General features: G+C 34.0%; 19 protein-coding genes and 1 non-coding gene across 25 annotated transcripts in view; 11 read left to right on the top strand and 9 right to left on the bottom strand.

Annotated features, from left to right (window-relative positions):
- LOC18047175 (non-specific lipid-transfer protein-like protein At2g13820) overlaps nucleotides 1-235 on the top strand; it is an 825-nt gene extending 590 nt beyond the window's left edge. Inside the window, exon 2 of the mRNA XM_024189305.1 lies at nucleotides 1-235. This exon is cut by the window's left edge and continues 1 nt beyond it. Within this exon, the coding sequence (XP_024045073.1) occupies nucleotides 1-151 (151 nt within the window). The 3' untranslated portion in view covers nucleotides 152-235.
- A 4,121-nt stretch (nucleotides 236-4,356) lies between these two features.
- On the top strand, nucleotides 4,357-8,654 carry LOC18047176 (F-box/kelch-repeat protein SKIP30). The gene is made up of 2 exons (XM_006443975.2): nucleotides 4,357-4,829; nucleotides 7,235-8,654. Exon 2 carries the CDS (start codon nucleotides 7,316-7,318, stop codon nucleotides 8,351-8,353), a length of 1,038 nt encoding a protein of 345 aa, XP_006444038.1. The 5' UTR covers nucleotides 4,357-4,829; nucleotides 7,235-7,315; the 3' UTR covers nucleotides 8,354-8,654.
- Nucleotides 8,655-9,148: 494 nt separating this feature from the next.
- Nucleotides 9,149-9,309, top strand: LOC112100622. Its single transcript, XR_002906989.1, has one exon. It is a non-coding gene; the product is annotated as a U1 spliceosomal RNA (small nuclear RNA).
- Nucleotides 9,310-13,459: 4,150 nt separating this feature from the next.
- Nucleotides 13,460-17,264, top strand: LOC18047177 (tRNA (guanine-N(7)-)-methyltransferase non-catalytic subunit wdr4). Its single transcript, XM_024189531.1, is given in 10 exon segments — nucleotides 13,460-13,717; nucleotides 14,030-14,194; nucleotides 14,259-14,481; nucleotides 15,180-15,236; nucleotides 15,319-15,389; nucleotides 15,494-15,572; nucleotides 15,677-15,736; nucleotides 16,051-16,151; nucleotides 16,247-16,307; nucleotides 16,687-17,264. Coding segments are annotated over 10 exon segments (1,362 nt in total). The 5' UTR covers nucleotides 13,460-13,559; the 3' UTR covers nucleotides 17,074-17,264.
- A 4,315-nt stretch (nucleotides 17,265-21,579) lies between these two features.
- Nucleotides 21,580-23,739, top strand: LOC18047178 (protein MARD1). 3 transcript variants are annotated; one of them, XM_006443977.2, is made up of 3 exons: nucleotides 21,580-22,311; nucleotides 22,429-23,243; nucleotides 23,356-23,739. In XM_006443977.2, the coding sequence occupies exons 2-3, from the start codon at nucleotides 22,468-22,470 to the stop codon at nucleotides 23,426-23,428; spliced, it is 849 nt and encodes a 282-aa protein (XP_006444040.1). In that variant the 5' UTR covers nucleotides 21,580-22,311; nucleotides 22,429-22,467; the 3' UTR covers nucleotides 23,429-23,739. The 3 variants fall into 3 exon arrangements, with proteins under 3 accessions (XP_006444040.1, XP_024045050.1, XP_024045051.1); XM_024189282.1 differs by having other exon boundaries at nucleotides 22,433-23,243; XM_024189283.1 differs by having other exon boundaries at nucleotides 21,580-21,928.
- A 1,821-nt stretch (nucleotides 23,740-25,560) lies between these two features.
- Nucleotides 25,561-28,609, bottom strand: LOC18047179. Its single transcript, XM_006443978.2, has 3 exons — nucleotides 28,400-28,609; nucleotides 26,182-28,230; nucleotides 25,561-26,073 (listed from the first exon to the last, which is right to left on the bottom strand). The coding sequence occupies exon 2, from the start codon at nucleotides 28,033-28,035 to the stop codon at nucleotides 27,376-27,378; it is 660 nt and encodes a 219-aa protein (XP_006444041.1). The 5' UTR covers nucleotides 28,036-28,230; nucleotides 28,400-28,609; the 3' UTR covers nucleotides 25,561-26,073; nucleotides 26,182-27,375.
- Nucleotides 28,610-38,918: 10,309 nt separating this feature from the next.
- Nucleotides 38,919-40,252, top strand: LOC18046870 (late embryogenesis abundant protein D-34). The gene is made up of 3 exons (XM_024187562.1): nucleotides 38,919-39,464; nucleotides 39,642-39,929; nucleotides 40,044-40,252. Exons 1-3 carry the CDS (start codon nucleotides 38,919-38,921, stop codon nucleotides 40,200-40,202), a joined length of 993 nt encoding a protein of 330 aa, XP_024043330.1. The 3' UTR covers nucleotides 40,203-40,252.
- A 7,781-nt stretch (nucleotides 40,253-48,033) lies between these two features.
- LOC18046871 (transcription repressor OFP16) lies at nucleotides 48,034-49,033 on the top strand. The gene has a single exon (XM_006443980.2). The coding sequence runs from the start codon at nucleotides 48,124-48,126 to the stop codon at nucleotides 48,802-48,804; it is 681 nt and encodes a 226-aa protein (XP_006444043.2). The 5' UTR covers nucleotides 48,034-48,123; the 3' UTR covers nucleotides 48,805-49,033.
- Nucleotides 49,034-51,337: 2,304 nt separating this feature from the next.
- On the bottom strand, nucleotides 51,338-60,439 carry LOC18046872. Its single transcript, XM_006443981.2, has 9 exons — nucleotides 60,053-60,439; nucleotides 57,260-59,784; nucleotides 56,492-56,633; nucleotides 56,252-56,334; nucleotides 55,193-55,431; nucleotides 54,537-54,623; nucleotides 54,020-54,119; nucleotides 53,301-53,514; nucleotides 51,338-53,076 (listed from the first exon to the last, which is right to left on the bottom strand). The coding sequence occupies exons 2-9, from the start codon at nucleotides 59,780-59,782 to the stop codon at nucleotides 51,776-51,778; spliced, it is 4,689 nt and encodes a 1,562-aa protein (XP_006444044.1). The 5' UTR covers nucleotides 59,783-59,784; nucleotides 60,053-60,439; the 3' UTR covers nucleotides 51,338-51,775.
- Nucleotides 60,440-64,029: 3,590 nt separating this feature from the next.
- LOC18046873 (40S ribosomal protein S24-1) lies at nucleotides 64,030-66,088 on the bottom strand. The gene is made up of 6 exons (XM_006443983.2): nucleotides 66,003-66,088; nucleotides 65,797-65,873; nucleotides 65,666-65,707; nucleotides 65,335-65,505; nucleotides 64,357-64,443; nucleotides 64,030-64,259 (listed from the first exon to the last, which is right to left on the bottom strand). Exons 2-6 carry the CDS (start codon nucleotides 65,869-65,871, stop codon nucleotides 64,227-64,229), a joined length of 408 nt encoding a protein of 135 aa, XP_006444046.1. The 5' UTR covers nucleotides 65,872-65,873; nucleotides 66,003-66,088; the 3' UTR covers nucleotides 64,030-64,226.
- Nucleotides 66,089-69,709: 3,621 nt separating this feature from the next.
- On the top strand, nucleotides 69,710-71,491 carry LOC18046874 (NF-kappa-B-activating protein). Its single transcript, XM_006443984.2, has one exon. It carries the CDS (start codon nucleotides 69,867-69,869, stop codon nucleotides 71,364-71,366), a length of 1,500 nt encoding a protein of 499 aa, XP_006444047.1. The 5' UTR covers nucleotides 69,710-69,866; the 3' UTR covers nucleotides 71,367-71,491.
- Nucleotides 71,492-78,089: 6,598 nt separating this feature from the next.
- LOC18046875 lies at nucleotides 78,090-80,987 on the top strand. 3 transcript variants are annotated; one of them, XM_024187495.1, is made up of 3 exons: nucleotides 78,090-79,502; nucleotides 79,740-80,007; nucleotides 80,912-80,987. In XM_024187495.1, the coding sequence occupies exon 1, from the start codon at nucleotides 78,590-78,592 to the stop codon at nucleotides 79,496-79,498; it is 909 nt and encodes a 302-aa protein (XP_024043263.1). In that variant the 5' UTR covers nucleotides 78,090-78,589; the 3' UTR covers nucleotides 79,499-79,502; nucleotides 79,740-80,007; nucleotides 80,912-80,987. The 3 variants fall into 3 exon arrangements, with proteins under 3 accessions (XP_024043263.1, XP_024043264.1, XP_024043262.1); XM_024187496.1 differs by having other exon boundaries at nucleotides 78,090-78,444; nucleotides 78,526-80,007; XM_024187494.1 differs by having other exon boundaries at nucleotides 78,090-80,007.
- LOC112099957 (NAC domain-containing protein 68-like) lies at nucleotides 80,213-81,751 on the bottom strand. Its single transcript, XM_024187497.1, has 4 exons — nucleotides 81,624-81,751; nucleotides 81,311-81,471; nucleotides 80,878-81,167; nucleotides 80,213-80,540 (listed from the first exon to the last, which is right to left on the bottom strand). The coding sequence occupies exons 1-4, from the start codon at nucleotides 81,746-81,748 to the stop codon at nucleotides 80,457-80,459; spliced, it is 660 nt and encodes a 219-aa protein (XP_024043265.1). The 5' UTR covers nucleotides 81,749-81,751; the 3' UTR covers nucleotides 80,213-80,456.
- Nucleotides 81,752-82,087: 336 nt separating this feature from the next.
- Nucleotides 82,088-84,255, top strand: LOC18046876. Its single transcript, XM_006443986.2, has 3 exons — nucleotides 82,088-82,567; nucleotides 83,118-83,259; nucleotides 84,003-84,255. Exons 1-3 carry the CDS (start codon nucleotides 82,260-82,262, stop codon nucleotides 84,084-84,086), a joined length of 534 nt encoding a protein of 177 aa, XP_006444049.1. The 5' UTR covers nucleotides 82,088-82,259; the 3' UTR covers nucleotides 84,087-84,255.
- A 335-nt stretch (nucleotides 84,256-84,590) lies between these two features.
- Nucleotides 84,591-86,144, bottom strand: LOC18046877 (COMPASS-like H3K4 histone methylase component WDR5B). Its single transcript, XM_006443987.2, has 2 exons — nucleotides 85,377-86,144; nucleotides 84,591-84,995 (listed from the first exon to the last, which is right to left on the bottom strand). Exons 1-2 carry the CDS (start codon nucleotides 86,022-86,024, stop codon nucleotides 84,705-84,707), a joined length of 939 nt encoding a protein of 312 aa, XP_006444050.1. The 5' UTR covers nucleotides 86,025-86,144; the 3' UTR covers nucleotides 84,591-84,704.
- A 1,430-nt stretch (nucleotides 86,145-87,574) lies between these two features.
- On the bottom strand, nucleotides 87,575-93,309 carry LOC18046878 (F-box protein SKIP17). Of its 2 annotated transcripts, XM_006443989.2 has the most exons (13): nucleotides 92,713-93,308; nucleotides 92,420-92,595; nucleotides 91,556-91,750; nucleotides 91,339-91,449; nucleotides 90,543-90,628; nucleotides 90,342-90,463; nucleotides 89,771-89,835; nucleotides 89,601-89,673; nucleotides 89,451-89,513; nucleotides 89,309-89,373; nucleotides 89,154-89,228; nucleotides 88,752-89,022; nucleotides 87,575-88,381 (listed from the first exon to the last, which is right to left on the bottom strand). In XM_006443989.2, the coding sequence occupies exons 1-12, from the start codon at nucleotides 93,106-93,108 to the stop codon at nucleotides 88,806-88,808; spliced, it is 1,644 nt and encodes a 547-aa protein (XP_006444052.1). In that variant the 5' UTR covers nucleotides 93,109-93,308; the 3' UTR covers nucleotides 87,575-88,381; nucleotides 88,752-88,805. The 2 variants fall into 2 exon arrangements, with proteins under 2 accessions (XP_006444052.1, XP_024044073.1); XM_024188305.1 differs by lacking the exons at nucleotides 87,575-88,381; nucleotides 88,752-89,022 and having other exon boundaries at nucleotides 89,447-89,513; nucleotides 92,713-93,309.
- A 674-nt stretch (nucleotides 93,310-93,983) lies between these two features.
- Nucleotides 93,984-94,996, bottom strand: LOC18046879 (photosystem I reaction center subunit II, chloroplastic). The gene has a single exon (XM_006443990.2). It carries the CDS (start codon nucleotides 94,738-94,740, stop codon nucleotides 94,111-94,113), a length of 630 nt encoding a protein of 209 aa, XP_006444053.1. The 5' UTR covers nucleotides 94,741-94,996; the 3' UTR covers nucleotides 93,984-94,110.
- A 6,218-nt stretch (nucleotides 94,997-101,214) lies between these two features.
- Nucleotides 101,215-104,090, bottom strand: LOC18046880 (pre-mRNA-splicing factor 18). The gene is made up of 2 exons (XM_006443991.2): nucleotides 103,140-104,090; nucleotides 101,215-101,917 (listed from the first exon to the last, which is right to left on the bottom strand). Exons 1-2 carry the CDS (start codon nucleotides 103,974-103,976, stop codon nucleotides 101,504-101,506), a joined length of 1,251 nt encoding a protein of 416 aa, XP_006444054.1. The 5' UTR covers nucleotides 103,977-104,090; the 3' UTR covers nucleotides 101,215-101,503.
- Nucleotides 104,091-106,505: 2,415 nt separating this feature from the next.
- LOC18046881 (N-terminal acetyltransferase B complex catalytic subunit NAA20) lies at nucleotides 106,506-110,985 on the top strand. The gene is made up of 6 exons (XM_006443993.2): nucleotides 106,506-106,734; nucleotides 106,826-106,916; nucleotides 107,441-107,573; nucleotides 107,709-107,778; nucleotides 110,382-110,442; nucleotides 110,537-110,985. Exons 1-6 carry the CDS (start codon nucleotides 106,531-106,533, stop codon nucleotides 110,626-110,628), a joined length of 651 nt encoding a protein of 216 aa, XP_006444056.1. The 5' UTR covers nucleotides 106,506-106,530; the 3' UTR covers nucleotides 110,629-110,985.
- A 2,844-nt stretch (nucleotides 110,986-113,829) lies between these two features.
- LOC18046882 (ent-copalyl diphosphate synthase, chloroplastic) lies at nucleotides 113,830-119,971 on the bottom strand. The gene is made up of 15 exons (XM_024187563.1): nucleotides 119,844-119,971; nucleotides 119,190-119,276; nucleotides 118,922-119,007; nucleotides 118,480-118,789; nucleotides 118,205-118,388; nucleotides 117,834-118,048; nucleotides 117,559-117,679; nucleotides 117,355-117,467; nucleotides 117,006-117,229; nucleotides 116,452-116,567; nucleotides 115,907-116,005; nucleotides 115,569-115,820; nucleotides 114,971-115,097; nucleotides 114,404-114,598; nucleotides 113,830-114,066 (listed from the first exon to the last, which is right to left on the bottom strand). Exons 1-15 carry the CDS (start codon nucleotides 119,941-119,943, stop codon nucleotides 113,830-113,832), a joined length of 2,466 nt encoding a protein of 821 aa, XP_024043331.1. The 5' UTR covers nucleotides 119,944-119,971.
- Nucleotides 119,972-123,800: the final 3,829 nt, after the last annotated feature.

The raw sequence follows: 123,800 nt of genomic DNA on the forward strand, positions 1-123,800 counted from the left end.
TGCTTCTCCGAATTCTCCTTCAGGAAATGGATCGAAGACAGTGCCGTCGACCAATCGTGTGGACTCATCAAATGCTACCAAGCTCACATTTTCTCTACTCTTCTTTTGGCTCTTTGTTGCGTCTTACACTTCATCTTTCAGCGCCGTATAAGCGTTTCAGAATCTTTAATTATTTTTGTCACTCTTTTACGTATATGCACACATAAAGTGTGGTTCAATTATTATTATTATTTTATTACTATTATTACTATTATTATTATTTGTTGGGTGGGGTTGGTTGATACTGAGTCATTTACGTTTGGTTAATTTATTGGGGGAATAGTAATTATTTGGATTGTATTGTTTTTTTTTTTATATAGTTTTTTAAATAAAATTATCACTCTAGGTCATTCATTGTATTAAAAAAGCTCGAGGATTGAGTGGCAAGACCAATGATTACGAGCAACTGACTTTAGCCCAAGCAAAATTTGCGTAATCAAATCATGACGTCGCATGCATCTGAGAGGGAAACGGAAACGAGAAATTTTTTCAAGAAATTATTTATCGTACTAATCAATGTAGAATCCTGATCAATTTTACATGATACAGTCGTGAGAAGAAAATAAATGTTTTTTGACTCGGATATATGGAAGCGAAACCAAAAAAAAAAAAGAAAAAAGAAAATGATTGCAGCTAATTATGTTACGTATATCCGTCTACTTAATCGCAGATCCTTTTTGAGTTATGAAGGGACAAAATCAGGGGCGTAGCTACTTGTGGGCTAGGACAGGCTGTAGCCCGTCCAAAATTTTGAAAATTTACAAGAATATCATTTTGTGAAATTTACAAAATCGTCATTATTCTATACTTTTATTTGTAGATTTATCATTCTATTAATTTGCAACTTTATCATTCTTATAAACAAAAAAAAAAAAAAAAGTGTTTACTTTATTCTTTCAGAACCTGCACTTTTTGTTTTTGGGTTCTTGGTACTAACGTGCTCTGCTTCTTCTTCAGTTATTCATCTTTTATTTGTTAAGAATATATAATAAATTTATTTTTTATTTAATCTTTTACAATATATTTATTAATTGTAAGGTAGTAAAGACTTTACTTAGTTCTTGTTCTAATTTTATTGTGCAAGATTAAATTATTATTAGGTCAAATCATTGAATTCTAGCAATCAAATTTTTAAATTGATTATTCATAAATTATATATTGGAGATACTTATTTCCTTGAAAGAAACGAAGAGTCCAAGAGAGCTTAATCAAATGACCTGGTTTAGTGGGTTATCAAGATACCACTTTAAAATAAGATGGGGAATGAGTTTATATTATATTGTACGGTTATCTACAATAAAAGAGAATTGTACATACTATCGATTCAAATTCAATAACAGATATATTTAATGCTCGAAAGTATTACAGAACACAACTTAAGTAATTTTTAATTGTAATTAAATTACTTTTAGGACACGATTTATTTTCTTATATATTAATGAATTTTTTATTAAGTTTTATACTCTTAGACACAATAATATTTGGACTTGGAAAAAATTTAGCCCACCCAAAAAAAAATTTCAGCCTTCGTCCCTGGACAAAATTGATATGAAAATTCAAAAATTTTCCCACAATTGTAGCCGACATTAGAGCTGGCAAAATTTGACACGGCCCGATTACCCGACACGAACACAATATAAATAAATGGGTATGGGTCGTCAAATTTAATACGATTATTAAATGGGTCGGGTCCGGGTCAACACGATTTTTTTCCGTGTCGGGTTTGGGTTAAAATTCTTGACCCATTTACCCGATCAATGACCCGATTATATTTTTTATTTTAAAATAATTTACATATTCTTATAATTAAAACTCAAATATTAGAGATGATTTTCTTTTTTTTATTCTTTAAAAGTGTGAATATAAACATAATGTTTTATTTATAAAATTTTACATACATTTAGAGCTTCAATAGTGTAAATGTCTAAAAATTGATAGACATGTATATTTTATAATATTGATAGATAATATTATATATATATATATATATAATTAAAACCTCAATAGTGTACATGTGTAATATATTGGTAGATATGTATATTTTATAATATCGATAAATTATGTATGTATGTATGTATTTATTTATTTATGTATATACGTATGTATGATAGTGTGTAAATATTTGATGTAACTTTTGTTCAATATATAGATATTAAACGGGTTATTGGGTAACCCGATTATTTTTCCGTGTCGGGTTTAGGTCTCAATATTTTGACACGATTATTAAATGGGTCGGATTTGAGTCGACCTAAATTTGACACGACACGAACACGACCTGATGACCCGTTTTGTCAACTCTAGCCGACATGATCGCGTTGATTTCACTTGGAACCAGTAGATTCTGTTCTAGAACTTCTAGTACAATTTCCATCCGCAGCCTAAGCCTAGTAAGCCTTCTCTATTCTATATATTAAATTCTTTTGCGTGCTCTCATAAATTTCCTAATTTATCTTATCACGCCACCTAAAAGTAGGGATGGCAATGGGGAGGGGAGGGGAGGGGACCGATCTCCCTGTACCCATCCCCGATATTTTACGTATGTCCCCATCCCCTCCCCGTCCCCGTCAGAATTACTTGAGAGAATTCTCATCCCCTCCCCGAATAATAACAGGGGATCCCCGAGGGTCCCCGATCCCCGAATAACTAATACATTTTTTTTTCGATTTTGAGTTAATCATATTAAAATAAAAAATTCAAATAAAAGTAAAGTTTGAAATATATCTTACATTAATATCTATTACAAAAGTCACATACATTAAATTAGTAAGTAACGCAACATGCAAGGGATACAAACTTATTTTACAAACTATCATGAACAAATTAATAGTCTAATACAAAATTGTTACAAATAAAATCGAATTTAGATTCAAAATTAACTTTTTCAATGGTGGCGTGGGCACTTTATAAATGTGGACTATTCCTTTTACAACACAATAGTTAAATCGGAGCAAATCAAAAGTAAATATTAGATTAGATTAGATTAGATATTAAAATTGTGATTCGCTGTGGGCAATTATAACATCTAAAATTAAATAAAAAATAGATTTAAGTTTAAAATATTTAAAGAATATCAAAATTAAAAAAAATGTTTGGCTAATAGAATCTACTCGGTCTTTTTAATGTCCTAAATAAAAATTTAGAACTTTAATTAGCTAATTAGGCCTAAAAGTTTAATAATATAAATATTTTGATATTTTTTATTTTTACCAATATTTATAATTTTATAATTTAAATTTTATAATTTATTTACTAGTAATTTTAAAAAATTAAAATTAAATTAAAAATTAAAATGGGGAAATGGGTAGGGGATGGGGATTTCACCTCATCCCCGTCCCCTCCCCGAATAAGAAATTGGGTATGAAATTATCCCCATACCCTCCCCGAATGGGAAAAATCCCTGAGGGTACCCGTCCCCGTGGGAATTTTTGCCATCCCTACCTAAAAGTCTAGCGGTAATTAGATCATTTTTCTTCCCACTCCCCTGTGTGCGACAGTGTGGGGATTTTTTTTTTAAATAACAGTATATCAATTTTAAGAACTATTTCTGATGTAAATTCAAAAAATTTATTAATCTTTTGAACAATGCTAAATGAACAAAATCATGATAAAATAATGATAAATTTTTTGGGACTATTTATTTATAAAATAAATAAATAAATAAAAGTGAAAACAAAATGCTATACAAGTTGTAAATTTATCGTAAACTATTTTTAAAAAAAATTAAAGCAATAAACAAATTTATGTTGATTGTTTTAAGTTAGTAGCTATGAAAGAAACCAACCGCAGCTTAGATCTTGTTTGGAATTGAAATATTTTATTTTTAAAAAAATTAAAACAATAAACAATTTTTTGTTAATTTAATCTATAATTGCAGTAAAAAAAATTATAATTATGAAACAAAAATTAATAATATATAATAAATTTAAATTTAAATAATAATTTTAATAAAATTATTATAAAAAATAAAAAGATTATAATTATAATAATTTTGATAAAATTATTTTTTATCATAAAAATTCAAAACAATATAACTTCTAAACTAAAAACAATTACTGCTGTACCTTTTAACCAGGCCAGCCTCAATTTCACCGGATCCTGATCCATACAAGAATTGATGGCTTTTGAACTTGCGTGTTGGCGTGTTGCTGCGGTCTTGAACCAGGCCGACCGAGGCATGGTGGTGATGATGATGATGATGATGATGATGATGATGATTTTCCAGTCAAGTCAAATTACAGAAATGACATCATCCCAACGTATAAAAAAAGGAGATCAAATTACCCCAAGTTAAAACCACGTGCAAAGAACGTGCCGGACAAGAATGAACCATGAAGCATACACAAAAACGGAATTAACGAAAATGCCATTGCAGCAGGTGAAGCGAAACGAGACGACTGGGCGGTAGGCAATTGGAATATCCCCACCATGCCCATCCTTTTATCTGTTTTGATTGTGTTGCGATGGTTTTAGGTTAAAGGACAAAGCAGAAGAAATAGCTCAGCTTAATAATTTTATAACACTTGTAACGCTTCTTTCATAAATCTTTTTTATCAAATCAAATCAAACCACATTCTCATTAGTTGGTCATATACACCCACAAAACCAAAACAGAAACCTTCATTTTTATTTTCTTTAAAACTCATCGTTTTGTTCTTTTAATATCTTAGCTGTTATACACTTTCGCAGCGCAATCTCTCTCTCTCTCTCTCCCCCTCGAGGAAAAAATAAAATATTAATAACACAATCCCAAGTCTCGTGTCTCTCACCGTTCAACTGGGTTTCGTCTTCAGGTATATTTACGTTGAATTTCGCTTGTAATTTTAGCATATTTTAGCCAATTTGCTCTGAATTCTTGCGTTGAGAAGTGAATTTTATGTCAAAGTTGTTGAATTTTTGTTTCTTTCTTTGGGGTTGCTTAATTTGTTTTAGGGCTTAAGTTTTGAATTCGTTATCAATCGGTTTGTGATGTTGTGATTGTGAAATTGGTTTTTTGGGTTAGGCGTTGATCCTGTGTCAGTGGTGGGGGCGGTTGTTTTCTTTTGCTTTCTTGAGTTTTGAGTTTTTTTTTTTCTTTAAAATAGAAATCATCTTATGCATCCTTATCTCCGTACATGTGTGCATTTCTTAAAGTTCTTGATAATCTTACATGTATGTGTGTTTGCTGAAGTACATGTATGTGTTTGCTGAAGTGTAATACCGCATATTGTCCCTTTTGGATTTCAAAATTTTCTATGACAAAGTTGCATGTGGAAATACACCATTTTTTTTCTTATTACTGTTGTCTGCATTAGGTTTTGTGAATTCAGGTTAGTATGGAGGGTTTTGCAGTTTGTTTTGTAAATTGGGACTTTCGATGGGGTTTTCATTGTCTTTGTTTTAATCCTTGCCTGGTAATGAGCATTTTGATATCTTTTGGTGGTATTTATTTGTTTTGGTGGGCAGGAGTTTGCGTTTAATTAGAGTTTTTGGATTTGTATAACTTTGTTGAATGCTGGGGAAAATCTTGGTAGCATGTAAGGTGTTCAATTTCAGGAGGTGTGCGAGTAATGAGGTGCCAGTTCTAAGCTATAAATAGGCTGGAAAGACTTTTCGCAACATGAAATGGATAGGTTATTAGTTCAGTATTTTTCCATTCTAAACTATACCGTATGATATGTGCAGGTTATGATTTACTTAAAATTCAGGTGCCTAACCCGATACAAATGCTTGAGAATTTAGAAGTCAGCAATGTTAAGTGTAGAGAATTCTTGTTTTCTTTAACCAGAGAGTAGAAGATAAGGAAAAAAATTTCCATTTCAACATTTTTGTTGAACTAGATGAATTGGCATTTCATTTTGATTCTGAATATATACTTTTATTAGGCTGCTCTTTGTCTTACAATTTTCATTTTTCCTTCCATTTTGTCCGACACTCTTTTTCCCCTCCATTGTTTGGATTCAATATGCTTGATAGTTTTGAAATGAACTCTTTTAATTGTCATCTTGATAAAAGACTGGATAGATTTAGAGACATGTGCTTCCTGAAATTTCAAGTAGTGAAGTGATCCTGAGCAAACATGGTGTTGATGCTTAAAAATGAATCGAATGCTTGCTAGATTCTTTTTATGGTTGAACGGTTATGGTTTGCAATTAGCTTGTCGAGAACGGTGGGGTGCAATAGTTTCATGTTCATAAAGTGGGATCATAATGATAGCTGGTAGGTCTGATCAAATTTTGATGCGTAAGAACATTGGATTCTGTTCGATGTGAAATTGATTGTGAGGTTGGAAGTATTGAATTTTTGAGTTAGGGATTATTTTTGGTTTGTGTTTTGTTAAGAGTTTTTTTAAGAAAAAAAGAAGAAGCTGTACCCACTTCCATTTCGAAGGTACATAGTCTGAATTTGGTCATATCATTGTCAGTATATTGGAATACCATATCTGGGAATTCTAGATCGAAGAAGAGGCAGAAGTGTCAGGTTTCATTCTTTATGCAAACACAACTGTTGCATGTGTTTTCCGTGTTCTAAATTTTATTAAGTCGGCAATGGTTAACTTCATTTAGTTTGCTACTAGGAGGATTAAGAATCAACCTGAAGTTTGATTCTTAAAGAAGAAAACTAGATTCTGAGAAATTTGATGCTTATTTCTTATCATATGCGATCATATTGGTCATATGATGCACCAGAAAATTATCGATGAGGTTGTTCATCATGATTGAAACTGGTTGAACTAGGTTTCTCTACAGAATTGTATTGGCTTCCTTTATCCTCACATGTTTAGATGCAGTCTGCCTCATGATCTTTATTTTATCACCAAACTGTATCAGAAGAGCTGGACTTTCAATTTCTTTTGAAATAGTTTGAAGGATTATTTACATCTAAGCTGTTTATCCAAAAATTACAAAATCTTATAGCTTTCAAATTTGATTTAAGTTATTGTGTTGAAAATTAGTTGGCATCAGGAAATTAAAGAAGTCCATTTTGTTCTTGATTTTAACTCTTTTTTTTTTTTTTTTTGTGTGGGTGTTTATGAGTTGGGGTTTTTACTTTCTATATTTGAAGGATGATTTATCTCTCTCAGATTTTGCTTATGCTATGCTGAGAAATGCTGTGATTGCATTTCCGCCAAGATGCAAGTACACCAGAAAATCAATTATGATTTTTTCTGGGAACATTAATTGGCGCTCATATATATGTATCTATTTTGATGTTTCAGGTTGTGGTTGTGAAGCCTATCATCAGTCTGTAGCAATTCACCGGCAAAGGATCATACAAAACGGATGAAACTGTGGTTAGTATGTCTGAACTGATCGAAGGTCTCCCGGACGCTGTTGCCCTCAGGTGCCTTGCTCGGGTTCCCTTCTTCCTACATCCTAAGTTGGAGCTTGTTTCTCGTTCCTGGAGAGCTGCTATTCGTAGCCCTGAGCTGTTTAAAGCCCGACAGGAGGTTGGTTCATCAGAGAATTTACTATGCGTGTGTGCTTTTGATCCTGAGAATTTATGGCAGCTTTATGACCCTCTCAGAGACCTTTGGATTACTCTTCCTGTTCTTCCCTCAAAAATTAGGCACCTTGCTCACTTTGGTGTTGTCTCCACTGCTGGAAAACTGTTTGTACTTGGTGGTGGCAGTGATGCTGTTGACCCATTGACTGGGGACCAAGATGGAAGCTTCGCTACCAATGAGGTCTGGTCATATGACCCGGTAACACGTCAGTGGTCTCCACGTGCATCCATGCTTGTGCCTCGTGCTATGTTTGCATGCTGCGCATTGAAGGAAAAAATTGTTGTCGCAGGTGGTTTCACCAGTTGCCGGAAGTCAATTTCTCAAGCAGAAATGTATGATCCTGAGAAGGATGTCTGGGTCCCAATTCCTGATCTCCATCGCACTCATAATTCAGCATGCACAGGAGTGGTTATTGGAGGAAAGGTGCATGTCTTGCACAAAGGGCTGTCAACCGTACAAGTGTTAGATCATATGGGTCTTGGGTGGACAGTTGAAGATTATGGTTGGCTCCAGGGTCCAATGGCCATTGTTCATGATTCTGTCTACTTGATGAGTCATGGACTTATTATCAAACAACACAGGGATGTGAGGAAGGTTGTGGCTTCGGCATCTGAGTTTCGGAGGAGAATTGGATTTGCAATGATTGGTATGGGTGATGACATTTATGTAATTGGAGGGGTAATTGGCCCTGATAGGTGGAATTGGGATATCAAACCGATGTCTGATGTTGATGTCTTGACTGTTGGGGCTGAGAGACCAACTTGGCGTCAGGTCTCTCCAATGACACGGTGTCGTGGAACAATTCTTGGGTGTACGCAGCTAAGAATTTAGGCATCTATTTATGCTAACTCCTGCTTTATTGTGAAAAGTGTACTTTTTGTTGGTCACCTCTCTTCTCTCTCCGAACATCTTTTCTGGCTACCCTGTTTTGCTTGTAAGCCATAATCTTTACCCATGTTTTCACTTCGATTTTTAGGAGTTTATTGACGTAACCTCTTGTTTAGAAGAGAAAGCTTTTGATCAGTTTGACTGGAAACAACGGGTGGTACATGAAATATGTAGTAGCAGCATGGATGAAAAGTATTATTTTTGCTTTATGGAGTATTTGAACAGAGAATAACAATTTATTTTATCTCTAGTTTATAATTTATTCATTTGATTCGCTGCATACACAATCTTTTGAGAGAATTATTATTCACAAGTACGTCAGTGAGGGCTCTTGATAATTTTAGTAATTGGCGATCAGCAAAATTGACATATAGAACATTGTAAATAATGCCAGCAATTTTGTTATCTACAGAGGAATACATCTTAACAATTTCTTCATAACTGGCGTAAAGACGGCTTCTACTAGTAGTTCTGCATCATCTTTTTAAGCTATTAATCATATCCTGGAAAATAATTCCCTAGGAAGTAGAATCAATATTCAATTTGTGCTGGTCTTAAATGTTTATTTTCGTTTTTTGAGATTTAACTCCGTTTCTTTAGTCGCATGGCGTAAAATCACACCCGGAATGGCTTGAAGTGTTGTGTGCAATGGTTATAATATAATCCCACATGGGAAAGATGAGAAAGCGAAGCAGAGATCCGCGAGTATAAGCAATCGAAGCTGAGCTCCTTGCAAACATACTTACCTGGACGGGGTCAATGGGTGATCATGAAGGCCCATGGCCTAAGTTGGTGGCCTCCATTGCACTTGGGAGGTGCACCCGCTTAAGGTCTGCCCAAGAGGCAGAGCCTACGTCATAATTTGTGGCAGTGGGGGCCTGCGTTCGCGCGGCCCCCTCGTAAACTTAAGTGAAAATTAAGTTGGTCGTTGGGAAAAATAAAATAGGTATATCCCTTACGTCATATTTTGCGGCAGTCGGGGCTGCGGCAAGTTCAAAATTTAATAGCAGGTGTTGTTTGGGAAATAAAATTATGTGGTTAAAGGCTTATTCAGTAAAATATTGGAATGTAAATTTAACACCGAGTGTAAAACAAATAACATTAAGTGTAAAATAAATTATGTAACATGAGATTTGTAAAGTAAAATAAATAGATATGTAAATCTTGTAACTGCCTCATCGTTAATATACCACAATTGCCGGGCCGGTCAAATTAACATTTGCGAGATATCATCTATTATTAAACTACTATTTAATTTTAGGGTTCCTCTACGATGCTATAATTTTTTTACAGCATCAATAATATTTTTAATTGTACACCATTGGATTTAATCAATGGTACATAATATTTTTAGGTAAAAATAATGGTAAACGTTAACAAATGTGTAAGGGGTGGAGAAGTTTGTAAAATAAATATGACCACCCTTAGAGTTTTAAACAATTTCACTTAAATAGCATATTTTATTTAAAATTATTTTTCAATCCCCTTTTTAATTTGACATGTGATAATTTTTTTTAAATAAATCTTCCAAAATTTATTACCATTAAGTATAAAATATAATGGTAGGTTATTTAACACAAATCAAATAAATAAGTTGCAATTGCAAAATTTATATATGATATAACACTAATAAATAACACAACTAAGTACATATAGTTAAGTAAATGTCATAGTTACATCAATAAACTCATTGTTGAGATTGCTTGTAATATAAAAATTACTTGATCACACATGTTTTAATAAAATTTAATATTGTATATTAAAATACTCATTATTTTATATAATATTAAGGGCCAATGTATAATTGATCATGAAGTATGTATCATTTTTAACACTCATTTAACATACTTATTTTTTAACACCCATTTAACACACTTATTTTTTGTACTTTATAATTATCTTACAGTTAATATCCTTACATGGTGGGAGTTTTAAGTTTTAAGTTTTATAAGCTTATATATTTTCATTTTGTTTTCAAATATCACTTTGTTAATTTCATAAAAGTTAAATCGAATATATATTCCTAATGAGTTTTAGTTTATGAATTATGAAAGATTATTTTATTGATATCCTTAGATTGTAATTATAAAATTTTATGTTATGAAGAGTCATTACTTTTGTTATGATAGTTAATAGTGACAATAAATAAAATATTGCCTCCGATAATATTTAAGTGGGAAAAAAAAGTGAAAGAAAATTATTTATATTTTTAGATTTTTGTTGACATGGTAGAAAATTATTTGAGCCTTATAAAATTTAACTTTCACAAGCTTGTTTTCATTTTATTTTCAAATGTCACTTTATTAATTTCATAAAAGTTAAATTTAACACATATTCCTAATTAACTTTAGTTTATGAATCATGAAAGATTATTTTATTGTTATTCTTTGATAGTAATTATAAAATTTTTATGTTACGAAGAGTCATTACTTTTATTATGATAATTAATAGTGACAATAAATAAAATATCACATCAAATAATATTTAATGGACAAAATGAGGAAAAAAATCATTGCATTTTTTTATATTTCCATTATAAAGATATGGTTTGGGATACTTTAACTTCAAATTTTGACACAATATTTGAGCTACTAATATATCATAATCTAATGGTTGATATTGAAAGTCAAAGCAACATTTCATAATGTTATATCCTCCACCATTGAATTGCATGAAACAAATAGTTTAATTTTTTGTTAAAAAATTAAATCAAAATATTTCTCACTCTATAGTTATATAGACATATATATTTTTCAATAATAGTTGGTGAATAAAATATTTCTCATTTGTTGTGACTCATATAGTATTATTAAATATAAAATAGTTTATTGAAATGCCTTCTATTATTATTATTGTTTAGGTATTAATGGTTTGTAATTAAATTCATACAATACAAATTATTATAAGACTTTGTGTTAAATAACCTACTTGATATTATATTTTATATTTAATGGTAATTGATTTTGGAAGATTTATTTAAAAAATATTATCATATTACAAATTTAAAGGAGGGCTGAAAAGTAATTTTAAATAAAATATACTATTTAAGTGAAATTATTTCAAACTCTAAGGGTGGTCACAATTATTTTACAAAAATTCTCCACCCACTTGAAAGGTTAACAAATTGTTTACTATTATTTTTAAATTATTTTTTTAGTACAAATATTGTACACCATTGATTAAATCTAACGGTTCACAATTAATACATTATTGATGCTATAAATTTTTTACAGCATCATAGAGGAACCCGTAAAACAAATTATGTAACATGAGATTTGTAAATAGAAAGTAAAATAAATTAATTAATATAGTAGTGATAAATTAGTGTATTATTAGTAAATAAAATAAAAACTTAATAGATGTAACATAAAAATTGTAAAATAAAATATAAGACTCGTAAATAGAAGGTAAAATAAGTAAAACATATGAGTGTCAAATTAATGTATTATTGGTAATTAAAATAAAAATCTTGTAATATAAAACTTACAAATCAACATTAATTGTAAAATAAAATATAAATGATGTAAATGAAACATAAGACTTGTAAATGAAAAGTTAAATAAGTAAATTAACATATGAGTGGTAAATTGATACATTCTTGGTAAATAAAACAAAAACCTATCAATATAACATAAAACTTGTAAATCAACATTAAGTGTAAAATAAAACATAAGACCTGTAAATAGAATGCAAAATAAGTAAATTAACATAGGACCAGTAAAATGATGTATTATTGGTAAATAAAACATAAATTTACAAACGTAATATAAAACTTGTAAATCTATATTAAGTGTAAAATAAAAGATAAATTAAGTAAATAAAACATCCGACTTGTAATAGAAGTTAAAATAAATAAATAAACATAAAAGTGATAAAATGATGCATTATTGGTAAACAAAACACAAACTTACCAATATGATATAAATCTTGTAAATCAAAATTAAGTATGAAATAACATATATATTAAATAAATGAAATAAGAGACTTATAAATGAAATGTAAAACAAGTAAATATTATAACAATTATTAAAAAAATAAAAACTTGCAAATGTAAAATAAAAATTCATTATAATGATTATTATATATATTTACTGTTTTTATTTCTAAATTAAATAATAATAATTTTGGGTGTATCTAATACATGTGATGATATGTGTTAAATTTTATTAAGGATACAACGTATTCTCAAAATCAAAATTTGATTTTTTTTTTATATTTTTCAAAATTATTTGTAAGATAAGTGATTTAGCATATTTCTAAACCTCCTCGACAGCAACCCCAAATGATTTTTTAGTATAAGTAAGAATTAAAGTTTGAAATTGCATGAAATATGTACAAAATTAAAATTTGGATCCAATTTTATTAATATTTCATATATATCTAGTAATATAAGAATGTCTTTTTATTTTGTTTTGCCTTGATCCACATAAAAGAAAAGTAGTCATGCTTAATTAACTTATAAAGTAAACAAATATTATGATAGAAAATTAAAAAAAAAAGTTTATAAATGTCCTAAAATGAATATAGAATTTATGATTAAGCCAATTTAACAAAATTTATTCCCAATTGTTTTCAATGCAATTTTTTTTTTTTGTTCTTGATTGATGAATTTTTTTTATCGATAAATAAATTTTTTTCTTTGCTTAAATGAATTAAATAAATAAAATATCTTTTAAAATTAAACTTTAATGTTGATTTACAAGTTTTATGTTATTTTTACAAGTATTTATCTTTGCATATTTAGAACACTAATTTACTTATTTTATTTTTATTTACTAATTTTATGTACAATTTACAAAATTTATATTCATCACGACATTCATACTATAATTTTAATCACGGCATCATAGAATTTTCCATGATTAAATTCTAAGAACGTTAGATAATTGTAAAATCAAGTTCCAAATTATAGGCATGATGTGTAATAAATCTAGCTGATTATTTGGTTCAGTCGGTTATACCATATGGTGGGAAGTTTGTATCAGAAATCTATAATGTCCAACTAATTGTGGCCATAATCTGGCAATAGCCACAATTTACTTGGGCTGTAGCGGTCCATGGGCTTTCTCAAACCCGTGCGCAAAAACTGACCCGGGAAACCCTGAACTAGAGAAGTTTCAAAACACGCAAAACCCTAATTGAAACTCTTATGCTGAACGAAGCAAATCCGAAAATGGAGGAGAAGCAAATCGAAGAGAAAGAAACTAATAGAAACGTTGAGGTAGCTCCGGCCTTAATTGCGGTTCACCCGAACCAGAATTCCGTTGCCGTAGCCATTGGGTCAGACCTCCGAGTCTATGATCTCCTGTAAGCAATATTTGTGTTTTTTCTGCTTCAATCGAAAACTAATCAGTCTTCGTGTTTTAATTTAAGCTTTCTAGTGAAATTATTGCTTAAAGTAACTATTTTAGTTTCCACAGTTAAGCCAATAGTTGCAATTAGGCTGAAGTGTTTCTGCATGTCTACAAATTTAAAATTTTGTATACAACAACTTAATACAATGTTAGTAGCTTATTTTCACTGTTAAACGGTGTTTGATAAACCACCAAAACGAGTAAAAGCTGCTTTTAGATTCAATTTTCAAATAATTTTTTTTTTCCCTAAATGCTTGCTTGACAGTGGAGATTGTGCTGTTTCTTTGCCGGATGACTCTTCCCCGCCTTTTCATAAGGATTCTATTAGAGCTATCCGCTACGGAGCTAATGGGAAGCTATTTGTGTCTGCTGGGGATGACAAAGTTGTGAAGATATGGTCAGCTGAGAGTTGGAAATGTATTAGTGCTGTGTAAGTGATTGGAGCCTCTGAGGATTTCAAGTTCTTATTTTGAGGATTTCTTTTCTTCTGCTAGAATTTCTTTGTGGGAAAATTTCTTCGGACCGGGCTTTCCGTGAATGTTTGAGAAGAGAGTAGGCGCAGTTGTTATAAGCAAGGAGGGTCAGCATGTCTGTTTTGCTGATAAGTTTGGAGTTGTTTGGGTTGTTGACTTGCGTGACATTAATGGGAATCAAGCAGTAGTTGATAAGAAGGCAGCACCACTTCTTGCTCACTATTGTAGCATAATTACGAGCCTGGTGAGTAATTCGTGTTAATGTGATCTTTCCCCTTCTTGTCGCTGTACCTATGGGTGGATTCACTACTAAATAGATAAAATTTCCCTTTAACTTAGTGGTGGAATTTTCTTTAGTTGCATATTTGTGCAAACTTTGATTAAACATCAGCTATAATTTGAAGGACTCTTATGAGTTGGCATTTATCCCCAACTTTGGAGGATGAATGACTACCTTTTTTCTTCATCTATTGGCTGTGAATAAATGGATTCTCAGGATTCCTTTTTTTTTTTTTCCCTTTTCCACCCCATTTCCCTCATAGTATCCTGCATACACGCACATTTATTATACAAACTGTTACATATAAACTGATGCTGCACTATTACATTACCAAGTAGTCCACATTATTTCTTCTTTTCTTTTTTATTGACTTTTATTTTTATTCCACTAGTTTCCTACCACGTTAGTTCATATAAAGTAGTTTTTATAGTGAATTTTTATGTACTGTATTACTCTTCCATCATTTGCTTTTCATAAACTCTGTGGTGTTGTGGTCTCACTTTTTGGGTAGGTTTTTCCCTCATATAGGTGAATCCTTCTTTTATTTTCCACTGTTTTTCTCTCATTCTTCTCCCGAGGAGTGGATTTTGACATAATGTATTCTAAGGTTATGCTGCTTACATCACTTCCACAAGTAAATTGCTCCATCATTATATTTACAGGAGTTTTCTCCAGATGGACAATTTATTATTAGTGCAGATCGAGATTTCAAGATTCGGGTAAACTGCCTCTGCCTGTTTAATTAGATAAATTACTACCTTGGCGTTGTACCTCTTTCACATGATATAACTTTTGTGACAGGTTACTGTGTTTCCCAAGGGACCTTTGGACGGAGCTCATGAAATACAAAGCTTCTGCCTGGGACATACGGAGTGAGTGAGTTATGATCATTTTCTTTTTTGGGTAAAAAGTACTACTTGGAGATAACAATTCTTAGTTGCTGGTCATCTGATAGGCTTATTTCCACTATTTACAGGTTTGTGTCCTGCCTCGACTTTGTCTGCACTGTGGATTACCCTCAGGGTTATCTTGTGTCTGGAAGTGGTGATTCAACAGTGAGTATTTGTAAGCTTGCAATTATGGAGGTTTAATATCATGGGCTCTTTTGCGTTGAGGTGAAAGGGTAAATTTAATAAAATCATCTATATTGCTATCGCAGGTTCGCTTGTGGGATATTATATCTGGATCTCTCCTTGACACTTGTGAAGTTGGTGCAAAGGTATATCACTTGTCCTGAAGTTTGGTTACTGGCGATATCACTGACCTCGCCTGCTTTTTCTAACATATCACTTGTCAAGTTTTGATGGAAAAATTAAACTACATTATTTTCCCTGTTAAACCCACTTTTTATTATCCCAGTAGTAGAATTGAGAAACTATTAATTTTTCCTAATCCTATGATGTTATCAGTCTGTCCCACAAGATCACAAATACTCAAAACTCAGTAGAAGTGAGTCATAAGCAAAGGGAACCATGTTTTTGGCTTTTCCATTAAACCTACCTCTTTACTTGGTTTCACCTTTACTTCCTGAAGGCAGGACATTTAGAGTTTGATGGAAGTGATGAGGGCTATTCTACTGTTACTGATCTGTGCACAATCCCAAACAGTACTCTTGTTGCAGTGGCTATTCAGAGGCAAGTCTAAGCATTTTGTATTAAGACATTTTGCTTCCTTTTAAGAGTTCTATTGGTTTGTGAATTAATAGTTTTTAATTTATTTTTCCTTTTAGCCTGCAAGGAATAGTATTGTTGAACTGCGACATTTCTGCTCAGACTCTTTCTGTTGCCAAGGTAAGGACCCAAACAGTTTGGGAAAAAGATTAGCAAAACTATGTAATCTCCAAAATGATAGAATAACCAGATGCTTCCAAATGAAAACTTTCAATAGTGATTTTTTGTTGGATTTGTTTCATGACCTTAAGATCACCACCGAATGACTCATTATCTCATTTAGCTTAAAAGAGAGACACATTGCTTTCCAATTAGTATAAAATATGGACATTTGCTGGAGCGTACGATTGGTTGAATTCTGAGTCCAGCTTCTGCTCTGAAATATTTATTTTAAGTTGTAGCTTTTGATCAGAGCATTGGAGGTTAAATTGTGTGTATGTGGATCATGAAGTAGAATATAACTTAGGTCATGGATTTTCAATTTCTGTGGTTTTTACAGGTGGTTTCCATCAAGGGAGAAAACTTTGTTCCAACGAACTTGGGGAGCAGCTCTTCTTCTGGCTTATTGTGGATGGTAACTGGTGCCGCTAATTTGCCTCGTTTTGATCATCCCTCTGCATCCCGAGTGAAGGTCATTTCTGGTTTTAAGAAAAGCAGTAGTCCAGAAGCTGTTGAGGCAAATGTGTTAGAAGATGATGACATACCTGGGGGAGTGAAAATGCTTGAGAAGTTACAAGGAAGTGCCTCTGTGGAGGAAAAGGTTTTTGTGACAGTTGCTGAAGCTGTGAAGACAGCAATGTGCAATTTGTTGATAAAAAAGCAGTATTCAGTGGAGAAACGAGAGTTTAGAAAGAGTACCCGAAACGATAAAAAAATCAAACAGTAAAACCTTTTCAAGAAATTACAGCTCATTCCATTATAACTTATTCATAGAGGCATCCCGAGTCGGAGCTGTGGCATGGCTTCCGTTGGAGTTTTGGTAATGCTACCTATCCGTAATCTGAGAAAATGATTGTAACATTTTGTGATAAACCCAAAGAATCAATTATTACAACCGTTCCTAATTTTTTGTCCTGATTTCATGAGCTGGTCCGCACTTGCTAGCATTTCTGATGGCGGTCTTTTCTTTTCTTCTTGTACAATTTTTCCTTTTAAATGTGGCCGGTGGCTCTTTAAGGCGGTACTATTATGATAATGGAAGAAAAATTGGCTGCAATCAAATATGTGCCTCAAGGATCTTAGCATATTACGTTTTTAAGGAGTTCTTCATAAAGTACATGAAAAGTGAGTAATATTGAGATACAAATGAAATGTCATCAATTAATGAACTGGCATGTGTTTTAGTAAGAGTTAACTTTTATACTATCATTAATGAAATGATTTTATAAACTAATGAATGAATGATATGTCAAGTGTTAACAGTATTTAGGATATAAAATTTATACAGAAATTTAATAACCTCTAGGTAGTTGGTTATAAAAAAAAAATTGATCTCGATTTAGGCAAATTATAAATAAAAATAAAATTTCATATTATAATAAGATATATATTTTTTTCTTCAATAATAAGAAAACAAACCGAAAAAAGATAAAGAATTGATAAGGACGGCGATGTGTCCTTATTTTGGGCAGCTGTTAGTATGAAATCTGTGTGGTTGATTCCATTAAACATCCGAATTCTGGTTTAATCATAGACAATCCACTCATGTGTTGTGTCGTCAATTCATTGATCCCCATTTGCATCATATGATGAACCTTCTGCGCTGTATAGTCTAAATGTGTGATCAGGTGTGCCTGTTGAGGTGGCATTCCAATGTGTTCCGATTGCATCTCTGCTGATCTGCGTTCACTCCTATCATATTCAGCATATTAGTAGTAAATTTCATCAGATCAAAAGACGGGTCAGGTTGGGGTGGGCGAAGAGGCAGGGGTAAATTGGTTATTTTGCCTTGGTGATTTTGGTTTGGTTTATAGTTTTAAGCGGTTCGGTTATCTCATTAATTTTGAGCACTAACGTACTGACCAAACATTCGTTCAGCCTAACAATCCGACAGAATTTTACACGGACGAGGTCTACAGTGCAGTAGCCGAATTCTATCTTCATATTACTTTTTTTTATTTTTTATTTTTATTTTATTTTATTACGTAATAGGCCCATCGCATCATTATACAACGTTCTTTATTACTACTTCCTTTTTCAAACAGTGAGATAAATAGTGATAGCCGCCCTCAAATGGAATAAAGACGTATGTGGGTTTCCCTTTCATTTCAGATGTGATAACGATTAATTGTCAAATAAACAAAGAGATTAATGATTACGCAGAGGTTAATTCTAGTCATAATTAACGGTTCCTTCCATTAAACGGGCGGGGGCCAAGCCAAAATTTGATCATACGTGGTGCCCAATTAACGCCATCATAATTATTCTCATTTCATAATCAATCTTACCCTAGTTAATAAGGTTAAAAAGAAAATGACAAGTGCGTTAAGTGCTTTGGTCAATAAATCAATAATTCATTCATTCCACATAAGCGTTCAAATTGAAATTGTAGGCTTCTGACGATTGCCATGGAAACGAAAGAGATTTGATCATCAAGATTTACATTGAGACTGATAGACCCGGTCCCCTAATGGAACCCAATAGAAGGTTGAGACGTTGAGGTAATTAAACGGCAAGTCAAATTGCACCGCCCACGTCTTTTGATGATTGATATAGCCGAGGCCTGAGTGGGACGTGTCTTGTCATCGTCTTCGTGGTACAATTCCACGAGTTCTGTAGATAAGGCTTTAAACCCTATGTGCTGTACTATATGTACCATTAGAGAGAATTGGGTTTATGAAGGCGTGAAGTAATCAATGAGTGACACTGAAAGGTAAAGACTTGTGTAATTGTATTTTATGATTATGCCCGTTGCTCTCTATAACGTTATGGAGCACGTACCTTTTGTTAAAGGTTTTACAGTAGAATATGTACGTGCCATCTTACCAAGCACACTTTTTCCTCTTTTTTTTTTTTTTTTTTTTTTTTTTTGGGTTTCAGAGCAGAGGCATTCTCGCGTTAAGTGGACTAGAATTAGATGACTATCACTTGAGTTCTTATCACATGCAATAAGATCATATATATATATATATATATATATAAGGAGTCCCTATGTTACATTGAATGTACCATACACAATTTATAAAAATCACATAAATTATAGGACCTATATAATTGTGTGGTTCTTATTGATTGTGTATGGTACATTCAATGTAACATACCAAAATCTATATATATACATCATAAATAATCTGTTGAGTATTAGATCCGATTACAATTGCTGAAATCCTAACTCACAACTACTCACATGATCAGTGTATAAACACCACACAATTATTATTCATGTGAATGTGAATGATTGTAAATTATATTATATGGAACTTAAGATTTACCTAATTAATATAATATGAAACAATGATCAAATTTCACCGAGACATGAAATGGACCCCAATCATAATTCGCATGTACAAGACACGATCGGGGACAATAGCTGCTGGCCAGGTTGGAACTAATTTTTCACCTTTTGTCACGTAGCGCACACAAAACGTGGACCCTAGAGATGATAGGGTTAGGGCTGACTCTACACGTTGATTTTGTTTTTAATAATAATAAAAAACAAAAGAAAACAATTGCTGGGCCCCACAAATGAGCAGTGCATTGGATTTACAAGCTTGGTATGCAGTAGAGTGGCATACGTATCTCCATTCAATACATAATATATCTTGCCGTTACTTTCAGTGGGCCAACAACCGCTGCTTTCAGGCCCATAGGCTATAGATCAATCAACGAAACGAAAAGCAGACGCAGGAAAGAATAATTTAAGTATTTTAATATTCAATTCTTTAATTTGAGTCTTACTTAATGTAATATTCATTCATTAAAATAAATTATAAAATTTATTATTAAATAAATGAGTGACATATTGAAACTTAAGTTGAGATATCTCTTATATGATTGTCTAAAGAAAAATCCTACTGATTGATCACTGCTGTGAATGAATATATATATATAGCTCCAATCAAAACGATCGTGCTAATGCTTGACGATGACAAATCATTTGAAGAAAAAAAAAAGAAAAAGAAAACAATATGATAAGATATAAGAGCTCTCTCATAGGTCAATTCCGATTAGAGCAGGTAGAACTTTGGTTAAATGTTATTAGAGCACATTGTTTTCGGTACGTACGTAAATTAAGTTGATGTGGTGGTAGTACACATAAGTTCATTGAATTAGTACAATGAGAAGCAAGCAATGTCGAAATGATTTGAGTAGTCGGGACACCTAACTAGAAGATAATTATTAACTTGGAACTTGGATTAATGGCCTTTTTGATTAATTAATTAATTATGATTTATTTTGCATGGTGGTTACAAACAAAAAGGCTTTGCATAAAAGCCAGAAACAGGAAACTTCAACCAAACAACCGATAAAAGTCAAAAATATTGTTGAAGAGAAGGAAAAGCCATCGCAATCAGCACTTTGAGTTGTAAGGGTTAAAAAACTAAAAGAAAAGAAGCTTCAATCAATCTTTACGCAAAGCTTTGCATTTGCCCTCTCTCCTGAGTCCAGCGACGGTATTTTCAACCATTTCCATAATTGAATGACGTATAAGAAGATTAGGATAACCATTAACTATCATGAAGAGGAGATAATATAAATAAGTAACCAAAAAAAAAAAAAAAAGAAGAAGAAAGAATGGAGACAACTTTAGCGGGGCCCATTCAAATGAATGCTTTCGTAGATAATCACACGTGGCCTTTAAATAAGCTTTAATTGCAAAGACTAACAAAAGCAGCAGCAGCAGCAGCAGCAGCAGCAGTCGGGTCCCCATTCTAAAACGCCATGACCAAATTGGTCCGCACCTGTACATGCTTAACAAATGTTGAAGGCAATAATGACACTCCATTCAGACGTTGATACCTGATAGGCTGATAGGCAAACTCACACACACGCGCGCACACGTACATAGCGAGGTTATTTTTCACATCTAATATTATAACTATTTTCTAATATCCTAAATAAATCTATTTATTTATTTATTTGTTTATGTTTTTCACAAGTATTTCCTCCAAGTGCGTGCGTCCATTTCAGGATTGATAAGTGTGCAGTGCCAGTGACAGTGACAGTGAGTGAGGACAAATTGCAAAAACTACTAGTGAGAAATCAGCAAATACCCAAAAGGCCAAAAAACGACTCTATATTTTACATTTTATATTTTTATAATAAAGAAAAAAATAAAACCAGCTTACTAGTAGTAAATAATAATAATAATAATAATAAAGATGGATTACAAAAAAATAATAATAACAAAACAGGTGATTGGGTGCTGAGGCTGCATTGTATTGAGAGGACAGAAAACCGCTGATTCTCATGCACGCGACTTTCCCTCTCTCTCTCTCTCTCTCTCTCTCTCTCACCATTCTCTTTAAAAAGCCAACCTGACAACGCCAACTTTTCCACTTCTAACCCCAAAAGCTTTAACCCCTTTTAGCCATTTTTCTCGCTCTGTGTCTCTGGAGATAGAGCAACTGACAGACTCTCCAGGTTCATATTTCCAGAACCAGAAACCCATCAATAACATTTATTATTCCGTTTTGCAGCAGGAGAGAAGAGTATTTATCTTTGGAGAGAGATAGATCCAGTAGAGTTTCTTCTTCAGTGAAAGCGGCACAACTGTTTGTTGGTGTTTACAGTTTCATGATGTGAGGGGCATGCATGCTTTTATTATGAATTTATCATGATGGAGAATTGATTGATGATTCTTGTTCTTTGTTCCGAGGAACAACTAAAAGACGATTAAACCCTCAGTTTTTAGTTTTATTCACTTTTTTTTTTTTCTTTCCAAGACAATGGAGGCTACAGAGATTTAGAAGCCATTTCAACTACCCAGAGTCCCTTCCTTTTTTTTTAATTATTTCCTTTTTCTGGGTTTTTCGTAAAACAAAGTGTTATCATTTCAAAGACATTCGAGTTTCAGTTTTTTTTTTTTTAACTCTCCAATTATTACTATTCCGACCAAAGTTTTTGAACCTTTACCTCAACAAATCACGGAGGCCTCTGGGTTGTTTCTGAACTTACCAGCCACGTGAGTTATTCTTGATCAGTTCAATTTTGTTAATTTATCCATTGCATCACTAATTCATGATCTTCAAGTTTATATTTTGACATCTATTAATTGATCTTTCTTGGGTTATAATTGTAGACAGTAATATGCTGAGGAATAAATAGATCATCAAACGCAATGACTACAAAGCAAATATTGATGGCTGATCACCACAGCTCTCAATCATCACACAGTCAAAATTACCAAAGGCCACCAGTTCCATCCTTCTTTGGTTCTCCAAGATTCAAAGCTTTCACAAAGGCTATTGGTGAAACTCATGAGGTGGCGGCAGCAGCAGCAGCGACGATAAGTCCAACTTCAATCCTTGACGGTAGTAAACAATTTTCTCCTTTCTGTAGTAGCCCCTTTTGGGATCATGACACAATGTTGAACCCACCAAAATCCCCAAGGCTTTTTCCGGAAAACAAACATCAAGGCATTGGTCTAGCTCTTATTGATCTATTAACTGATAATCATCATAAAACCATTAATGAAGATGATAATTCCTCCTCTTCGAAGCCCAACAACAACAACAACAACAAAGTTTTGTTTGCAACTAAGCTTAGAGTACAAATTCCTTCTCTGTTGCCAGCTGCTCCCTCTCTTCATCTTTCTCCATCTGGGTCAGCTAATTCTGCCACCCAAATTACAAAGGATCCTCCTGCCAAGGTTATTAATTGCACAGAGTGTCTGTCTCCGACTGAAATGGAGCTTTCCGAGGAATATACATGTGTGATAGCTCATGGGCCAAATCCCAAAACTACCCGTATTTTTGATAACTGCATTATAGAGAGCTACTGTTCTGTATCAGATTCAGGTATTAATGAGTCCCACTCTACCCCTGAGAATTTCCTCAGCTTTTGCTACACTTGCAAGAGGAATCTTGAACAGACAAATGACATTTACATTTACAGGTTTGCTTCGTGTTCCCCCCTTCTCATATTTTAATTTCATTACATTGTTTTGGTAATTTTTAATGATAAATATTTATTACTCCTTAAAAGAGACTAAATGTTGTCAACGCAGAGGTGAGAAAGCTTTTTGCAGTCAAGAATGCCGCTACCAAGAGATGCTCCGAGACGATGAAGTGGAGAATTAATCCTTCAATGAATGCTTAAAGGAATTGTTCAGTGCTGCCTGTGATTAAGAGCTACCAACAATTTTCCGACGATCATGATTGATTCTAGAGACGAAAAATGATTGCTGGATAGATTTTATTTGGTTTTTAATTTTTAATTTTTTTAAAAATCTTTTTCCTCACTCCTGCAGATAAAGATAAACAAGAGGATGAGCTGATGACGTAGGGTTTGATTTATGATTGTGTCTGGGTGTTGGTTTTTACCCATAGATTTTGTCTTCCCGCAGATGATAAATGAACATGGATATGAAATGTATTATTATTGAAAACTTTGCCTTATCTTTCGCTCTATTTATTTATTTATTTATTTAATTTCACATCAATTATAGAGGGGGACCAACTATTTTACTCGCCCATGAAGATTTATATACAATTTTTTTTCCCTTTTCTCACCCGTATCTTATCATGTCTACCCATGCTGGTTTGATTAAGGATAATATTTTGAAGTAAATTTCAAATTATCACGATTATTATTAAATTATTTTTATTTTTAAAATATTAAATTATTATTATTTTTTTAAGATAAGAAAAAAATGGAGTGGACTGATAAAATTTTTTTTATCTTTTTTTAATAAAAATAGGAAAAATTAAAATTTTAAAAAATTAAGTGGTAATGTGGGAATAATTAACTTACATGGGATAATATGAAATTAACCTAATATTTTATTATGGAAGTTGATATGCACCCAAGAAAAGGAAGTAAAAAAAAAAGATTTTTTTTCAATTTTTATATGAATATAAATCTGAATAAAAGAAGTATTCACGGCGCATCATAAATAGGACCAACAATAAAATTAAATAGTAGTTTAATAATAGATGATATCTCGCAAATGTTAATTTGACCGGCCCGGCAATTGTGGTATATTAACGATGAGGCAGTTATAAGATTTACATATATATTTAATTTTCTTTATAACAAAATCAAATTAATTTTTAATGATCGAAAAATTCATCTTATAGATCCGTTACATCCGTAAGTGTGCCTAATATCAAATTTCGTAAGACTAAGTGTCTGTTTGGTATGACTTATTTAAGAGCCATAAGTGCTTATTTAATCGTATAATCACTTTTTAAAATTTTTTATGGTGTTTGGTTATTTTTTTAATAGAATTTTTTTAACTTAAATAAGTTAATTTACCTCTACTAGTAAAAACCCAAAATTTGAACTTTTGAGAGTAGAGGCTATAGAACTTTTCTAAAAATATATAATATAAAAAATATCATACAGTTTAATGGTTCAAAAGTATTTTTTTTATTGACTACCCAACACCCAATGACTTTTTGTCCAAAAATTTTATTAGTATAAGCTCTACTGCTATAAACTCTATTGTTATAAGCTCTATTTAATAAGCTGTACCAAACGGAGCCTAAGTGAATGATGCCAATCAAAATTGACGCACAGTTTCATTGGCTGGTAGATCCACATTTTCACATGATACACGACTCTCATCATCATCAATTCAGACCTTTCGATTCACCATAACCACAACTGATAATGTATGTCTAAGGTATATCTTAACTCATAAACTAACGACTGGTCAAGATATTTAGGGATATCCATGTTTGATCAATCTAGCTAGTTACATACAGATCACACATGTTTTTAGATCAGCTCCTCCGATCAATGATAAACAAACGCCCTATTTGCATACTTCAGGAACAGAAATGATTTTTTTTTTTCCCACAAAGTACAAGAACTTATTGAATCTATCATTTGGGCTCAAAATAAATTAAAAGTTGCTCCTGCTACTCAGCCTACAGAATCAAGCATTCAATTAGTTACATGCCGTCCAATAAATGATGAGACACACCGAAAAAATGTGTAATTAATCTCTTATTTTGTAAAACTAAAGAATGCCTTCCCATCATATTGACTGATTGGATTATTTTCACCACAACCGTGTCAATCAATACCATTTTCTATACCATTTCATTTATACAACCCATAGGTATAAAACTTACAGAGCCAACAAACTATAATACCCAGTAAAATGTTCACAAAATATATCACTGTATCAATATTGCCAAATCAACACCATATTACAAATTGATGTCGCATCAAAAGAAGGCTAAAAGAGAAAACACAACAGAGCAATTGAAAGTCACAAACTGCCATTCCGAACTTATTCCATATTTTCAGTGTTTATACAAAGGAAATGTTGGGACAACTTCCACATGCCACACCAAGAAATTCATTCAATTTCCTAAGATGGGGGAATGAGCTAATCATACTCAGATTGACTCGTCAACACCACAACATTAAATAAAGCATCAAACATATTAAAACACACTATGAAATGCACCCTATCACAACATAACGTGACAATCAATTACAGTAAAAACTCAATTCAACACTACATTAAGGGACTCCTAGTAGAAAAACAGGACGACAGAGATAACATGCAGCATTAAGATAACCAACCAACACAATGCACAAACAGCTTATGGTTCCTTACAATGCCATAGGAACGGCATATGATTCCTTACAAGGACACAAAACAGTATATGGTTCCTTACAAGACTGACTGACTGACTGACAAGAATACATCTGCTACTACATGTCCCATTTCTGAGAAAGCCTCTGGAACACCTGCCAGAATGGTACTCTGGAAAAAAAAAAAGTTTAAACAAACACATCAATTACATTAATTAGCACTTCAAGAGACAATAATTGTCTATTATAGCAATAAAAGTAAGGATTGGAAAATCATTACCTTGTGGATGGCCTGGCAACTGTCAAAATCCTCCAAGCATTTTTTTGTATTTTGATGACCAAAAAATGAGCAGTGTTTCCACTCGAAAGACAGTGAAACTAATAGTGATTACAACAGGGTAAAGCAACATGGATCGAACTTAACTTAATGAGCAGAAATGGCAAATCACTACTTTCATTCCCCTTCCCACTTTTCTCTCTCAAAAAACGTGAAAAGATGGTGAAGGTGAAAACACAAGGATATAGAGAGGAGTCAGATTCTAACAAAAAGAGATAACAGTAAGAAATGGTAAATGTATAGGGTGGAGAAGATGCCTCATTTTGGGCATCCGATTCAGGAAATCTTGGACCAAGAAAAAGAGTTACAAGATAAGGATCATCTAAGCCCATAACTGAGGCAGCAGTTACCTAGGGAATGAAGAGACTAGTCAAAGTCAGATTATCATATAGAAAGGCTATGGCAAAAAGAATAAACAGAAACCTATGGAACTTGGGAGTAGTCTAATCAAGATTCTGCCATATATACAGATTTATAAGACACTGCAGGCCTAAGTTTCACAGAACAATTCTATTCTACAAGGAGATCATGTTGAGAACTAAATATTTAAAAACCAAAAACTAACTCAGATGTAATTTCCTTCATGTCCAGTAGCTTCAAAAGTAGTAACCACTCCATCTCATGCCAAATAAGATTGTAGGCATATGTTCACCTCAAAAAACATATCCCCAAATGCAGTTACTTCCCTTCTGCTTCCCATACAATCCAACTTCCATCCATGTCACCACGACACATAAACCTCAGAAAATTCCACATAATTCCAAATGGAAAATCCAGAGTATGTTGAACCACCAAAGCCACAACAGTCCTAGCTGTAACACCACTCAATTTTCACCCACCCACCAGAGGAATGACAATCACTAGCAACACCACTCATTTTGACCCACCTGCAAGAGTAAAGACACTCGCTTGCACCACCACTCATCATTGACATGCTAGAGCCATGACAGTCACTTGCACCACCACTGCAGTATTCAACCCAACACAGATTCAAGATACAAACTCAAACCAACTGCTGAAGAAACAACTCAACACCAACGACTCCATTTTTTATTTCTTCTACATATATACAATCTAGAACTAACCAACTTCAAAAAAGTAAACCTATTTACAGGAGCATCCAGAACTCCTCCTACTTCATTCATCTGCAATGTCAAGATTAAGAATGCGACGCAAAGTCTTGGTCGCAGAGTCAGCACTGAGAAAAATATCTCGAGTAAAGTTACCATGCTTCCTAGTTGGTGATGCCGGTGCAGACTTGGCAATCGGGTGGGGAATTTCAATATCAGACGCATCATTAGTGACAGGCAAATCAAGTGACACAGTGCGTTTAGGCCTCATAAAGAATTTGGGAATCGGCAAAGAACTCGGCGGTGGCGAGTTGGAATAAGCAGGCCCGGCCCACAGCTCAGAGTAAGAAAAAGTTTCAAATTCACTAGAGATTTTTTCATTAAAAGATCTCTCATAGTTTCGAGATTTGAAGTTAATGCCAATTGGGTTGCTCTTGACACCAGTTTTTGACTTGGTTGTGCCATCAAAACATTGAGAGTTATGGCTAACACTTGGTGATGGTGTTTTCGGTGATGAAGGAAAGGAAACATAAGACGATCGTTTGGTTACAGGAACTGAAGAAGTTTTGATTGGGGTTGGGAGTATACCTGCTCCCGATTCAAAAGCCCTACAGTTAAGATCTCTGAAATTTTCCGATGGTGATGCCCCAAATCGACCCGACCCGTTTGATTTGACTCGACCGTAATATTGGTTCTTGTGTTGAGCTACGGCAACGAGAGTCTCCATCACTATGTGAAACAACCCGCCGATTCTATGAAATAATATTAACAACACAGTATAGATCCCCCGCTAAAGGTCACAACTTTGAGCCTGGAATTGTACGGAAAGCACTGTAACTACTTGATGATGCTCTTCTCAATAACAGATCTAATACGAACATCGATTCAATTCAAATCCCCACTGTTAGTTTACCAGATCTTCCTACAAGGCACAGAAGCATAAATCAAAACAAGCAAAAAGACTTTTCTATTAAAAGACAACAAATCATTCAAAACATTGGGAAAAAAACTAAAACAAAAACGTAACTACTAAATCTAGATAATATGAAAGTTTAATCATCATTTTCTCGGGACACTGAGTGGGAAAATACCTGGAACTGAGAGAGAGTTCGGAGTGAAGTGGTGGTGGTGAAGGTCTACGTGAACAAAACTTTTAGATCTGAATTCTCTGAAGGTAAGTGAGACTTCGTTGTTCTGTGAGCTTCTAATTTTCTTTTTCTTTTTATTTCTTCTTTTTTTGGAGTTTTAAATTTTCATGGAAACAGAGAAGAGGAATCCACGGATCTGAAATGACCAGTGCACAAATCACACTATCATCTAAATATCGTGCAGGTGCTGCGTGCATCTTGACACTGTGGATACAAAAATGGGCCTGGTCTTGGGCATGATTTACGAAAATGGCATTTTCATTTGTTGTAATTCTCTGACTGCGTTGCCCTTGGAGAAATTAAATTGTTGAATATTTGCCATCTTTTTAGCAGGTAAAAATTAATCTTACATAATCAGGTTTATATAAATAAAAAAAATTAGTTAAATAAAATACCCCTCCATATCTTTAATAATTCTCTTTCCGCTCTATTTTTTATATAACATAATTTTTTTATTAGAATAAAGATTAATTTTTTATATTTCATAAATAATTAATTTTCTTTTTAAGTCTCCATAAGTTACGCTTATATAATTTATGAGGAGATTGTCAATTTTTCAGATATTAAAATTTTAATATATACAACTTACATCTCCTACTTTCATAATAATCAATAATTCTCATTGCAATATAATTTTATAATATTATCCTTATTTTAAATCACTTTTACTCATATTTATTATAAATTAAATAAATCATATGAATGAAAATTCAAATGAAAAAATGGAAGTATTAAAAACAAGAGGTATTTATTTTGATTTGAATAAAAAACTAATAATAAGATATTTTTCTTGTATTTTTTGTTATTTTATATATTTGTTATAAGAAAATAGTTATAAAATAACAAAAAATATAAGAAAAATATTTTATTATTAGTTTTTTATTCGCATCAAAACATATTTTTTTTATTTTTAATATTTAAATTATTTATTTTAAATTTTAAATTTTTTTATTTTAATTTTCGTTCACATAGTTTATTTAATTTATAATAAATATAAATAAAAGTATATCTAAAAATAAAAATAAAATTATAAAATTATACTGCAAAGAGAGTTATTAGCTGTTATGAAATAATAGCAAAATAAGTGGTGTATATTGAGTTCAATAAGAAAAAAATTAACAATCCCCTTAATTTCAAAAAGAAATATATATATTCTAACTTAGTGACAACCTAATAATTAAGAAAAAGGCTGGGGGCAGTTTCGTAATCTCAAGAGCCAGAAATGTCGGGCCCATAAAGTCATGCAACAGGTACCTATGCATCTGGACGAGAGTAGGGGTAAAAGCTTTGTTGGAGGGCGGTGAGCAATTCTGTTCTTGCAAGTTACAGGTGTCCATTTATGGGAACCTAAATCTGCCCACCCTTTTACATCCAACGGTTGAGAGGATAAAGGTGACAGGTCTGGGCAGAGAATCAATTGTTTACCTTTTATTTTCTTGTTCTTTTTAGAAAAACAAAACCAAGTGGGAAATGGTTCTTTGCTTGATGGGCTTAAAAAGTAAAATACTTTAAAAGCTGTCAAAGAAAACGTTTCAATTTTACTTTATTTTGCACGCCGAAGGCAACAAGGCAAAAAGCTCTTCTTGTTACGATGGGTCAAATCTGTCTTAACCCAATCACACATTTTAAAATATTTTTGATCCAATAAATAAATAAGAATGACAATAGGTACTAAGTCTACGCCACATAAAATTTAAATTGTTAAATTTATCCACAACTCACGATAGGCTTTAATTTTTTTTAAAAACACTTATCCGCCACGAATTTTGATAATTAACAAACTGATAATGATATCTGAAGATTTTTTATAAGTTTCACATTTAAAATTATAAATATTAAAAAATATTTTTAATAAAATTTTAAATTTTAAATTATATAAACCGGTATGTAAATTTCTAATAATAACTTATAATTTTACATAAAATATTTAATTCTAAATCTAATCAACGTAAATAAAAAATCAAAATTTCAACTCAATTAAAAAAAACACAAGTCCAACACCAATTCTTAAATTTAAGTATAAAATACACAAATTCATTCAACAATAAAAGTACTTTCAATTAAAGAAGAAATAAAATAAAAAACTGGAATAGTATCCAAAAGTAACGACACAATTACGCAAAAGTATCTACTGCACTAGCAACAACTATCATCTTATATTCTTATTCAGCACTAGGGATGGCAATTGTACCCGCAAACCCGCAAACCCGCCCAAATCCACCCGCCAAAATCCGCCCGTTGCGGGTGATTTTACCCGTTGCGGGCGGGTTTAGTATTATAAATTAAAACCCGCACATGGATGCGGGTGGGTTTGGTATTAACCTTATATCCGGTGGATACCCGCATGGATATCCACCAAACCCGCAATATTTTTTTCAAATATTTTTAATTTAATTTTAATCTAAAAATGTATAAAGAAAATAATGTCATTAATTAAATTACCAAATAGCCAAAGACTCAAAGTTGTGTATGTGTGTATGTGGCCTATATCCTATTCTAAAGTCATAATCTAAAGAAAACTAAAGGCATTTTCCTTCGAATTAGTATTTGAAAATATTAATCTTAATTATTATTATAAGCATTGTGTTGGATGGGTGCTTATGGTGGTGAATGAAATGAATATCTTCTCTTGGAGCTTGTTTTAAATGATAATATGAAATGTAATTATTATTTTTAGATACTAGTTTGTGTTTTTTAAATGGATTTGTGTAATTTATATTTAAATTTGAGAATTTGTGTTGAATTGATGTGGAAATTTTAATTTTTCATTTACATTATTTAAATATAAAATTGAGTATGTTATATGGAATTTAAGGTTATTATTATAAATTTATATATTAAATATTTATGATTTTAAATACGGAAACCCGCAAAAAATCCGCCGGATACCATTGCGGGTTTGGTAATTGTTAAAACCCGCTGCGGGTGGGTTTTTGTAAAAAAATTAAAACCCGCTGCGGGTTGCGGGTGGGTTTGGTAATTTAAATTTTATGCGGGTTTGGGTTTGGTAATGGCAAACCCGCTGCGGGCGGTGCCCATTGCCATCCCTATTCAGCACCAGCTTCAAGATTTAAATATCTCTATTTTATTCACCAATATTAGTACTCATCCAAAACAATTTCTACAATAATGATTTAACATTAAGATATTCTAACACTAATACTTTCTAAAACAATAATCTGAAGAATAAAATTATAATAAGTATATAATAATACATAATTATACAATAATCATAAGAAATATATAATAATCCATAATTATATAATGAAATTAATTTGTATACAATAATAATTATAAGTATCAAAATTATTAAACTTTAAAAAATAATAAAAAAAGTGCGGGTTGGCGGCATATACCAAACCCGCCCACAACCTAGTGCGAGTTTTAATTTGTGATACCAAACTCACTCACAACCTGCAAAATTATCCGCAACGGATGGTATTTGGGAGGCGTGTTTGAGCAAATTTATGGGTACCATTACTATCTCTAATTATAATATATGTACATTTATTTTAAAATATTAATGTATAAGTGACAATTATATAAAATTCAAATATATATTTCACACATACATTAATTAATTCTAATTTCTTTTTTAATTTCTCCAATGTTATATCATAATATGTATTGTTGATGCCGAAAAACGCATCAACAACTGTTTTTTTTTGTAAGGAATAACAGCACGAATCCAAGATCAAATGTCAATCCGACTGCAACTTTCTACACCTACCATACACAAAATACGGTTAAGACACGACGGTGGGGGTTCCGGCATAGATCCTCCAAAGACTAAGTTAAATGTTTTGTGTATAAGGAAAGACAAATGAAAAGAAGGAATTGAAAATAAGTTAAAATCCAAGAATTCTCCAATAGAGGTGTTGTCAATTTTGTAGAAAGTAAAAAAAGCTTTAAGATTGGTAACTTGGAGAAGTTTTTGGTTAATTTGCTAAACCCCTTTTCAACTTAAATAGGCTCTTGATTGTGGGTGGTCACCTCCTCGGTTTTAGCCTACTTTCTTGAGAAGTTATAGCTAATTGTTAGTTGAAGGCGGTTTAAAAAGTTGTGGTATGTAACTTCTCTAAAATATAGGCCACGTTATCCTGACAAATTATTTTCCATGTCAAGTTAGCACATCCTCAGATCGAACAAATGACTTTATAGTCGAACTATTTCACTTTTAGATCAGATTGGTGGATTTTCATGTTACTTGTACAAACTTAAGGTTGCATTTATAAACCAGATTGTCTACATGAGCTTCGAGCTATAAATCAGGTCGTCCACGTAAACTCCAGATTTACTTATAAACCAAGTCACCAACATAGGTTTCAGGTTGTACTTATAAACCAGGTCGCCAACATAGACTCTTGGTTTATACTCATGAGGTCAGCTCAATGCCATTTGGCTCCGAGCGGGTTAGATTTGATTGTATTTCTCGATGCTATTAGAAAAGTCCAACCTGAACACCAGTCTCGTAGTTTTCAGAATCTAAAAGCCATTACCGGTGTTGAAAACTAATTATTGAAAAATAGAAAAAATTTCACGAACCCAACATGTATAATAATTCTTTAATGAGGACACGCTATTAAAACATATGGTTTATTAGAGTGTTTGTCCTAATTTTATTAAACCGCAAAGTTTAACAATGTGTCCGCATACATAAAAAATGAGATTGTCTGCATAAGAAAATAACCATACACAAAAAAATAATAATAAAGAAACATATACATATAAAGAGAACTCTCACTAGATAATGATTAGATATACATGGTTCTCTTACTTTAACATTATATAAAATAAGCTAAAGTAAAAAAAAAATTAATATATTACAAGATAAGATAAATTGCATTGAAATGTGTGTTTTTCTTATCTTTTACCTTTCTTTTAATTTATTGAAGGATCCTTTAATAAAATTTTACTCTATATATATAAAGCTCTTCTCTAATGAGGATATCACTAAAGTAAAAAAAAAGAGAAGATTTTATTATATTTGAGATTATTATTTTTATTTGTTATTGCATTGAAAATTGTATTTTGTTTGTTGGTATCATCATCACTTTGTTAAAATAAAGATATTTTCGTTAAATTTTTTTTCTATTTATACATATAAAAAATAATCTTCCTTCCCCTCATTTAAAAAAAAAAACTAAAATAAATGATAAAAGATACATTTGTGTTTTTTTTTTTGTCTAAAATGAAGGCTCTCTCAGTAGAAGAGAATTCTATTTATCGACTTTAGTTATATAACTGATAAACTTAAACAATGAATAAATAAAAGGGAATAATTGAGAATATTTTATTTAATTTCATTACGGAGGACTAGGATACTTTTATATTTGAAAAATATTTTTCTTATCATCTTTAAGCTCCTAAAACTTAAAATATTTTGTAAGAGAGAAAATTACTTCGGTTTAATTATTAAACTCTCATAATTACTTTTATAAAGTTTGAACATTTATTCTCACAGTAGTCTCACATTAGACCAAAGGCTTATTGGTGCTTAAATGACTGTTTATTCCATAAGAAAATCGGTTAACAAAGTGAAATTGAGTCGTTATGGGCCTGAGCTATGAGGGAGCGTTGTGTTGCTTAGTTCACTCATGAATACACGAATCAATCACAAAGCATGTGAGAGTCTCCCTTTACGTATGATAGAATGTTTGATCTCATTTTTCTTGACATCTGTCTAATTAGCTATTTTTCATAAGGCAAGTGTTACCTTACAAAAAGATGTAAGAAACATCAAAGATTGTCCGAGCGGTCTAGGCGGTGATGTGTTGTTCGGTGATTCGAAGAATGGTGAGTGGAGACAAATCGAGAATGGGACCGGTGAGGGGGTTGTTGTGGAGACTTAAAACTCAGAGCTGGTCAAGCTGAGTTAAAGTGTGGGGAGGGAAAGTGCCACAAACGACAGTTACCCGATAGTCTTTTACGCTATCCACCGGTTTGTCCCGGTTCCCCACAACTCCCCTTACTATCACCTAACATTTCCGCCACCGTTCGATTTTCAAAAATCGAACATGTAAAATTTAATACGATTCGACACAAACATGACATGAGTAAATGAGTATGGATTGTCAAATTTGACACAATTATTAAGGGTGCGTTTGAGATTGAGGTGCTGTAGCTTTTAAGCTACAGCTGCTGTGAAAAAAAAGCTGTAATTATGAAACAAAAGTTAATAATATATAGTAAATATAAAATTTAAATAATAATTTTGATAAAAATATTAAAAATATAATAAATTTTATATTATACAAATGAAAAATTATATCAATATAGCTTAAAAGCTACAACAGCTAGTGTTTACCAAACACTTTAGTGCTGTAACTTTTAAGCTACAGCTGCCTAACCTCAATCCCAAACACACCCTAAATAGGCCAAATTTGAGGCGACACAATCTTTTCACGTATTGAATTAAGGTTAAAATTTTTGATTCATTTACTTGAATAATGACACTATTATATTTTCTATTCAATATTAATTTGTAACTTCTTGTCAATAAAATTCAAATATTGGACATGATTATCTCTTTTTATTTTTTTGAAAGGATATACACAATATTTTATTTATGAAATTTTATTTAGATTAAGAACTTTAATAGTATAAATACGTAAAATATTAATAAACATGTATATTTTATAATATCAATAAATTATATATATATATATGCAAATATTTAATGTAAATTTGGTAAAATATATAGATATGTAACCAATTTATTTTTCGTCCCAGGTTAGAGTCTCAAAATTTTGACACGATTATTAAATATGTCGTACTTGAATCGACTTAAATTTAACACAAAACGAACATGACCTCCTGACCCATTTTGCCAACTCCAGCTATAATGAATAATCTGGAACAACCCATATTCTTCCATCCGAACTCTTAGAGATTTGAATCTTAAAAGTTTCGATTCTATAAGATTGCCACACACCAAAACATACACTACCAAAAAAAAAGGACTTAATTGACAAAAACTATCATTTTAAGGGGTGGATGACAGTAATTCTTACCATTGTTGGAGCCAATACGAAGAAAAGATGAAATAAATAAGGAAAACAAGAGATTCACGAGAGAGAGAGAGAGAGAGAATTTAAAAAAAAATTGTACATTAGCAAAACGAAGAAACCAAAAAGAGAGTTCTTCGATTAGTTATATGGGAAAAACTATGGTGCAACTGTGGTGTTGTGTCACAGTTGCACTCAGCCGTTGGATTTCAATGGACCTCACCCATCTAAGTGGATCCAACGGGTATATGCAACTGTTACGCGGTACCACAGTTGCACCGTAGCCGGATCCTAATTTTATTTACTTTATGTTTATTTCAAATCTTCAAATGCTGAAGTCTTCGTCCATTATTTTCAGTTTGATATCTTTTCACATCTATAGCAGCAATACACTCTCATGCCTCACTTGAATCTCGCTAATCAAAAAAATATTAACTAATAAAAATTTTTGCCTAATTAAAGTTTAAGTGGAATTCATTCATTAAATAAGTATTATTATTATTATTATTATTATTATTATTATTTAAACATGTGTATTTGATTAACTCGAAAAAATTGATCAGTCAAAATTTTTTTGTGGTTAAAAATAAAATAGAGTACATTTATCACGTAGGCTTATTCCGTAAAATACTCCAATAAATCTCCACAAAATCTCTAACCTTTTGCCACATACTCAAATTATTATTATTATTAGGCAACTCAAATTTTACACAAGATTATTCAGTTCATGAATAATAAATCATATGTTACGGATCGAGGGTAGAGGGTCAATCATCAAAACGAGGATGAGATCACCGTCATACCAAATATCATCGCACAAAAATGCCAACTTATACAGAAAACATGATGATGGAACAAAATCAGAGTCAATTAGTTTTGTCTGCCAATGAAGCTTCATTATCATGCTCAATCACATCACCTTTCTCACCCAATAATGTCTACACAACCGAGCAATTTCCTTGTCAAGTCCATCGCGTCTACGAAGTACAAACTACAGCTTCGTAGGCAAATGGATCTGTTATTTTAAAACTAAGCTTCGGTGCTTTGCTGCACGAATTTTGTTGCCTTCTTGGAGTAAGTATTATTATCATATTTCATAGGCATTAGGGTCAGGCCCTGGACTGCCGATAGATGGGCACTAGCACGTTTAAGCCTACTGTTCAACAGAGACATAGCTTGGGCTTCAAACAAATCAAGGAATTGGGCCAAGCTCAACCCAGAGAACGAAAGCTACTGCTTCGTCCTCCAAGTCCTGCAAAAGCACAAGGTTGCTGTAGCGAAAAAGTCACAAGTAGGATTCTTTATAGTTTTTTATACACTAATGATGCATTTCACTTCTTAGATTGGAGCATCGAAATTCGGAATTGAAATCTTTGATAATGTTTACTTTACAAAATAGAGGTAAGAATCAAAATTAGAATCGTGGAGCACACCTAAAATGTGAATGGGGAATAAGAGATTGATTCTTAAGGGAGGTAGGAATCAAACTCTCATTCTCAAGATTGACTATTTTACCCCTCTAAAAATTAAAAATATTCATTTTATCCCCCGTTTAAAAAATTTATTATAATTAATCAATATATAATTGTATTAAATGATTAATATATTATAATTTATTTATTAGAGTTGGTTTGTATTTTTGTGCTAAAATTATTCCGATAGATAAGGTAAATCGTATGCCCCATTCTCCGAACCTGTAGCTAATTAAGAAAAGAATCTCAGTCCCAAGATCAGTCTCTCCAATAATATTTGGGCCACCTTTTAATTATTAATATTTGGCAAAAGCAACATAGAGATATGTGTGTGTGTATTTATATTTATTTATAGTTGCAATGGTATTCTCACATAGATAATTGTATTGATTTACTGAATTAAAGAAGAAAATAACTGTAATTGTAGGTGCTATGTTCCAAAAGGCACCTAACCATGCCATGTGTTAATCATATATATTAGATAACAAAATCTATTTCAGGGTAAATAACGCCCAAGCTATTCCGGAGGAATAACACCTAAGGAAAAAAATTCTCCCGGAGCTTATAAAAATGGTAAGAGGGGGAGATTAGTTCCGTAATACATTAGTTCAGGGAAATCATGTCCAAAGGTCAAATAAGTAATTAGGAAACACACAGCACATGGGTGGAATAATTCCTTAGATCAAATTCACCTCCACGTGTACATAAATTATGGGTGACACGTGTGGTTAGATTGATGGTTTAAAGCAAAACCCTAATTCCACATCGCTCGTCATCTATAAATAGAGACTCATCTCTAAGAGAAAAGGGGTCTTTGACCTCTAAAAAAAGTATTGTTCATATCTAGAGAGAAACCCATCTTCTCTATTTTTCTTCCTTCTTTAAAATCTTAATCAAACACTAATTTGGGCGTCGAAGTACCTTTTTTAGGTACACACTCCATCGGATTCAAGGCCAACGATCGTGACAAATTCTCCACAAATTAAAAATACGTGTGAAGGTAAATTTTGGCCCTTCAATAACCAATCTTAAATCAAATTATTCCGAGTATTGCTTACTTTTTTGTCATAATTTTTTTGTGCATAAGCTTTGAGTAATACAAATGATCCAAAAAATTAAGTTTTAGGATGTGGCGTTCAATTATTGGATGATAGAATATTAATTTTACTAATCATAAAATTTATTATTTAATAAACGAATGCTACGTAACAGTTGGAATTCAAATGATGACGAAGTATTCCAACAATTCGAAACTTGCCCTCTCTTCCCAGTCATTTGTTAATACAATCATTATTATTATACTTAATACGTTTGCCCTCTCTTTGAAGTCTCAACATTCGCTTTTTAAATGAAATATCTGTAAAGGCTGTTAGACTAGTAATATTGATTAATGTTAAGTTCTTGGGGCTAAGTGCTTGCCTATTTGAAGTTTTGAACGGTTGAATCTCTTATGGTCGTAATTTCTCTGTCTCAATGAATTTCTAAAATAATTAATAGACTCGTCAAATCTTGGCTCCTCTCGATCGGTTTCACTAATTTACGTTGGTTTTTTTTACTTCCTTTTTTGAGAATGCTATGTCTGTGTTGTTTGCCGAAAACTATTGTTTTATCTTGTGAATCAAATCATAATAAGAATTATGTCAACATATAGTGACTGTATTATTTAATTAATTAGAGAAAAAAGTATTAAATACAAAGTAATTTCTATGTAAATTAAAAAAAGCTTTCCATAAGATAAGAGCTTCAAGGACTTGCCCCGTAGCGGCAACAGTTTAAGCAATTTCATTTCCGTCCGAATCATTCAGTGATAATCTTTAGTTCTAAATTAAGTTACAATAAAATATTTATCCAATCAATTAATAACTTCACGAACATTAGTAATTTTCAGATAGCATAAAACCAAGAATCGGAGATTCGGTTTTCTGATTATCGGAGCCATCTAGAGTCTAGAAAATTAAAGCATGCAACAGGTGGCAAACTGTTATGACTTCTAAAATCTCTCGACAGCTGGACGTGAAACTTGTCACCCTCTATCTCACAGTGATCCAGTTATCCATTTTCCATTCCAACACGTGTAAACTAACGAACAAGCTCCTGTCACAAATTCTTAAACACTCCGGCCTCGTACTCAAACAGCAGCCCCCTTACCCCGCCCTAAGAATCCTCATTATCAAACCACTTGTTAAAAAAAGACTGAGCCAAGAACAACCACAAAAACTAAGGCCGCAGCATGATCATGATCTGCCCATAAACTACGGCGACGTTTTTGACGTGTCTGGGGAGCTGGCATCCCAACCCGTTGCCCAGAGAGATGCAGCAGCCATGCAGGCAGCTGAGAACATGGCCCTTGGAAAGACCCAAAGAGGCGGCCCTGCTGCTGTCATGCAATCAGCGGCCGAAGCCAACGAGAGGGCTGGTTTCACCAGCCACTCGACGGCCACGCATATAGCCCGGGACCAGGGCGTCACTGTTTCTGAAAGTACAGTCGCAGATGGTAACCGCATCATCACAGAAGCAATTGGTGACCAGGTTTATTTACACGAACGATCAGTCTTCTCTAGTATTTAATGACACTATTAATTACATTAATTTGTATGTACACATGTATACCCCAAGTGACCTCATGCTAGCTAATAGAAAAAATTAGTAGGTATTAGCTACTGTTCTAACCATCAATTTCATTTGATTTCATTTTTAATTTGACAGGTTTTGGCGCAATATGCGACACCAGAGGTGCCAACAAGAGCCAGCGGAGCAGCTCTTGGACGCGATCAATCTACAATTGGTGAAGCTCTAGAGGCAACAGCACTTTCGGCGGGGGACAAAGCGGTGGATCAGAGCGATGCAGCAGCTATATATGCGGCCGAGGCGAGGGCTTCAGCCACTAATGAGATCAAACCTGGTGGGATTGGTTCCAGGGCACAGTCCGCTGCCACTCAAAATGAGCGTACAACCTTCTTTAGTGACAAGATTACCATCTCCGATGTCTCGGGGGTAATGAATTAATTTTTATTTGTTCATCGAACTAATTAATATTGAACTGTTAATTGTCTGCGGTGGGAGAATGGAGATATGTAATGTGAAAAGTTTTTATCAATGACTGGGCAGGATGCAACCACAAAACTGAGTGATGATAAACCAGTGACCCGTGAAGACGCTGAAGGAATAATAAGCCCAGAGATAAGGAACAAGCCCGATATGAGGACCACGCCTGGAGGTGTGGCGTCTTCCATGGCTGCAGCCGCTAGACTTAATCAAAGTAAATGATACTATAGTTTTGTATGTTCTATACGTTTGAGGATTGAGTTCGTAGTCGTGGGTTTCATAAGAATAAAGCAACATGTCAGTGTGTATGTATTGTAACAAACTAATATAATAATTAAATAACCAGTGCCTGTGCGTATCCTTATGTAATATATAGATAAGCTTGTACTCCTTTTCATGCTTTCTATATTCTGCCTAGACCAATTTTGCATTTTATGCAGGAACTGGAATTCCGATCTTTGTATAATTTGACATGGATTCTGCGTTGGATGAGCTCATGGTTTTGATTTTCCGGAGCTAACCTTTGCTCTCATCATCACACCTTATTATCCCTTGTTATTTAATCATTGTTTTATTTTTTATTAAAATTAATTACTAGAAGCTCCTGTTCCTTGAGCACCGAATCTTGGAGTATATCATTTGAAAACAAAAGAAAATAAGTTAAAAAGACACGGCATAGAAATTAATTGAATGAAAACATTACGGCAAAAAGACACGGCCTCGAGTCGATTAGGGGGTCTGATACACGCACACACACGTATATATAAGAGATTTAAGGGGTTCCACCCTTCGATCATAATCCATGCATGAGATTTCACGGGCTTGAAGGTCCACAAATAGGACCGGGAGTGAGTTGGACGTTTGGTCAGGATTTTCTGCTATACTACTGTTCGTCCAAGAAGAAAATGCTCTCTCAAAATTAAGTTGTTGTGGTGGATCTAATTTGCAGGTATTCATAGTCGTTGTGGGTCAAATTGGGGCGTATTCATGTAAGTAAACAATGAAAACGATAAAGCAGATAATATGAGTATTTAAAAAGTGAAAGGGCTGATAGAAAATAGACAAGCCAAATATAAAATAAATGTTGCAGAGCTTGTGTTCACACGTATCTGTATGATCAATTTATAGATGCATGTCCGCTATTTATAGTTTACAAGTGAGCAGCTTTTGAGCGGTGGAAGGATTTCAAATTCGTATTATATCTTATAATTACTTTGATCAAATAGCGACATATTGAATTTGAATCTCAATGTGTGTTACATGTAACTACATGCGCATTGCAAATCATGCAGTTACTTTTGGAATTCACTTTCTAATGTCATTAGTATGAAACACGCATTACTTTTATTAAGAGATGGATAGACATATCTCATAATACTCACTCTTGAATGAAAACGAATCCAGTACTGATCTGAGCTTGTCCTGAGCACCGGATCAGTGGCCAGCAATTGCTTGGGGCTCACATAAGGCAATTACTGACCATTGATCTGGTGCTCAGGACAAGCTCAGATCAGCACCGGATCTTGGTCCCTCTTAAATATCCACTATTTGATTATTGTACTTGACATTTGTTTAGGAAAAATTTTATTAGAAAAAAACCTAAAGCAAGAGAAAGTGAATTATCTTGTTCAGGAAAAACCTAGGTGGAGCTTTGATTAATACATTAATAAAATTGTCTAATGTCCATATTTTAATATTTTTGTTTTGTTGGAGTTCATGAGCATAAGAAAACTTCAATGGTATATGCTTTGTCATGTCACCTTTAATATAAGTTCTTTGAAGTTTAGTTATGCAAGCAATATTATCTTCATAAACTATTGTTGTGTCGCCCATACTGAAAGATAATTTACAGGCACTCTGGATATGATAGATAACAATCCTTTATTATATACATTCTCGACTTGCCTCATGCAGTGCAAGGATTTCAGAGTGGTTAGAGGATTAGAAACAAAAGTTTGCTTCGTAGATTTCCTAGAAATCATTGTACCATCAAAAGTACAAAAAAGATATTATATTTATGAATTGGTCCTATGGGGATCAAACAAATATCTTATAATAGCGTAACCAACAAGACCTAAATTTTTCGTTAAATTCCCAAATCGATTGTCTCTTAAATATAACAAAAAATATGTTTAAAACCATTCTATTGTCTTTTCACTCTTTTGGTTCATTTAGAACTAAATTTAGCTAACATGCTAATAGAAAATGCTATATCCAATTATCCATTCTAGTACATTCGGTTAAAATTAGGGCACTAATTGTATTTAGTTATGGTACCTTCGAAACAAGTATCTATTCGTCATCCTCTTTATGATGGAATATATTTTTATAGGATCAAGAGACCGTACTACCATTAGGTTACTTAATGGGTAATATCATCCTCTCTGCACGATCTTAAAGGGATTTATTTTTTCATGACTTTAATTATTGTGTTACTAAGGCCCATAGTATCCAGATGAATTTCAACGTCAAGGAACCAAGATAAATAATTTTCACCACAAGTAACTAGAGTATCAAATTTAAGTTTTGTGAGGTGAGCCATTAAAATAAATAAAGAAAAATCATAACAATTTAATAATGAAAGTATAAGGAAATAGAATACTTCTTGTATTAGAGTGTATAAATATTGATAGCAGATTGTGGATCTAACTGCAAAGTATCCAAAGTACGCAAATAAATAATGGAAATAATAAAGTAAAAAATATATAAAACAGAAAGGGCTGATTGAAAATAAGTAAGCCAAATATTAAACAAATGTTGCAGAGCATCTATTAATGTGTCTATCTTCAAGTTATGAATTCTCTGAATGTTAATCAAATTACAGATGCATGTCCTCTAGTTTATAAGTGAACGGCTTTTGAGCGGCGGAAGCAATTTCAAATTTGCATTATATATTATAGTTGTCTTTAATCAAATAACATCACTCTTTAAATTTTAAGGTGGTGTGCGCAATACACTCTTTATAAATTGACTATGTGAAATATACATACACATCATAAATTATGAAACTACTTTAAAATTTATTTTCTAAAGTTATTAGTACGGAACACACAGTACAGACTTATCTCATAATTGGGTGAATTTTTAGTTCAATTAAAAGGATTTCTGCTTGGACAACATCCAAGGCAGCAATACCGAAAAAGTACAAATCTGTTGCTTCAAATAATTATGGTATTTGTTTTTAATACTACTCAAGAAATAAGTAAAATACGAAATAAACACAATAATGTCACGCAGCTTGATGGATCAGAAGTTTCACTGACAAGTACGATTCAGCTGGCTTTATATGAAGAGAAGAGATACTACCAGCAAAGACAATATGCTACAGCTCATCTGTGTGATCTGATATAATAATAATAATACTGATTAAGATGCTCTGAATTTGCAGCAGTCTGCTGTGCTGTGCTGCCCTATTTGCCTCGTAGATGTATGCATGTCAATTATCTCTTCCTCAAATCGCAATCATTTCCTTGTTCCTCCTAACACATGAGAAGTTTGAGCATGAGCTACCTATCTTCAATTATTTTATAATATTATTAATATTTCACTATGATTATGCACTGACTTTCTTGACTGTCCATGACCCATAAAATGATAAAATTCGTACTGGATAAAGCATTTATTGATTATATTAGTACCTCACTGTTGTGATCACGTGTGTTTGTGAATGCCCCATTTGTGAAATTAATTTTTTGCTAGCACCTTAATCGTAGCTCCGTTATTGTTCAGAGGAAAAGTGAAATCAACAGCCGCGAGGAGTACTGAAAGCAAAGCAGCCTTAAGTTGGAGGGGGAAGCGAAAACTTGAAACTTCATTCTACAATTATTTATGCAGAAATACAATGCAGGTGATGGTGATTTTACATACACAAGCTTTGTTCTCTGGAAGTGGTCACACAATGTATGGTCCTTCTCCAAAGGTAAAAAGAAAAACGCACTTTTGCAACTATGTAATGCAAGCAGCAGCTTTTCTTCCCCGAAAACTACAAGTCTGGTAGAAATTTCACTTTTTTGCATGGCCTAAAAATGGTATGAAATTGATTCACAGTGCAAACTTAATTGGCTGCAAATTCCGGTTGGTAACGTAATAGGCACAGCTGGGACGGGCTGCCGATAAAAACTACAAGACAAGCATATATAATGATTCTCTTTTACTTTTGGATGCTCTCATTTTGTAAAGAATAAATTTTGGATTACCCATCTCTTGAATTCACTATGTTCAAATCATTCCTTTTAAAAATCTCAAATCATCCCTAAATGTATTATTGTCTTTTACAAAATTAACTTAAGCTCACATTTTATAAAATACAGACAAAGTTTTAAAAAAACAAAAAGAATAATGCCAACTTTAATGCAGTAATTTTTTTTGGGGTATTTTCTCTATTTTCCCTTTTTTGTATTTTTTTTCATCTGGATATTATCAGGATGCTTGAAGTTGAATCTTTGGGCAAGGAAATCGGGGTAGTTTTCTTGGAAACAAAACGGGGTTGATGCATACAGTTTCCAGAACTGTTGGTGGTTAGAGATTTGGAAATAAACAGAAGCAAAGTATTAGTTAGATTAAATGGATGGAGGTGCAAGCAAGCATGGTGAACCCCACCCATGTGCCCATGGCGTGACCGTTTTAGGGTTCGTTGGACCATCCTTGTAGACACCTGATCTTCTCTAAAATTTTACCCTGCTTATTAGCGAGTCCCAAAAATGCTTTCTTTGTTACATCATGGGCAAGAAAAAATATAAATAATTGTATTTGTACTTATTGATCCCCCCCCCCCCCCCCACCAACCACCCCAAAAAAAATGCAATACTGAAGCTGCACGAATTTTATAGACTGAAAAATAACATAACCATGTATCATTTAAAATGTGGACACAATCAAGAAGGTGCCAATCTTGGCTCAGCCTATAGCTATCTTGGGACCAGTTAATTACATAAGTCAGATATATTAATTTTTGGAGATTTAGCTTTGGCTTGGTTTGATATTTAATTTGTTTAGCGGTTGTAGTTTTCAAGGCATAATTATAAAGTGTCTGATAAGCATTTGAAACTATAGTTTAGATTAAAGTGATAATTTATTTCATGGACGCTTTGTTTGAAACCTATGTTATCCTTGATTCATTTCACGGATTTTTACTCTTAAATTCTTATTTATCAAATATTGTCAATTTTATTTCACATATTGAGCTTCTATTTTACAATAACTACTATTAAGCCGCGCCACCATAATGCAAAATGAAGCATTAATGTAGTTAGCATGTTACTAGCTAATAATCTACCATAGCTTAATCTAATTTCAATATATTTTTTTGTTCTAAAGTCACAAACTCATTGTGCCCACTTAGTTTATACATATATACTTTCTGGCTTAACAATTTAATTAGATGAAAATACATAGGACCCACAATATTTGGAGTTGAGAATTGCACCTATAGATATGATAATGAATCTTAAAAGTGGTTAATGGGGAGGGTCATTTGCACATTTGTTAGTTTGATCAAATCGGTAAAATTGTCATCATCAGCATCACTACATTTTCTCTTTTGGCTTTTGCGTACAAATTTAAGGTTATGTATTACAATAGTGGTAACCAAATCTTGGGTATAATGTAAAATACAACTTTTGACCAAAAACGTTTAGAAGTGGCTTTACAGATTCTCTTTTATGATTTTCAGTAAATGACTAAATATGCAAACAATTAGCACATTTGTAAAACATTTACAAACGAATTGACTTAATAGTGGAATGTGAAGGAACCATTCGTGGGAATTTCTTGGCAAATGCTTCCAAAAGCTAGTTTAAACATTTTTCATTTATTTATTGCATTGTTTCCTTTAACTTCTTCCACCCATTGTTTCTCTGGCTGGGGAGGGGATTTTTTTTTTTTTGGTTTTTTGTATTTGGTTTTTTCTTTTATTTTATTTTCAATCTTCTATTTATATTTTGATGTTTTAATTTTTCTAATTTGCTTTTTATATTTTCTATATGGAGGTTTGTTTTTCTTGTTGTTTGTTGGGTATTGTTTAACTACTCATCTTAAGATCAGGAATGGTCGTAGATGATGTTGTGTCAATGTTCGAATTAGGAGGGTGTGTCTGTATATATTGGAGTTGATGAATGGCTCTAATAGTGGTGCATCAATATTCAAGTGACCTGGTGTGAGTTACCGATGCCATGGGTTAAGGGCTTGTCAAGAGACTCGTCAGGGATATACTCTATATGGAGTGGTTATGTTGTTGAGCTTTTATTTGTGTTCATAGTTAGTATCGTGTTATGGTGTATTATGTTATGTTTGTATTATCATTTTCTTTCTCTGACTGGAAAAGGAATTCCATCTGCATTAGTCATAGGTCTTATCCTATATATTGTGCTTAAGCTTAGTTATCCTGTATTAGTCATATTGTATTTATGCTCATGTGACATTATATTTTTTATTTATACCCCTGTGGCATTTTATATTGTTGACCATTATTGGTCCTTAATGAAAGACATACTTTATTTTATATATATTTGAAAAAACAAATTCCACCCGTACTTTTGTTCGATGGTGAAATAGCTACTGAATCCGAAATAGCAATAGTTTGTACTAATGGTTCTAGCTAGGGAAAAGCTATTATAAATAAATTATTACAAACTTAATGAGTTAAATTTATAATGAGTAATTCGGAGAGCCCAGTGTTTGGTTGCGTGGGGAAGTACCCTAATTATAACTACAGAGATATTTTTGTTAACGGTACTCTATGTTATTAAATACATCATCAAATTATTTTAAATCTGTACAATCTGTCGCAGGCCAATTTCGATGAGCAATTAAACATTTGCTCTTGATTTGGCAAAATAGGCGATATCCCTAATAATTGGAGTTACGATTAACCACGTGGCAAGATTCCAAACCTCTTGCCATGTCTAGTTTCTCTTTTCATGACTGTCAGGGTCTCTAGACGAGGAGAAATTCTAAAATGCCTGAGATGTATTATAACCAATTGATGCATGCATGATATGTGTAATTGAATTTAATACAACTACCACTTGCATGATGGTTTTTCAAAATTAATGTATACATGTCATGACATTTTTTGCTTGATATATGACAAACATGGTACGTCAAATGTATTATAGAATTTCTCCTAAACGAGAACCTAACTACCAAATCCAACTTACCCGTTCAACTATTTATGTAATTGACCGAAGAATTGCTGCTATTCATATTAATAATGTTACCAACAAGCATGTAGATTAGCTGATATGAGGTTGTTCTAACTTAATTCAAATTATCGGTTCGAGACTTGGAAATATCATACAGTAGAAAGAATGCGAATCCAAATAGTTTAATACAAAAAAAAATAGCAATAATGTTAATATGTTCCCACAAGTTAACGTTATATCAAGAGATTAAAAGGAAAATGCGAAGAATGCTACTACGGAAATGTGAGATTTTGAGACTTGTATATAAAAATTCAATTATTACCAGCTTTATTCAGCGAAAATAACTGTATATAATTCCTTGCACTTGGATATATATATATATATATACACACACACATAAAGCATAAAAATTGCAATAGTAGAAGGACCCAGTGGAAAGAGAAGAGAGAGAACTTGTTAAAGTGATAAGATAATCACAACCATCTGATATACCACTTTCCTATTTTATTTTATTTTATTTATCTGAAGATGATCATCGATATTAGACTGACTGCGACCACTCTATAAGAAATTGAAGAAAAGAAGAAAGAACCTATTAATTTATTATCATTCGTATTGTTTAATAAAGCACAGAACTTAAAAACAAAAAAAAAATACAAAACAAAGGCGCCTCTGTGCGGATACTTCCCCACCCGTTTGCATGTGCAGCTTGCTTACAACCTAAAACATCAGTTTAGTATCACTCAGAAACCTCCTCCCCTCACGCGCTCATAACTTCCTACAAACCAATACCCATCCGATCAGCGCGTGTGATGAACGTGGAGAGTTAAAATAGTCGAGTCTTTTACGGCTGCCTAGTCGCCCTTGGACCCGAGAGTACAAGAAGCGGGTAACTCTCAAATCTCATCACCCAGACACTCATTGATAAGAGAGAGCTTCCCCTTCAAATTCTCTCTTCTCACTTCAATTTCTCATCTCTCCCAAAAACTTAAAAATAAAAAATGCCAAGCACACTGGGAAAAAACCTTCATATGTGCTTCACAAAGGCCGTATGTGATTCATCATCATCTCCAGCTGCCCCACTAAATAACCCAGATCATGCTGCTCATCACAGCCGTCCGTTTATTCCTTCATCGCCGTCGTCGTCAATTTTCATCAGGAACTTCAACTCTCTTTATGATTACGACTCCACTTCCAACTCCAAATTACCCTCAGCCCGCACTCACTCCTCCTCCACTCTATCATCCGAACCCGACTCCGAATCCGAACCCGACTTCGCCACGGTTGTTGCTTCACAACGCTTCTTCTTCACCTCCCCGGGTCGCTCCAACTCCATCGTCGAATCCACGCCGTCCGTTGCAACCACCACAGAATCTTCTGATACTGTCAGCCCAATGAATAATCATCAATCAGGTTCAAGTACAAGCTGTGTCAGAGATAGTGTAGCGGTCCCCACAGACTCGCCGGACCCGTACGTGGACTTTAGGAGATCCATGCAAGAGATGGTGGAGGCACGTGACTTGTTTGACGTCAAAGCCAACTGGGATTGCTTGCATGAGCTTCTCTTGTGCTACCTCGCCTTAAATCCCAAGACCACACACAAGTTCATCATCAGCGCTTTTGCTGATCTTCTAGTCAGTCTCATGTCGCCTCCGGATGCGGATATGGCCCGACGCCGGTAAAACGACTATTCCGCCGCCGCCGGCGGTGGGCGTATGTTTTCGGTAGTTAATAATAAAAATAATAATGAACGTGCAATAGCATCGAGCCGTTGTCGGTTTGTCTGATAATGATTGTCTAATCTTTGTTGCAATTAATTTGGCAATACATGCAGATATATATATATATATATATATATGTGTGTGTGTGTGTGTGTGGGGGAGCTATAAAGATGGTCCCCTTAATTTATATATATATATATTTTATTTTTTTTTTTTTGTTTTCCGTCATATCATCACCTTATCTTTTTCACAATCTCTTTTGGCCCTTGTTTCAAAGCTTAGATATCACAAAGCTTAAAAGTTGTTTATTGAGCTTAAAAGCTGTCTTGGTCGGAAAATTTTCTAAAGCTTAAAACTTCTGTTACCTGCATACTAGTGAAGACTTATGGTGTCTTATGTACGGTTGATACTTTCTTTGCACTTAAAATTAGCATCAATGCGTGCGAGACGGTTGTTTCTGTTAGAGGGAAAGTGTTTTGTTAACAGACGTACGGGTGCTAGTTGGTACTGTCGAATATGTGTACGTGGAGCACAATAATGACATAATTCTACGCTGAAGCATTCACAGAGCGAGCGTAGATGTATTTTATTAATTGAATTCCTAACATAGTAATATAAAGGATATTAGGGAGTCTACTTATAAATAAGACACGTACGAGTCTTGTGTGCGTACGTAACATTTGTATTCTATCTCTTTTCTTTGTTACATCGAAACATGCAAATCATCCATTTCGTTTTCCACTGATGGTGCATTCACTAATTAATAATTGAAATGAGCTTGAATCAAAATGAAAAATAAGAGTGAGAATGAATTATATTACTATCGATGTGTTCACTTTATCTTAAAATTGGAATGAACTATTTTAAATTATTAAAATAATAATAATAATAATTGTGTTATTATTATCATTATTATTATTAATCTTCTTATTTGTTATAATAATTATGATTATTATTATTCAAAATATATTATTAAAAATTATTATCAACAATAATAATAATAATCGTAATGATAATAATAACAACAATAATTACTATTATTAATCATCATCATCGACAACAAAATATATTAATAATAGTAATGATAATATCCATAATATCCATAATAATTATCATTATCATCATCATCATCATCACCGGCGATCAGCAGTGGCAGCAGCAGGAAGCAACAATAGTAGTAGTGGCGGGAATAGCACTAGCAGTGGCTGGCGCAATGTCAGCAAGAAATTTTTTTTCAAATACATATAAAATGGTTTAAAAATTGAGTGGAGGTAGTATAATCACTTTAGGAATGGGAAAACTCCAATAATTATTCTCAATTTTAGGTGGAATTCATTTCTAATTCCACCTCTTATTTAAACAAATAAATATATCATTCATTCTCGTTCCTATTACTGATTAGTAAGTTCCTTTTTATCTTTGATTTGATGACTCCATGTCCGCCCACGGTTTCTAAGAAGCTAATTAAGCCTCTGGTCAATACTCTAAAATCATCATTAATGAGAAAATATTAATTACATAATTTTGGTTCATGTATCACTTTAGTTAATGGACTGATTAAGAACCAGTCATGAATGATTTAATATTACTTAAAGGCAGAATTTTCGTCGTTTACGTACGTGTGGATTAAGAAGGATGAAGCCAAATTTGTAACAATAAACAAAAGAAAGATCACTGTTTTAGAAATAGTTGATTGGGCAGAATCCCGGCGTGGTGACAATATAAAAATATGCGGGCTTAAAATGAGGACAAAATGCCAAATTGCCAAACAAAGACAGATCCTGGGAATCTTGATTTTGTCCTTTATTTTTATGGTCAAATAGTTTTTGCTTTATACAAGGACTTGTGGGATAACGTTACAAATAAGATTCAGTGATGAGTAGATGCCAAAGATAATGACTTGTTTCTGAGCAAATATGGTTTTTAAATTTCAACTTGATATTCATCTGCATCCTGTATAATTTCTTATTATTAGTGGGGAGAGATTAGTTCCCGTATATAATAATTGTGCATGTGGTTTTCAGGATATCTGATTACGGAAGTTGATGATGAGTGAGCATGCATGGTGGAATCTTACACCAACATCTTGAGTCGAATATGTGTATCTGCTGCATGCATCACTGCCGTCTGCTTTGCTAGCAGGGGTTACGCAGCAAATGACGGGATTTTACTGCAATTTGCAGTTGTACGACGCATAGGGAGGGGCCACAGAGGGGGAGCATGGCTTTTGGATTTTCTTGGGCTACATGTAGGCTGGCGCGTGTAGCCTCTAGGTTTCGACCTGGGTTGGACCATGTGTCACTAGACGGGCCCTAATTTTAATGAATTACGACACCCCAATTATAAAAGCTGATTTGACGACACCGTCCCCAGAATGGGCCAAACCTGCAGTTGTCTTTCTGAAAAGGAAAGGTCCAGGGTAATTGGGATTTGAGAGAGCGTCAAACAAAAACATTTTTCACATGAATCACAGCTGCGCCGCTGGCAATGGGGACTACTTCAATTATGCGTAAGAATACTAGCTACTTTGATAACTTTTGCAACTAGTTGTTCCATTTACAACGAGCATGGGTGCGGTCCAAAATACACAACCTCAGTGACATCTAAATCTAGAATCTACATACAAGCTAACGCTACTACCACCAACTGAAACTGCTAACAATACTACCACCAACTGAAACTAAGTGTGACGACTTACAAAGCTGTTAAAACTGTAATTCCAAAATCCTGAATCATATACTCTCTCTGCCACTATCACTCGCTTGCTTAAGCCTTAATGCCTTCACACCCCACAATAAAGTATTACAAAACTGTTCTCCAGAATCAATGAGAACATCGCTTAATCAAGCCATCAAAAAGAATCCTCCAGAACCTCCTTTTTACCTACCATCAAAAAGACACCTGATATCTACAGTGAACAAACAAAAAGAAATCAACTAGCCTTGTTAGATAAGACCATCACCTCAGGAGTACCGTGGGAATTACCCCCACCAGAGGCACAGTGAAGAGCCACACCTGAACCAGGGCTCAAGTTGCATAAAGGTTCACAATTGCAATTTGTATTTGTTACACCCACAAGATGGACCTGAGAATCAGATTCAGGTTGTTCTGAAGATTCAATTCTCACCTGGAACACCGCATCACAAATTTGACTCCCACCAACAGAAACAGGCTTATCCTTCAGATTGGGGCCATCATCCACACAGGCCTTGCAACTCATCATTTCATCTTCTGACAAGCAAAGTCCATTGCTCATGCAAGGTGGAAAATCAGGTTTATTAGGGGCATCAGAAAAAGGTACACAAGGAGAATGGCAGTCTGTATTTATGGGAGAGAGAACTATGTCATGATCATCAAGCCCATTGGCCTGACGGGAAGAATTAATGCAGTCATCATTCTGTGCCCTTTGGGGAGCAGATGGAGAAGCTTGGTCAGCATTGCAACTGGAAGTGATGATAGTCTCGCGCAGAATATGATTAGCCTTAATGCTTTCTGTCAATGCTTGCTTCATGTCACCTGCTACCACAGATGAGATCTGAGAGAAGACCGAGTCACTTTTCACTTTATCAGTTTCAAGTTTCCTTTCCCCAGACACAGATATACATCCTACGACAGGCAACTGCTGATGATCTTGATCTATAATAACATTGGCATCGAGAGGCCTGCAATCTATAGACACCGAATCATGAGCGACAACATTCTCACTAGAAACATTTAATTCCGACAAAAATCCCAAGCTCTGATGTTTGATAATTTCAGCAGATTGTTGAGCAGAGGCCTCATCACAAGAATTGAGGCTCTGTTTCGCAGAGCCATATTCTATTTGAACCTCAGAGGCGATGCTTTTGACAGCAAGACTCGAAGCATTAGGATCATCAGTATCTTCGGTTTGTTCATCAGCATCAGACGGAGAGCCCAAAGTATTCACGGCAATTTTATCATTCGCCTGCAGATCATTAGAAGTCACACCCAACTGATCAATACAGTTTGTATCAGTAGTGGACTCAGGAAAATTGACAGTTTCGCTGGTTAGCCCAGATGCATCATGTGTGGATCCATTAGGGAACTGCAGTGTGGATTCACCAGGTGCAGATTTGTCATGTATCTTACATACATGAGGTGCTGCAGCATTGATACAAGCATTTAAATCAAACCCAGCAGAATATTTCTCATCAGAATTCTTTCCCACCTCATCAGCAGTCCGAGGGTTTTCAAGTTCACTGGATCTCAGCCCTACAAAAACATATGTGTTGTAAAATCATTAATCCATAAGATTAAACTAATACATTTATTTCTGAAAAAGGTGGGGGAGTGGACAGCCCAAATCAACTTTTTAATTCTCTACCTTCCCCAGTATTCGAACTCTTACCCCCAGTGGCCAATTAAACTAATATATTAGAACACAAGTACATCTGAATGTTTATGGGCACATGTGCATGAGTTCCTTGATTGAATACCTTTGGCAGAAATCATGTTTTCCCTGGGAAACTGATTCTTCATCATCGGTTTCTGCAACATGTCTACACCAGGGAACACCAGTAGACTCATGTTCCTCATTTTTTGCTTGCTTGATACTTCAAGAGGCTGGAAACCAAAAACTGAAGTCCATGTTTCCCTTAGTTCAGAGATTGCAGGTATGATCAACTTCTCAACATTTAAGGAGCATAAAGCCTGATATAATGGTCCACAAAAAGTGACACCAAGAGGAATAGCAAGTCCACAATCAGCAAATCACCAACACAGTAGTAGGAAATTTCATGAAAGAAAAAAATCTGTGAATAAATACTGACAACATAATGCTCTTATGCACAAATTTCATGCATATACACTGATGCCGTGTGCATTCTAGAATAGAATACTTTAGAGATAACTGAACAGGTAATATTTCACGAACACCAAGAATCAAATAAGTAAATACTTCCATGTATAAAAATAGAGAATAATTATATCTTAGACAACTTCCTAGAACTAGAGATTACTCGGTACTCACAAGTAAAACAAACAGATAGATAAATTGCTTCAACATCCTGAGTAGATCAAATATAAATATATGTATTATTCATTCCAATAAGAAACCGCAATAAATTAAAAGTTAGAATCTGTAGTTGATCTACATTCCAAAGCACAAGTGAAAGGCAGGCAAGAAGCATAAAAAATACTTTTGTCATGTACTTACAGATTCAATTCCAGTTAAAAGCCGACGGCACATTCCCTGACGTCTATACATGTGGCGGGTCCCAATAAATGGCATCTCCGCTAATTCCTTCCCATGGATTCTATTTGTCCAGGAGTACATAATGAAATACTCAGTTATAAATCTTATGACAAGCCAAAACATGCAAAAGGTGGAAATTACCAGTAAAATCAACTGCATGCACAGTTAAACATAGAAGTGCAACCATAAATTTAAAAGAATTGATATTTGTGCTTTTGTGTCAAGAACTGTTACTTTGAGAGTCAAAAGGTAGATAGCCTTTATAATACTCAAAAATGATTTTAAATATGTGAGAAGAAGATTAGATGTCTGCCTAAAAGGTAATCAAATAATCATCCTTCTATTGATTGACAATCCATGTGTACATTCATTCCTTCCAGTCCTATCAAAATAATTTCTACACATGAACCGACACAAAAATTAAGCATTGACAAATTGTCAAGAAGCAATGGAGAGCATAAGATTTTCACAGACAAACCTAATGGATGCTGCAGAGATGATCTCATCATCCCTCTCCAGAATTGCAGTGAAAAAACCTTTATAATTGAGACGCTTAAAGTTTGACCTGAAAAGGAAATGAATGGTTCGTTATATATATTTATATATATATATATATAAAAGTCAATAGACAATTCTAGTGATAATTATCAAGTTAGAATGATAAGTGACTACTGATATACAAGCTAAAGAGGTAAACAAACACATTGAAATAAATATTAACCTCATATTAGAATTCAGCAAAATATCAACAGATCTAATAGCACCAAGATTCAGCAAAGAAAACATAGCATACACAAAGTTTCAGACAAGTAATATAAGTCTCCTTTATGTAAAAGTTTGTGACTCCAACAACAGCAATAAGTCTGACATGATGACAGGCTGGATAAGAAAACTTGACCCTATAGTCCAACAGCAATCATACAGTGCCACCCATTTTCTACCCGAATCATTTAAAACAATAATAATGAAAAATAAAAAGAGTTTAAAATTGAATCACAAATAATGTACGGTCAACAAAACCACCAAACCCCATTTAATTTAAAAAATGCAGAAAATAAAAATAATAGTTTGATTTAACAACTAGTTTGAAAATGCTTTTGAATGGATGCAAACATAGAGTTCAAGAGTGCTTACCCAAAATTATAGAGAATATTATGAATCAGATTGATCCCGCTCCTATGGTCTGGAAGAGGCAAAAAACATTCATCCATAACAGATAGTGCAACAGCAAGCCTGGCGTTACATTCAACCTTCTGACATACATCGCTGAGAGAAAGATCAGTGCTAACATCAAACCGATGGACAAGACTCCACGTATATCCTCCTTCGAGGTCATGTTTAACCCCAAGAAGCTTCTCTAGTCTTTCAAATATCTGCAGAGCAAAAACACTTGCCATGAATTTCACTGATACAAAAATTCAAATAGATATAGAACTGAAAATCTCTCAAAAAAATACTTTATTTTTTTAAGTTAAAATCATAATTTTCTTCATGAGTCATAGAATAAATTTTAGATGTATGCAGCGGCACCCAGTGAATAACGTATTCCCTATCTAAGCAATTACAAATTCTTCTTCAGGTGCACTGAAAACAACCTGGACCCAAGATCTGCATACTCCCAACTCAGTAAAACACATCCATGTTACTGGCAGATTCAATCTGAAGTCTCAAATAAATGGCCAGGAGACTTCTGAAGCTCACCTTTGGATAAACACATCCTACTAGTACTTATACCTAGAATAATAGCAAAGTGAAAAGAATATCCGGTAAACCAGAAAGATCAGGAAGAATGAATGCCTCATTAATAAAGTAAACAAAGTTGTCCTTATAGTTTGTCAAAAAACAAATCCCAATGATTATCAAGATGTAAATTGACAAAAAATCAATGCCAATTTGGTAGACATATTCTTAAAATTAAGCGTCAAAAGCATAATCTTGGTTGTACAGGATTCAAACTCTCGAGTTTGGAACTCCACACAACAGCAAGTATATGGAGTTGACAGTTTAAGTATCAGCATGCCCCTTTTTTTCCTGCCAATTTGCCCACAATAGTATTTAATAACATCTCAACTCCCTCCACCTTGAAAGTTACATTACCCAGCAGCCAAGTAATCCTAAAAGAGGTTTGCAGATGTGGCAAAATAATACAAATTTTAAGAAATAATGTCACTTTAATTATCACTGAAATAGTACCTCTTGACATTTCTTTCCACAGAAGGACAAGCTACTGGGTTCATATTGCACAGCGCCATCTGTCTGACTACAGGATTGATGATCTACAGCAGAAGAAAGCTGTTAAAGTTGTTGGTCAATGATACACAAATTAAAAAATACAGATAATAAATTGGGAATACTAATAATAGAACAAGGACCAGTTGACAACATGGACAATTGAAAAAATTGTATATAGGATTAACAAGATTGATACAATACATTTTTCCTCGCACAAACTGCATATTTGTAACGTTGATAAAGCAGAGTCATCCTGATCATTCACATGGCATGTACTCTCATTAATTCTCCCACAAAATTGGCATGAACAATATACACAATGCCACTTTCCAGAAGGAAACTTCTGCAGTATGAAGAGAAGAGCAGATTATTCAAAAGCTAAATTAAACCTAGATAAAGTTTATTACTACATATAACAAGAGAAAAGCATCCTCATATTTATAATGATAATACAATTAGTAATTCAGCTCTTTTACGGAGAGGGAAAAAAAGGCATCTGAGAAAAGGCATATAAATTCCAATTCAAAGTCATGCACCCAAAAAAATAATTCTAGACTTGAGGATTGATTACATCAACCAAAAATTAAATAAAAGTAGAAACTGGAAAAGTGTCCATGCAACAAAAAGATTTAGACCAAAAGAACAATGTGCCAGAACCACTTGACAAGAATTTCAACTCACTCTTCAAGATCACCTCAGTACGCCACTAGAAACTGGAAAAGTGTCCGTGCAACAAAAAGATTTAGACCAAAAGAACAATGTGCCAGAACCACTTGAAAAGAATTTCAACTCACTCTTCAAGATCACCTCAGTACGCCACCAAACAAGAAAGGTTCTTAAGTTAAACTATGAATAAACATCTAACATTTCTTTCCATGCTCTTCACACCTATATACATGAGACAGAGAAAAAATTGAGAATGAGAATTTTGCTTGTGTGTCATAAATCCATGTGCTATCTTATACGTACTTTAATATCCAAGCAGTTTTGATGGAAAGTCGATGGGCAACCATCACAACAGATCAGATCTCCCCCATCTCCACAGATACCACATGTATCGTCATTTGGGTCTTCACCATCAAAATTCACAAAATGGAACCCTTTACGTTTAGACTCATCTTGTTTATTCCATGAATCTAGAATGCATTGCAAGAGGGAACTTCCAGACTCAAAATAAAGATTTTGAAATGGATGACAGAGTTTGCTTTTTGAATGGGTATCAAATTTTGAAATAGTAAAAATTTCGCTGCAACAGTCACAGCGGATGCCATCTCTTGCAATACGACCTTGGAGCATTACTCGCGTCTTTCTTTGATTCCAATATTGCACTTTCTCATTAAGTGGTACGGTGCCAGTATCAATCATCCAAGCGAGTAAGGTCCACTTACCATCATATGCTACAAAGCCATCACCATTAGACTCTTCACCCTCCACAGAGTTGCGGACCAGCAAAGCACACCGCTTCCTTTGTTGTGTTTCTTGCAGCTTATGTCTCCTGGCTGGTATTGACATTCCATTGTGTGATGTACCCCCTTCACTAACAGAAGGTTTCCCTTTGATTCCCCTTTTCTGTGATTTGCCATGCGGGCTTGCTGCAGAATTTGTTTTTCCTTTCTTCTTTTTCTTTTTGGTAACTATTTCACCATCTGTACCCAAGTTCTTCCCCTTTTTCTTCTTATTCCTATCTGATCTGCTCTTGTTTATTACTTTCTTGAGTATACTCAGTTCATCCTCTGGTATTGGAGTAAATGTGAATCCAGTCTTACTGGTATCAGAACTACCACCTTCTTGTTCATAATGGTTTTTAAGCACACTGTAAGCTAAGGTGATTGACCAGTGGGTTTTTCCTTCAGGATTAACGTACACTGCATCACAGTATTCTCTACCATTCCGAGGTCGATATTCAATCTTCCAACCTGCAGCCAAAAGAAGTTCTACTATTCGATCTCTCAGCAGTTGTTTTGCCCCATGCTTACTCAAAGTTTCCTCCTGATGAGTTTCAAGACATTTCTTCTCTCTCTGATTTACAGTCTTCATTGTCTGCCTGGATATAGCCTCCCCAGTTTCAGCACAACTATTCTTCTTATCTGGTGCAAACCTCTGGGCATTAAATTCTGTCCCGCCATGTCTCTTTTCTGGAATCAAACCATAAGTTGGCACGTCCCGCTTCAAACCAACTGCCAAAGTATGCCTTTGGCTTTTTCTAATTCCATTTACCTTTTTTCCCTTGCCAACCTTTCCCTTCAATACCTCATTAATCCCCTGCAATTTTGGGGGTCTCCCACGCTTCTTTTTCAGCCTCTTACTTCCCCTGTCATCAGACCCATCCTTCCGAGGTCTCCCAAGTTTATTTTTCAACCTCTTTCTTTGCTCACCATCAGATTCACCGCTTTCATGTGTCTTGTGCCGAGGTCTACCACGCTTATCTTTCACCTTTTTCCTCCTCTGCTCACAGGATTCATCAATCTTATTCAACTTAGGCGGTCTCCCAGGCTTAACTTTTGATATCTTTGTTTGCTCACCCTCAGATTCATCATTCTCCAGCATTTTAGGGGGTCTCCCTCGCTTTCTTTTAACCTTCTTTCTCCCCTTAGCACCATTAGTTTCATTACTCACTTCCATTTGCATATCAACATCCCTTTCATTCTCAGACCCATCAAACACCCTATTACTACCTCTTTCTTCAATTTCTGCCTGATTACTTTCCTTCTCACTCCCCCTCTTAATACCCAATCTTGACCGCAAAACCCTGCCCACATTTTTTGCTGTAATATCCTCCTTCAGTCTCTTCTTCACAACAACATCTTCTCCAAGCTCTTCACCATATACTCTACTCCTTTTCCTCTTGTTCCCATCCAATCCAATCTCTCCACATTCATCGTTTATTGGCGCATCATTCTCTTTAGTTTTGATGTTTTCTTTCACAGAATCAGGGCCAAAATCCATAAATGGGATTATCTCATCATTTAAATCAAACAAAATTCTCTTCTTATCAATTACTTCACTTTCAGGTCCCAGGATAAACTTGTCCTCGGGTTTCACTGAGATGCTTCCAGATCTCAATCCCTCAACATGCACATCAAAACCCCTTTCATTCTCAGACCCATCACAGCCCGTATTTCTATCTTTTTCTTCGATCTCAATCTTATTACTTTCTTTATCATTCCCACTCTTAATCCCCAATCCTGACCAGAAAACAGTGCCCGCATTTTTTACTTTGCTATCCTCCTTCACAACACAATCAACTCTGCTACTGTTTCTGTCGTTCTCACCCAATCCAGTCTCTCCACATTCATCACTTGCTTTCTCATCTATCTCTTTAATCTCCATTGTTCCTTTCGGAGAAGTGGACCCAGAATCCTCTTTTTCTGTTGTCTCATCGTTCAAATCAAAAAGATTTTTCTTCTCATCGTTTACTTCATTTTCTCGCTCTGACATAAGCTTGACCTCGGCTTTCACTGAGATGTCTCCAGATCTCAATCCCTCTCTCATCTCTAACAAAATCAACACAAAAACCCTAAGTTTAGAAACTATTAGTTGGAATTCAAAACAATTTCACTCAGATCAAACCAAAATGCAGAGAAAATAACCCCCATTACTGATTACAAAAGGTCCACTAAACCAAAAATGAACAACGTACTTTTGATCACAACAGACTTCAATAAAAACCTTAATTCCAAAAATTAAAAAAAAAAAAAATAGAAGTCCAAATATGAAAAATGAAAAAAGAAAATTCAGCAAGTGATGAGAAAGAATACTTACTAATGCGGAACAGAGAATGAGATTGTATGACCCTACGACGTCGCACGAGATACGTGGATTAAATGCTTCCACTGAATGGGCATGGCGTCTCAAAGACTGAACTTTCAAGTGAGCGAGGACATAGAAGTATACACACACACATCACAGGGGTTAGGGAGAGACGAAAAGACACAAAAGTAAAGCAAATAAAATTTGGGGGATATTTTAAAGGTTTAGGGCTTTTATATGTTTATGCTTGTAAAAATGTATAGAATTATTAAAAGAATGCAGTGCCTGGCCGTGATTCCAGAATACTTGGTATTACCAAAATGGGCGGGATTGTCATTTTATATAATCCCGTAATTTTCAATTTCCCTCCATTTCACTTTCGCCAAATTAACAAATCAAAAAAATACTCGGATAGGGGGATGGAGCGTGACTAGGCGTCTAGGCATATCTTTAAAAAGATTTAAACTTTGAAAAAAACAATTAAAAAAAAAAAAAATGGACCCCACTAATAGAAGGTGTAGAGAAAAACCTCGAAATGATGAAGCACTGTATAAGTGTTATTTGGTGGGACCCATATAAATCTTAAACAATTTCTGATATTCCAATATATTAATTCTCTCCTAAACATCTCCTCTCTTAAATCTTCTCCAGATTTCAAGGCTCCGGCGGTCACAAATAAAATTAAATGGTTGAGATTTTGTTTTAATTAATTTTACGTAAATTGACCTCTAAACTCACAGGTAATTATCGTTAAAAAATTTTCCCGCCAATTTTTTTGCTTTTTTTTACTTTAATGCCGATCTCTAATAAATTATACAAAAAATAAAAATAAAAAAGTAAAAACTGGAAAAAAGCAATTGACAATATGTTTTGCATATTTTTGGATTTTCAAGCAAATTATAATGTAGATTTTGCTTTATGCTTTTTAAGAATTTTTTATCATATTACGAGAGAAATTTATGGTGTAACGGTGTTACCGTGCCACCATTGCATCTAACCGTTGGATCCCAATAGATCCATTCATCCAAGTGGATCTAACGGCTGGATGCAATGGTGACACGGTATCACCGTTGCACCGTAGCCGGATCCCTATTTATGTACTTATTTCAAATTTTCATTGGATTTTTTTTTTGCAATTAATATTAATTTTAATTTTTTGCCTTCGCTAATTTGTTCTTGATATTCGTCTTCTTTATTTATCTATTATATTGTTTCAGGCTTATTGTTATGATTTTAGCATATGATTTATACAATAAGTACGCATTGAAAATGGGACTTTAGTATTAGAAAAGAGGTGTTTTCTAAGATAAGTAAATCGATGAAATGGTCTCAAGAATGTTAGTTTGTTACAAAGAGGAATTTCATAAAAACATTCAATAAGTAAATTTAATCTAATTTATTCTTTATGACTAGAAGTGATATCTATTAAGTAAGTTAACATGATGTATTATTAAATTATGTCACAATGATTTTATGTTGTTGGAACTTAAAAGTTGCAAATTGTCTAGTTCAATGTCTAATCTAAAACCATCGATGCATCATGAACAATTTCAATGAACAAATTTTCAGGAATTGCTTCAATAAAATAGCACAAGTTTTTACTCTCTCTTACAATTTGATGAACTAAATTAGTGTTGCTGCTACTAATTCACTTCCTGGACTAACTATTGTTGTTTCGTAAACTACTGCTATTAGGACATATAATCCTAGAGGTAGGTTCAAGAGATACTGTTTAACATAAGTTTAAACACAATTTTTCAACCATCAAATTAGATTGAAATGAAAGGTCAAGATTAAATGACCTGAGTTACTAATTATATTAATATTTTTCTCTCTCCTCTTTTTAATATTTAATTCTTTTTCTTCTTTTACTTAAGATTTTTTCTTTCTGTCTCTCCTGTAAATATGTAAATGGAATAATTAAAACCATCAAAATTAATTCACCTACATAATTAGAAACTGGCATTTGTTTTTGAAAAATTTTGGTTTATTAGTTTTCTTTCGTGTTTAGTTTTTATAGTTCTTTAAGAATACCATTTGAAAGAGTTTTTAATGGAACAATTGGAGATTCAACAAAATTCGAAATATTGACTTCTCTGAAAGTAAAAAGTAAAGTAATTGGTATATATATGTTTATATATATGAGTTTAAAATTTTCAATTAAAATACTTCTTTTTACCATTATCTTTTTGAAATTTTTTTATGGCCTTTGCAATACACAAGAATATTGTTTTAAAAAATATATTTTAAGTGAAATTTGTTTAGCTAGTTTTATCATCAAAAATTTATCATGGTGACTTTAGTGATATAAAATTAGAGATAGATTAAACAATATAAATGGGAGAATAAATGAAAAATTCGGTTGAAATAGGAGAGAGAATGGATATAGATATTAAAGAGATGATAGATGAGAAAAATAGAGTACTAATGAAGGAATATATTAAATAAGTGAGAGAATAATAAGTAATAATTTATTTATTATATGGATCCATTACATTATTTTGTTGGTTTTTAAAATTAAAAAAACCACGTCAATTTTAATCTCAACCTTTGATTAATTTTAATCTAATGATTGGAATATTATGTTTGAATTTGTGTATAAAAAGTACGTCTCCTAAACCTACCTCATAATCCCACCCCATAATTCTATTGCTACAATTTTGCCGCTGTTCAACTATTTTTTGGGTTTACAGTTGCTGTTTTTTTGTTTTTTTGTTTTATACTTTATGTACTGGTTTTTCCGGAATCTATAATTGCTGTTTTGGTTTACAATCACTGGTTTATTTTGGATTCTTATAGCTGCTGTATATTTTGCTACTCCATTGTGGGAAATGTGATACTCCAAATAACAACTTTGTAACTAAATAAAAGAAAAAGTTGAAACTTTATCCGAAGGAAGATGATATAACAACAGCACATAATATAGTAACTTCGAAAGTTATGCTTAACATTAACTAATTCCAAGTGCATAAAAACTATAAGGAAATTACTGTAGCCTCACAGTAATTCACAGGTATCCGGCACCATATACAAATTTATAGCAAATTACTACCCCAATCACACAAAAATATAAATACATAAATAAAATTGTTCCCATCGGCAACCATCACAATTTGCAAGCTACACCAATACTTTTGCCTCCTCAATCATCCATTCTTTAATTAGTACAAGCAGTTGAAAATAATTCTTTATCACAAGGCAAAACTACTAAAACTATTCTTGCAAAGATTCACCTTTCTCACTAATAACCGCAACAAATAATTATAGCTTTTGACATCAAACCCAACATTTTTATTCGCCATTCTTTAAACATCAACGTCCATTGTCAATTGCTTCCAGTCATTTCCAACATGCCAATTTCTTAAAAATGGCTTTGTACTGTTTTTGGTGTTCTAAAATCTCCGCAATTTATCTGGTGAGCATATGAATACCGGTGAAGAGACCGATTAAAATTCTAACGTGATGAAGGTAGAGAAAATTGTAATAATTAAAGAAAGTTTTTTGAGTTACCATGAGTTAAAATATAAGATTTAATCTTAACCTTTTACTTTCATTAATAACACATGTTAATAAATCCCAAAAAACTTGAGAGGGTTAAGAGAGAAAATGCTAAAGAGTGGATCCGGATTCATGTTAGAAAAGTTGTTTAAAGTGTTGTCTTGTGGGGCTCACGAAAATATTTAGAAATTAAAATATAAAATTCATCAATCTTGGTAAATGGTAATCCATTTATGGGACGAGCATAACAAGCTCAGTGTGTTGAGGTTTTATATGGCTACTTACTTAATAGAGTAGATGAATAAATTATTCTTGTATAAATTAATCTTGGGCTAACCCCTTTATACCGAATGAGGGTATGATTGATCGCGAGAGCAATACTTTAAACTACACGAATCACACCGAATTGGACACCCAGTTGCCATAACCTGACGTACATATACATAAACTACAATCAAAGACAATTAAAACTACTGGGAATATGAAATATATTAGCATGCAAAAATCGGCTCTATATATCATCACTATCACCTCAAGTCAAACATCAACTAAAGCTAGAAATTAAAGTTCTGAAACTAGTTTTACTTTTACTACAAAAACGGTAAAAGAAAATAATAGGGGCAGAAAGCTGCTCCAAGAGAAAACTCCTTGCATGTGGAGTTGCATAACCAGAAAATCCCAAAAGGCTTCACTTCTTCTTTGCAGCATCACTGGCCTTTGTCTGGATATTCAATAATTAAAAAAATTAATATGTCAGCTATACATTTTTTAACTTTGAAAAAGAGAGGGGAGAAAAAAGGTTCCCTATTATTTTCTACCTTCTTTACTCCTCGTATCTTCTTGGCTCTGTTCTTTCTTTCCTTCAACTGCTTTCTTGATTTCTCTACCTTCGTATCCAATCCATTCTGCCGATAGATGCGAAACAAACAAAAATAGGAATCAGACAAAGAAATCTCTATCAGATGAAGCGAAATAAAATTCTCTTCTTCAAAGAATACTTCTTTCATTAAGACAACTTCTCTTCGTTGAAGATAGAATTTCTTTACAGATTTGCTTGACAGAGTGTTTATAAATAGACAATATGAGTTTATGTGTATATGTGTAACCACAAGGATCCGAGGCCCACAAGAACATCCATGACCAAGCCTTGGAAGTAGCATCAACTTTTAAACCATAAACATATTAAACTTCAAGAAGGGTTAAACAACAGATCTTTGCGAGGTTTCCAAGACATACTTTCAGAGTTTCTAGCTATAAAAGCAATGCAGTGACTGAAGCCTGAGAACAGCCCAACCATGTAAATCTACTTTTTTATTCCATCATATCAAAGTCAGCAGAGTTCAGAAATTTTTACACTGCCATCATCTGAACTGAAAACTTGTAGCTTAAAAGAGTGCAATAGATAATAATCTAGCTTCAAATACAATTCATTCACATGCAAATTTACAAGGTTTGTACTCACTTTCAACATTTGAGTGTTAAAAGTGATGCTACAACAGATTCATTCATCACGCTAATAATGGAAAAGTAACACCAATATTGTAGCAGCAACATTTAAGGAACCTACACCCCAGCTCTTAGGTGCAATAAAGAAGTGATACAATGTTTACTATTAGTAGCTTTGATTAGTGCTCTCAATTGCATAAAAGATTTTGCTCGACGTTTTAAGAAATTCTGGAACAAAAGCACTGACCAGTAGAAATCACCAGTCATTCGGGAACAAAAGCATTGACCAGTAGAAACCACCCTCCACAATCATGACCCACGACAAACAGAAACAAAAGAAATCAACTTACCCGAATTAGCCTGTACTTTGGCTCAAACTTCTTTGCATTCTCAACAGAATCATAAATCAAACCGAAACCAGTGGACTTTCCTCCTCCAAAATGGGTTCTGAACTTGAAAACAAAGATAGCATTTGGATCCTTAACTTCATACATCCTCGCCAGCTTCTCCTTCAACTCCGCCTTTTGAATAACTTAAATCAAAGTGAATATAACAAACAGTTCCACATCTAATAAAAAATAAACAAACCCAAGAAATGACTCTTTATATTATCATATGCAGCTTCTTTAATTGCATTCATCTTCTATCGGTCGTAATTAAGATCGAAAGAGAGAAACAAACCTTGGAAACATTTGCTCTTCCGGGATGCAAAACGTCAATGACCTGCATCCAATCAAAGCAAAGTAATATTTTCATGATACGAAATTAAAAAATTAAAAAAAATGATATTAAATTGATAGGAGAAGACTCACGAATTGTTTCCTAGACAGAAGACGGTTAGTCATGAACTTCCTCGTACGTAAAGTCACTGCCTTAGTATCCGCCATGCCTATACAACCCAACCAATCGGCAAAAATTTTTTTGTTTTAAATTTAAAAACTTATAAGCTTGTTAGAATGAGAATTTCAGTGATCACCAAATTTAAATGAGGCATGTCAAATTGTCAATAGTATCTTACACGATATCTCTTTCTCCCTCGACCGCTTCGCTTACTCCTTTGCTCTGTGGCGCGTTTGGACTGGAATGCTATGACTGACTACTAACAAGAGTCGGGGGTTTTAGGGTTTTGGAATTGGGTTGACATTTGATTTGATAACGAGTATAGCTCTATTGGGCCTTAGCTGGCTCCATAAAAATCTATTTAGGATCTTAGAGTGCTATTTGCACCCCAGTAGAGTTCTAATAAAACCCGATATTAGTAATTGTAATTTAGAGAAAATTACATAAAAGGACATATATGAATTTAACTAAATTAAAATATTTTTTTTACACTTGCAAACCATAAACTCTCTCATCGGTAAATGATATAGGTAGTTATTATAAAATTAAAACAATTTTGAGGCAATAAAAAAAATTTGGATTTAACATTTAATTAAACTCTATTGTAACCTTTGTCATTTTCTATTATTTTCATCGAAATAAGAGGTATGAGTTTCATAAGAGTTTTAAAAGGGTGTTAGGAGCTTCAATCTTTACCAATACTTACTTAGTGTTCTAGAATTAAAAAAGTTCATTTATTTCAAAAAAAAATTGATTTTCTGTTTCTAAAAATTATTTTGGGTTGTTATTCAATATTTATCACATAAATGCATTAAAATATTCGCTAACGATCCTCTTTAAATAAGAGAAAAAGAAATCTAAAGCTTTTCTTTCAAAAAGAGAAAAAAAATTAAAAAAGATCAAGATAAATAATTTTTAAGTGGGCGAATTTCCCTCCATTGTTGCAGCATCATACGGATATTATCATACGGATATTCCATTTGAGTTATTTTATTAATGGCAGCAAATAAAAGGTTAACTGAAGAGTTATATTATTTGCTCCTCGAGTCCCGACCCCCGACCCCGACAACGAGTAAATTATAAACCTTGAAAATGACGCAACGAGGAGATCTTGCTCAGTACCCGAAAGTTCAGTAATAACGTTTGTAGCATTAAAAGCACTTCATTTATCTTTCGCTGATTATAAATATCACCAATTTACAGACGTAATCACACATAACAAAGAAGTTGGGACTTCGGAGGCAAACGAAGAACAAAAATAGCCCACCAGGTACCACCCATGTACATATATATTATAGCCAAACAAAAGCTAGCCCCATTCTGACAAAATGTAGTGATTACAGAGGAATTGTAATTGCATATACATACACAAGGCAATGGATGCATGCGGACACCGAGGGACAAGTGATCATCACCCTCTTCTTGGAAGCATCGATGTTAAAGCGAATTAATTAAACCTGTATAATCTTCGTATTAGCTAATTACTTGCGAAGATCAGCCGCATGTGACTCCACCAGTATTGACCACAATACCTGCACATCTTCGCAGGGGCACGACTTCACATCCTTGTAGAGTATATACAGCCCTCTACCTGCAAAACACAACGAATGCATGCATGTAATCGTTTTAAATGGAGATTTTGCGAGAAATCATGAGAATGTGAAGAGGGGGAATTGGTATTAATTACGTCTGCGGTGGCTGGAGTGAAGGCGATCCCAGAGCTTCTTCAAAGGGGAGACGACGAGGGAGTGAAGCCAACCGGCCATTTGGAGAAGTAGTGTGCGTGTGTTTAATTCCAATTAATGGTTTTGGTAGTAGGTGAGTGGTTGGAAGGAAATAGAGGGCCGAGCTGAAAGTATTAATGGGGGGCAGGGGCTTTTGCTTTGCTTTGAGGAGAGCGAGTGACTTGTATCTTACTACTGTTCTTCAATTTGTATTTCCTTCATTTGATCTCTTACAGGGCAATCATGCAAGAAATAAGAATTTAGAAATACATGCCCTCTCTTGGTGCCATGTCTCTGTCACACCCTTTTCTCTTTCTCAAAAATGAACCTGATATTACCAAAGCTAGCTGCGGCTTCACCAAAACGATATATCCCCTCATTCTTTAATTTTTTTTTCTTTTCTTTCACTAGCCTTGTCCTACAAGCCACAGTAGCTGATGCTCACCCAACTTCAACAAGCATGAAGTATCTTCTAGTACATTTTTATTTATTTTACCAGCTCCATCCAGCATGAAAAACGTGCTTTTTTTCTTTTAAAAGAAAAAAAACTTCGTCCCTACATGATGAAATTGTACAAATGTGGATCACCTTTGGATATATAACATATGTTTTAATTCAGTGCTTTAGAAGAGAGTGAGACCAAAATGGATAACGCATAATACGATACTTAAAAGCTTAATTCAGATTTTTACGTTTTAAATTAACCATGAATCTTTTTACAAGAAAAATCTAAATTAACAATATATTTATACATAAGTGGTAACGTGGGTTATATACATTAAAAAGGTACTTGAGCATTTTTATTCTGAAAGATAATTTAGCCTATGTCTGAAGCGCCAATTGATTGTCAGCTAATACATATATATCAACCAGTGAATTTGAATACAGAACTTGTGAAAATGGCCTAGCTAATACAAAGATTGATAAAGAGAATTCAGTCCATAGAGATCGAAACTTACATCTAAAGCTAACCTCACGTCAAAGGGAAAATTTTGGTTTTCTATTGTGATTTGTAGAGTACTGAATAAGTAATGTTACGGTCCACAAACGAGGAGGAAAAAAAAAAGGGCTGATCATCAGAAGCTTTGATCGTTTCAAAATTTGACACAATTCCATACTACATAAATTCTAGAACACCATGCATGCATAAGTGTGTGAGTGTGTGTATATTAATTGGAAATTATAGTTGAAATAGAGGCGTCTTAACTTGTAAGCTACCCAGGCCAATGTGGTAAAACGTTGCGGTGGTTAGATGTGTGAGCTTGTGAATGTCAAGATTGAATGTGTGAGGCTAAACTTCTTTGCTTCAAGTTGATATATTTACTGGAAAAGTATGTTTCATCGCGTAGTTGTTGTTATTTATAAGTAATTTAATCATCGATTCTCCTTTGTAAATAGCTTCATTTACATTGATAGTCAGCAATAAGTCTTAAATCGATTGGTTCTTCAATATTGTCCAACTCCAAAGCGTCCTCCATAACCAACCATAATATTTCTGCTATGTGAACAAAATTTTGCTTGGACAGACCGGCATTAATTCTTAAATTTAAAAACAGGGACATAAACTATCACTTACCCTATCAAGTATCAATATTGAGCTTCAAGACTTTTTTTTTTTTTTTTGGTTTATCTTATGTGAATTGATTGGGAGAGTAGAATTTCTCTTTAAAATAACTCCGAATTTATTTCTTAAAATAAATTGTAGATTTGGCTTTCAAATGAACTACAACATCAGGTATATATGTTCTAATTTCAGTACGATCATTTAAGGGGAAAAAAAAATCAAATTTCAGTTAATGCTTGATTCCAATGTCCCTTATTAATATGCCATGTAGATATATTATTTTCTTCAACCAAACTTTAACAAAAGAATAATATTATCATTGTACGTACAATATTACTCCAATATTTTTTATCCAAGTATGAGGTGGCGATCACTCATTTAATTTTCAAGTTCATAATTAATGAAATTACTTGTTAACTCATTCGAAGAGATTGGAATTTCGATTATAGACAGGCGGTGCAGCGAGTTTTGGAGAAATTCACACAGCCCTAAAAGTGGTAATTGGGCTGGAGGGTAACCAAATAGGGCCCGATTAATTGGCGGTTCTCCAATCTCTAAGACGGCCCAATCATTCAGACGCCTTCGAGGAACACGCGTTAATTTCCTCGCTGGCGGTCGAGGAGGGGATGTCAGGGCACCCGGGTCCAGGAAGGACATTCGACCGAGTTTGCAACGGTGCAAAAGCTAAATCAAGTTACGAAAAAGAAAACCATTTACATTGACCGACCATTGCTTCTTAGCTTAATCAACAATTATGGGCCGTCCATCATCCACCATCGAAATCCCAGACAGACGCCGCCGTTCCGGCGGCTACCCCTCGGACTCCGAAAATTCACCCGTTTACCGGTACCGCTCTCCCTTCCGCTCCCGCTCCCGTTCCCGTTCCCGCTCATATTCACCGAAATATCGAAGCCCTAGACGAAGAAGAAGTCCAAGCCCTAGACGAAGAAGAAGTCCAAGCCCTGGACGAAGAAGAAGTCCCGTAGGCAGCAATTACGAAACCCTAGACTCGTTGCCGAAAAGATTTGGCAAGAGCAACCGAGATTATAGGAACGGGCATGACGTAGAGTCGGATTTCGACGAGGAATTGAAGGGGCTGAACTTTATGGAGTACAGGTGGCGAAAGAGGCAGAAGATGCGTAAATCCTTGAAACACTGTTTCTGGACCGCCACGCCGAGTCCTCCGAGATACGAGAACGATGACTTGGAGGACGATAAACCTGATGAGATTTTGGAGAAATACGGAGGTGATGATTCGAGTGGGAAAGAAAAAGACGATTCTGAAGCTGAGCATTCGAAGAGGAGTGCGTCTGCTTCTGAATCTGATGATCCGCGGTCTAGGAAGAATAGGAAAAAGATTGAATCCGAGTCTGAATCGGATGATTCAAGGTCTAGGAAGAAGAGAAAGAGTAGGAGATCGAAGCCGAAGAGTAGAAAACCTAGTGAATCAGAAGATGATGAGAGCGATTCTGATGAGGAAGAGGATAGACGCAGGAGAAAGAGACGAGGTAGACGGCACAAGAATAGAAGCAGCAGTAAAAGAAAGGCAAGTAGGAGGAAGAGTAGGTACAGTGATTCGGATGAGAGCGATAGTCGGGGCAGCGAAACTGAGCAATCTGATGCCAGTCAGTCTTCTGATGATGATAATGGGAAATTGAAGAAGCCCAAGCTTTCTCTGTCTAAACGGAGTAAGAAAGAGCAGAAGTCAGAAAGTGAGAGTGATGAGAGTTTAGGTTCTGAACAGAAAATGGACGATGGGGCTAAGCAGGCTGAAATCAATGCTGAGGTGCTCAAGTTTAAGGAAATGATTGAGTCTCAGAAGAAGCCAGCTTTAGATAATGAACCGGCGGTGGGTCCAATGCCACTGCCTAGAGCTGAAGGGCATATTAGTTATGGTGGTGCACTTAGGCCTGGAGAAGGTGATGCCATTGCACAGTACGTGCAGCAAGGGAAGCGTATACCACGAAGAGGTGAAGTGGGTCTATCTGCTGAGGAGATTCAGAAATTTGAGAGTCTTGGGTATGTGATGAGTGGTAGTAGGCATCAGAGAATGAATGCTATTCGTATTAGGAAGGAAAACCAGGTTTATAGTGCAGAGGACAAGCGAGCATTAGCAATGTTTAACTATGAGGAGAAGGCAAAACGCGAGCATAAGGTTATGGCTGATTTGCAGCGCCTGGTGCAGCGTCATATTGGGCAGGATGTTGGTCCTACCCATGATCCTTTCGGTGGAAAAGACGGTGGTGAAACTTGATGCTCTTGTACGTTCAATATTAGCTATGTTGTTGCTTTATTATTTTCTGTTTTATGGAGTGGATTATACTGAAAGAATTGGATGCAGATTTCATAATTAAATGGGTGGCTGTCAACTTTCCTTTCTATCTTTACTAAGCATTTGCACAGCATTGTCTAGTTTGCATTTCTGTTGATGTCATTTTTACTATGCATCGCTTCATTAGCTTGGAGTTAGTCTGACTTTTTGTCATGAAAACTTTGTTAATGAAAAGTTGGAAATGCCAGTATTCTTATAAGCAATAGTAAATAAGTCTGCTTACATGATATTTTGAGATTACATAAATCTATTGTACTCTTGTGAAGAATTAATTTAGAGACAAGCCAAGATAAAGCGTGACATGTAATGTGGGGAATAGCCCATTTGTTACACTTTGAATTTAAATACTTGTATAAACCAACATAGGACATGTTTCTAATGAGAAAAGTGTTCGGTACCCTCGTAGATGGAGAAAACATTTTTCAAGGACCCTCTCTTTTGTGATTTTGTTTCATTTGGGGGGTTTTTTTGTGTGTATACTTTGTTCTGGACATTGTCTCTCTTGGTTTCAGAATTTTGTGTTATTTGTTGTACCTGTTGTTACCTGAGGAACAATTTTCTTCTGTTTTTGTTCTTTGAGGAAGAATTTCCTAGAGACCTACCACATCCCATCTCCATTTACCCCTTGAACCTGCGCTGAAGGACTTAAAAACGGCCATTATGTGATGGCTTTTCTATGAAGTTCAACATATAGAAAATTTCTGATGCATCTATTAGCTAATGAGTTATGTGGACCTCTGTTTACAGGGCGTAGCAATGGGGTATGGGCCTTTTGGAATTGTACTTTTACATCTATTTGCCGAGTATTTCTGCATAGACTTATAGATGCTTTCACTCTTCACTGTACTTGTTGAGTTTTAGTTGTACTTGCCACTTAGAGTGGGTAATACTTTTTATAATAGTCATAAATTTTCTTTTGAGCAGAACTTCAGTCTGTTGAACAATGCATACAGCATACATTTCCAGTATCGAAGCTGGAGAACAGTACTGAGAAATTTTTGGAATGTTGATATGTCATTGGAAATTATTTGACACATAACAAATACCACTAAATCACATCAGGTGGTCTGGTTTAAGTAGTCAGACACTTAGCTTTTTAAAGGTTCATGTAAATAATATTGACTTAAATAATGTATTATTATTATTATTTTACAGAACAATTAGTATCAGCTACTGTGATATTGTAATTCTGTTTTTTGTACTCAGTATTGGTGTTTAAACATTTTAATAATGTTTTTAGATCATTTCAGCCATAACTTTGACAGTCAAGTGAGTGGATAGGATTGATTGACATTGAAAGACTTTCCGGTGAATCGTAGGGGTAGTTTTTGTTGCAGTTTTGTGGTTTTATTGTTATTTTTTTCTGTTCTGTCATTGCAATTGTGTTGTATTGCATTGTGTTATCGGACGCTATGAATTTTATTTTTCCGATTGGAACTAGGTTTCACCAACGATTCACCGTGTGAAACTATTTAGTTTTCTTTCGGCTATTGGAGATTTGTAATGTTTTAAGTTGTGTTATTGTTATGTATTGTCCTAACTTTGGCTTGAGTCTTGGATGTTATCTTATATATTGTACTTAAGCCTGATGTAGTCCTGGATTTACACCCATGTAGCGTTGTATTTTAGGCCATTATTGATCTTTTAATGAAAGACATACTTTTCCTATCAAAAAAGGAGGGGAAAAAGAGAGAGAGAGGGATAAGCCATCGATCTTTTTATGTTGTATTTGAATTTTTTGGGAGGAAAGATCGATCATTGATTCAATGTGATTTGATGGAGGCACTTAAAAATCTTGTTGCCCTACATATCATGTACTTGTAAAATTCACTGAGACCTTCACTTGGGAAGGAAATTTTATGTACTGCTATGGCTGTTTTATCTCCTTGCTAATTTAGTAATAAGATATTGGATGACCAGAAAATTTTGCGGATACACCAAGTGCTTGGACTGTTAGGCTTGATGTTGTGTCAGGTTGTTTGTAATTTGTGGATCACATCACTTTTTTTATAAAAGAAAAAAAAAAGGGGAATATCCTGGACTTTGCTTTTGCCCCTCACTGAAAGAAATAGGGCTTGGAAGAACTCATGCCCGTAAGTTCCTGAAATTCAAGGCAGCCAATGTCCCATTCCAAACAATTCATTCCAGGGCCATAGTTCATAGGTAGGATCGCTATTTCATATTGAGCTGCACAAACACTAGAGATATTAGTACAATATTCAAGAGTTTTAAATATGAGCCAATAACATTTGACGGAACACATTATTCTTTCTAGTCGCTGCCACTGTTACAGACTAATTCAGATATGCAAACATACGGAAAATGGTATTACTTTCATGACCTCTATTGCTCAGATTAAGATGGGGTAAAATCGTGATCTTCTAAGACTGAATTTTGGCTCCGTTTATTTTTATTTTTTATTTATTTGTATCATGATATTAATGGTTGAGATGGGGTGGCATCAGAAATGATTTGGGTCACCATTGTTTTAAGCTGCCAGATCATAGTAGAGCATAATATGTCAGGCACAAGGGCAAAAAATAAACACTGCAAAAGAATAGAGGGATTTCTAAAACCTTTTGGAAGTTTAAACTTAGGTTTAAACTGAAACCAACATCAAGATGAAATATTCAGCATCAGCTGTTAAAAGCAGATGTACATAGCTATGACTTATGAGTTATGTGGTTCCCAAGTTGCTTTACTAAAACTTTTTACTGAAGTTCACCAAATATATTGCGGTATTTTATAATTAAAGTTAAAGAAGATGATTTACTCCTTTGATGACAAAGGGCTAATTAAAGTTAAAGAGGATGATTTACTCTGTTGACGATAAAAGGACTATCTCCTCGTAACACTAGTGATAAATGCATAAATTAACTGTTCCTTTAATAGATATATGAACCTCATATGAACTGAAATTTATATCAAGACTCAAATATTGAGATCCCTAACATTATTTTATATTAAAAATAATTCATATGTGGTGGTAGATATTTGTTCTTGGTTTCAGCTTCCTAAAATAGGCCTTCCATCCATGAATGCCACTTTGGGGAACCCACAGGCTAAAACCTCGATTGATCTCCATTAACTTGCGATATATTCATAATTGCCATCTGAAGTCTTCTTCTGCGAGGGAAAAAATATCGGTTGCTTAATTGTTGAAGTCAAATTCTCCTCCTTTTGACCACATTCAATGAAATTAAACTCTCCAACTTTTGCAGTTTTGCTCACATATTGGATTTGATAACAGTCATTTCAAGCAATGATATCAAATTGCTTTGCTTCTTAACTAACTAAAATTATAATATAACAGTAAACTTGCTTAAAAAGTGGGAGGAGGAGTATTGGTGAAACTATCTTCAACTCTTCTTCTAGTAAAAAGTACGTTTAGCGCCAAAATTATTCTGCACAAGAAATAACAAACATCATTCTCAGAATCCATCATTAGCAAAATTCACTGCAACTTATAAGCAGACTTGACCGCCACGGGCTCAATAACGTGATTAGGACAACTCACGATGAATAACTTCCATTAAATATGGCGACTCAAAATGACGTGTATCATATGGCATGTAGCATGTTGATGTTACGTTGACAAATCAATAGGAGTCGGCCATGAAAGTATACATAAACTTAGGTATTGGAGCTTTCAGCACATGGATCAGGGTTGGGTTAGGAAGAGTTGTCTTAATCTTAGTTCTGATCTCATAATGTGATCCAACAAAAAGGATTTTGCATCTATAATTGCAGTGGTTAAGATATTTCAATGGTTACTCTGTTAGGGGGGCAAACAACAAACCACCGCAATAATAAAAGCTACTCGCCTTGATTGCACCAACCCTTTGCTTACAAACTGAACTAAGTGTCAAAGAATGTTATAATGACTCTTTAGAACCGACCCAAAATTTTCTGGATCCTACGTGAAAGATATGATAGGCCGTAATTGGTCTACCTTATTAGATTTTTATACGTGCCCTGCTCAATGGGAATCGATTTCTTGATCTTTTGCTTTCCACTATAAAAGCCAAAATAAGTTAGTCATTTCCGGGGTAAAAGGATTGCCATTATAGTTTCAATGTCCTCGCAAAGAATTCATTTTTAATGGGTCCTGATCTTGATCATCAATATGTTTTTCACGTAATTATATTTCCATATTTTGTTGACAATGGCATTATACTTCCATATTTTATTGGCAACGGCCGAGAGTTTGTTGTGATGGAAATTTCTTAAAATTAGATATTTTTTTTCCCCAAGATTTGATACCAAACAAGTTGTTTTCATGCATTTATATTTTTTAATTATGGGGCCAGGTTGGGCCAATAAAACCGCTAAACTGCGAAAATTACGTACTACAGAGACAGAAAAGTTACAGATGTAGCTTCTTTACCGTATTGTCTGGATTTGGATAGGGATAAGCGTTTGCTATTTGTTGCTCAATGCCATTACCCATTGCCATTAGAAGCCGAAGCATTCTCTTAATTATACATGTTGATAATTGTCTTAGGCCATGCTTGGTTTGAAGAAAGGGGGAGAGGAAAAAAGTAGAATAGAGAGAAAGAGAGAAGAAATGAGTGGAAGATAATAGTGAAATTAAATTTTATTATTTAGTTTCACATTAAATTTGATAGGAAAACCAACAAACGCTTAAATCAACTGGTATGGGGCTGTTTTATTTTAACAAAGGTCTTCGGTTCGAAACTTGAGAATACAGCTGCGTTAAATACTTATTGGGAGAGTTTTACCATCCTAGTGGTTCTATCCGGCTCGAATCTGGATCAGTCGGGACCCAATGTGATCTTTGGATACCAGATGATTTAATACCAAAAAAATAAAATTTGATAGGAAAAAGAATTACAATTTTTTTTCTTTAAACAAATATATCATTTACCTTAAATATTAAACTATCTATATTAGTAATGAAATATAATTTAATATGAATACCAAACTTTTTTAATGTCAAAAAGTCCTACAACAATTCATAATTTATTAGAATTATATATGTGTGTGTGTGTGTGTACACACACACACATACATACATACATACATACGTACATACATACATACATACATACATATATATAGGTAGTTCAAATGCAGTCAGCGGTGGTTTGGCGGCGGTCCAGCGACGGTTAATTTGTATTTCTATATTTTCATGTTAAATAAATAAATAAGTTTATTTCTTTTGTTAAGTTTCTTAAATCATTCATTAAATTTATTTATAATATTAAATTGATAAAATAAAATTATAAATAATAATTATTAATGACATTAAATAAGTCAAAAAGTTGAAGGGTAATTTTAGAAGCTTTGGTTTCCAACATAAGAGGAATGTAAAATTTTCACTTCTTTGTGTGGAATTCAAATTCTACGTTATGATAGAAATTAAATTCTTAAATATTTTGTTCAACCAAATAATAGAAAAATAAAATAAAATTTAAATTATTTTACTCTCCTTCATTTTCTCTTCCCAACCAAACACCACCTTAGATCTTAATAACCATCATCCCATGCCCCAAAAAGAGCATTATCTTCATCACCAAACCCCATGACCATGAGGTTTGGTCCAGATTTGAAGATGATTAAAAAAACCCAAATTTAAATTGTGTGCCTTTTATCATTCGATTGATCATGGTCCAAATACCTATGGCCATTCACATGCCTAATCGTTTGTGCTTCAATTATGTGTACTAAAAATAGGCATTGGATGGGGAACGATTAATTTCGCTCACACCCCTTTTGTTTTTTTCATTAGCATACATTAGAACCGCTGATGTTAAAGACAATCATCAATTTTGATGTCGCAAAAACCTGGCGTTAAAAGAAAGAGGAAAAATAAAGAGTTTTAATCAATATTCACGAAAATTGGGAGGACTCTGAAAGAAATTAACCGCGTCACAGTGAACACTAACCTTTAGAGAGTAGGCCATAACTCATATCATAAGTAATCAGTGCCTGTAAGTTAGAGCGGACCACCACCGAGGCATGCGCCACGCCATAACTCGAGCATGCATTTTTCACTTTTCCAATTTGAAGAAATTGGTATGTTCATATTTCTTTTCTTTAGGTGGCATTAGACGTGAGGTTGAAAATACCTTGGTAAATGAGATATAAAATGCTCATTTTTAACATTACCATTACACTTTTGTTTTTATTATTATTATACCAGCATTATTATTTATTTTTTTTTTGAGAGCAAGAGCAATCACTGCAGTCAATTATGTAAGATAATGGAAACTTCAAAGGGTAGAAAAAAGATAATGAAAAAAAAAAAACTAGAACAATAATCTATTATTATATTATTGGCATTGCCTTTCTTTTGCTTTTTTGCTTTCCACCATAATTATATTTGTCTCAATAGCCAAAGTGTGTGATACTGATGATATACAGCTAGGTATACAATTAAAAGTGAAAATTCCATGGCTAGGGTGGTTTCAAAAGTTGGCGTTTTAGGCCTTTCTTTAAGCGGTGGTTTGTGGTCTGTTGTTTGTTGCGTGATAATGCATGTGTAATGTTTTATGTCAGCTAAAGCGCAAGCCCATAATGATTCTCTTAATTATGGACAAAGAAGAAAGATTATTCAAATAATACATATATATATATATATATATATATATATATATGTAAATATTGTGTGTGATAGAGAAAGTGTAAGATACCTTTTGCTTTTCTTTAGACTAGTAGTCGAAACCCAGTTTTTTTCCAGCTCATAACCAGTTCTGAGTCTTTATCATTTAAGTCCCATTTCTTCGACTTATAGTCCCATGTGACCCGAGAGCGCTCTCTGTCTTTAATTTTTGTTAGTTTTATTCCAATATCATTATAATTTTTTTTTTAAGTGGATATAGCTGAGACATCGACAGTGAAGCAAATCTCAGTCCACTTTTCACTTTGTCTCCTTCATCTGCAGCTGTATGCTTCAAAAATGCAATACCCAGATCAGATTGAAGTGTTGAGAAACTGAGCTTGAAGCATTTTGAGTTCAGCTTCAATTGACTGAGGTGTAAGGACTTTCTCTGTATATTAATTAAGCCTGAATTTTGTTCATCTTTTGATCTAGTAATTAATATTTTCTTTTTGTCAGTCCACGTAGAGACTGGAGAGGAATCAGCAAGAAAGAATTTTGTTTAATTTTTGGTAATATAAATATGAGGGACTTTCCTTCTTGTTTTGGTGAAAATGGGGTTCAAGTTGCCGATTCATCATCATCCTCATCATCTGGTGCAACAAAAGCTGCTCAAAATTTGGTTGCCTGTGTTTATCAGTGCAAATTACATGGTCGTTTGGTCTTGATTAATGTTACTTGGACAAAGAATCTCATGGGGCAAGGCCTTTGTGTTGCAGTCGATGATTCGACTAATCAATGCCTCTGTAAAGTTGAAATAAAACCGTGGCTGTTCTCTAAGAGAAAAGGTTCTAAAAATTTAGAGGTAGATTCTAGTAGAGTTGATATATATTGGGATTTGTCTGGTGCTAGATTTGGTTCCGGGCCTGAGCCAGTAGAGGGGTATTATTTAGCTGTTGCATATAATCAAGAAATGGTGTTACTTCTTGGTGATTTAAAGAAAGAAGCATACAGGAAGATCAATGCTGCCCCTATCAATTCAAATCCCATTTTTATTGCCAAGAGAGAGCATATTTTTGGTAAGAAGTTTTATGGTGCCAAGGCTCAATTTTGCGACAAGGGGCTGACACATGATATCACAATTGAGTGTGACACTATCGATGTTAAAGACCCTTGTCTTGTGATCCGTATTGACAGTAAGACAGTGATGCAAGTCAAGAGGCTGAAGTGGAAGTTCCGAGGTAACCACACAATTCTGGTGGATGGTCTCCCAGTTGAAGTGTTTTGGGATGTTCATAATTGGCTATTCGGTAATGCTATGGGTAATGCTGTTTTCATGTTCCAAACTTGCCTCTCTGCTGAGAAGTTTTGGGCATGCCAGTCTGCCTTTGATCCTTCTGTATTGACTTGGTCTTATTCCCAGCGGTTTAAAGATAACCAACTGCAAGGTCTTGGTTTCTCATTGCTATTGAGTGCATGGAAGAATGAATAGAAGTGTAGGTTCAGTCCTTTAGTGTCAACAGATACCTCTGTGATTATCTTCATAAACGGTGTGAATGAGATAGAATACTATGTGATTATAAATTTACCAATTTCTTTTGCCTTATTTATTCCTTCAATAACTTATATTTAACGATATTTTTAGTTTAATGATTTGCTCTTCATATCTTGGTGCTTTAACCAATCATTGTTTTACATTTTTCTACTTACCATGGGAAATGCTCTAAATCTAGGTTTTCAAAAATCTACTCACATTTGCTACCCCTACCAATGTTGTATCTTCCAGAAGCATTGCAGTAAGATCACTTTTTCTAACAATGATTATTATGATTATCTTTTCAAGAAGTTGAGCCTTTGCTCAAAGGCAAAGGGTGACAGGCATTAACTTGATCAAGAAGCTTGTTGTAGCAGGCATTTAAAAGTTTACCATGGGGTGTCAGCCCTCAATGAGACTGATGCAGACTAAAATGTTCCAGAATCTGCATGAGAGCAATTCAACAGGTGTAGCTAATTGTCTGTTTGTTTGCTTCTGGCTTAGATTTTAGTATAGGCTTGAACAAGGGTTTTGATTTCTACATCCAAGAATTTGAAGTTACTCTGATTAGATATAAAGTTTCATGGATTCTTTATAATTTATATCTTAATAAGCTCAAAGAAATAGTGTTTTTTTTTTTTCTTTTTTTGGAGTACAAAGAAATAGCTGCTTATTCGTAATTGAGTATGCTTAAAAGTTGAACTCGTAAGCTATTATTTTCATATCACAGAGAATAGGTTCATAGTTCTCTGATTACAAAAATCTCGTCAGAGATTCCTGTAAAGTAACCAAGTAACTTTGAAGCAGAGCTTCTGTATATTGATGTACAAGAATCGTCAGGAAACTAACTTGAAGCATCGAAATTGTCGAAAGCCTGTCAATTTGCTAACATCTCTTCTGAGACAAAATGTGCTAATCACTCTTCCTCTTCGTCAGAGAAATCCTCATTTTCTATTATTTCACTCTCCCAGTAGATTTTACATAGAACCCAGCTATCAAGCTGAAATATAAAGGAAACACAGTGATGAGAGTAATCAGGCAGTGGAAAAATAATCCAATCATATTTTAGAACTTGCAAAAATATTTGTTAGGATAGAATAAAGGCCCTATTTTAAAAGCCTATTCAACTGAGTTTTTATTGCAACAGCTTGAGTCTAAGGCGCCAGTCTAATTCATAGTTAGTGATTCTCCATGTTTCTTTTGCAAATTATTGAATGCATTTGTTCTTTTCGCTGAACAATAATTGTTTATGTTAGTGTTTTTTCCGTCTCTAGCTTGAAAACCATAGAACATTGTTATAATAGAGTAATTGTGTATGCAAGTATTAAAAGAATTACCCTCTTTTTGGTATGATCACATACACTCGTACAGGAATGCTTCAGCAGTCTGTATTCAGTCATGTTCCAGTCTGTTTTCCTGCCGATGTTTTCCCCCGGTTCATGGAAAGTGAATGATTGCTTTATGGCTACTAGCTTGCCGCACGCTCCAAAGATTCTTCCGTCAATGTATCCATAAGGCTTCCAGTAGCCATTCTTTGCTCGCCGCTCTGGAAGCCAGGTTAGTCCATAGAGCAGGTGCTTGGGTGTCAAAACATAGCATCCCTTCTCCCGATCTCTGTCTCCTCCTTCTGTACAAGCAATAAAATTTCAAGAAACTCATCATCACCATATTTTGCAAGAACGTTAGTAAATGCAGATTATTGAATTGCAGCCAGCCAACTTGGGAGCTGGACATTGTTGAAAGAGGTGCAAAAGGCTCGGAGAAGCGAACCTGGGAAGAAGTCCGCCGGGTGGTGATCGTTTATCTCAGTTGTTATCAGGTCCGGAAACTCAACAGGCTCGTCTATTATCTTATTGTTCAGTTGTTTTATCAAACTCTGATCGAAGGGATTGTAGGGGTCTGTTTCCATTCTTTGCAGTCTGTGTCTTTGCCTGCACAATATTCCAAGGCATGTACGAATCAGAATTGTGATGGTAAAAGATTAACAAATTTTATTTTATTTTATTTCATTTCTTTTTTTCTTTTTTTTTTAATGTTGACAAGTACGGCCAAGAAATTAATACAACCGCTGCCGCAAACTCACTTTAATAAAGGAGAAGGAAAGCGAATTCTTCTAGGAATTGGAAAGACAATTGATGGTAATGTGAATACAGCTCCCCTTGTTCTTAATATTTTATGTAACAAACAAAGTTCATGTGTTTTAAACATGATTCATCGGGCTGCCATTAATCTCAATTTAGTGAAGAGCAATCCCGCTTTTACCATTGAACCAATTGGTGGCCGGGGACCAATTCAAAGCTACAATTTTCTTTTTTTCTTTTTTTCTTTTTTTTTTCTAATATAAAGTTACAATTGGATTCCTATTATTTCGTCATTTTTCTCTCGCCGAAGAAAAATTAAAATTGAATTGTGTTTGGTGGAAAAAGAAAAAAAAAATCATTATTATTAAAAAGTTTTCATTTCAAGACTGAACAGGTCCTTATATATAAATTAAAAAAATTTATCGTGTGTAAACTTATAAATAAAAATTTCAAGTGAATTTTTTTGGCACTTTTTACCATCCGCGCCTGTAAACGACAATGTTTTCTTTGTCGCGAACGAATCGCATGCCTTTTCCTTCCCATTGCCTTTTCTCAAGTGCCTCTCGTTGGCGGTGCTCAGTTGCTGCAGAATTTAAAATTTAAATTAATTAAAGATTATTATTTTTAATTCCACAAAAATGGGAACTCTATCTCTTCTGCCTCTTTCAGTCTCAGTATGTTGTTCACTGAGAATGAGATCTCATGACTCGTCTTCACAGAAAACCCATTTCTCGAACTCTATTTTACGGCCTCATTTTTCTTGTTCTTCTTCGCGCGAACTCAAAACGGTAAAACTTGGCCGCAAAACTGTAGTGTTTGGAGCGAATTCCGGCGACCAAAATAAGTCTATGTTTATGGATGAAAACGGCGTCGTTGATGACATGGATGGCTATCTCAACTACCTCTCTCTTGAGTATGATTCTGTTTGGGATACCAAGCCCTCCTGGTGAGCCTTTTCTTTGCATTCCTTTTTTTTTAATTAATTATTCTGTTTCTTTTTTTTTCCTTCTCTCTTTTAAACTTTAATTCACAAATTTGGTATTTCCGCTTTGAGTTGTTGTTAGTGGATGTTTGGAGTAAATTATAGTATAGAGTTTACTTGGTGGGTTTTGATGGAAGTTACAATCTGCCTTTTTATAGAACAGATCAATTTTACATTTTTACTTTACAAAATTATCAATTTAGTAGCAATACTTGTTTTAGGTGATTCACACTTGAAAGTGCCTATAAATACATGTGTTGGCAGCGTTATTTTTGGTGGCCTACTCTCGTTTTGTAACATAGTTCGATTGAGTAGTGCTTGCTACACAGTCTACACTTAATGAAATGTGAGATACAGATAGGGATAGCCCTCGTATAAATCATCCTGTCATATGTGAAAGTGAAACTTGGGACACTTGACAGTTAATATTTTATAGTCCAACTTTGTATGCATAACACATTTATTGAATTTGATTTCCCTTCTCATGTTTTTATTTATTTTGGGTTGCGGCTAGGTGTCAGCCGTGGACAATAGTGTTAACTGGGGCATTGGTGATTGTCTGTAGCTGGTTAATTTTTCATTCTCTCTTAGCTTCAACAGTCGTATCATTACTGGTTTGCACTTGGTGGTACATATTTCTGTACTCTTATCCTAAGGTATGAGAACCTCCTACTCCTACTATTCTTTTGTTCATTTATCTCATATTTAAGTTACCAGCTAACCAACCACAAGCTACTCTGCTTAATGAATTTTCTGTAGTTTATGCTTGATTATGAATTCCTGTTTTATTTTGTTGATGTTATAATTGATGATTGAGCACCCTACACCCTTCCTTTTTGGATTACTCATCGTTCATTTGGAATTGTAAACACTGGAGCTCTAGCCTCTAATTTTCAAATCAATGGTTGGCATCTTGTGTATTATAGAGAAATTGGTTTCAAGGCTCTAGCCTCTAGAGATGTCGGCAAATACATCTTTCAAATAAATGGTTGGCATCTTGTGTATTATAAAGACATTCTTTTCAAGGCTCTAGAGATGTGTTTTTCTTAATGCCACTGCAAGGCATTAAGGAACTGTTTGGCAAGCATGACCAAGTACCTCTATATTTGATTATATGAATTTAAAACTTGATTTTACATTTACTGAAGTTATTTTTGCAAGGTATTACGACTTAGGACCATTTTTCTTTGCAAGAATATGCAATTAAGCAATATAGTTTTTGTCAGGCCATGGCATTATTGAATGTTGCCGCTTGCAACACTTGCTTACAGGGAATGACTTCTATTTGCATTTTTCGTTTATAATGGGAATTTTGCAGCTAAATATATGTCGATGGTTGACGTCCTGGAGATTTTCTAGGTTGTATTGGATCATAATTTTTTCTTTTTCCTTTTGTCAGGCATATACAGATATGATAGCAGAGAGAAGAAAGAAGGTGAGGAATGGTACTGAAGACACATTTGGTTTAGATAGAAGCCAATAATTAATTTAAACATTCAATGTATCAGATCATCCTCTTCATGAGATGTTGTAATTAGCTGCAAAGCCTATTCAATGTAGCTACTTTATGAAATGACATATTGTAAGCCAATACATTTGAAAAAATCATCAATAGATCTCATAGATGATTATGACAGCGCTTTCCTTTTCTTGATGGGTTGCCACTGGAACTTGCCCAGCATTCTCTATGATCCATTTAACTTGAATTTTTCCGAACAAAATGTTTCCACTAATGTGCATTCTGCCGATATCAAGCAGATGCAAACAAGACATATGCCTGACCTCACATGATAAATAGTGAAAGTAATCTCTAAGAAGGAAATTGAAACAACTAGGAGTGGAGGAGGAAGATGTACTTCTACTCTTCCTATAGTCCAGGTAAGACTTTCTAGTGTCAGGTAACTGGAATAACTAAGTGATTGATGCGTGCATAAAGACCAGCTTCGTGGGGGAATTTTTAGAATAACATCAAAATGAAATCCAGATATTCAATCATAATACCCTAAATCAGGAGTATCTGTAAAGCAAAATTTATGTAAAAACAGCTATATTCGGAGACAGCATATACAAGTCTTACAAACCATACGTCATTATAAGTTATTTATCTATCTTGAACCCAAACCCTCACTGTTCTATCTCCATCTAGACCAGCAGAAGCAATTTTATTTTCAGTGGGATGACAAGTTACAGAAATTACAGAGTCAGTGTGGCCATCAAGCTTTTGAATCATAGTTTTCTGCTGCAGATCCCATACGTAAACACAATTGTCTTCGGATCCACTAACAATATACTTCCCGTTTGTTACAGAGAAAGTAGATGTGATACAGTATTTTTTGTTTGTGTGGCCTGTATAAATTTTCAAGAACTTCCCAGCTGAGTAATTCCACAGCTTCTGCACACAGGAGAAATGGGGAAATAAATGAAAAGCCAAAGTTGAACTATCCGTTATGTGATTGAAAGCACTTTAAAATTGTAACACAGAGTCATATACATGTATGAAAAACACTCTCACTACAAAGAAATTCAATATTCTTCACTGAACACATCACTGTATCTATCGGAGTGCGATTAAGATCTCTCGACAATCTTTTCAATTCCAACTAACAGTTAATCACATTTAATTTTTTTTTTTTACCTATTATTGGATTCTCTAAAATTTTCAAAAATGTAGATATTTTATTCCGAATTTGCAGTATTGAGCAACCAAAACAATCAAAAGACAACAAAGTAATCGAAGAATTGATTGGAAATTAGATAGGGGAGGACGACTTACAAGAGTGCTATCGAGGGTGCCCACGAGAATGAACTTGCCATTGGGAGAAAATTTGGCAAAGGACACAGCAGGATCCTTATCATCAATGAGCGTCTTCAGGCACGCGCCTTCACCTGCGTCCCATATTTTACAAGTTCCATCATGACTCCCCGACACTATCAGCGAACCGTCCCTATTAAAATGCACCGACGTAACGGGCATCGAATGCGCCCGAATCACGCGCGTGCACTTCCCCGTCTTCACCTCCCAAATGCGAATTGATTCATCGAACGAACCCGACACGATCAGATTCGATTGCGGATTGAAGTTAACGCAGAAGACGAAGTCGGAGTGGCCGCGGAGGGTTTTGAGGCAGTCGAAAGGGGTGCGTGCGTCCCAGATCCGCAGGGTGCGATCATCGGAGGCCGAACAGATGTAGTGCGAATCGGAAGACCAGGCGAGGTCCGATATACCTTCCGAGTGACCGACGAATCGGTGGACAAGAGCCAATGACGATGCTGACCATATTATTACGGTTTTGTCCAGAGAAGCCGATGCAAGGAGAGTTCCATCGTTGGAGAATTTTACGCACGAGACGGCACGGCTGTGCGCCGTTAGGGTTTTGAAATGGCGGTACGGTTTATACGGTGGCGTTTGGGCTGCGGCCATTTATTGGAGGCAAATGTCAATTACTTCAGAAGTTGCTCCTTAATTTGTTTAATACTATTGTACACGCTACAACAAGTAAGGGTCCAGCTATGGTACAACTCAGCACCATACCACAGGTGCACCTGGATTCAATGGCTAGGTACATAGTTAAGTCCAATAAATAAATACTTTGTTTGAAGACTCGTTACCTGAATCATGGCTGTTAACTTATTGGGTCCTACTCTTGCATGCCCATTATTTTGTTTGTTTATATCAATATCATTAATGTTATGAATTATTGTGTAATCCACCAAGTAAATAGAAACACCACTTATGATTAATGGACTCGACACTTTGAGTTTTATAAACATATATTGTCACCCACTATATTAAGGCACCAACTATATATATAGTTGGTGTTTGAACAAAATGCAAAACTCGAAAATGAGCTTACCTTTATCTATTAATCTTATTTAAAAAGCTCTACAATATTGTAGTAACATAAATAAAGTTTTGTTTATGAAAGAATGGTGCATAGTAAATTTGGAAGCAAATCCTTTAGAATGGGATAAGAAAATTTGTAACAAAACTTTATTTATGCTACTACAATATTGTAGAGTTTTTCGGTGAAATATCTTTTGTTCTGTCTCCTTTAATGTATCATCCTCTAAGTTGAGCTATACATGCAGCATTATCTTCATATATCACTGTTGGGATATATGAACTTAAAGATATTCTACAACTACTTTGAATATGATTGATCATAGATCGTAACCATATGCACTCTGAACTAGTTTCATAAAGTGCAAGAATTTCAGAGTGGTTGAAGGATGTTGCAATGAGAGTTTGTTTCGTAGATTTCATCGAGGTATTGGTATTGTCATTTGTGAACGTGCTATGCAGTGGGTGACAATAAATGTTCATAACTCAAAGTGGTGAATCCACTTTCAAAATGTCGAGTCTATTAATCACAAGTGGTGCTTCCATTTACTTGGTGGATTCCACAATAATTCATAAACTTCTCCTTTGATATCCACCATTTAATGGATCATATATAGATGTAGGTAGAGCTTTCGTAAATAGGTCAGCTTAAATTATCTATATGGAGTATATTTGTTTGATATCAATCTTCTTGTTCTGTTAGAACTCATGAGTGTAGAAGAATTTCGGTAAAATAAGACCAATTCTCATCATTTCCAGATTTATTTTTGTATATTACTTTTTACCATTAAAAGTAAACAACATATCTCGTTTGGATAAGGATTTGCTTTGCTAATAGACTTACGATATCCTAAAGAACTCCAAAATACTATTGGTTGTTTGAAAAATAAACTTAAAATGAAAGATTTAAGAGAACACTATGTATTGTCTGGGACTGTAGACTAAGTACAGATCTAATGTTATCTTTATCCATCAATCAAATTATACTGAGAAAATTTTAAAATATTTTAATATAGATAAAACTTATCCATTGAGTACCCCAATAGTAGTCTGGTCTCTTGATCCTAAAAAGAATCCATTTCGTCTTAAAGATGATGATGAACAGATACTTAATTATAAAGTACCATATCTAAATGCAATCGGTGCTCTGATGTATTTAACACAATGTACTAGACCGGACATAACATTTTTTGTTAGCCTATTAGCTCGATTCAGCTCCGAACCAGCTAAACCGAACCAATTCTTATCATTAGACTTACTTAACTTTTATGCTAAAAATTGTACAAGTGCCGCACAGGTTTGCTACATGCAATACTCATCCCGTGCCAATTGACAAAGTTGCAAAATTTGATTTGGCGCCAACGTTTGGACTTCTTTCCTTCAACACGAGACAACAGTCAGCCTACTGCCTTCAACACAGAACTGTCAACACTAGACTGGGATATCCAAGCATGACTGCTTGAGCTATCTGCTGCTCTTGGACTCTCAATATATGCGTTCCATGGTTGCACGGGTAAATCATTTCCGCAGAGATAACTTTCAGATTTGCGAGACGTATTGCAAGGATATTTTATCAAATATCCAAGCAAGTCAGATTTTGCTAGCATTTACCATGCAGATATGCTAGGTGATTGACAAAGCAAATGTCATTTTTGATATTAGATACAAATTACTTTTTAGAGAATCAACATCAGAGATTGGCATAATAAATTAACTAGACAGCGAACAAGAAAAAAACATCCTGTAGCTTTACACTTGCACACTCAATAAGTGTGGGCTTCACTCCTAACTGGCCAAACTGGGAAATTACTGCAACAGTGCCACTTACCAATCCACAGGCATCAAATACAGCAGACACACATGAGATGTCCATAATTAAATATTCAATTTGATGATCAGTCTTCAATCCATCCAGCGCTCTATAAAACCCTCCCTCCCTGATATTCATGTGAATAGCAAAGTGTGTTGTTAGGGAATACAAAGGGAAGGAATCATAATCTGAAACGCTCAATTAAAAAGTAGAACAGCAGGCATAAAGTGAATCAAATTGGACATTTTGACACCACAACACAAATCCCTTACAAAGGGAAGAAAACACAGAGAAGCAATAGGCTTCAACCTGATGATACAACGATTTCAATCATTCTGATTTATAGGAATAGACACACCATGCCCGCACACAAACTGCTCAAGCCAAAGATAAAATAACAATGTGTACTATGCAGTGAAATGTAGCCTGCTGTGTCTCTACTATTTGCCTACAATAGTAGATAGTGCGGCATGGGGTAAAAGGAGAGAGAGAAATACCTAATTGGTAGGGTAGCCACACGATTCCAACTGGGCAATGCTTTAGTAATTCATCTAAATAGCCAAAAAGTCCACTTCATCTGAGCTCTCCTCAAAAATTACATAACCAGAATCCTGACCCTCCTCATTCCCGCTACCATGATCACTATTGTAACTGCTTTCTGAACAACTCATAAGCAACGAATCATCTGAAGTACGACTGCTCAGCTGCGATGGCAGGCTGATCTCGCTGTTGAACTCACTGTCAACCATTTGCTCAATGTCGATGAAACTGCAAAACCGATTATCCAAAACAATATAGGTAAATGTAAATACAATCATCAATTTGTTTCTTTTTCTCTATGACTAAGTGAACAAAATGAAGTTTAAGTCTCAACCATAAAACTTTCAGAAAAAACGAACCTTCCTTCTGATGGAAACTCAGCCAGCACACAGATATCAGGCCTTTCTTCTGAGACCTCCTTTAAAGGAATGATCCTGCATAACATGCACCGAAATTTGATTAAAAAAACAATGAATTTATAACAGCACAGCCAATCCAGAAGCAGAAACATTACCGTGAATTGAAACATCTGTCATACCAGTCACCTTCAGAAGCTAAACCTTCCCTGTTGGATATGTCCTGCAAGAAGGTCAGAACAAAAGTGAGAACCAACAAAAGGAAAAAATACGATATCTAAGCAATATCTATCTACCCACAAGATGTCGAAGGAACTTAAAATCTCCAGTGAGAACTGCTGTTAAGAACCGAGCAACTTCCACCTACAAGAAAGTTGAACTTCAGACGGAGAATGAAGAGGGAAGGAAGTTGTTTTGTTTGTTTGAGGGGAGAGAGACCGAAATCCTCACCTCTTTGAGATGCATGCAATCTCGTAAAATCAAAACCTCTAGCAGATTTCCTCCAGTCCCACTTCCAAGATTCCTAACATCAAATAAATTTTAACAGAACTTTATGAGGTGGTGCTATTAAGAGATACTTCATGTAAATCAAATTAAGGAATTGTAGGAGACACACATACCTCAAAAAGGCTCCAGTAATAGAGTAAGATGTTGAAAAATCAACATATTTTAGCTTACGAAATCCCTACAAGAGTAAATTGAAAGATTGAGGGCAACTCAAGAAGGTGTATGCATCATCCCCCTACTCCAACACCCCAAAAGAGGGGGGAGACTTTTTTTCTATGGTTCTTACTTAAGAATCACTTTTGTACAGACATCATAGGCCAAATAGATGCAACCCTACCCAGTTCCAAGAATGAAGTCAAAAAGTAGGAATACTAAGACAGTTGAACATAATAGTCAAAATATATATTAACAAATTACTTTATGGAAGCAATGACTCCTCTTAACTTTACCTAAGTTTTTGTTTCATTAAGATATTAACCAGCAAATACTTATTAGAGATCAATGCTTAATATCTTCGATAAAAAAATCTTAAACTGCTGCATTTTTTTCCTTGTGAAAGAAAATGAGAACACGGGTTGTTTACATAATTTCACGGTTCACATTGAGTTGCATTAAAACATTTCAGAAAATGAAAGAATTACTAGAAAAACCTTGATATCATTTTTATTTTTTCAGGGAATGTACCTTGAGAAGTATGCGAATTTTATAATCTGGCAGCTTAAAACCTCTAAGAGCCATAGATGTTAGACTTGGACAATTGTTCACGAAATCAACACAGGTCGGCGACTTCAAACTGTCATCTCTTCCTATTATTAAACAAAAGAATGGTAAGAAAAATATATTAGGTGCACCGAGCAGGAAATTCTCAAGAAGAAGATACTGCACCTGTTTTTGAAGACTCAAAAAACAAGCGCTCTAACAAGGGACAGCTCATGCTCACTGACATCAATGTTTGCCTCAATTCAACGTGACTGCTCCAAAAATTAAAACAAATAAAAACAATCTATTACTATATAAGAAGAAAAGATGGTTAAAAAGACCAATAAGGAGACAAACAGCTCCAGACTGACGCACCCACATGTCAAATCAAAAAGGTTGCGGATACAAAATCATGCTGATTTAAAGAGTTACAAATTTATAGGCCATAAAATAATAAACATAAATGTTCTAGACAAACTCGGTGAAACCGGAAAAAGGTAGAACATTTAAATGGAATGAAAAGGTCCAGAAAATATAATATCTTCCAACATATATCTCATTAAAAATAGAAAAGGTAAAAAAAATAAATTAAACAAGAAGAACAAAAACAGAAAGCATAAATGAAATAAACAAAATTTCCTTAAGATAACCAGACTGATGCATAGGCCAAGCATCCAGAATAGTTATGAATATCTCTAAACCTCTACACATATCATGTTATGGGCCGCTTATTATAGCTTCTAGATGACCAAAGTTTGCTTGTTATCCTTTTCAGACATCCTCAAACCAAAGGAAGTGTAAAGAAGCAAAACCTAGCCCAAAGAAATTTACAGGTTAACAATTTCTAGATCAAGGAGAGATGGGCAGGCAGAAAATGCCATAGACAGTGATGCGTTATTGATTTTTTCAATGCTATAAAGGTGCAACCTTCTTAAAACCAAAGGAAATGTATACAAGGAAAACCCAGCCTAAAGAAACTTACAGGCCAACAATTTCTAGATCAAGGAGAGATGGGCAGGCAGACAATGCCATAGACAGTGATGCATTATCCATTCTTTCAATGTTGTAAAGGTGCAACCTTCTCAAAAGCGACCTTCATTTATAGAAAGCAAATATCAGAAGTTAAAAACTTAAGAAAATATTCAGAAGTTAAAAACTCAGTACCACATTATATGTGTGTCAATTGTACTAGCAAATACCCAGCAGCGCCACTTTCCCCACTTAATGGATTTAAGCAGGATCTTGTAAGAATGAATGACTCTTTTCCCTGTCTGGTCTTTTTATCATTCCAAGAGAAGCTTGACACGTCTACAGAGTTCCTGATGGTATACACCAATGACTGACAAGACCAAGGCGATGCTGTTGGACCTGGAACTATCCCAAGCTTAAGAGACCTGTACAACCATATAAAAAGTCAGGGCAGGAAACCACAGAGAAGAAAACATCCTACTACTAGTTACCTGCACAACTATATCGTTCTTTATGAATAGAATACTCAATGATAACAACTAAAGAGCGTTCCCCTGCTAACTTTAAATTTATTTATAACAAATAAGATTTTGCAGGATCTCCTAATAAGAGAATTGGCACTAACATACTTCGCCTTCGAAAAAGGCTGGCAATCAGAAATGACACAGATGCATACAAAGATACCAGAAGATTCACATCTTTATGCACATTTCTTTCTTGTTTTCCCTCTTCCCCAAGAGGACAAAGCAACTGCAGATGGAAATGAAGCGACCTCTGAAAACATTGGAGATGTGGCGATATGGCAGGTAACCGAGCAACTTAAGCACATTGCATACGAGGTTTCTAATTAGAAAGGAAACTAGTTGAGTCATCGTGACTAGTGCAAGAAACTAGACCATTACACAAAGCAATAGGCACATAGATTCGACCACCAGGCCGTGGAGTCAATTCACAACAAAGCATGTGGAACTGATAGTTTACCCATAGGATTAGAGGCTACAATTCCATCCAATGCGGCCGCAAGCACAATAAAAATAGATCAGGCAGGACTGGCTGAAACAAAAGAAAAGTTTGATTACGGAAAAATTTCTTACTGAAGGGATTTTCCAGCTCGATGGATCATAGTAGACACAACAGCGTTATTGACCTTGGGGACAACCGTTCTCAAGTCAATATTAGCATAACACAAAGGATCCATAGCAAACTTGTTAAACATCGAACAAGTCGCCGCCGCATGGCACAAGCTTTGAGTATCAAGCATAGAAAACACCTGCACATAGCACGCAGGTAGCACCACCATCACATAAATTCAAAAAGCGTCTTCTTTACAACATAAAACCGTCAAATTGAGGAACATTACAGAGCAAATGAAACAAGAGAACGTTACTTTGATGGTGAGATCAGGAGGTAGGGGCCAGGCAAGGAAATTGTGATGCGAGGCGCGTTTTCTGGCGGAGCGTTTGGCGGATTCGAGAAGGAGAGAGCTTACTTTGATGGCGCGATCGATGAGGTGCGACTGATCCTCATCGCCGGGGGCAGAGTCGAGTAGTCTCTCGAAGGACACGTCGATGGAGAGAGAAGGAGGAGAGTCGGCCAGGTTGAGAAGAGTTTCTAGAAGATTGTCCATTGAAGGATTAAGTTTGGCGGTGATGTTAGGGTTTTGGGAGGTTGAAGAAGAACAAAGGCGCTTGGCCATTGACGTTGTTGATGATGAAGATGATGCTGATGCTGATGCTGATGTTGATGTCGAGACACCTAGGAGGACGCTGAGGGCATCATCCATAAGAGGGTGGACCGCGGACGTGAGAGATTGGTTTGGGCGTTTTGTGAGTGTGAGAGAGTGTGTGTGTGTTTGAGAGAGAGAGAGAGAAGAGTACGGACAACAGCTTGGTGACACGTGTCTATGTACGTGGAGTTATTTTGGTATGTGAGGTTCAGTGGCTCGCCGGCCTCCGTACTACTCGAGGTGAGTTTAGAACATCTGCTTTCGTAAATCAAATTGAATAGTTTTATTAAGATTGCATCAGATAATTTACTCATTAATCATTATTTATAAGGTAATTATGAGTTTTTAGTTTGACCCGCCAACCAACATTTGGTTTTTTTCACTTGTTTTTTTTTTTTTTTGAAAGTCACTTCTTGTTTTTTACTTTCGTATAGAACCTAAAAATGTTATAGCAGCAAATCTGACGCAGATGGCCAATCACGGTAATTTTTTTTTTTCATGGATTATCAAGATGTGCTGATGCACTGGGTCCTTTATTTTATTTTATTTTATTTTATTTTTTGAGAATCACTGGGTCCTTTATTTACTTGAATTATTATTGTTATTTTTAATTTATACAAGCACACTAGCGAGAGTGACTAAAACCAGTACCTGAATCCTGAGCTACTACGAGGCAGACCTTCCCCTCAAAAAAGAAGTAAATAACTCGGAAGCCAATCTCCTTTGTTTGCTTGAATTAATAAATAATAGATGCTCTCAGTATTTCTGTTCGTGGGTCATCGTTATTATCGTTGTTTGTAATACGTAGGTCATTAGCTTACTTCTGTCGAAAAAACAGAACACAAGCTTTTGATTAAGTGCTCCATATGCAGCCAGCGTTTGTGGAATTTTTTCAGTTCTGTTTTGTGCTGTTATAAAAGAAATCGATCGAGTAAGCATAGTTTTAGGGGACAGTTAAGCACCTGAAAATATTTTTAAAAGATACATTTAAAAAAGAAAAGTAAAGAACAGTAGAATCTACAATCACACAAAACAAGAGATTAAACAATCATCTGCATCTCACAAGTCATAGACTTGCTTCCCAGTGAACTTAACCTCGATGGGACTGACATTCTTCCCAATTGATCTGTAATTCACTCCCACTCCCTGGCGACCAGGGTTCACTTTTTCAGGATAAACTCCATCCTTGGGGTGAAGATATTGAACCTCACCATTAGGAAAGACCCTGTAAAACTGGTACTTGATCTTGTACTTTGATCTCAATCTAGTACCAAGAGCCAAGCACTGTTCTTTCCTAGCCAACTTAAGCAAGTTAGGACCTTGCCTCATAATGGCAGCTCCACCAGTCGGCATCTCAAAGATTTGTTCCTTTGGCGACTCCCATGTGATGACATAGAATTCTTCAACTTGGGCCTTTCTCAACAATCCCCCAGTGCTTCCTCCAAAGATTGGGGATGGGGTGTTTGGGTCTAGCTGCGGTGGGGTGAAGCCTACTGGAGCCTCCTTCGTGGGTGCTTCGGTTTTTTCTTCGGCGGCTGCGGCTCTGACGGTTCTTTGAGCCATGGAGAAGGTGAGGGGTTTGGGACTGGTGAATGAAAAGGATGAGGTTGGCTTCCATGGGTTCAAAAGAAGCTTGCTTGTTTTGGTGGTGATAATACTTGGGGTAAAGAGGCCTGCTTGGGTTGCCATGGAAATTGTAGATTTTCGAGTTAGCAGGGGAAGATGTGTTCTTGGAGTTATGTTTGTCAATCAACGAGGGTAGCAGTTGTGATGATTATAGAGAAAAGATGGGTGAAGAGATGAGTGGGGTTCCGATTTCAGACGGGTGGTGGTGTTTGGTGCTTGGATATTTGGATAAGGTGATATTGCATCCACCAATAGCATGCTGGATTTTGATACTTGCTCGTACCATTGCCTAGTTTTTCACTTTTGTTAATTGTCTCGGTCGCTTACGCGTCTTTTTTTTTTTTTTTTTTTTCCTCTCTTTCAAGTAAGGAAATACACACAAATGACAAGAAGAAACAACCTTTTATTTGCATTCGTGCTAATAAATGAGGACATAAAAAAAAAAAATGGATCTTCGCCGTCGGCGTTTATAACATCATTGAACCATGAATCAACGGCAAAGTAGCATCTAATATTTTTTTTAAATAGATTGATAAAGTTATCAACACTTTTAATTCAGAAGACACCTCATACGCCCCATATGTTTTGATTGATAATTTGTAAATCTGTTTTGTTAGCTGAACATTTAAAAACACGCGTAAATGAACGGATTTTTGATTTGCGGAGTCGTAAAGCTCTTAAAAGAAACAACTCAAATAATCTAATTCGCGTCCTTGAAGAGGAAAATGAAATTCACATTGGCCACCTACAAAGCTTAGTGTCATGAGATGCTTACTTTGCGCAGGTGCGGTATTTAAACAACTTTTAATACAAGAATTAGAATTGCGAAGTAAACCTATCAAATTTCTCAAATTAGCTAAGAAAAAATGTTTGCAAGAATGATAAAGAGAATAAAGAGCAATGTAGTTAAAGAGAATTTTATTACTCACAAAAGAGAATACAAAAGAGCTTTATAAGTATACTTGAGTTGCTTGTGCTTGGTGTGTGGTGTATTATTTAAAATGGCAAGTGTCGCACTCTACTTATAGGGAGGCTTGCATTGTTATATAGCCTTCCATGCAACTTGCGCAACGTGCCTGAAAATATCTACTAAGTTTTAGAGAAGTCTAGTCATATACAAGTGAAGAATTATCTAAATAATTACAAGTGTGGAGTGTTGTAGAGAATTCTAAAATCAAACTGGGCTTGTTCGCTTTAGCTTGTGAATATTTATGCTTAATCTTGGGTTATCCGCGACTAGGCGCACTATGCTCGCTAATATATGAGACGGTCCACTGCTAAGGCACCCTACTACTTAGCGTATTTCGGCTTTGGGTGTTCCTTTAGTGAGGGCATCTTGGCAAGCCAATTTTGTCTCATTTGGTAGTAAATTTGAGCGGCCCGTAACATTAGGCTTCGATTGTCATCAATATGTTGTCAATTGGCAAAAGCCCTAAGCCCCTCAACTAGTGACTGTGATACACCTTGATAACAATTAGGGATGGTAATTGGACTTGCAACTGGGCAACTTGCTATGGATTTTTATTTTTCTTAAATCTATAGATAATTTGTGATTTTTTCTGTGTTTTCACTTTTAACCTCACAAATATTAAAAATAACACACAAAAATTTAAATTATATTACTCAAAATATAAATCTATAATGGTATCTTAAAAACCCGCATAAATTACTCAATTTTAGATTTTATCAATGTAAATGAGAAATTAAAGTTTCAACATTAAAATAAATATAGAAAATATATCAATAGAATACTAAATGTCTATGTCGTGGAACCTCCTCATCACATCACTAAGATTAATGCATTGCTGCATCTTTTAATCAATATATAAGTATTGTCCACAAAATTAACAAGCAAAAGCCTTACTTCATCTTTTAATCAATAGACAAGTATTGCCAACAATCTTAACAAGTAGATTTTGGACAACTACCATTAACAATCAATTAAACAAATAAAAACTCAACTTTAATAAGTAATCATTGGGTTCAAGTTATTAAAGCAAAACAAGTAAAATTAATCAAAATTAAATTAAATATTAATAATATTAAACTTGAAAGTTATAAAATTTTTACTTATTAAAAGCTTATTTTGTGTGTGTGTGTGCATACATACTGCTGTGCAAATTTTATTGAACTCGCAAGTACACAAATCTATTGTAGAATAGATTAATTATGACGAATGTCGATCCCACAAGGAGGTGGATTTTAATTGTGTGTAGAATTAATTTTCTAACTGGGTGGTTGGATTTGTGGTGAAAGTGATTTGGAATATTCTAAAACTTAAATTAAAATGGCGAGAATAAATTGAAGAGAAATATTATAATTGAAGCGCTTGGGTGTCTTGATCCGCATCAACATGACAACACGCACCATTGGCTAAATATTCCTTATTAGTGCCAATTATATCATGAGGGGGGAATCCACACCTCATGAACCACACTCTAATCAATATGGTGCTAAGGGCTTATCGTGCCAAATAATAATAATCTTATAATAGGGAGCCGGTGAAACTATGACGGTATCTATACAAGATTATTACTATTTGTCAACGAAAAGTCAAAATATCCACAATAATTAGAGGGGAAGAGAAAGTAAATTTACCAAATAAAGCTCATGACACATGTTGAGACTTCACCTTCAACCCAAGCTTGAAAGAAAATTAGCTACTCATAATTGAACTAGGGGCAAAATAGAAATTTATTAAAATACGTAGAAAATACAATATGGAGAAGGAATTACAAAAAATGGATTCAGAGATGCCAAATTAGGGGGGGCTCCTTTTTATAGATACATTGAGTAAATCATGACTATCGGATTAAAAACAGTTTGGACACTCAGGATTGCGCCACGTCATCAATCAACATTACGCGGTTTGACCAGGCGGTTTGAACAGTGACACGATTTGACCACGCGGTTTGAACAGTCAACCGGCTTGAACAGTGACGCGGTTTGGTTGAAAATAATCATGTGTATATGCATGTACCGTATGCGCGATTTTTGGTCCACTAACATGCTGCCACGTCACCGATCAACAGTGTATACGAATTTTGTCCAATAGAATCGTGACACCTCATCAGTCAATGTCACATCATCGATCAATGCCACGTCATCGTTCCGTATGTGTGAACAGTGTCGTGAACAGTAACATGAACAGTATCGTACATGTGAACAACGATATTTTTCCTTTTATGTTCCTCCTAAGGTTTTCGACTGTCCTGAGTTCAAAAGTGATGTCCGTTTCGCCGTCTGATTTCTTGTTTATTGTAAAATGACCATGATGCCTCTAAAATACTTAATTAAAATAAAACACACATAATTAAATTACAAGAGACTAAAATACATAAAAATAGAAGTGTTAGTAAGACTTGAAATGTAAAATGACGATTTTCTCTTTTATAAATATACATTTTCTAACACTCAACACATACATATACATGTACATATTAGATTAGAGATAATCAAAAGTTAGAATTAAAGCTGACATGGCATATTTTTATTTTAAAAATTAATAAATTAATATGGATAAATTAAATATTTCCTAATTCTTCTCACTCTTACTTTACGTTTCTTCTTTATTCTTTCACCAAACAAGTTTTGCCTTGCTCATTTTTACTTTCAATCTTGAAACCCATATCTAGATTTATTTTTTTCACACAACGATTTCACATAATACACCAATGCCCATGAAACTCAGCGAAATGCAATGCCTCCAAATTTTACAACGTTAGGTTTGACAATTAGTAGTGCGCAACATCTCGCAGTCGTTGAATGAAAGTAATTGAGCAAATTAAATAATTGACTCCTTAAACATTCTTCATAAGTTAATGGACGCGATATGAACCATGAATTATAAATCCGGCTATGATTAAAATCAATGAAATATAACACAAGAAGTTATTGTGATGGTGATTGAATTTTTTTGGGATTGTTTTATTAGTCTTCACCGATCAGAATTTGTATTCCTCATGAATAGTGCTAGTGTGTGCGCGCGCACGTGTGTGTGTGTGTATATATAACGCAACACCTTAGAATTTGTATTCCTCATTTTTTTTAAAGTACGAACAAGTTAAACCATACGATTTAATGGAGTTATTTTTTAATGTACTATAAAATCATGTCCTTAAAACTGACTCTATTAAACCACATATCTTAAAAATATGTTTTTACTAAAAGAAAAATGAGGATGCCGGTGATAGAAAATGGTTGATATATAATAATTATTCTCTAATGATGACATCCTACGAATAAATAAATAAATAAAACACATATTTCAATACAATGAATAAACAAAAAATATAGTCTCTAATATTTTTTTTTTTTTAATTTTAATGGACATCCTTACTTTGTTAGCTTTCACTGGAGAATGACTCTCTCCCTGTCTACACACACATACAAGGAGCTTGAAAGTTTTTAATATAATAACTTTAGTTATTATATTTAATATAACTTTAATATATTTAGCTTTCATTGTAGTGAGTTAAGTTAGGTTTAGAAATGTCGAAAACTATGTCACGTAATAACTTTAGTTTACATATACTTATGATTAAAATTTTTAATATAATTTATGATTAAAATTTAAAATATAAATAATTAAAAAAAATGCGAGTCTTAGATACCAGCTCAGTTTTTTTTTCTCAGTCTTATCCATAACGAGTTTCTTTGTGTGGGTTGAGGGATAAAAAGCTTGAAAATAGATTATCAAAATACAAATTTTATTCCAATCTTAAATTATCCTGAGCCTGCACTTTAGTAAGAAAGCGACAAAAATTTCCCTGTATTGGGCCCTTGTGAATTGTGTGAGAACCAATATTAAGCCTAAAACAATTTCAAATAAATTTGAGTTTAATCAAAATACATTATAATCATGTTATTATTAATTTTAATTTAATAACTAAAATATTATAGTTGTTAATTTATTATTATACATAATACACTTTGCAATATTTAAACACTTTATGATGTTTCTATAAAATTTAATTTTTTTAATACCGTATATATTAATTTGTTAATACCTACAAATGTAAAATAATTAAACTTAAAAATTCTACCATTCAATCGGTCAATAATATGACATGCAATCAATTTCTGAAGGTTTAAACGACAGGACATACATATTACTTAAGCATGTTAGACCCGTCATATATAATGGAGTTATAAACGACAGTCATACAAATTTTTACGCTGGTGTAAAAGTTGTACAGCAAATCATCTTTTTCTTGAAACACATGGAGGACTTGTCATACAAACATATTAACGAAATATCATATTATCATTTTTTTTGACATAATCTTCTCTCTGCAGTTAGAATCTTATGACATGTAATCTTGTCTGTGGATATACAAACGACATATCATACATCTTTCTATAACTTTACTACAGACCATATTTATATAAATTTTCATTTATTAATTTTATTACATAAATAAAATAATTATAAATAAATAAAATAATTATAAATATCCTAAAATTAATAAAAATAATACTAACATATTTAATTAGTTCCACATAATAAATGTGAGCAAATGTGAAATATTAATTTTTCGAATTGTTTGCATTGGATCAAGTGAACCTAAATATATCAATTTTTTTGGCAAAACATTCAGATAGTGTTTACTTGCTGGAGTGGGAGTGTGGAGTGTGGATTCCTCCCACTCCAATGTTTACTTACCTTAAAAAAGAGAGGAGTGGGAGTGAGAATCCATGGGTCCCACTCAATTTTGGAGTGGAGAGTGGGATTCCCACTCCCATGGGGGGAGGTGGGAGTGGGAATCCACTCCCCCCTCTTCCCATTTTATCCTTATACTTAAAATTAAAATAAATAAATAATATTTAATAAAATAAATAATATCACATTTATTAAAAATAATAATTATATCATATTTATTTTATTAAATTTAATAAAATAAAAATAAATAAATATTATATTTAAATTAATAATATTAAACATTAATTTTAATAAATATTAATTATTTAATTAATTAATAATAATAAATATTTTATTCTAAAAAAATATTAATTTTGAACTATATTATCAATAATAATATTTCATTTGTGTTGCTATTATTAATAATTTTTATTCACATAATTTAAATTAAAATTAATAAAAAATTATGATTTACATAATTAAGAATATTAGTAATTATTATTAATTTATAAATATAATAAAATATTTATTTTATTTTCCAAATATATTTTTTATTAATTTTTTAATTACAAATTATAATTCTGTACATAAGGATAAAATTATAATTTAAAACAATTTACTCCTAATCCAAGACAAAGTAAACAAATAATTGGGATTTTGATTGACAATCCATACTTTCATTTAGTCTAAGTAAACACCCTACTCCCACTCCCACTCCACACTCCTAATCCAAGGATTTCCACTCCTCAAGATTCCCACTCCAATCCAAAAAGTAAACGCAGCATCAATGCAGAACCCATAAAGAAAGAACAATGCTAGGCATTATAACATTTAAGTCTCAATAATTTTATAAACTAAAAAATCTATCATCTAATAAATGAATGACACATGTCACTAGAGTTCAAATTAGAACCCAAATATTGAATCCCTAAAATTATTGACAGAGAAAGTATATTTCTTCATACAAAAAATAAACAAGATAACAGAAAAGTACATCCACTGATAAGTTCACTGAATATTTCTTAATAAGCTTATCATGCAGTGACATTCTTTTCTTACATCATCATTTTTCTGCACCACAGAATCAATTCAAGTGAAAAAAAAGAGAGGCAAATCATCATTTATTTCAAAAACATTACATTGCATTAGGAAGCCCTATGGAGACTGTTTTTACACAAATGATAACTAGCTCTCTTTTGGTGCAGGCATTAACCGAAGCCTTTCCTCTGAGGATTGATTACTACCAGATATCGTCTCTTCTGCTAGTAGAGACTGTAAGTCGCTGCCATTTGCCAGGCTGTTGAATTCAACTGCTTTGGAGGGCATTGTTGGATAGCGTCGTTGGCAAAAGGTCATCAATCTCTTAACTGATTGCAGGTACTTGCGAGTCGTCTCATCATTCATAATATGGGCCACACTGTTGGTATAAATCTTCTCACGGGCTGAACGTTCATGGATACCAACCATAGTGACACCAATAGGCCATGGTGCATTACCAATGGCCAACCTAATATAATGGTCCATAGCAGCTAAGTAGTCTCGCTTCATGCAGCAGTTAACCATCAACATCAATGCTTGACGAATGTCATCAGGAAGAACCTGTGAACAAACATTAATGCACCACTATTCAGTATACAAATTAAAATTCTACATATATGTAGTAACACAACATATATGAACACAACTGGATAGAGCCAAAGACATCACAATATATATGCATCATGCAACTTAATGAAATGGTCCATAAAAAAAAAAAAAAAAAAAATCAGTGACTGTCAGTAAAGAATGGGAGATGATCCACCAAGGCCTTAAGCCGAGGAAGCTGCTTCCCCAGAAGACGAATAAAAGACAAGAAATAATTGGGTGGTAGTTAGTATATGAACTGCCGAGACCAAAGATTGGATAAAAGATTTGTGGCCTTGACCACTTCTGGCTTAACGGGTTTAGCTATGCAGTAACTTTTAGGTTAATGTGATAGTAACCATCTCCTTTAAGCACATGGCTGTGACAATTGGATCAATAAAACAATACAAAATGAAAAAAGACTAAACAAGGAGAAAAGTGGAAGCAGCAAGAAAACACTGATTTCAAGTCCTAAAACATTCAAGCATCTTACGAAATACAGATCAGGGGACCTACGGAGCTACAGCTTTGTCTTATACAATTGCTATTGGATATACCATGTCCATCATTATTCTTCATGTTTTATGAGCTATATCCATAAAATTTAGCCAAGAAACTAAAGATAAAAACATGACACTACCTGTACACTTCCAACTAAGTTTTGACTCTTGAACAAATTAGCTATGGAGCCTTGGTCAGTCAAATTAAGACTATTTATGCTCGTTTGAGTCAATGGTTCGGCATATAGTAACAGAAGAGCCCCATAAAGCATAAATATATGATCAATTAAGGTTAGAGTTCATAAGCACCAAACATATGTTATTCTCTTAAACTTGTAGAATTTTAAGCGGTCTTGCGCCCCAACAACTTTTGCAAGATTTGACTTCCACGGTTTAACAAGAAAATTTACACCTCATTAGATTAGTTAAGATATGACTCGTGAGTAGCCACAAGAGTTTCAGCTACTCTAAGAAGTGTTAAACGACTCTTATATTCAATTTGAAACCCTGCCTAACTATCTCTGGTCACAGATAGTCTGATTCAATAATCCCATGGTTTGTACAGCAACAATAACAATAAAATACTATACTAACAAGTTCTAGGATGCCATACATCAAAAAGATTTATCGATAGTAAGGACACCATAACAAATACACACAGAACAGATAGAACGTGTAATGCAACATCGGAAACATACCTTCTTCCTGCAAAACTTGAACAGCGGATTCAAGTATCTTGCACACTGCTTAAAAGTAGCCACCATAGACTTCCCTTTTGCCGTCCTTTTCTCAGCTTCCGGCATCTCATTCAATTCCTGATTCCATTCATTCAATAACCTCTTAAAAAAAACCAGAATCTTATCTTCCTCACACAATTCATCAAAATTGGCCTTCATTCTCTTCAAATCCTTATCCATATCAACGCCACTGGACCCCCCATCGGCGCTCAGCTCCTCATCTCCACCGCCCCCTTCTCCATCCTCTCCTCCGCCCTCTTCCCGATCTTTCCTCTTCCTCTCGCTCAAAATTCCCGTCTTCTGCCGCTTCCTCAACTCCACAATATCGCGGAGAAAATCATTAGTTTGACCTTCGGTCATATCACTGTCCACCTCGAAGAGCCCCGCCTTTAAGACGTATTTAAGCCGCTCAAGCCGAGCATCGTCATCTTCGCCAAAGAGAGTGATCGGTTGTTTTAGTAAACGTAGCCTTCGGATGACTTCTTGCTTTGGGAGGTTTAAATTGTCAATGTTCTGCTCGTTGGTTAGGGTTTTGGTTGCGGTAGCGCTGGCGCCGGAGGCGGTGGTTGCGGTGGTGGTTCTGGCGGATGATACAGAGTTCGAATTGGCGGAAGACGCGGTTGAATTGTGGGAGTTATTTTGCCGGAGGAGTTTGGCTTCCTGTTCTCGTTTTTCTTGTTCCCGTAGCTTTTGGATTTGTTTCTGCTCGATCTCAGAGCGCTTGAAGACTCGCCTCCCTCCAGTTTCTTCGGCTAGACCCTGGCGTTTCCTGAGCAATTCTTGTTTGAGAAGATCCATTTTCGAGGGTTCGATTAATTTGCACTTCACAGAGATGGGGTTTGTGACTTTGTGTTGTATCTTTGTACCTTCGGAATATGGATTATGGCCTATATTCAATATCGACGGATCCAAGTCGGGTTAGTTAACGCATTCGGTTAATATACCGGTGCATGTTGCATCACGTGCGACTCCACTTCTGACGTGAAAATAATTTATAATTAATAGGCGGGGCTCCTGTGTTTTACAATTTTCCAAACTTTTTTTTTCTTTTTTGTTGATTTTTCTCAAGTCTGGAGTCTGAATTCGAGTTTCAGATAGGTGCATTAATTAATAAACATGCATATATGATTTGTTTTAAGGGAGATAATTAAACACAACTTTGACATAACCCTCTTAAAGAAATATCAATATATTTAGGAGTAGCTGTTTTATATTCTAAAATATTTTAAGAATTTGCAGCATCCTTAAACATAAAGAAAATGATGTTTATACTTAGATGGCGTTTGTTTTTTAACTTAGTGACTTAAAGTGACTTAACTTAATTAATTAAGTTAATTAGAAGTGTTTATTTTATAACTTAATGAGACTTTTTTGATAATTTTAACTTAATAAAATAAGTCAAATTTTTTGACTTTTTACTTAATGGAGAAATCTTAATTAAGTCAATTACTTGTTAATGTCAAAAATATCTCTGCTTTATAATTTATTTTTCATGTCTATCCCAAAACTCACCCATAGACATTTACCCCACATAAAATATCCATGTTTTTTTCTTTCTTATATTATATACGATAAAATTTAAAATTTATGGTATTTTATATATTAAAATTCTAAAATAATTATGTATTAACTTGAATACAATTTTACTTATAAATGTTAAAATATTATGGTATTTAATATATTATTTATTTGACATTCAAATTTAATAAGGATACAAATGTAAAAGTATATATTTTCAGTTTTTTAAGTTAAAAAAACAACTTAATACTTATTTTCTGAGATTCAAACGAAAAAACATACATATTATTCAGATTCAGATATTCAGATCTATTAAGAATTCAGACTAATTCAGGTCTATTCATAATTCAGGCAAAAAAACAAACGCCACCATAGTCAAATCCCAAAATCCCAACATAGTTAAAATATATTGTTTTTATTTAAGCAATATCAAATAAGGAAAAAAAGATTTCTTATTTACTTCAGATCTTCAACCATAAAGTAATAAATAAAAATACAAATATATGTAAGTTTCTTGAGTTTAATTAATTATCCCAATTATTTTATGAGTGTAAGAGACTTCTCTTAAACTCTTGAGATTTTTTTATGCTATAATAATCTCAATTATTTTATAATAAATTCAATCATAAAATTCTTGAAAAAAATTTTAAATCCAAAGTTTAACTTACAACAGTGGTTAGAATAGCTTGAAAAGATGCTTTGGACGTGAGTTAGGAGTTTGAAAAGCATATTTATTAGCATGTTTCTAAAATAAATTTTAATAACTGTGTTATGCATGATAATTTAGTTCTTAAAGAAATAAATTGATAAATTTGGTAAATATTAGATGATTTAATGGTGAACTAATGTAAATAACTGAATGTTTAAACAATCAACAATGTACAAATGGGAAGCATGGGCTGTGGCACTGTTGTCGCTTGGCTGGGGTTGTTGCGCAGTGGTGCGGTGGGCTTTGATCGGGAGTCCAAGTTATGTGGCTTGGGTTGATCTTGAATTAGTATTGTTTTTTTTTTTTTTAATTTTAATAATGAGCTAAAACTATGTCGTATTTCGTATTTTATTTTCAAAATCAAAATTGTTTCGTTCTGGTCAATATTGAGATTTGACTCGATGAGAATATGAGCATTCTAAATTTAAAGAAGCTCTGTTATTGTAAAGTGTAAAAGAGACAAATTAAAGACAAGCGATGAATTGAAATTAAACATCTATGGCCGCCTTCCACAATTATACCAATACCAATACTCATAACACCCCGTTGCAATTTATAAGAAGCTTAACAAAAGAAATCCAAAAAAAGAAAAAAGAAAAAAGGTAGACCTCTTAGATCACCAACAGTATAAACAGATGCAATGTAAATATGCCCCTCAAAATTCCTCATAAAGCCACTTATTCATTGAAATTACCTAAATAACTTAAGACAAATTAATTATTTTTTTAAATGAATATTAATTAAACACTTCCAAACAAGTGATACCCACCCCATTTCATCATTTATATTTATATTTTAAATTTTATTTAAAAAGTATTTTTTAAATAACATTATTAGAGTTTTGAATTATGGAGATATAAATAATATAATAAGAAGAAGAAAAAATTAAAGATTTTAGGATTTTTATATATTTTATAATAAAAACTTAAGATTGATACTTTTTTATTGTGAAATTTTGTGGGTAATTAATCTAAGAGATACCTTAGGGAATAAACATTAAAGGAGGTGTTATAAGAATTTTACGGGGGTGCTAAAAGCTCCACTCAATAACTAACAAAGCAGGCCAAAACTTATTACCCGACCCGTGATTATTTGGTCTAATTGCTTGAACTACATGCAATTGTAATGGGCCATCACCGAGCGTGCAAAAACGGTTTATGGAAGCCAATCGGAGTTACCATTTCTTATCTGGCCGTCCCGTTTAACGTCAGTTTCCGAGCTCGAAGTTTCTTTGTCCCAAATTCCAGAAAGATGACGACGATTCGCAGATTTTGCTGCAACGATCTTCTCCGTTTCACCTCTGTTAATCTTGACCACCTCACTGAAACTGTAAGTTGTTCTTCTTTTGACGATTGTAATCGTTCAGGTTTTAGTGATATCAATATCTTGTTATTTCTTTGAATGCGAATAACCGTTGCAGTTCAATATGTCATTCTACATGACTTATTTGGCAAGATGGCCCGATTATTTCCACGTCGCCGAAGGCCCTGGCAACCGGATCATGGGTTACAGTACGCGCTTCAACCCATTTCTCTCTCTCTCTCTCTCTCTTTTCAAATTTTGTTTATTTATTTTTAACATTCCTCATAATAGGTTCTTGTTACTATAGCGTCTGCTTTCGCAAATAGATTATGGTAGTCGTTTCTATTTATTTATTCATTTTTAAGAAAATGAAAATTCACGGTTATACTGAGGTGAATGGTCACTTGTACTGGCATTGGTGAAGAATTAGTTGTCACTTCTAATTTCATTTGCTTGCTTCTGGTATCTTCTCTGAGAAAAGTAGCATGTAAACAAATTACATTGATGGAGAATAATCAGTGAAGTAACATGTTTTGGTGTCAGTTGATGGGCAAGTGGTGTTTGTCTGTTCATCTGTTACATTAAGAGGCGTTTTAGTTATAAGAGAACATGGATTTTGCTGCCTTTCTGTTCTAATTGTCGATGGTTACATCTTTTTTCTTTAATCTCATTCAGAATGTTCCTACAAACTGGTTAAAGGCTATTGAAATCTAATTTATGTTAATCCTTGTAGTTATGGGAAAAGTTGAAGGACAGGGTGAATCTTGGCATGGTCATGTTACTGCAGTAACAGTTTCTCCAGAATACCGCAGGCAGCAACTGGCCAAGAAACTTATGAACCTGCTAGAAGACATCAGTGACAAGATGTAAGAAGGCTAAACATAGAATAAAAAAAGAAATGCATACACACACTTGCACAGAAAGAAAATGCCAGAGGAATTTAGGTCTACTGTAATATTGTAATTCCACTTTTCTTATTGATAATAACTTTCTCTTTGCAGTGATAAGGCTTACTTTGTGGATCTTTTTGTGAGAGCTTCAAACACACCGGCCATAAAAATGTATGAAAAGGTACGAGTTTTCCTATTTCTTCTTCCTTTTTGGTCATTTAGTATAATATCATTTTCTTTCTTATTAGTGTAAAATGTCTGTAATTCAATACTTACCATTTTGCTGGGAACTAAAAACTTATCTTTAGGTGTTGCTTGTCAATTTTTTATTTTATTTTTTGTGTACTCAAATTCCTGTGCAGCATATATTCATTTAGTCTCAGGTCTTGTTTAAATCTTTGAAGAAATAAGAATTGCACATCGTAATCATTAAACACTTATAGCTTCGATAATTTAAATCTTCCCAAAATGTGTCGTATCATATTTGGATGGAAGTGGCAGAGGATTCCATGCAGGCATGAGGTTTATTGACAAAAAGAAGAAGTATAACAACAAATTAAATATGGTGGCATGAGATTCACCGGTAGCATTTTACACATTTGAGGATCCTTAAATGTACAACAACTAGTATATTAACATACATAAATTCTCATGTGCATAAAGAAATCTCACATAAATTGAAGTGGAACATTGAATGATTACTTGGTTTAGTTAGTTTTGGATAAGCAACAGGAGGAATGTATAAATTTATTGCTGAAGTGGCAAGAGCAAGACTGATTTTGTTGATAACAGGCCTACAGTTTGCCACAAATAAATCATGAATACATAAACAACACTGGAAACTTGTTATGACTGAGGTACCATATTATCAGTTTTAAGAATACAGGCTTGGTCAATGTTTTAGGCGACCCTAAAAATATGCATCTGCTGGATAGTATCAACTGTCTCATGAAGGGCCTATGTATATACTTCTCTTCTGTTTCGCTGAAAAATACGATAGTATTGATCATGCTTCCGTTCAACGCCACCCCAGCACTTCATGTTCTTGTTTAACAAACTTGTGCTTGTGCTTTGTCATGAATAAGCGCACATGCTTGATTTTGGAAATAGGACTGCTTAACGCACTTGGACTCCCTTGAAGCAGGTCAACGCACATTCATCATTTCACTTTCTGCTTAATACAGTCTTGAACGAGGATAGTACCACTAGGAAAACAAATAAAGACTACTAATACTGAAAAGGGAATCCAATTAGAGATAATCTGCCCATGAACTTGATGGTAAAGATGAAATAGGGAGGCAAGTCATCTCCATCTTGGACATTTCTTTCTTGTTCAATGCGGCATGAATCATCAACCGCATTCAAGAGTGGTGATTCTTTGAAGTCCAAGAATGTTACTGAGCAAAGGTTTGTTCTGACCTATTGGTCCACTGTGGCCAACAGGCCAACTTAATTACCCTTAGGGCACGCTGTTACATGCCGCCCAAATTTTCAGCTAGGTACCTAAGTCAAGTTGTGCTGGCTTGGCTTGATTAAGTTCTATCTCTAACACATTCTTTACTTGTACATGGCTAACAAATATCTAGATATTGCTAGAGTGTTGTAGCATGTCGCTTGTACATAGAATGCTATAGATCAATCCAGGTCTTGCTAGAAATGGGAGCTCTCTCCAAACCATGAACTCTTTAGAGTTAGAAGACTCTAGAACTAGGTAAGCCTTCCTATAAATAAGGCATGACAGTTGGCATTTCATGCCAAAGCAAGCAAGCAAAATTGTAAGCAATCTCTCAAAACTCTCTTGTAACACACACTCTTGTGAATACAAACTCTCTCTTTGGCTCAATTGGCCGCTCATCTCTCTAGCTCTTCCACAAGTATTCTAGTATAGCTAATCAAGAAGTTCAAGGCTTACTTAGTGACTTTCGGGCTAAAGTTTTGTAAGTGCCACACAAGTGTGCTGTGCAAAATACTCATCCCTTGACAATATGGTAACTTGTATTACACTTTATTGTATTGAATTAAAACACTATACTTATGCAAACCCATGTTTGGCAGTAATTTCTAATTAACATTGCACTACATTTAGAAGGTAGTTACTGCAATGAAAGGAGAATAAAATAAATACATGGTGTAGGGTTTAAGCTGTAATGTATTAAAACATTGTTCATATTTCAAATTATTATTCAATAATCTGTAATAAAATTTATTTTTTAAATATGATTTTATATTTGTATTTAAATATAATTTAAAAAATAAAAAATAAAATATTAATAAATAAATTTAATAAATAAATGATAATACATTTAAATTATAAAATTTCATTTATATTATAATAACTAATATATAAAAATAATTATTTATAAGTAATTAAAAAATTAATAGTTTGAATAATATCAATTTAATTTTAATACTAATATAAAATAATATTACAAGATAGTATTATATTATATAATACAGTTCATACAATATCAAATATTGTATTACATTACAACTTAGAGCAATACATCCTGATGCAATACAGTGAGCTAAACATACCTGTATTGAGCAAGTGCTGGTGTCCACCTTCTTATCATGTTCTGGTGGTAGACATGGCAGAGATTTTGAATGCTTTGTGCATGAAGTTATGGGCTATATAATAGTTGGTTCAGCAAGATCAACCGGTTTAAAATGAACTGATTTTTTCTTTAATGCCAATTATCATGATTATGCTTTTCTGTCCTCATCCCTGTATTCGAGAATATTATGATGCTCATTGTATCCTTCCATTTTTCCTCTTTTTATCAGCTCGGATATGTAATCTATAGACGGGTTCTACGCTATTATTCTGGGGAAGAAGATGGGTTAGGTGAGTTTCGTGTCCAACTGTGGCATACAGATTTTGTTTAATTCAAAGTGTGTGGCATCTGTTTTTGATAATTGAATGGTTGTGTTGTTTACAGATATGAGGAAAGCATTATCTCGAGATGTTGAAAAGAAATCCATCATTCCCCTCAAACGGCCAGTCACACCCGATGAGTTAGAGTATGATTAGCTTTGTTTTCCATGTTTTTTTCTGCCAAGTCAACTTGATGAACACTTGCAACTTGCATGTAATTTTGGAAATGCAGAGGTTTTAGGCATATTATGTAAGTGTGATATTTGGGATCGTATTTCCTACAAATACCTTGTCAGCTTCAGAAGGTTGACTTATTTTTACTTCTGTTTCCAAGTCAAGACAGCATTGTCTATTGCACGTGCATATTGCTGACAGAATATTGGACGAAGGATCCTTGAGAACGTTGACTTACTTTTACTTCTGTTTCCAAGTCAAGACAGCATTATCTATTGCATGTGCATATTGCTGACAGAATATTGGACGTAGGATCCGATTAAGTTTTCTTGTACTCCAGTTTTCAATTCTCTCACAGGTCATCTGGTGTGGCTCTTTGATCTTTTCATGTGATCCTATGCATTTGGATGTTTAACGTTAATTCTGGTGTGGCTCTTTGATCTCTTCATGTGATCGTATGTTTACAGGTCATGCAAAAAAAACAACTCAAGGATGTTGTCTTTTTAATCCATAATTTGGATACATTCCCAAAAGGAGCTGAAAAAATGATTTTCAACTGGGTTCTAGTCGTGTGGCTGATATATCCCATGATGAAACCAATTTGCTGGCCACATTTTTTCTCTTATATTTTCTTTTAAACAATGCCAATCGTCAAAAAATTTTGACCACCGAATTCTGACTTCTTCAATCCAGGAATTTATCTGGCATAATATTATGTTTAACAAGATAGTAAAGTGAAACATCAGATATTTGCTCACTCCTCTTAACCTGACCACAATGGTAGACCCCGCCTCAGGGTTTTTATCCTGCGCATTTATTTTGAACTGATGATGGCAAATGCTGCTGGGGTGGCCCCCAAGTCAATTGCCTGTTGGCCGCTTGAAGAGAAAAGAAACAAGGTAGAAATTAACTGAAAGGGGCTCACGTGCTCTCGGCCTAATTCAGAAATGAACCAAACTTCAAGGTAACAAAAAGCAGGGATGGTTTATGGAGAGTGGAGGTGTGCGTTGCCAAAATGGGTTTATGTCCAAACCAGCAAGTCATGCAAATTGGTTTGGCCACTGATTCTGATTGCTTTCATTCATGTCTTGTCTACTTTATCATTGAAATTCCCCATTCCTATCTGACATGGCCAAATGAAATAATAATTCCACCTCCAATCCCACATAGTCATTTGCTTTCTGGCTTGCCCTTTTCATGATTTCATTATCCCAATATATGCCAAAACCAAACAGAGATTATGATGCCAACCACAAGGTCTCCCCTTTTGTGTGTCTTGATTGATGAGTAGGTCTGCTTTTGAATTGCTGAATCCTCTTATTGTAATGCTAGAATAAAACATGGCCACATCATTGTGCACGACTGACAAAATATATGATTCGGCTTGGGGGTTTCAATATTCCATGTCTATTACTTTTAGCTGCCCCTGGAAATCAATGGGAGACCCAAGTTCGATAAAAAAAGAAAAATATTTGGTGTAGAGAAAGATAAGAGAAAGATGAGAGAAATAAAGAAGAAAAGAAAAGAGAGAGAGTGGGTGGGTAGAGAGAGAGAAGACAAATTTCTCTCATTTTTCTCTACACCTAACACTAATTATAAAAAAAGAATATGTTATGGGAAATTATTCATTTTTTTTTATCTTGGGTAAAAACTCGTTTAGTCCCTATATTTTGAAGTTAGTGCCCGTTTAGTTCCTATATTTTTAAAAATACCTCAAATCATCCCTACCATTAAATTATTGACACTTTTGCCATTATCTTTTGTTCCTTTTAACTTATTTTTATAATATTACCCTATTATAATAATTTTTTAGACATTATTAAAAAGAAAAAAATAACCCTATTATAATAATTTTTTAGACATTATTAAAAAGAAAAAAATAACCCTATTATAATAATTTTTTTAGACATTATTAAAAAAAAATTACCAGTTTAATACCAAAAAATAAAATAAAATAAAAAATATATATATTAATTTTTGTGGAACACACTCTTGAGTTAAAATATTAATTTTTCTAAAAAATTGATAATGTAATTTTTTACGATATTAATTTTTTAGACATACGTGAGCTTTCACAAAAATTAATATATACCTTTTTTGTTTTTATTTTATTTTTGAGTTTAATTTGATAATTTAATTTTTTATTAATATCCAAAAAAGAAACATTATTGTAAAAATGTAATATTGTAAAAGCAAATTAAAAATAATAAAAAATAATGGCATAAGTCTCAATATTTAGTAGCAGGGATGTTTTGAGGTGTTTTTAAAAATACAGGGACTAAATGGACACTAACCTCATAATATAAGGATTAAACAAGCTTTTACCCTTTTATCTTTAATAGTCACTCGTTTAATGTATTGGTACAGCAGTTTGTTGATATATATACATAAGTTGGTCCACTGGTTTAGGCCACCGGTTTCATAAGTGCAATTCATGATTCAAAATTTTTTGGTGGTTGATACAATTCAAACAAGTAGTGGTGTACCGAAAGATAAAAACTCAGAAGTGGAGGGGAATTAGGAACTCATCTAATTGCGTCATCAAATCTCTATATATGGGACTCGATTTCGCTGAGTGAGTTAATGGCTGCGTGAATTAATTGAATCCCCATTTGACGTTGAAGAGAGTGATAATCAACACCGGCCTCTTCACGTGTTATATGGTGATACTGTCTGCCATTTTTGTTCGTTGACTGCACACTTAATAGGAAGCTATTGCATTTGCACAGCACGTTCAGAAAAGGAGCCCACATCGATCCTTAACAAAAGCAACTTAACGTGGATTACCATATACGTCCACTTACTATGTTTGCACAATTCCTTGCTTTAATGGAAAATCAACTTTCTGAGAGCAGAAAGCTGGCTGTTCCATTTTGTGATTTTGTCATCTAGCTAGGCTTCAACCTTTGTTCTTGAAGCAATAATATCGCATTATACGGTCTTGGTCCTTTGAAGGATAGTGTGGCTAGCTAGTGGGATATGAATTATAAAATGGACCTTCCGTTGAAGATGTAATCATGTAACTTTATTGCATGCACTCGCTATCACTTATTATTCAAAGGAGATGTGTTTTAGTTGCTTTTTTTCTTTATTTTTTGCACATTATTAATAGACAAAAATATGCACATATATAAATGACAGGTGACATAATAATATACTACACATAATAGATAGTACAGTATATCAGATATCTACTGTCTGAAATAGTACTTTGCCAATGTGTGAGTTGATAGTCTCTGCATCGCAGTAAGCACAGTAGTAAAAACTCTTTGCCACTGTGAGAAATGTCTGCTTGACATCGGAGCCAATGCCACTTGAGGAATTTTGGAGCACTAATTGAACAAGTTCTTGCATGTCAGGCTCTACTGAGAGGGCGGTGATTCTATTATTACCAATATTGTTGTTGCGATTGACTTGTACCTGAAGAAAGAAGCAAATAATGGTCAACAAAAGTTAGAGACCCCAACTTAATTAGTCTTTTGTAGTAGATACAATAACATGATCAAATATCGATGACCAATTTAAGATTAGCGAGCAATTAATTAAATTGGGAGTCTCCTCATGATCCACTAAGGGAGTTCGTATCTACTCATCGTCAAATATTAAGAAGGCTACAAAATTGATTTTGTTTTAGTAATATATACTTGTATTTTGGGGAATTCAAAATGACCCTTCAAATATGAAGACGGGGCTGGCTACAAATTAGCAGTTTGTCCACAACTGTTAATATATATGTATATATACAGCCTCTACTGACCTTTTGCTTATGGTAATGACCAAGTGTGTGGCATATTCTGTTGGTGAGGTAGGAGAGCCGGGCGTATTCAGGATGACACAAAAGCTCCTCCGAAAGCAAACGGCCGGCGCTTAAATTTATTGTTTGCACTAGTAGTTCTGCCACTCCCCAGTGGCTATTTCCGTCGTCTTGCCACGTTGTCAGCCACTTTTCCCACTGTAATTTTTGTATTTTCAGAGAAAATTAAAATAAACAGAAAGAGTTAAAATACATTGGAATGAGTTGTTTGGTAGTATGCAAATTTCTTGGGAAGTTCAATATTAATTGCACTAGCATGCATGCACCGATTCACAAATGCAATCCAGTTCCAGTCCCAGTAACTACTGATGCAGTGCGTGACAGAAAATTTCGGCGCGGCTACATAATTGGATACTTCATATGTACATACATACTTGTGTCCAAATTGAATTAATAGTTTTGATTTATTTGAAATTCGGTTACTTGACAACCATTGGCATTAACTGAAATGGCGTGCCTGCCGAGTAGAGCAGTTTGGAAGTAGCTAGCCAGCTAGTGCATGTTACTTACTGCCTCACGTAAATTGCCGCCAATGTCTCGGCCATTTGCCACCAGTGCATCCAATGCGATGTGATTCAGAGTCCCAAGCAATGTCTTCCCAGCAAATCTCTCTCCTTTTTTGTTCGAATCCCATCTCCTGTAAATCCACACAACGTTTCCATGTCTTTAATTAAGGGGTTACTAATTTATATATCTTCATGACTTACTGCTCACTCACAGACCAACCGTGCGTAAAAAGCATGCATTTGATGTTTGATTTAAACCTTGTAAATTTATCTATTTATTGGCAGACTTTGACTCTTGAAGCACTCCCGGTTCGGAGCCACTCCGATCCTTGGGACAAATAATCCAGCTAATAATTATTAATTCCTTCCCTACACTCTAGTGACCCGGCCCCTTCGTTGTCTTAATTTGTTGCATATGACAAATGATATCGAATGAAACAAAAAGAGAGGTGAGCTATGTACTGCGCCAGTACTTTTCATGCATAATTAATAAGTGCTCAAATTAACAAGAAACCTAACGCACAAAACAGTAAACACCAAACCCTTCCCATTAAAATTATTATTGTCATTTCTCAAAGACGAAGTAAGTTTAATTAACATACCTTCTGTTAATGTAGTCCCAAGCACTAATACAATTTCTGAATTCACGAACGAAGGCTCTCCTTTGCTTACAAGAATCCTTTTGTTTATCAAAATAAGAAGTGATGGTCTCCACCAAAACCGCTGTCTTAGCCCATGCAATCCGCTCTTGCCACCGTGCAGGCTCATATATACTGGCTGATGCCACAAAATACGCTAAGAGAAGGGCTCTTCTGGTAATCCCAAATTTGTCAAGTTTACATGCTGCGTACCACCTATGTAAACGTAACATTAATTCGTCATTGAAAATTAATTAAGCTCTGGTTTGAGATTTAATTTGCTTGTTAATTAGATTACTTACTTTTGCAAACTGTCCCATTCGGTCCGATGTACAGCTTGGCAATTATTGTAATCTAATTTTGCTAGCTCAAGGTAGACGTCATTGTTCACATAAGGCATCCTGAAAAAAGAAAAAAAAAAGTTGCTAGCCATTAGGACATAAACTTAAATCAATAATCAAACTTTCAAATTGATTTTCTTCTCTTTGCATTTTGCTTGCCGAATAAAATTAGAGAGCCATATTTGTGATGGCGCCGTACTATTCAGCTGTAGGTAAACAAAAGTATAATATAAGAATGAATTATTTATAATAGACACGTCTGGATTCAACAAAGGAAGAGACAACGGCAAGGACAGGAGCCAAATTTGTACCCACACTGGGTAACTTTCCAGTAGTCGTGATCTAATAAGCGGATTGCTGTTTCTGGAATTTCAGTTTGCCAAGAAAACAAAGATTCTTGGTGGGAGATTAGGACAAAATGGATGAAGAAGAAATTAAGTAATTAGTGCTTTTTTTTTTCCCCGATAATTAAAATAAGACTACTTGATGTAGAGATATATATATACCTATAAAGAGTCTTGCCAATCCAAACGTCATCTTCGCCGCCATATTGTTCTATGTAGAGTCGGGTTTCCAATCTGGGCAAACATGCGTACCATGGTACCTCCATTGCGAAAGCCACCTGTCCACCCATCATTATTATTTAATTTATACGGTATAGCTTCTCTTTCAATGCCTAGTCAAATACAATATCCTTTGACAATAGCACTCCCATTGGAATTTGGATACCACTGCCACATGCCAAATTAGCCATTAATTCTATGAAATGGGGTTCAAGTAATTTTATCATCTCTCTCATTCATGATGTGGCGAGCCGTTTCTTAATGCTCATATTATGTCAGCACTGAAATTAAATATGGTCCCTTTTTTTCTAAATAATAGAAACGAATCGTATTATATAATAATAAAGTTATAGTAAGGGTACGGTCGAATGACTTTTAGTCTCTTTAATTTGCGAATTTGACTCCGGGAAAGGTAGAGTCAAAATTTCTACTTCAACTTCGCCCACCACCCAACATAAAAAAATTTGTGTAATGTTGAAAGGATTTTTGGACCATACCTCACCGGGCAAGTCCTTTGCTATAATCCATTTATCTAAGAGATCAGCAGCCGTTTTTGCCTTCAAATACTTGGCCGAGAATTGCTTGGCATGCCCAAGAATCTTCTCTCCAGGGAATAGCACCTGAGAAGCCCTATACAGGTTGTACACTCCGGTAACAGCTTGGGTAGACTGCCCAACAAAGCAAAAGAACTCACCGCCTTTCTCAAAATGTTCAAACGCTTCTGCAAATTTACACATCAAAAAGTAACTAAGACCACTATGCTTTTTTTTCTTTTTTGCAAAAAAATTATAATAAAATTTTGGAAAGACTGACTATTATTATTTGTTTTCCCACCCCGAAACTTACCAGCAGAAACATCATAACCATGTAACCTTAGTAGCCTGAATCCCATGGATGTGTCGTCAAGATCCTGAACCCGGGTATTTCTTGCCCAGCAAATTCCCTCTTCAGTCCAATATCTGAAATTTTAAGTAGCCTTTAGCATCTGCACTATATATATAGAGGACTAGTTACTTGTTTGATAATAATATGTAGTTGGTCAGAAATTACCTATAAACATAATCCAAACACTCTTTAATCTCTGGTTGGAAATATCTTGAAATTCCAAGGCGCTGCAACCGATCAACAGCCCAAAGATGTTCGAAAATATCCACCGGGTACACGTTTGGGACTAAATTAATTAAAATACATTTTAATATTATATCGGTGGCAAATTAGAAAGCAGACAAAATGACATTGAAAGCAAAAATGATATAATATAAAGTTATATTAGTAAAGGATAGACAAATTAGAAAAGGGATTTTTATTAATAATTATGTGTATACCTCCGCCATTGAATCTTTGGACAGCTTTTGTTAAATATTTCAAGCAATTTTCATCTTTAGTTTGCATAAGAGCATAGGCAGTGGAGGATGGGGAGAACAAAAATGAACCATCTTGGCACTGCAATTTGAGAAGCTTTTGCCAGTTAAGGTCAGGCATTCCTTCCAAACTATGGAGTAGTGTTGTGGGCACATTATGCATAATGTCCTTTGGTATCCTAACCCACATGCACAATAATTACATTACATATATGTAAAGATACAACGGACCTATAAATAAACTGTAGAAGATAAAGATGACTTTTTTACTACTTGATTTATTATATCTTATGAAATCTAAAAAGGTAACAAACATAATTATGATAGCAACATACCTTGTGAGCTTTAAATTTCTCTTGTCGTAGATCTTTTGCAAGACAGGAGAGTCATAGGGCACTTCTATGTCTAAACTGCGGGCGATTTCTAGAAGGGAAGGGAAAGCAACTTCAAAGCCGATGGGCATGTGCTCATCATTTTCATTTTCAAGCTTGGATATGTTTTCTTTAAAAAACAGCAACCCTGATGTATATTCATGATGCATGCATAGATATGTTACATACGCTACATTAATTACTCAATTATAGATAAAATTAGTTGGTTAATTAAGTACCTTTATGGCACTTATCGTGATGGATATTCCATGATCTGAGAGCAACAACACAAGCTAAAGTGTTGATCAAGCGATCGTGGGCTGAGAACAAAAGATGATCACCCCAAGAGCCATCGGGAAGTTGACTGTTGGCAATCCAATGAAGGCTTGACGGGAATTGAGGCGCACCACTGCCTTGAATATCCTCAACAAGAGCCACCCACGCGGTGTCATATGCCGATACGCTTATCTCTCCATCCTCCATGGAACCCAGCATTGACTTAATGGCATGGACACGCTCCTTTATCTCATTTGATGCACAAACCTTTGACTTAATTTTTGTCACAAAACAAAATCACATCATTACCGTATTATATAACTATATAATTAATTAATTATATCAATTTTTTTTTTAGAAAAAAAATGTTGTGTTCATTAATTAACTTTTTGTCTAATTTGTCACCTCAATTCGATCCTCTTCTATGTCATCCTCCACAATCTCTTTCCACTTTATCACTGGCAGACCATTTTGAAACACGTCTGCATATTCTGCACATCATATTAATCTTGTACTTTACATACATACATACATACATACATATATATATATCTAAACATAAGTATGCACAGTATGAGTGTGTGTGTGTGTGTGTGTATACGTATGTATGTATATATATTACGCTAAATTTAATAATAGTAACTAATTGACTGTACGTTCATCATCGTACCACCTTGGATGAGAGGTCTCGATATAGCACTGCATCTTGGCCGAACGTTAAAGTTAATTCGTTTTTCTTTAGTCTGGAACGGCCAAAAACCTATCAAAAAGAGAAAATTAAATAAATGAATTAACGTATTTTTTTAATAAGTTTATTAAAAGTCCATCTATTAGTTTAAACCGCTTTGTGGAAAACAAATAAAAATAACCTTGTTGATAAGGAAATTAATATGCCATGTTGCCGTCAAATGATAGCAATTCTGGTACATCTATGGAATATGAAAAAAGCCTTTTCACTAATAAGCCTAAAGGAAATAGTGTCCTTTACCAAACCATTAGACAGAGTTGCTTAATTAATTGTGTACCCGCTATACTAAAATGTAGACTTTCTTTTAATCAAATTAATGTGAAATTGTTAACAAAAATGAGAAAACAGGGCTAAGAAATTTAAAAAGTAATATAAAATAATAAATGATATGATGACGCGTGAATGAAATATTATTCATCAAACAAATGGCAACAAGCAAAATAGGTTATTAATTATATTCTACAGCTTGTTCTTCGTCTTCTACAGGTTGATTAGTAAACATGGCTTGTAATGGACAAATTAAAATTAAAAAAAAAAAAAAGAACTAAAGACAGGATCAAGAGAGAAGAAGAAACTTACTGGGAAGCTCAGAGTTGAAGGAGGAAGAATTAGATCGCCGGGTTCCGCTTGGAACCACTGGGTAGAAGAGGTTGGTGGAATAATAATGAGAAGACATCATGATGATAAAATTTGTTGAAGGTTGAAGATTGAGTAGGCAAAAGGGCTAAGTATTTAAAGGCAAGGAGCAAAGGCTAGAAAAGGGAAGAGGAAGAGGCAAGCGGAGAGAATCGACTTCCAGGAGATTCCCGCTATTTGGTGCATGGGATCATCCCAAAGGACCAAAACTATCGAATTGTGCTCCTGTCCTTTTCCCCTCTCTCTCTCCTTCTTTCCTTTTTCCCCCCCTTAATTCTATCTTTCTTTCTTTCTTTCTTTTCCTTTATTTTATTTTTTTAATTATATACCATATTAAAAATTTTCATTCCAAATAATGTGGCACTTACCAAATAAATATTGTGATAATATATCCTCATTATTATTATTATTATTATTATTATTATTATTATTATTATTATTATTAGGTGGAGGGTGGGTAAAATTTAATTTGATTATATAACCCCCAACCTTCTTAGGATTCATACATAGTGTAATAATATAATTCATTCACTTGTAACTTGTGAAAATATATCAATCTCTTAATACATGACATCAAACACGTGCCATATCATTTGAAATGAAATTTTAAGATAAAATTTAATATGTCCATCGTTACTCTTATTTATCATTGAAATAAATTAACCATTTTTTTTTACAATGTCACTATTATTACCCAAATTAATTGAAATCCTTATCATAAAATTTGCACATAAGTGTTTGCTTTGTTTTAATTGATGTAAAATCTCCATCTACATGGCCTAGAAGTAATTGATTTTAAAATGATTTGATGTTTTCTTAACTTAGGAAATATACTTTTAGCATCAATGAAATATATAGATTCTTAACCAATATAAAATAATTTCTTTATATAGAGCCTCCATTCTTTACTAAATAGCACTTGTACATACCATATCCTTCGGGATAAAATTTTAAGATAAAATTTGATATGTTCGTCATTATTCTTATTTATCATATTTGGTATTGATCACATCATGTGAAATAAATTAACAAGTTGTTTTTTTCACAATTTCATTGTTATTACCTAAATTAAATAAAATGCTTGTCATAAAATTTGCATTTACATGGTTGCGATGTAAAATCTCCATCTACATAGCCTGGAAGTAATTGATGTTAATATGATTTGATGTTTTCTTGCTAAACTTGGGGAATATATTTTTAGCAATAATGAAAAATATAGATTCTTAACCAATATAAAATAATTTCTTTATACAGAGCCTCCATACTAGAAAATAAATTATAAGACTTAAAATATGTTTATTTGATTCCTAAATTATACCAATAATATTTTGTTAATATTTATAATAAAAAAGTCTATTAAACCCTTTTAAATTAATTAAAATCTATTCAAATGAAAAATTAAAAAAATTATTGAATTTTTTATAAATTAGCTTTATGGTAACATAATTCGAATATCTAAGTCACTAAGTGTCTTTGAATCCAAAACATACCATATCTATTATTAAATATTTTGAAGAAAATCAACCTCACAATAGATTTGAAACTGTGGGACGGAAAGGAGAGAAGTTTACTACTAAACCATTTAGTAGTTCCCAGGTAATACCTTTCTTTAGTAGTACAATGATATAATTTGGACCATATAAAATAAAATAATAATATCTGATTTAGTTTACTACTTGATATTGGTCCTCATAAAATCCAACTCGGGTTCTTTTGTAATATAAATATAATGTAATGTTTATAATATCAAGAGATGTATAAGAAACACAAATAAAAAATATTTTTAGAAAAAACCATGATAACATTTTTAAAATCATGAGTTTAACATATTGAAAGAATAATGATGGAAATATAAACTTTTTTTTTTCAAGAGAAACACAAATCTTTTATATAAATAATTTTATACAAATTGATAGTTAAATATAATTGGTTGAATTAAAATATCACTTAAAATTTAACCAATCATGATATGCTACGTCATCAATTTGTACAATAATTTGTTGCTGTAATATTACTCACTTATAAAATGAAAAAAGTTTAATTATGCCGTTTTGCTTGATGCATGCAAAAAACTTCAACTTATCTCTATTTAATAAAACTCTCAAGCACTAAATTAAAAGAAAATCTCTCAAGTGCTGTGACAAATTTTCTTTAAATCTAACTATAGTGAAATAATATAACAGAATTTTCATTCATTGTGTGGATATTTTTTCTCAACCTGGCCCAGTTTCGGTCTTAAAAAATAAAGAAAATAACCAAATTAAAAAAAAAAATAACGAGACAGAGGCATAAAGAAATTCAATCTGCAGATAGAACTAGTTCAGTTTGTTTCGAATTGTAAACTAAATTTGAAAATGTGTAAATTATGGGTTTCCTTCAAATAATGTGTAAATTATTGATGAAGGATGATTATTGGTAGTTAATTTGGGAAACTAGCCAGGAGACAGTGCCTTCTTTTTAATGTAGTTGCTGTTTGACTCATCATCTGGTACAATTGAAACTATAATATCATGTGGTAATTGTGGATTATTGTGCAGATATATTGTATCAATTTTGGTCCAGTTTAGTATTAAAGCGCTATATCTTATAAACAACAGATTATGTAAATTATAATTATAAAATATAAGTTAATAATATGTGATAAATATAATTTTTAAATAATAATTTAAAAAAATAATAAAAAATTATAATTTTTTTATAATACAATTTGAGATCAAATCAAATTAACTTCTAAAGTCACAAAATAATCTTCAAATAGAGCCTGTATCCATCAAATGATTTGTGAATAATATAATCAAACTTATTAATATGTCCATTCGGTTATGACTTTATCAATAGTAATGATACATATACAAAACCAAGAGTGTACGAAAATGGTAAAAATAATAATAATAATAAGATAAATTATTTATTTTAATTAGTTTATAATATGTACACAGTTCTTTATCCTATTAGTTCGTGTTCCCGATTTTGTTGTCTTTTTTTATACATCCATCAATTTTGTTTTGTCCACTAAATGAAAATGGCAACAACTATTTTCTTTGATCATTATGCTATTTTCTTGAATCAAATTTTACTCGTTGGCATAATTCGAGAATAACAAACATAGGGAAAAAATAAAATAAAATTAAACAACAACATGTATGTAGTACATTTTTATATGGCGAAAGACCACATTGCACATCATAATAAATAATTAAATATATTGTGTTTGCAGATATTTATACCCAAAAAAAAACACCCCGATCTTGTGGCACAATTTTGAAACGACCGTGGCTGCAAAGCAGCCTCTAATTATTACGTTTCAACTTGCAATTTAGAACCATAAAAGCTGACGATGTTGCATGAGTAGCCACAAGAAAACAAGTTGAAGTCTCAATCATATATCAAATTAGTACCAACTGAAAATAGTTTAATGGCATTTTATGGCCTTGGAACCCAGATATCAATTTACTGGCTAGTCGTATATTTATTTGTAAAGGATTGGCCAGTAACCAATCAATCGAGTAGCTCTATATCTTTATACTACTATGTTTTTGAAAACGAAATATGATGACAATTAATTTATTCATCCAAATCCAATGTTTGCAGCAAGACTGAAGAAATTCAATGGAATAATTAATTAATCAGTTAATTATTTGTCCACAGATGCTGTTTGCTACAGGAAGCATTTTCAGAATCAAGTAAAACAAGCTATTGGAAGCATGTGTCTTTACGCTATATATATGATGAGAGTAATGTCCTAGTCGATGGGTTTAATAAAGCCCCGCCAATTTAAGAAGCAAGAACTTGTTTAATCACAGAGCCAACTAACGTGGTAGGTAATAAGTCCATCAAAATAAATCCAAAATTGTGCTCGATCGTCGTGTTCGTATTGTCCATCTTTTAATTTGGGTATTG

This window comes from Citrus clementina, unplaced genomic scaffold, assembly GCF_000493195.1.
Source record: "Citrus clementina cultivar Clemenules unplaced genomic scaffold, Citrus_clementina_v1.0 scaffold_3, whole genome shotgun sequence".
Classification (NCBI taxonomy): Eukaryota; Viridiplantae; Streptophyta; class Magnoliopsida; order Sapindales; family Rutaceae; genus Citrus; species Citrus x clementina.

Excerpts from the sequence above, each read along its gene's own strand:
- LOC18046881 (XM_006443993.2), top strand. The coding sequence starts at position 106,531 with ATGGGCCATCACCGAGCGTGCAAAAACGGTTTATGGAAGCCAATCGGA. Across the intron at positions 106,735-106,825 it reads TTGACCACCTCACTGAAACT|TTCAATATGTCATTCTACAT; the intron begins GTAAGTTGTTCT and ends TAACCGTTGCAG. Across the intron at positions 107,779-110,381 it reads CCATAAAAATGTATGAAAAG|CTCGGATATGTAATCTATAG; the intron begins GTACGAGTTTTC and ends TCTTTTTATCAG.
- LOC18046876 (XM_006443986.2), top strand. The coding sequence starts at position 82,260 with ATGGGAACTCTATCTCTTCTGCCTCTTTCAGTCTCAGTATGTTGTTCA. Across the intron at positions 82,568-83,117 it reads TGGGATACCAAGCCCTCCTG|GTGTCAGCCGTGGACAATAG; the intron begins GTGAGCCTTTTC and ends GGTTGCGGCTAG. Across the intron at positions 83,260-84,002 it reads TTCTGTACTCTTATCCTAAG|GCATATACAGATATGATAGC; the intron begins GTATGAGAACCT and ends TCCTTTTGTCAG.
- LOC18046871 (XM_006443980.2), top strand. The coding sequence starts at position 48,124 with ATGCCAAGCACACTGGGAAAAAACCTTCATATGTGCTTCACAAAGGCC.
- LOC18047176 (XM_006443975.2), top strand. The coding sequence starts at position 7,316 with ATGTCTGAACTGATCGAAGGTCTCCCGGACGCTGTTGCCCTCAGGTGC.
- LOC18046882 (XM_024187563.1), bottom strand. The coding sequence starts at position 119,943 with ATGATGTCTTCTCATTATTATTCCACCAACCTCTTCTACCCAGTGGTT. Across the intron at positions 117,680-117,833 it reads CCAAAGATTCAATGGCGGAG|TCCCAAACGTGTACCCGGTG; the intron begins GTATACACATAA and ends TAATTAATTTAG. Across the intron at positions 117,468-117,558 it reads TGTTTGGATTATGTTTATAG|ATATTGGACTGAAGAGGGAA; the intron begins GTAATTTCTGAC and ends TTAAAATTTCAG.
- LOC18046872 (XM_006443981.2), bottom strand. The coding sequence starts at position 59,782 with ATGAGAGAGGGATTGAGATCTGGAGACATCTCAGTGAAAGCCGAGGTC. Across the intron at positions 56,335-56,491 it reads CAGTTTGTGCGAGGAAAAAT|ATCATCAATCCTGTAGTCAG; the intron begins GTATTGTATCAA and ends CTTCTGCTGTAG. Across the intron at positions 54,120-54,536 it reads ATCTCTGCAGCATCCATTAG|AATCCATGGGAAGGAATTAG; the intron begins GTTTGTCTGTGA and ends CTGGACAAATAG.
- LOC18046874 (XM_006443984.2), top strand. The coding sequence starts at position 69,867 with ATGGGCCGTCCATCATCCACCATCGAAATCCCAGACAGACGCCGCCGT.
- LOC18046880 (XM_006443991.2), bottom strand. The coding sequence starts at position 103,976 with ATGGATCTTCTCAAACAAGAATTGCTCAGGAAACGCCAGGGTCTAGCC. Across the intron at positions 101,918-103,139 it reads TCAAGTTTTGCAGGAAGAAG|GTTCTTCCTGATGACATTCG; the intron begins GTATGTTTCCGA and ends GTTTGTTCACAG.
- LOC18046870 (XM_024187562.1), top strand. The coding sequence starts at position 38,919 with ATGACTTCTAAAATCTCTCGACAGCTGGACGTGAAACTTGTCACCCTC. Across the intron at positions 39,465-39,641 it reads CAGAAGCAATTGGTGACCAG|GTTTTGGCGCAATATGCGAC; the intron begins GTTTATTTACAC and ends TTAATTTGACAG. Across the intron at positions 39,930-40,043 it reads CCATCTCCGATGTCTCGGGG|GATGCAACCACAAAACTGAG; the intron begins GTAATGAATTAA and ends ATGACTGGGCAG.
- LOC112099957 (XM_024187497.1), bottom strand. The coding sequence starts at position 81,748 with ATGTTTAAAACACATGAACTTTGTTTGTTACATAAAATATTAAGAACA. Across the intron at positions 81,472-81,623 it reads TTTCCTTCTCCTTTATTAAA|GCAAAGACACAGACTGCAAA; the intron begins GTGAGTTTGCGG and ends AATATTGTGCAG. Across the intron at positions 81,168-81,310 it reads CCCGGCGGACTTCTTCCCAG|AAGGAGGAGACAGAGATCGG; the intron begins GTTCGCTTCTCC and ends TTGCTTGTACAG.
- LOC18046873 (XM_006443983.2), bottom strand. The coding sequence starts at position 65,871 with ATGGCGGATACTAAGGCAGTGACTTTACGTACGAGGAAGTTCATGACT. Across the intron at positions 65,506-65,665 it reads GAAGAGCAAATGTTTCCAAG|GCGGAGTTGAAGGAGAAGCT; the intron begins GTTTGTTTCTCT and ends GTTATTCAAAAG. Across the intron at positions 64,444-65,334 it reads CAAAGTACAGGCTAATTCGG|AATGGATTGGATACGAAGGT; the intron begins GTAAGTTGATTT and ends ATCTATCGGCAG.
- LOC18046878 (XM_006443989.2), bottom strand. The coding sequence starts at position 93,108 with ATGGATGATGCCCTCAGCGTCCTCCTAGGTGTCTCGACATCAACATCA. Across the intron at positions 89,836-90,341 it reads AAATTCGCATACTTCTCAAG|GGATTTCGTAAGCTAAAATA; the intron begins GTACATTCCCTG and ends TTACTCTTGTAG. Across the intron at positions 89,674-89,770 it reads ATTACTGGAGCCTTTTTGAG|GAATCTTGGAAGTGGGACTG; the intron begins GTATGTGTGTCT and ends ATTTGATGTTAG.
- LOC18046879 (XM_006443990.2), bottom strand. The coding sequence starts at position 94,740 with ATGGCAACCCAAGCAGGCCTCTTTACCCCAAGTATTATCACCACCAAA.
- LOC18047178 (XM_006443977.2), top strand. The coding sequence starts at position 22,468 with ATGACTACAAAGCAAATATTGATGGCTGATCACCACAGCTCTCAATCA. Across the intron at positions 23,244-23,355 it reads AATGACATTTACATTTACAG|AGGTGAGAAAGCTTTTTGCA; the intron begins GTTTGCTTCGTG and ends TTGTCAACGCAG.
- LOC18046877 (XM_006443987.2), bottom strand. The coding sequence starts at position 86,024 with ATGGCCGCAGCCCAAACGCCACCGTATAAACCGTACCGCCATTTCAAA. Across the intron at positions 84,996-85,376 it reads GCACCCTCGATAGCACTCTT|AAGCTGTGGAATTACTCAGC; the intron begins GTAAGTCGTCCT and ends TCCTGTGTGCAG.
- LOC18046875 (XM_024187494.1), top strand. The coding sequence starts at position 78,590 with ATGAGGGACTTTCCTTCTTGTTTTGGTGAAAATGGGGTTCAAGTTGCC.
- LOC18047179 (XM_006443978.2), bottom strand. The coding sequence starts at position 28,035 with ATGGAGACTCTCGTTGCCGTAGCTCAACACAAGAACCAATATTACGGT.